The sequence below is a fragment of the Magnolia sinica genome, chromosome 9, assembly GCF_029962835.1.
Source record: "Magnolia sinica isolate HGM2019 chromosome 9, MsV1, whole genome shotgun sequence".
In the NCBI taxonomy this organism is placed as follows: domain Eukaryota; kingdom Viridiplantae; phylum Streptophyta; class Magnoliopsida; order Magnoliales; family Magnoliaceae; genus Magnolia; species Magnolia sinica.
The window spans coordinates 4882876-4996590 of NC_080581.1; the positions used below are offsets into that span (position 1 = coordinate 4882876).

The 113715-nt window shown below is 40.7% G+C and overlaps 4 protein-coding genes and 1 pseudogene across 9 annotated transcripts; 3 read left to right on the plus strand and 2 right to left on the minus strand.

The window, feature by feature from the left end:
• The first annotated feature begins 1266 nt into the window (after positions 1 to 1266).
• Positions 1267 to 12621, plus strand: LOC131256719 (uncharacterized). The gene is made up of 3 exons (XM_058257729.1): positions 1267 to 1576; positions 1655 to 1778; positions 12177 to 12621. The coding sequence occupies exons 1-3, from the start codon at positions 1495 to 1497 to the stop codon at positions 12298 to 12300; spliced, it is 330 nt and encodes a 109-aa protein (XP_058113712.1). The 5' UTR covers positions 1267 to 1494; the 3' UTR covers positions 12301 to 12621.
• A 400-nt stretch (positions 12622 to 13021) lies between these two features.
• On the plus strand, positions 13022 to 22294 carry LOC131256312 (uncharacterized; annotated as a pseudogene).
• Positions 22295 to 39402: 17108 nt separating this feature from the next.
• LOC131256720 (ethylene-responsive transcription factor ERF003-like) lies at positions 39403 to 41183 on the plus strand. The gene is made up of 2 exons (XM_058257730.1): positions 39403 to 39564; positions 40600 to 41183. The coding sequence occupies exons 1-2, from the start codon at positions 39485 to 39487 to the stop codon at positions 40973 to 40975; spliced, it is 456 nt and encodes a 151-aa protein (XP_058113713.1). The 5' UTR covers positions 39403 to 39484; the 3' UTR covers positions 40976 to 41183.
• Positions 41184 to 50064: 8881 nt separating this feature from the next.
• Positions 50065 to 80555, minus strand: LOC131256721 (uncharacterized). 3 transcript variants are annotated; one of them, XM_058257731.1, is made up of 10 exons: positions 80236 to 80555; positions 57882 to 57964; positions 57534 to 57652; positions 56445 to 56814; positions 56043 to 56225; positions 53824 to 53936; positions 53624 to 53725; positions 52234 to 52355; positions 51294 to 51390; positions 50065 to 50592 (listed from the first exon to the last, which is right to left on the minus strand). In XM_058257731.1, the coding sequence occupies exons 1-10, from the start codon at positions 80459 to 80461 to the stop codon at positions 50280 to 50282; spliced, it is 1728 nt and encodes a 575-aa protein (XP_058113714.1). In that variant the 5' UTR covers positions 80462 to 80555; the 3' UTR covers positions 50065 to 50279. The 3 variants fall into 3 exon arrangements, with proteins under 3 accessions (XP_058113714.1, XP_058113715.1, XP_058113716.1); XM_058257732.1 differs by having other exon boundaries at positions 57534 to 57649; positions 80236 to 80554; XM_058257733.1 differs by having other exon boundaries at positions 53624 to 53705; positions 53840 to 53936; positions 80236 to 80553.
• A 4891-nt stretch (positions 80556 to 85446) lies between these two features.
• LOC131256722 (uncharacterized protein At2g39910) lies at positions 85447 to 104686 on the minus strand. Of its 4 annotated transcripts, XM_058257735.1 has the most exons (9): positions 104557 to 104686; positions 103957 to 104464; positions 100580 to 100666; positions 96413 to 96603; positions 94977 to 95172; positions 88347 to 88411; positions 87308 to 87409; positions 87056 to 87155; positions 85447 to 85922 (listed from the first exon to the last, which is right to left on the minus strand). In XM_058257735.1, the coding sequence occupies exons 1-9, from the start codon at positions 104610 to 104612 to the stop codon at positions 85911 to 85913; spliced, it is 1317 nt and encodes a 438-aa protein (XP_058113718.1). In that variant the 5' UTR covers positions 104613 to 104686; the 3' UTR covers positions 85447 to 85910. The 4 variants fall into 4 exon arrangements, 2 of the variants coding, with proteins under 2 accessions (XP_058113718.1, XP_058113719.1); XR_009176919.1 differs by lacking the exon at positions 85447 to 85922 and having other exon boundaries at positions 87120 to 87155; positions 88347 to 88440; positions 94972 to 95172; XM_058257736.1 differs by lacking the exons at positions 85447 to 85922; positions 87056 to 87155 and having other exon boundaries at positions 94972 to 95172.
• Between the last annotated feature and the right edge of the window lie 9029 nt (positions 104687 to 113715).

Genomic DNA, 113715 nt, shown 5'->3' on the forward strand with positions numbered 1-113715 from the left:
GCGTTTGCCTGACACAATCCATCCAACCTCATTTTAGCCAAAAACTTCTTCTTGCCTTCTTCAATAGAAATAGAGAAATAGAGAGAGAATCACACGTATAGAGAGATAGAGAGGGATAGAGTTGACCGGATTGGGCGGGATTTTTTTGGCGCCGAAGGCGGTAAAAGTGTATATACACACACACACACACACACACACACACACACACACACACACACACTAATATATACGGTCTGGATCGGGTCGGTTCGAATCGGATCCAATCGGATCGGGTCGGTTCGGAACAAGGCCTATTCGGATTCGACCAGAAAAGAATTTGGATCTGGATTACGCTACCCGATCCTGACCGATCCTGACCATCGGTTCTGTTCGAATCAGGTCGGATCGGGTCTGATCGGGCCGGATCCACCGGTTCGGTATGAAATGCCCAGCTCTAACCAAAAGTAGTTCGTTTTGCCTCCGTCGCGACTCGGAATCTTTCATGCGCCGCCACTAATGGGGCCCACATTCTGAGAGGGTACGATGATTTGAGCCGTCCATATTCTTTTCTACTTCCATAAGAAACCTATTATCTCATCATCACGCTTCAATAATGATCACAGCCTCGATTTTTAGATTTGAATGCGATCCCTTGAAAATTTCCTTTTCAATGTTCTAAAGTCGTCTACAGATAGTGACGGTCACAATTGTTTCCCTAAAGTGGCCCTTAGAGACCACATTTCACGGTTCCGATCATAGGACTACTCAGCTTGAAATCGGATTGCGTACTGAGTTACTCAGTAGGCTCTTATCCTACTGAGTAAAATCTGTTGGGGCCCACAGTGAATTCGTGTGGTTTATCCACGCCGTCCATACGTTTTTACAGATCATTTTAGGGGTTGAACCCAAAACTGAAGTATATAAAAAGCTCAAGTAGACCATACCAAAGGAAACCGTGAAAGTATTGATTTCCACCGTTGAAACCTTTCTAAGGCCCCCACTGATGTTTATTTGTCATCCAAACTGTTCGTAATATCACACAGACATGGATGAAGGGAAAAAGCAAATATAATATTGATCTAAAACTTCTGTGGCCCTCAAGAAATTTTCAACGGTAGACTTCAATTAAACTGTTTCAGGTGGTGTGGTGCACTTGAGCTTTGGATATGATCAATTTTAAGTTAAGGACCTTAAATTATATGATAAAACGTATGGACGGAGTTGATATAATGAATGAATGACGGTGGGCTCCACAAAGTTTACTCAGTACGCAATCCGCTTCCACTCAGCTTGTGAGCCCCTGTGGATAGCGATAGACACTGTTTCTGCGTCGCGACAGAGGCAAACTGAACTCAAAGATCTGACGCCGGGAATTCCCATTCCCCGGACGTGGAAGGAAGAGCTGAACAACCCTGGTCGAGCGCATGACACCACCGGCGTAAGATAGCAAGCACTGGATCTTCTCTCCCGATCTGAAGCAGCAGAAGAAGAAGAGTGAGAGAGAGAAGGGGCAAAATGGGCATTGGAAGTTTCAGAGGGTGGCGTCCGTTCGTCTTTTCTCTCCCTCTCCTCATCTCCCTTCCCATTCTCTTCTCAGGTCTCTCTCTCTCTCTCTCTCTCTCTCTCTCTCTCTCTGAAATTCAATTCAAAAACTTCATTTCTGCCCTTTTCTCAGTCTCGGAGTTGCATCGAAAGTCCAATCCAGTGCAAGATCTGAGCAGAAAACACACCAAGAAATTCGATCATCTCGTGCTGGGCCCCGCCGCAGGCCAAGGCCTGTGCGATCGCCTTCAATGCCGTGGTATGCAATCTCTCACTCTCTCTGCGCATCTGATACTGCATGATCTGCTCTACTCTAGCTGGTTTTTAATGTTATGGATCTAGTCTGGTACTTCCATAATTAAGGCCGTGTTTGGTTGTGTAATCAGATTGGATTGTGATCATTTCAGCTAGGATTAACCTGCAAATAGCCTTTCTTTGGATTCACAAATGAATTGGATTGCAAAAAATTCAGCTTAAACATGTGGAAATGATTGAATTGTTAGTGATAGCTCATGAAAAGCCCTTAAATTGCATTTGCATTCTTTTCAAGCCCCAGCTGTGACTAATGTAACTGCAATTTGGAGCCCCATCCCTGCATCTAACTTTCCTTGATTAGTTACTTATTGCAACTTGATTTGATAGCACGTCCAAATGTTGCAGTTTTTTATTTGAATTGCAATTGCTAGTCTAGTAAAGTGGGAATGACATAATTTGAATTTAGCCTAGTTCGTGTTTGTATATGGGAATTGTGCTCCAAATTTCCAATTTGTGGGAAACATGATCAGATCTGAACGGGGATCCTAAGATAATAACTAATTGGATTTTTCAAAACCTTTATTTTCCGCTGCATTTCAAAATCCAACCATCAGATTGTTACACTGATTAGCTTTCAAGTGAGCAGCCATTTCCTTTTCCATTGCCTCTGCCACCACAACTAGCACCTCGGCCTCGACCAGTAAAGGATGCTAAAGCAGATTTTTCATTGGCTCTACTTGTAGAGCCAAGAGATACATGTTAAAGGCAAGCATACATTTCATTCAAAGATGGCACATCGTTGCTGCCCAAAATTTATGCACAAACTAGTTCGTATTCATGTTTTAAGCCGGATAAACACTTTCTGTTTTTTTCTTTTTCTTTTTTTTATTTTTATTTTTATTTTTTTTATACACACACACTCACACCCATACACACCATAACAGATACTTGACCCATGACCTCTGCGTTGAAACTCCTGTGAGTCTACCATTAAGCCATGGGTAAGGACTACACCGGATAAACACTTGGCCACACGGCACTCCTTTTATTGTTGACATTGCTTGTCCAAATCAGCAATAAGGGTTGATGCACATTCAACTCCTACTACATTCCATTAAGTTTTTGTTCACCACCCCAAGTATAGGGTCGCGATGTAGTAATAATCTCGGTAAGACTGAGGTCGAATCCACAGGGACTGAACCTTGTACGTAATCTGAAAGTAACCAGAACTAGAACTAGAAGAAGATGAAATCTAAATCAGGAAAATTTAAGAGAATAATGGTGAATAACTTTAACTCAAGCTTGTAAAATTCAAAGGTGGGAAACTAGGGTTTCTAAGGATACACTTGTAGCAATCAAGGAGATCTATACTTGATTCATAAACACAACTGGAATCAGAGTCCCATCTTCAACCAATTGGAAGTTCATTAAAATCCAAATATGAACTTCCTTTGATCTACTTTTCAATAAACTAGAGGTATGAGAATTAGAATTGATTCCATCACAAAATCATGCCCATGAGACAAAGCAAACAACAGAATTTAACCAATCCACAACCAATCCGAGGGAATTATGAATGTTAGGAAGGATTCCGTCATCCAACCATGTCCATGAGACGATGGTGAACAACAGGGTTCCCAGGTTCACAATCCTAATAATGAAAAGAACATGCTCAGAGCTATCGCAAATCCATTGTAATTTAAGTCACAATAAACCATTAAAAACTAAAAGCATTCCTTATAATCAAACTATAATCAAAGAGAGTTCAATAAACATGAATCAAAGCATAGAAAAACACCCCATCACGCTACAAGCTTCACCTCTTAGCCTTAGCTAAGAGGTTTAGCCGATCACGGTCATGAGTGACTAAAATCTCTTAGACAAAGAAAACATAAACAAAAATTCAGCAAAGGAGAGAAAAAAACTCTTATTAATGGCCAGCCGACTGATGCTCTCTCTCTCTCTCTCTCTCTCTCTCTCTCTCTCTCTCTCTCGCTTGCCCTTCTTCCCACGTTCCCCTTTCTTCTCTCTCTCTTTCTTTCTTTTATAGGCAACAAGGAGTAGCTAGGTCGATTAGAGTCGGATGAATTGACCCTGTTTCCGCCATTCAATTCGCAAAAGAACAGACCTCTGTTTCTACGCAAGAAACTGCAAAAACAACTGCGTTTGATTTGATTTTGGGAGGACAGATTGCTCCACTCAAACAATCCGACTACATGGATGTGGTTGAATTGTCTTCTCCACTGTTTGGACGGTCTGGATCAGTGATCCGACCTTGACCGTGATCGCCGGATCGTCCAGATCGTCCGGTTTTTATGGACGTGCGTAGTCTGCGCAATTTGTCTTGCACTGATGATTGGTGGGCCCATGATCGGGATTTCCAGAGAAATCCACCCCGTCCATTGAATTCCTTTTGTTGTTTCGGTCTAAGAGGGTATGGTTTGGATTAGATCTGAGGGGACCTGCACCGTCTTTCCTGCTGTCGTCCATTGTCTGTCAGACGGTTGGAGATCGTTCTCCCTGTTCTCTCTTGGAATTTTGACACGTAGGCCGTGATCAGAGGGCCTTTTAAAGTCTGACGGACGGTCCAGATTAATCATTCGGATGAAGGTGGTGGGCAACCACTCGTCACGGCGGACGATCGTCTGCTCCTGTGTGCGAAAGGAGAGAGAGACTCTCTCTAATTCAAATTCCACGGGTCAACCGGTCTTTGACCGGTCTAGCTAGTCCAGTGCACAGCGGGCGTACGCTTGCTGTGTACACCGGCCGCATGAAGTGGGTCTCACCTTGATTTTTTCAGAAATCCGCTCCGTCCATCCGACTTCCCATTTAATTTAAGGAGCTGAGACCAAAATTGAGGCATATCCAGAGATCATGTGGCCCAGATGGCTAAATCCATGCTTTTAGCATCCTTTGCAATCCAAGCTCTTGAATTCGCCCTGCAACACAAACATGTTTAAAATGGAACATTAAGCATTGTCATGTGCATTAAACCAAGCAATAAATGGGGTCCAATATGCAATATTTGACCCTCAACACAATCCCCAACCAACATTTTGCTAGTCCCGAGCAAAGTATGCGAAAAATATTTTGAGAATTATAGGACAATTCTTATAAACTCAAGTGGTTTTTGAAAAGCAATCTAGATAATAGAATTCCAAGATACATCAATGTTGGGCATTTCCTTCTCCTAAACTCAAGCGCACGGTAAACTTCATAGTCAAGTGCAAAGTATTAATCCATCGATTAGAACAATTCTAAACATTGAGTTTCATGGGTATATAGTGCAACCTTGACTTATCACAATTAAAGATCCAATTGTCAATTTTCATGATAACATTGATAATCAAAAGGAGCATTCCGGATAAATAAACCTAAACTGAAACTTACCTTACAGTTTAGCCTTTTTATTCTTCCAGCTTTTGATTTTTCCATCGATGGCTTCACGCTGTGTCAACCTTTTTAAAGATCTTTAACAGGTAGCCGTTTTCGATGACAACTGTTTTTTAGCTAGGTACTCTCTCTCTCTCTCTCTCTCTCTCTCTCTCTCTCTTTTCATTGAATGTGATGGACAAATTCCCCAGGTTGGTTCCTTCCATGCTTAATGATTACCAAGTTAATAATTCAATATCGAACTGAACCTTAATGTGCAAGCTAGATGTGACATGTGAAATCATGACTCAATCAATGTTTAAAACTTCAAATCATGGATTAATAATTCAAACTTAACTGTGAAATCTAACAAGTAACTGGATCCAAGAATCATAAGTCACCAACGTTACGTATCATATACTTCTTAAATCAAGAATATCCTTCAAAATCACTTGAATTCACAAAAAATTTCAGAAAAAATTTGAAATTTTTTTCACAATTTTTGCTCAAGATTGAGAAAACACTGATTAGGTAACCTAATCTCCCATCCCGAACCTAAAATCTACATTGTCCTCTATGTAAAAGATATAAGCATGCGATGCACATGAGACAACGAAATTGAAGGAGAAGTGATGGAAAGATAGTACCTGATGAAGGAGTTGTACGGCACAAGAGTTAAACCAACACAAAGTAAACTATCCTAGAACAAATGGAAAGCAAACTATCCTAACAGCATAAAGCCGACTATCCTAGAACAGCATAAAGCAAACTACCCTAGTCCTATGAAAGTAGGGGAAAAGCTACTCAGTCATGCCACAAGGTTCCTCCTCCGGCCAATATCTTGATAAATTTCTCAGTAGGTTTCTCAACAGGATCATCCAAAAGCCATTTTTGCAATAGGCTTGGATGCCTTGGAGCATGAATTTTCAGAGAAATTTATGGACCTCAGCATAAGGTTTCCTTTTAATTTCTTGAGGTGTCCAAAGTATATATGATTCACCTGTGACAGAGGAAGTTTCAAAGTTAGTACCCTATGATGAATTAGAGACTTCAAGTAGATAATATTCAGAAAAATTTTCAGGAAGTGATGTAGTCTCAACACATTCCGAAGTTTCGGACTTCGGTTCAATTTTCAGCTCCTCCTTTAATGGTAGACATTTAGGATCTGGGGGAGGGGTTTCAGAATGAGGGTTCTCTCGGTCAGTGACAACTATCGAGGTATTGTCTTGCGAGGCATCCACTATTTCTTTAATCATAGGATCGTTTGAATCTGAAAGGTGTGCCAAGCAATCGTCCAAAGAGTTGGGATATTTAGTTGGGAGTGACTCATTTTCCACATTAAAGTGTGTGATGATTTGCCTAATGATTTCATCGTCTCTGGAAGTGGATGGAGGCATGCTCTCTTGCTCTTGCCCTGCACAGACAAGTTGAGGATCAATCAGCGACGCATTGATGTGAAAACTCTGTTCATCGGTACCACCCAGTAAAGGCATTGTATTGTCAAGAGTTGACAACTCAGATGGTAGCCTTAACTGGATGGTTTCAATTCCCTGAGTCATATTGAGCAACTCGTCCTTCTCCCGAATCATATTATCATTCAATTCAGGGGAGTGGTCCAAACATGTCTCATAAGAGTTAGAAGGGTCGTTGAAAGGGGTTCATCCTCCACATTTAAATTACTCATGTCAGATGAGTGGAGTAGATCCTTATGACCGCTCACTTAGTGTACTTCTTGATCACTGACCTGGACCAAACTTGAGATTAATTCTAGGGGAATTTGGGCTGCACATTCATAATCGTCATCCCAATACTCATCATCTTCTAATTCCTTACAGTACACACTTGGGATGGGATCACATTCCTCACATTCTATTCCTCGATTGGGTTGAGGTTCGAATAAACTAACCTCCCCCTCATCATTGAAATTATGTGTGTCATGTGAGTGAAGTGTATCACTATCATTATATTTGAAAGACACGTCTCTTGATTATTTTTTTGAACCGTCATCGAGATCGACTCTTTGGGAAATTAAACCATATGCTCATTAACATAATCCAACTCTTTATTCCAAATTCCAGAGTTATTCAAAAGCGAGTTGGGATCACTTTTCTTGCATTGTATTTCTGGACTGGGTTGAGGCTGGAGTAAACGAACCCCCATTAGCTTATCGAGGCGTGATTCAAGCTCTTCTAATAATTTTCTCATGTCCGCAGAAGAGTTTGTGTCACTCTGAAGTAACTTCCCTTGGATCAATTCTGGTTGGATTTCAAAGGTAGGAGATCCAAGAGAATAATCATTATAAAAAGTTGTTGGTTCATCTTCCCAATTGTGATGTTTCCACTGATCATAGTCATACAGATCATAGGTGGGAGAATACGATGATTGTTAATACATATTATCACCCATAATATAATCTTTCATTGTTTTCTTCTTGTTTGATGGTTGATTATAATTCTCACTCCCATAAGTCTGACAGCGCCAACATTCACACACTGTTCCTTAATCTATGGGGTGTAATTATTCTCCCTCATATGATCACGTAAGAACTTCTTAACCGATGGAATATTATATTCCGGTCGGTTTTTGATGATGGTTTCAAAAAAGTTTTGAGACATAGGTTGATTTCTATCATAATCATCATACATCCCTTCATACTTTTTTGCATTCTTAAAAGCTATCTCAACATATTGACGTTCCCACTCGTGCATATACATGGTGAAACCCTAATCCTGAACCTAATCCAAAAAAATCCTACAACAAATATGGAAAGTAAGTAGAGGAAAAGTTAAAAGGAAGTTACCAAATTAGAAGTTCCTAAGTTAAAAACCAATTTAGAAAGTCTATCTCATAATCCTACAAAACAGGAAAGTTAGGTTAGTTTCTAAAAATCAAATAGAAAAACCCTATCCTAAAATTAGAACCCTAATCTTACCCTAATTCTAAAACTAGTTAATCTTAGAAAAACGCAACCGTCAGTCCCCGGCAACGGCGCCAAAAACTTGTTCACCACCCTAAGTATAGGGTCACGATGCAGTAATAATCTCGGTAAGACCGAGGTTAAATCCACAGGGACTGAACCTTGTACGTAATCTGAAAGTAACCAGAACTAGAACTAGAAGAAGATGTAATCAAAACCAGGAAAATTTAAGAGAATAATGGTGAATAACTTTAACTAAAACTTGTAAAATTCAAAGGTGGGAAACTAGGGTTTCCAAGGATCCACTTGTAGCAATCCGGGAGATCTATGCTTGATTCATAAACACAACTGGAATCGGAGTCCCATTTTCATCCAATTGGAAGATAATTCATTAAAATCCAAATATGAACTTCCTTTGATCTACTTTTCAATAAATGAGAGGTATAAGAATTAGAATTGTTTCCATTACAAAACCATGCCCATGAGACAAAGCAAACAGTAGAATTTAACCAATCTAAGAGAATTATAAACGTTAGGAAGGATTCCTTCATCCAACTATGTCCATGAGACGATGGTGAACAAAAGGGTTCCCAGGTTCACAATCCTAATAATGAAAAGAACATGCTCAGAGCTATCGCAGATCCATTGTAATTTAAGTCGCAATAAACCATTAAAAACTAAAAGCATTCCTTATGATCAGACTATAATCAAAGAGAGTTCAATAAACATGAATCAAAGCATAGAAAAACACCCCATCACGCTACAAGCTTCGCCTCTTAGCCCTAGCTAAGAGGTTTAGCCGATCACGGTCATGAGTAACTAAAATCTCTTAGACAAAGAAAATATAAACAAAAATTCAGCAAAGGGAAAGAAAAAACTCTTATTAATGGCCAGCCTACTAACGCGCTCTCTCTCTCTCTCTCTTCCTCTTCTTCCCACGTTCCCCTTTCTTCTCTCTTTCCTTCTTTCTTTTATAGGCAACAGGGAGTAGCTAGGTCGGTTAGAGTGGGACGAACCGACCCTGTTTCCACCATTCAATTCGTAGAAGAACAGGCCTCTGTTTCTGCGCAAGAAACTGCAAAAATAGTTGTGTTTGATTTGATTTTGGGAGGACAGATTGCTCCACTCAAACAATCCGATCACATGGATATGGTCGAAATTGTCTTTTCCATTGTTTGGATGGTCTGGATTAGTGATCCGAGCCTAACCGTGATTGCCGGATCGTCCAGGTCGTCCGGTTTTTACGGATGTGCGCAGTCTGCACAATTCGTCTTGCGCTGATGATTGGTGGGGCCCATGATCAGGATTTCTAGAGAAATCCACCCCGTCCATTGAATTCCTTTCGTTGTTTCGGTCCAAGAGGGTATGGTTTGGATTAGATCTGAGGGGGCCTGCACCGTCTTTCCTGCTCCCGTCCATTGTCTATCAAACGGTTGGAGATTGTTCTCGCTGTTCTCTCTTAGAATTTTGACACGTAGGCCGCGATCAGAGGGCCCTTTAAAGTCTGACGGACGGTCCGGATCAATCATTCGGACGAAGGTGGTGGGCCACCACTCGTCACAGCGGAAGATCGTCCGCTCGTGTGTGCGAAAGGAGAGAGAGACTCTCTCTTTGATTCAAATTCCACGGGTCAACCAGTCTTTGACCAGCCTGGCTGGTCCGGTGCACAGTGGGCGTACGCCTGCTGTGTACACGGGCCGCATGAATTGGGTCCCACCTTAATGTTTTTCAAAAATCCGCTCCGTCCATCTGACTTCCCATTTAATTTAAGGAGCTTAGACCAAAATTGAGGCATATCCAGAGATCAGGTGGCCCAGATGCCGATTCTTGAGTGTTAAATCCATGCTTTTAGCATCCTTTGCAATCCAAGCTCTTGAATTCACCCTGCAACACAAGCATGATTAAAATGGAACGTTAAGCATTGTCATGTGCATTAAACCAAGTAATAAATGGGGTCCAATATGCAATATTTGACTTCAATAGTTTTGAATAATATTCACCCAGTGATTTAGCTCCTTGTTGAAGCTCAAATATTTCCTTGAATAACTTATATGTTCAAGAGGCATTTTTGTCAAATGAACACATCTCTTGCAATGCATCCCACATTTATTTTCCAATATCCAAAAACATTACATTCGCACTAATGGAAGGTTCCGTACTATTCCATAACCACGTCATAATTTGAGCATTCTCTTGGATCCATTAATCATACATACTAGCTCTCTCATCAGTCTTTTTAATGGTCAAGTATTTTAATGTGCTCTTGGTATTTAAAAACACTTGGATGGATTTGAACCACTAAAGATTGTTCGTTCCATTTAATTTAATAGAGGTTATTTGGACCCCTAAAAAATCAGATGGATTTTTAAATCCAGTTCTCGAATCATTTTTCTCTTCCATCTAGGAGAAGGGATTAGAATATATATCGCAAGCTTATATGAACACGGGCTGATATTTTGCGACCATACACACTACACTTAAAGAGAATAACCAACCCACATGTCCACACTTTCCAACCAATCATGAAGGTCGATGATCACGAATACAACATCCAACGATGGCAATCAACCTGCACATACACACATCCCACATAAGAGGTGATGATCATGAACACTTCATCCCCTCCTTACCCACAGACCATCACAAACGCATGACATAGCAAAAAGTATTGGGGTCCCTCCTCATGTTGAGTGGGACCCACATGTGTGGGCTTAATTAGCATTTTAGTGCCACATATGTGTGAAGGTATTTTGGTCTTTTGGCCAAGCAACTAAAATAAGAGAAAAGAGTCTTTTGCCTATAGATAGTTAAAGCAACATTTGGGGTTTTCTTTCTTGGAAAAAAAGAAGAGGAATAAGAAGAGAAAAGGGGATTTTGCAAGAGAAGAAGAACAAGAGCCTTCTGCCCGAAATCTCCACATCCAGGTTTATGAAGCTCCATCCACAATGCCGGTTCCTTCAACTATCTTCTCCGAGGGTTGTGTTGGGGATTTTCTACAATCCCTAGTTGGTGAGAATTCTTTTCTTTCATGTTGCTTGTAATCCACATTTGGGTGATTTAGTTGGGATATCCAAGAGAGGTCTCTTGATGATTGTACTTCCATTATTTTGATTATAGTGGATTTGTGCCAGACTAGGTCCAGTGGTTTTTCCTTCCACATCGGAGGGTTTTCTACGTAAAAAATCTTGGTGTCTCTTGCATCTTGATGATTTGCTTGTTTGTGTTAGAAGTGATTCCTATCCACTAAATCTTTTATGTTGTTAATCCCATTGATTTGCACATAGAAGGGAAAGTTGTGTGGTTTCCCAACAAAAAGAAACCTTTGGTTTCTCAAAAGATTTTCAGTATAAGAGGGATGTGAGAGACCAAAAAAATAAAAAAATAAAAAGGATAAAGATTTATAGTATAAGAGGGAGAAATATTGATTAGATCAGCAACAAGGATGTTGTGATACCATGTAGAAATATATATTAAAGAGAAGAAGAGAAGGGAAGAAAAGAGAGAGAAGAAAGTGTTGGGAGAAGAGAAGAAAAAGAGTTAAGGCTGGACATCCCCACTCTTTCCCTTTATATTAATAACAAAAAATGAAAAGTATGAAAATACCCTCACTAATAATGTTCATATTCTAAACAAGTCCTAGTCCAATATAGACACCAAGGGACTTCACTTACTGCCAAAGGCTGAATGTTGAAAGTGGTGGTGCATTAAAAATACCTTTCACTTTTGACTAAAATTATTTCAAAATTACAATTCAGTACTTAAATTAATTTCCATTGCTTATTTTTCAGTTTATCAAACAACACCTAAATATAAAAGAGAAAAAAGCTAGGTGGACCGGATCCACATCTATTAGGTGGGCCGTAAAATTGTACGGTCCACATCCTCATGCTTAACAACTATTATTACTAACTCTATGGCTTAGTCTTCTATTTACATTTAATACTCGCATTCTTATATTTATTGTTTGTCATTGGTAATGAACTCTCCTTTTTGTATGGAAGCTCATATTCATGGTTATCCATGCCCCTACCGTTCTCCTGCTACTCCATTACTTCTCTGTCTATTGTGTCTCATGTGGATTTCTTTGTTTGGTTGATTTGTTTGTTGCTACTGGCCTTAAAGCTCTAAATAGGACACATTCTTCCCCCACATCTCGCATCCTTAATTCCAGCGATAGCATTTCTCGTCACTGTCTTTGCTATATACAACAGTTCTCTGACTGCACGCAGGGATGACAAAATATATGATATAGTAACGGTTGGGAACGCTTCATATGGTAAAGTAGAGAGATCGATGGCTATTCTTGATACTTTCATTAATTTTATACAGTTACATTTCAAAAAATATGAGGTTCCATGCATTAGATAAACACGGCATACTTTTGGGTCCTGTTGACTTGTAACATATTTCTTCCATAGTAGCTATTGTAATGCCTCTGCCAAATTGAGTAGCTTTCTCCGTAATTTTGTTTGTGATCCCAATAGTTAAGTACAAGGTTTAATATCATGTAATCTCAGCTCCATTTTCAGCACTTTGGTCATGTTATTCTTGCATGGGGTTTATGATGTAGGATATGAAATTTAAATACGATATGCAAGATTTCAGGCTTAGATCATACTAATTCAGAACAATCACATAATAATTCCACATCCCACACAAAAAGCTCAAACATTCAAGTAGAGGGGAATCTGTGCAGGTCCAGGCCTGCACAGGCTAGGACTGGATCAAATAAAATTATGGACCAAATGATGCTCAAAGGGAAATAGAAATCAACCACACATGCATAAGAATCAATCCCTAATCCAAGGGATTCCCCAATTTTAATTCAAGGAACCCTAAGGTGAGAAAAGGGTCAAATAAATTATGAAAAACGCAATCTAGGGTTAGGGTTTATGAAAAACAAGTATGAGAGGGCAAAAGAGGACGAAAACCTGATCCAAAAGACTGTTCCGGCGTATGGACAGCGGGCCTGGGGCGCTCGCACGTGCACAGGTACCTGGCCGCACGTGCGAGGGGGCGTCGATTGCGGAAAAGCTCTCCTTCGCCCTGGTCGGCCAAGGGTATGCTCCAAAACCCTGAAGTTTCGGGTCAATCCAAGCTACGGCTTATGCGTGGTACTCCGCCGAAATTTCAGCCCTCCTGCGGGGCCAAAATCTGAAATTCTGCTGTAAAGAAGAAAACTGTTGCAACAAAGGACAAATTTGAAGCACAAATGGTGGTAGAAGATGAAAAAAGAGAGATGATGGAGGATGGGGGTGAATCGGAATCGATGTGGCTTCGCACCACGGTAGTTAGCCATTCGAAAAGGGAGGGTTTCGCACTCACTTTTGAATTCTTCCACAACTCACTAAGAGAGCAGAAAAATAAAGCAAGAATTTTTATTAAGCTTGAATCAATGAAAAGAACTACAAGGGGTGCCTATTTATAGGGAAAACCCTATACCCCAAAAATCACACAATGTGCGCAACTTATTATTTGACGATGAAGTAAACTAATATAAAAACCAAACAAAGATAATAACAATAAGCAAAACCTGAAATATGAAATCAATCCGACTAGTGGGCCACGATCATGAGATCCCATGATGGGCTTTTCTTGACTATCGGGTCCGCTCTTTTGAATCAAAACTTTGTCTTCTAACTAGAAGGCCCTCCTTGGACGTCGTCATCGAGCCAGATTGACGGTGGAGCCCTCCTTCTTCGTACGTACGTGCGTAGGGGGGGTGGTGTGCGTGCACGTGTGCGCTGGATGTCCTCATCAGTTTACCAAATGGTATTATTTCTAATCAGTTCCTTCTCTGTTGATAAAGGTATCAGTTGCATTTTCAATCTTTTTTTGCATAAATATCATGAATGCCCTTTCTCTTACCGAATTGGTCAGGGACCTTCCCCCCTCATTGGTGGTAGGGACCGATTTAATTTTCTTAATGTTAAAAAGTCCATGGATGAGACGAAAATCTGTCTTTGCAACAAATAACATTATTATTTTGTTTGTATATTCTGCCGCGCTTTCGGTCTTTGTGATCATAATGATCCCATGTAGAGGTTCCCATCATCCAACAAATGCGAATAAGTTTGTTCTCTTTCCAGTTTGAAAATTGTCATCGCCAGAATGGAAATGTGAATCCGGTGCAGCCACTTTGGTGGGTCACCTTACATATCACATGGATCAAACATTCATAACCATCCAATTTGTGGTCTGCAAACCAATGGTCAAAACAACCAATAGGTTTTGTGACCCATCTGCAGTCAGCCCGCTTATTATATGGTTTCAATCACCATATACCGGCCAGTTGTATCGAGGAGATTGGGTTGAAGGGTGAGTTGCTATCCCGAGATGATATCCTTCTAATGAACTTGGTGTGGCCAAACTTTAAACAAAACAACATTAGAGCAATCTACGAAGAACTCCTGCTGTTGCTTGACATTTTTTCTTAAATGTGGAAATTTGCAGGTATCGATGCCCCAAAGCAATATAATCATTCCAAGTGATCCTGCTTCTGAGCTTCCAATACACAGAAACACTGTCATATTCCTGGTGACTATTCACGAGAGAAGCTGATGCTTCAAAGAATCAAATGTTACATTGTAAGGGCACTCTGCACTTAAAGTTGAATACATTTCTGTTGTAATTGATAATCTAGTTGTTCATACTCGATTAGAAGTGTGCATGCTGTTGCTTTGCTGGTCTGCTTGTCCTTGCATGGACAAACATTGTTAGTTGGCTCAGAATGCTTATTTTCAATTAAAAAATTGCTCTTCAATTATTTAATTTAAAGAATTAGTTGAATGTATCCTATATATTTTATTATTGGATGTTACTGACTATGGCCTTTATTCTTAATCAGAATATCTGTTTATTTATGTAGATCCTTAAAATTACATCTTTTGATTAATTATTTTCTGTTTTATGAAATGCAATTTATTGATTTGAGCATCTCAATGGCTTCAGCATTCTGCACAGCATACAAGGCTAACCCAAATCCTTTAGTGATGATCGTACTGTTTCAACAGATACCATTCCAAGGGATCAAGCACATAGTTCAGTGGAAGTCACATTTTCGCTTCAACTTTTGGTCTCTCAGATTGAATCCCAGCTTACCTATCATCATCATCATCATCATCTAAGCCTTATCCCAACTAATTGGGGTCAGCTACATGATTCCTGTACCTTTCAAAAAAAGAAAAAGAAAAAAGGCTACACGAATCCTGTTCCGTGATTCCACTCTATCAAGGGCCATAACTTCAGTTAGACCATAGGTCATCAAATCTTTTCTTACTACCTCCATCCACATACTTTTGGGCCTTCCCCATGCCCTTTAGCCTTCAACGTGCACCAGCCCACTCCTTCAAATTATAGTTGCATGAAGTGTGCAGTGAAGCATCAACAAATTCAGGTGCGGGAGCAAGGAAGTGTCTCGTGCAAATTGTAAACAAGTATAAATATGTAGGAAGAGAGAATGGGAGTGCTTGTGGGTGTGAGAGTCCAAAACAAGGATTCAAAGCAGGAGTGGCAGCTAGTTAGAAGCATTCTGCAACTGAGCTTCAAACTAATGCAGTTCTTTGTCTCCATTGCAGATGACCAAACCATCTAAATAAATAAAAAGGATTCTTACTGTTTCAAATCAAATTCCATTCCCGGAATGATTCGTGGGAAACTCCACCATATTCCATATCTTAATTGTTGAGGACTTAACCAGCAGAATGTGTTTCTGCCAAAATAACAGTTCATTTGGTAATTAGTACTTGAAATGAATGACATTTTTAGTCAGGGACAGAGAAGCGTTAACCTGGTATTCAATTTTCCATTTTCTGCCACTCCATGCTCAGTTGGTTGAGCTGCAAGTTATCATGCCAAAATATTCAGCTGAAAGTTGATTTGGGTGTATTTCCAAACATTAACTTGTATCAGTAACATCTTGATGGTATTTGGTCCAAAGCACCTTCTGTTTGATTCCGTTTTTACGGAATAATATATGTTGGAGTTAGGATGTCTACTGGAGTATCCTCCAAGAGAATAACATGTCAGCTTCGGGGGTGAATATTTTGGAACCAATTTCTTGAAGCCATGGGCATAATGCTAAGCACAGACAGTTATCTAGTTGAATATGCAGTTGACTTTGTTGTATATCTAAGCATGGACTTTCTAGTGTTTTTGTCCCCTACATATTTATTTGATTGTGTTGATGGACTTGAAGGTGATGGAGCGAACCCCAATTGATGGTTTTTTTCCCAACAAGTAGCCTGTCACCCTGTACCTTTATTTGATTGGCATTGTTGGATTTAAAAGTGGATGCATTGATGATGTCAGTAACTAATGCATGGGCATTTTCACACCGGGCTCGAGTGGGGTAGCCTGTGAGATGCGGGGACACACTCGGGGTGGGTGACCCATGTGATTTGGAGCCCACAGGAGAGGTCTCGTGTTTGATACTCCTCATCAGGGGTGATTAATGCGCATTTCACACTGGGCTCGAGTGGGGTAGCCTGTAGGATGTGGGGACACACTCAGGGTGGGTGGCCCGTGTGAGGCGGTACTCATGTGATTTGGGGCCCACGAGAGGGGTTCGGCTGAGGTCCTAACCCATGCGATGTGAGGCCTGGGCTATGAGATAAAACGATTAATTCGCCATGCTCTAACAATTCAAGTTTTTAGAGCAAGTGGTTAATTGTCCTGTATCAAATTGGTATCAGAGCGGGAGGTCTTGTGTTCGAGACTCCTTACTGGGGGTGATTAATGCAGGGGCATTTTCACACCGGGGTCGAGTGGGGTAGCCCGTGGGATGCGAGGACACACTCGGGATGAGTGACTCATGTGATTTTGGGCCCACGGGGGAGGTCTCGTGTTCGAGACTCCTCACCGGGGGTGATTAATGCGTATTTCACACCGGGCTCGAGTGGGGTAGCCTGTGGGATGCGGGGACACATTTGAGGTGGACGGCCTATGTGAGGCGCTACCCATGTGATTTGGGCCCCACGAGGAGGGTTCGGCCAAGGTCCAAACCCATGCAATGTGAGGCCTGGGCTATGAGATAAAAGGATTAATTCGCCATGCTCTAACAGTTCGAGCTTTTAGAGCAAGTGGTTAATTGTCCTGCATTAGTAACCCAATCGTTGATTTTGCCCACAAGCAGCCATCTCCTTCGGCTTCCCTTTTTCCAGTGCTGGTACTGCCCAATCATCTATATTCCTTTGTATTCAGATCAGTATATAGCAATGCGTCTTTCGTATACCAATTTCTGATTTATGTTAGTTACTGTGTATTACGTCACGTGTGCATCATTTACTGGGTATTCTGGATTCCAATAGCGTCAGAATAGTGCAGTTCTTCTTGGTGGTGTCCCCCTGCTTGACTTGTGTTTTGAGTGATATGTGTAGAGGGTTGTCCAGCTGTGAGGAGCTCAGCATGAGTTTACATGTTACTGTCCACGTTTATTTGATGGATGCGTGCATAATGTTTAGCCATTGTTATGATATTTCCTTGATGTAATATGTTTACATTGTTGATTTTCTATGTATGCAGGCTTTTTTAGAAACAAGGTATGAGGATCATTTTCAGAGGAAGAGTCATAGTATCAATCACTATATCTTCACTGATTCAGATGTGGCTGTGGTTGACGATCTTGGACACATATTCCATAAGTATCCAGATTTCCATCTGGCACTCACTTTCCAGAACAATAAAGATCAACCTCTGAGTTCAGGATTTATTGCAGTGAGGGGCACGCTTGACAGAATTTTGAAGTTTGTCATTTCATTTCTCTCTCTTAAATGTCAACTTTTCTTTAGGCTGCGTTCCAATGCTCAATTGAATCAAATTGCAGTAGTTCAATTCATTAAATTGGAAATGGCATAAGTGATTCTCACCCCCTCCATTCAGAAAGCAATGCGATTCGAACTTCAAATGCATGAAATTGCAATCAGGGGGTTGTTACTTGTATTTGGAAACTAAAGGGTCTCAACTCAATTCTAGCGATTTGCTCTATACTTAATTGAATTATTGCAATACACTCCAGCTGAGCAACCAGACGCACAATCAGAGATTTGGAATGTAGTAAACCAAATCCTGATGGCAGGGCAAAGATCTTTCTACAAGAAGTACTGGAGGTGTACAGTTCCAAATATATGAAAGCATCCCACATGCTTGGAGATCAGTTAGCTCTTGCCTGGGTTAAAAAATCTCATCCTTCATTTGATGCAAAAATATTTAAGAGGCCAGAAGCCTTCCTGGATCAAATCCATGGAGCGTCAGTGCTGTTCTTACCCTGTGCTGTTTACAATTGGATGCCACCTGAGGGTGCAGGGCAGTTTCACGGCATGCCTTTGGATGTTAAGGTGACAGTTTTTGGTAGACTTAACGCAGGATTTTTCATTACCCTGTCATTTGAAATGTGCATTTCTGTTACTACTATTTTATTATGTGTGTGCATTGCCGATTGCTCTTTAGGAGACGTCCCTCCAAATGTAGCCATAGATTTCTGACAGCTAATAAAGTGTCAGAGGCACTAGACATACTATTGAATTGACCGCCTCATTCCTCACTTCCTTCAAGTCAAATGCATCATATGTTTTCCACCCCAAATCATAAAGAGAAAGATGAGTCAATCCATCCAACATTAGATTGAGGGGGCTAGTCATGAGGATGGGCCATCATAGACATGCCGCCGTCCAAATATCAAGGTCCACTCATATGATGGGCCACACATGCGCATTGATATAGACGGTCATCTTTTCTTCTAACCATCCATGTTTCTCATGCACCTCTTCAAGCTCACCTCTTGTGCAGCATTCCTCACTCATAATGAGAAAAAAAAAAAAAAAAGGTCCAACTTTGATTTCATCTCATTGATCTGTCACCAACAAAAGATGCATCTGTGAAGTGCATGTCCAAAGTCCATTAAAAAGTTTGAGGGTATGATTCACTTGCATACATTTCATGTCTATTGGTGTATTTGATTTCATCGATTGTACTTCACCCAAGTATCAAAATATGAAGCCTTACATGATGATTTTATTAGATAAAAAACTTTGGCACTGTTTGTCATCTTCAGGTTGTCCATTTCAAAGGGTCAAGGAAACGGCTAACGCTGGAATCTTGTAACTTCTACAGCACCTCCCCAGCTTCTGATATTTCTGATATGCTATGCCTCATCTTAAAGAGTGGCAGAACAAAGTATGATTAGATCCTGGCTTGCTTGCATGTTCTAATGCTTCTTTGTCAAGGGCAATTTCAATATTCAAATCATCTTCCCCACCTTGTTTCCTGCCATCAACACATACCATGTCTTGGTAAGTTCACCATCTGGATCCTCTTCTGATAATTTTGCAGGGGATTTTTTTTTTTTTTTTTTTAATTTATTTTTCCGGGGGGGGGGGGGGGGGGGGGGGGTTTGTTTTTTGGGGGGGGGGGATTTTGCTAAGCCCACACGAGTGCAGAACTCTGCCCATGCACACAGAAGCACACATGCCATTTGACACACTTGTGCGAGATCTGATATTTCCATCAGGTGGGCTGTAGTGTTTAGATCTTTTGGCCTAATAATCAGGTTCACTTCAGCAGGTCACCACGTATACACAAACAGATGACTGAAACAATACTTTTCTGGCCATCCATTTGTTTTGTATACTGGAATGTGGTGTGAAATGGCCTGATTAAGGGTAGAAAATCTAAATAATGTGGCCCACCTTAGGATAAGCTTGGATCTCAAACGCCATATTGTCATATGTGCTTGTGCGTGGATGGGCAGGGCAAAAGACATGCATAAAGCTTAGCAAACCTCTTTAAATAAATAAATAAAACACACCTAACCAGAAGATCTGCATACAACAATGATTTTTTTTTTCTTTTAAATTTTTAACTAATTGGGCATTCTTGTGTGGAAAGTTGGATTGATTCAGTTGCAATTCAGTATTTCAGCTGTCAAATTCTGAATTTTCTTTTTGATGTCTTTTGAAAAATATTACCAGAACCTACTTTAACTCAGTGTTCAATACCCACTTGAGAGTCAAGTATTTACCAAAACTTGCATTTGACAAATATTTACCAAAACCTGCTCCAGACTAAAGAGTTTCCTTGGACCTCTAGTAGAAGTTTAGGGTTAAAATATCCATTTTGGCTCATTTAAACAATGGAATTAAAAGTTTAAAATTAGTTGTTGCAGTTAATATTAGGTGTTGTAACAGTTGAAAATTAGGTGTTCCAGTTCATTGCCCATTGGTGATAGAGTTCTGGAATTTTTTCCTTGCTTGGTTTGGAATCTCTAGATCTTTTAATGAGTCCATCGGTGCATTGCTGCTTGGATAGTGTGGGCCCTTCAAATGCCCAATGGATACCCGGTTCAGATGGGGATTGTGGAAAGAAGCAGAAGAGTTTTTGAGGAGAAAGTTGCACAATGATTCCTTAACGAGGAATTCTGGCTATTATGATTGTTAATCGGGTGTTGCCGAGAAACGAGTTTCATGGGTGTGCAATGGCAGTCCTTTTGGGACATTGGGGATGGTTGTTGTTGTCTGTTGCCATGTGTCTGGGGTCTCTGGGATTCCCCTTGATCTTTGTCTGTCACCTTCTATGATTGCCAGTTTCACCAGTCGCTGTCCATTTTCTATTCTTCTTCAGTTTCTCTTAATAAATCCCACTGCCTTACAAAAGTAGTAATAATAATAATAACTGTTGAATATTAGGGTCTGTTAGGATGTCATTATATCTGCATTAAGCTCAAATGCGATTGGTTCAATTTTTGTTGGAGTCTCCTCACACCTCCAAACAAAACACTCTGTCCTAATCAAAGCGGAACCATGTAAATAGTGCTTTAAAAGCATATGGTTTGACATCCCAACTGGGATTAATCACAACAACATCAAACGTTAGATGATACTAGGGGTGCTGGTGAAAGGGCAAAAATATTTAATATGCTTGTTTGTAGATGTTCGTTTTGGTAGAGCAACCCATGTGCTACGCGGCTCATGTACATGCCATATATGTGCCAGCAGTACGAGACCAATCCATTTATGAGAGAGGTGCAACTATGAAGATGCTCTCTCCCTAGAATAAGGTCAGTCCAGTTGTGAGGTGGCCCCATGGTTAGCAAAAATCCGTAATAATATAAAAAATTAAAAATTAAAAATTAAAAACTCATATAATTGCATGAATGTTTAAAGCTCCATATATTTCAGAAGATCAGAAAAAAATCATTTATGAGAGAGGTGCAACTATGAAGATGCTCTCTCCCAAGAATAAGGTCAGTCCAGTTGTGAGGTGGCCTCATGGTTAGCAAAAATCCATTATATAAAAATTAAAAAATTTAAAATTAAAATTTAAAATTTAAAATTTTAAAAATTTTAAAAATTTTTTTTTTTAAAAAAAAAAACTCATTTAATTGCTTGAATGTTTAAAGCTCCATATATTTCAGAATATAGGGAGAAAAAAATCAATTTTTTTTTCAAGCGACCCAAATTTTGCATTTCATTTCCAAAAATAAAATAAAATAAAATCATTCAAAAAAATATTGAAGGTGATTAAAAAGACATTGGGGTTTTTAACGATCTAAACTTTACTGTCTTTTTGGCATTTCTATTTCGCTGAATCTTTTACTGTCTTTTTAATGGTCTATAATGAATTAAACATGAACATTTTCCCATGCCATACTGATGAGTTAAATATGAACATTTTCCCATGCTATAATGAATTAAGCATGAACATTTACCCATGCTGTTTTTTGGCCTTATGGAGGATTGCTAACTATCTGTGGGCCACAGTTTACAACAACAGTGGATTGCTGGGAAAAAAAAAAAACTTGGACAGTTTTTGCCTGTCCCACCCAACTCTTTCTAACAATGTGGCCTACCTGATGAATGGACCAGGTTTATTTTTCAGTGAGCAAATCCACAGAGTCAGCCCCACGTGGACAGCTTGGATATTGCACCTCTCGGCCATGCTGGCACATGTGATAGCGTGTGGATGGTATATCTTCTACATGCGTGTGGGATCAGCAAAGCTCTATTGTGGTAAATATTAAAGACTCGTTTGGCAGCTTGTATTTGCAGTACATTATAATCCAAATCACAATTCAACTAGAATTGAAGTGATCTAGAATCTTTAATTGTATTTGGCATCTTGTAATTGGAATCCAATGGAATCCCAAATTTCTATTTGGCCGCCTAAATTTTGGGTAAGGAATTTTGTAATATATTCACAACAACATAAATATGATAAAGTAAACTATCTTTAATACCCTAAAATGGCATGCATGGCATGTCAGATTATCATTGTAATAAGTAGTGTAAGATATACTTTGGCAAAAAAATGAGGCAATTTTGAGCCTCAGGCGGAGCACAAAAATAGGTTCACTAGTTTTATAGTTGAAGCAAAATACCATATGCTTCTAAAAAGTCAAGTGGGCCACAAATTGTAGAATCGTGCCTAACTAAGATCACCATGTAGCCCACTTGAGTTTTGAAATAACATGATTTTGGATTCCATTCTTCTTGATGGGGCATATTATTTGAATAAATAAGATGGAACATGCAAACCATGGTGGCCCACCATCAATTGCTCATGCTTTTAAAAAAAGCCTTTAAAACCTAGGTGGGCCCATTGTTCAATCTTCCCTCCCTAAACAAGTAATGCAGGGGCATTTTCACACCGGGCTCGAATGGGGTGGCCTGTGGGATGTAGGGGCACACTAGGGGTGGGTGTCCCGCATAACTCATGGATTTGGGGGCCGTGTGAGGCAGAGCTTATGGATTTGGGGCCCATGAGGAGGGTCTGCCGAGGACCTAACTCATGAATTTGGGGCCTGGGCTATAAGATAAAGGGATTAATTCGTCATACTCTAACAATTCAAGCTTTTAGAGCAAGTGGTTAACTGTCTTACATCAAATTGGTATCAAAGCGGGAGGACTCATGTTCGGGACTCCTCATCGGGGGTGATTGATGCGGGGGCATTTTCACACCGAGCTAGAGTGGGGTGACCTGTGGGATGCAGGGGTACACTCGGGGGGATTTGGGGCTTGGGCTATGAGATAAATGGATTAATTTGTCATGCTCTAACAGTTTGAGCTTTTAAAGCAAGTAGTTAATTGTCCTGCATCAAAAAACCTTTGGCGGAGGAAGAACATCAACCTCCACCAATCACTTGAGCAATGGTTGAATGAATAGTTGAGTAGTTGAACCCACAACTAGAGTTGGGCATCGGACCGAGTCAGATAGGATTGGGTCCAACTCGATTCGGTCCGAAACCTACATAGGCTGACTCGAACTCGATCCAATCCGGGACCGAGTCCGGGACATCTGACTCGAACTGATCTGATGCACGGTTGGCCTGACCTGAACCTAATTCGACTCAGTCAGGGAAACTGAGTCGGATCAAGTTGGGGTGCGATTCAGATCGAATTTTTTAAGGGTGAAAATCATTATCATTGCTGCTATTTTCGGTGTGGTCCATTTGAGCTTTAGATATGATTCAATTTTTTTTTTTCAAATGCTCTAAAATGATCACGAAAAATGGATAAACGGTATGGATATAATAAATACATCATTGTAGGGCCCGTGTAATTTTGACCTCATTTGAGTCGTTCGTACAATTCGGAGCTCAAGGCGCGTCTCCGCTCGCCTTTGAATGACACGTATCTACACAGCTATGCCTGTGTAGTGTTAACGTGTTGTGCACGAAAGCACAGTGGCGTGTTGTGCATGAAAGTGCAGCTGTGCTGTGCACAGTACATTGCACTGTATTGACGTTAGCAAGTTTTGTGGGTTTGATCATGGGGTGTATTATATCCAAACCGTCCATGCATTTGGTGAGCTTGTCTTAAGGCTTAAGATGAAAAATAAGACAGATCTAACTATCAAGTAGACCACACGAATTGTTTAACGGTGAAAATCATTATCTCTGCTGCTATTTGTGGTGTGGTCCAGATGATCTCTAGATATTATTCATTTTTTGGATAATGCTCTATAATGATCTCTAAAAATATATGAATGGTGTAGATATAATAAATACATCACTGTGGGGCCCATATAAATTTGATCTCCTTTGAACCGTTTGTACAACTCGGTGCTCGAGGAACATCAGTACTTGTCTTCGGCAGGATGCGGATTTCCTGCGAAAGGCTTTCACAGGAAGTTCTTGCGCAAGTATTTCGGGTGGGGCCCACTGCGATGTTCGTGAGAAATCAAACCCGTACATCCGTTTTTTGATCTCATTTTAGGACACATGAGAAAAAATTAGGTGGATCCAAAACTCAAATGGGCCACAAGAGATGAAAAAGTAGGGATTTAGTTTTCACCGTTGAAATATTTATATGGCCATAAAAGTTTTGTACCGGTCTAAGTTTTCGGTGTTTTCACTTCATCCCAGTAAAAATGACCTTATAAGCAGTTTGGATGGCATATAAACATCAAGACGGAGCCTAGGAAGGTTTCAACGATAGGAATTCCTTTTCCCACTATTTCATCTTGTATGGCCCAGTTGAGTTTTGGATCCTCCTAATTTTTGGTCACATGTCCTAAAATGAGCTTGAAAAATGGATGGACGGGTTGGATTTCTCATAAACATCACGATGGACCCCCACCTTGCATCCCAGCGCAGGAAGGCTTTCGCAGGAAATCTGCGTCCTCTCTCCATCTTCGCATGATACATGCCTACAGCAGCTATATAGCTGCTGTGTGGTACACCAGCAAATCCGCTTCTGGGCTCTTTTATCGTACCGAGTAAACTCTGTTGGGGCCCACCGTGAATGCATGTGGTTTATCCACTCCGGATCAGGTCGGATTAGGTTTTGGATCGGATCGGTCTGGATTGACCATAATCCGAACTCAATCTGAAAAACATTCGGATCTGAATGGCCTAACTCGATCCGCATCGATCCAGGCTATCGGTTCGGTTCGGATCGGGTTGGATCGTGTCGGATCCACTGGATCGAGTCAGACATACCCAGCTCTACCCACAACTGCACCTCGCTCTATCTCGATGCCCGAGATCGGTGGTCATGGTTTGAATCGGGCCCAATCGGTTCTGGCATGCCCACGACCCTCATTCATGTTCCGTGCAGCCGAATTCAAGGCCCAACACTAGGCTTCGTATGTATTGTTAGTGTATCAGTGATATTTCGATAATATCATCAATGTATTGATATCACCAAAAATCAATTTATTAAAAGAATTTCCATTTCATTTTTTTATGGTTGCATAGTTGTATGCAGTGTTCAATTTGTCGATAGATGATGATGTCGATAAATCGCAATATTATCATTATCGCTTCATGGGTGATATCAAGACTAAAACACCTCAACAAAATGGGGTTGTTGAAAGAAAAAATAGAGTGTTATAAGAGATGGCCAATGTTATGCTAAATAGCATGAAGTTACCTAAAATTTTGTGGGCTGAAACTGTAAACGCACTCCATGACTAGTTGAGTATGTGCTTGACCCGTTGAGGCTCGACCGATCATGATACACTGAAACATTAAATTTTATTTAAAAATTTTCAAAAATATTTGTATAAAAAAATAAATTCTTTTGTTTTCTTTCCGGTTGTCAATGATTTATTGGCGAAATGTCATATATTGTCAAATATTCTAAAATATTGATAAATGTTTGGATGAATAAATGGGATGTATGGATGGATGGATGGAATGGTTGGACATGTTTTTCGGCTCTCATTAAATGAAAACTTATTATGTATGTATTTTTGTTTCAATTTTTTGATTCGTAAATATACATATTATATATGTGTGTGCGTGTGTGTGTTTTAGTATTTCCTGAAGTTTTCATTGCAAAATTTCATCGTTTTTCTTATGTTTCCATCATTTCCAATTATCATTAATATTATTTGCAATTTTGATCTTATTTTCGTATCCCGGGAAAGGAAAACATTGGGTGGGCCCATGATGAGTCAAATGAAATGGCCCAGATCCATGAATTAGTGGTTGGGATTATCGGACCAATCTAAAATTTAGATTGTAACTTTGGTGATAGTGGGTTCCACAATTCATTCAGGTTGAATATATGCCACATGTAGCATTTCTACATGCCTAGGTATCAGCGTTGTACTGCAGACAAAGTATCAACTCTCGATAATCAGAAGGATAGAAGGGTTGTGTCGGTCAGAGGTGGACGACAATGGCGGTGCATTGACTACATGTGATGATGCTGCTTTCTTGCTGAAATCAATGGGTGGTGTGTTGACTGTGGGTGATGCTGTTGCTTTTGACACTATCAGAATCAATGACCTGCTTGAACCCTGCAGTGAGGAGTTGCAATGGGCAGCGTCTTGGTAGTGGAACCGTGTTGGAAAAAATGGAATGGGGATGTGTGGATGGACAGGCTTTGAGGGAGGGAGAGAGAGAGAGAGAGAGAGGAGTGTTGAAGAAGACGAGGGATGGGACCGAATACAGAAATCAAGGAGAGTGTGGTTCAGATTCTTAGCCCAAGCCCGTGTTTTCAAAACCCCTACGAAAATGGGATTTAAGTTACACCATTCTCTCAATTACACACTTCCAAAAAAAAAAAAAACAATTTAAAATTAAAATCCTCTCCGGTACACTGGATTCCACATTGCCAAACAACCTCTCTACAAGGTTTTAAATATCGTTATCGCGTAATGTTTCGCACTCTGGGGATACATATAAATATCGGTTATCGCATGGGATATATTAGTTGTATCGTGTAATGTATCTTTGTTGTTGGGAAACCTGGGAACATTGGGAAATTGGTCGAATGTTTCAATGAAACTTTAAGTATTGTTGAAAAAGCATTAATACACACTTAAAAATCAAAACATTACAAATAAAAAAAATTTAAAAATGCACATAATGGGGGTTTCCTTTATATGGGGTCATAATATATGTGTTGTTCAGCTGAATTGATGGAATTAATTATATTCAAAGTCTATTCATATACTCTATAAATATAAGAAGACGTGTATGGAAATACAAGCAATACATTGAAAAGTAAAACAAGAATCATTAGATTAGGTTCTATACATGTTTAATTTTAAGTTTGGATACAAAGATTGTAACTGATTTGTGAGAAATTGAGAAATTTTATTTTTTTTCTCAACTTTTCGAATTTGACCCATTTCTCCTAAATTTCAAAATTAAAGTTTTGAATCCATAATTTTTCATGGAAAACATGAAGAATTATAAATTTGTAACCATTTGACACTAGTTTAACATGATTTACAACAAAAACATAGATCGAAAATTGAAAATGCTTACTGGATTGAAAATGTGGAACATATCGGTACTACCTGTGCGTTTCGTATTGCACGGGTGGAATACAAGATATATCGTGGAATAAATTAGTTGATATCGTCGATATATAAAACATTGCCCCTATATAAGTTTTGGTAGTTTTCCCTTCTGTCATTAACCAAAAGTACTACAAAATTTTTATGGGTGTTTGGATCCTAAGTTACTTAAGATAAGCTACTTATATCTTAAGTATCTTATCCTAATTTCTACTTATTAAATTGAAGTGATTAAGTAACTTTAAATAAAAAAGCTATTTATAATTGATCATAAATCAAACTTATCTCAAATAAGTTACTTATCTATTGCTTTCAGTAGAAATGTAACTTATTTGTTGGCATCTAAACAGTCGCATATTTTAGGAAAAAAGAAGCAAATTATTCCATTTTAAACTATCAGGTGGCCCAGTCCAAGGCAGCTTTTGATGACATGGAAGAACAAAAGCTCTTATCTTGAATAAGACTACTATCTAATTGTCGGAAAATATCTATCATCGAAATTGAATTGACTTTTAGGGCGTGGACGCTTATCGACTGCTAACGAACAGACATGGATTCTTACACATGGTTTGTTAGGACATGACAATCTCAAATGGGGATTTTGTCCCATAAGATAATAGAATGAGGAATTGATGTAGGGTTACACTGTCTGATCATCTTTGGACCTTTATGGGGTCCACCACCCCAATTGCTAGGATGGTGTCTGCTATCTTATGATAAGGACCCCATCCAATCATAAGAAATATTGCAAATGTTTGTAAGGTTTCTTGAATGAAATCTGAACTGACGGTGAGGATTGATTTTTTCCTTTGCATGATCTGGTGCATTGGATCAACTAGGACCAATGGATGGCTCTGATATCGTGTGAATTTTTTAAACTCGGGAGGATTAAGAGGGCCCAAGGTTGGTAATCCAGATCATCGTAATGGTGGGCCCCAACATGGGTAGACCATGCCCTTGAGATCTCTCCAATGCAACGCCGAGTCTATGATTGATTGCATTAATGCTGTTAGAGAAAATAGAGCCGTTGTCTCTGTTTTCATGGGAACATAGGCCATTGGTTGGATGGCTATGATCATGCACGTGGGAGATATTTGCGTTTGGTCCGTCCATGGCGGAGTCTATTGGATTAATGGTGATCACCAAACCATGGACCCTGCAGTCACAAACTCAAGGGTCGAGGATTCGGTGGATCCATGTCTGTGGGGCCTACCGTGATGTATGTATTTTATATCCATGCTGTCCATCAGTTATTTCAGCTCATTTTAGATCATGACCCCAAAAATAAAACAGATCCAATTCTTAGGGGGACCACACAATAGGAAATCGTGGTGATTTAATGCCCACCGTTAAAAACTTCTTGGGGCCACAGAAGTTTTGGATCAAGCTGATATTTACGTTTCGCCTTCATCCATGTCTGTTTGACCTTATCAACAGGTTGGATGGAAAAAAAACTTAATGGTAGAGGAAGCTTTAAATGGTAGGCATTCCATCACCACTGTTTCCTGTGGTGTGGTCCACCTGAGATTTCGATCTGATTCGTTTTTGGCCTCAACACCTAAAATGAGCTGGAAAAACAGATGGATGGTATGGATATAAAACACATCACAGTGGACCCCACAGGCACGGATCAACCGACGTGGGTGGTTCCCCGGATCCACCGAATCCGTGTTCTGTGCAACGTGCGCCTCATGGCATAAGTTGTATTATACGGTGCTTGATTGAGAGGAATGATGTTCCGTTGAATGGGCCTGGCCCAAATGGTTCAAAATCTGGGCCCAAGCCCAAAAGTGGACAGCCGTATTCAAGAAACAAATGGCATGTGTAGGACCCACCTTCCAGTAACCTAAACCGTTGATGTGGTGGGACCCATAATGTATTCTCCCACATGGGACCTATCATGCATCCTCCAACATAAGTCTTGTTCAAGCCGTTGTTCACTTTTTCTTTGAGCTGTACGTGAGTTGAATTGAGTTTGAGTTTGGTACAGTTTGACTTGGCTTGGCTCAGCCGATTGCTAACCCAGCTTCAGCTTAGTCCCACACACAGTGCAAAACAGTACCAACACTTCACAGATATTTCATTACGCGAGCAACATTAAAGTCAAGCTACAAAGAGAATGTATGCACCCAAAATATAGTAATTTATTTTGTATGCGTTCCTTCCCCGCCACCAACTAATTCCATGGGAAATGTATGCACCTAAAATAATATTTTGTTGAGTCATCTTATCAAACAGTTAGCGTGTAACATTAATATTAAAATAACTAAGTTACCAAGCCGATTTGATCTGTATCAGTACGAGCTGAGTCAAGTCGAGCAGCAAGCTCAAACTCAACTCGAGTCGATTCAAATCTAATTTAGAGCCGAGATGAGTCGAGCTAACTCAACTCGTGTAACGCTCTTCTTTACTATCAATCATGGGATCCATATGAATGATCTGGATTGCTAGACAGTGGGTCCCATCACTACAGTTTATTTATTGGGCCATTGAAAATCTCAACGGGCGAGATTGCATTTGTCAGCCCGAACCCGGACCCGTTTACGGGCCGTTCTTGGTGGACCACCGAATCTAGTGGATCGATCCAGCTTTAGTTTCTATCGTGATAACTGATTGGCGATCTTTTCCACGACCGTCCGTTACATCTGGCCAACCTGATGAGTGGGCCCACCGGTTATTCTAGCTAAAGACAAGCACCTTGTGATCTGCTCGATGAACGTCCCTGATCTGGAACGAGTTCCACGTCACCATGTGTGAGGCGCTTGGCGTCTTCACATGCAAACGTGCGGCTGCAGATAGCATTCCTCTCCGTTGCAGGTGTGAACTCCCACTTGCTGACGCAGATTCGACGGTATCAATCACGCGCTACCACGAATGCATTGGATAGCTGGATGACTACACAAATCATACACGGCACACATCCCGTGTACACGTGGCACATATGCACCTCAATCCAAACCGTCCAAATCAAGGTCCTCGATGAAGATCGCTTATTTGTCTGATATCAGATCGATTGAACTATCCAAATCTCTCATGAACTGTCCTTCATTTGTTGTATTTCATCGCTAAATACTTCGCACGTTAACACTTAATATACGATTCAATGGCCACTATAAAATCTAGGATCATCCATTCAGTGTTACCTTCGTACTGTGTCTCAACTACAAGCGATCCATCATTTGGACGATCCGGATCGATTTAGATGCACGCCATACATAGAGTGTCTCCACTCAATCGTATGATTCACCACGCTCATCTAGTGTACCAAACTTCTCCTCTGAATAAACATTAGACGCGAATTTCCTACAACAGCTGTTGTATAGAGCCCGTGCAACAAAAATCTGTGGAGCCAAACATGTTATGTGTGTGTGACATCCACTCCGTCCATCATTTGTGAAAGATCATGTTAGAACGTGAGACCAAAAATCAGGACGATCCAAAACTCAAGTTGGAAACACCACAAGTAAAAGTAGGAATGCAGATGCCTACCGTTGCAAGCTTCTTGAGGCCTACTGTGATATTGAAAAAAAAATCCAATCAGTTCATGAAGTGAGTCCACAAGGATGAATGGAAATTTTCGGTGGGCCCCAAGAAGGTTTTAATGGTAGGCTTCTCCGTCCCCACTTCTCCCTATGGTTTGGCCCACTCGAACATTGGGTCCACCTGATTTTGGGGTTTACGAACCAAAATGAGCTGGCCCAAACAATGGACGGACTGGATGTCACACGCACGTCACCATGGCCCCACAGATTTTTTGTTAGCACGAGCTCCCGTACAGCTGCTGTTATTGCCATTAGGGAGATCATCCAAGACTCATAACCACCGTGATTTGTCTTAAAGCTAATGAGAGGGGATGACTCCGCGCTTTTCCATCAGCCACGTTGTCTGCTGGCCGTGCAATTGCCTAGAACGTGAGGAGGGTGGGTCCCACCTTTTGTCCCTTCCTAGCCCCACGTTACAAAACACATGAAAGTGGGGCCCACCACCTCCCCATCACCTGCTTTGGATTCTTCTGTGTGTAGCGTGCGTGCATGCATGCACGGGAAGGGGATTTTTATTTCGAAGAGAGGAGCAATTCATGTGCTTTCGAAATGGGCGCATGTGATCTGCTCGTGTAATTTCCAAACGTTATAATCCTTTTGTTTCTAGCATAAAACTGTATATATATTGAGACTCGGTGTATAAACTTATCCACTACTAAGCTTTGTCGTTTAAGCTCAACCTGCAACGCAATCTGTGGGGCCCATTCTGTGATGAGAACATGTCATCCAATCCATCCATCACGTGCTCCTCATCATGGCCTGCTAGGTACCAAATAATCAGGCCGATCCATAACTCCGGTGGGTCATCCCATGTAAAATCATGACTAAAACCTCTAAAGTGACCTGGTGTGGCCCACCTGAGTTTTGGAAAGGCATGGTTTTTCTGGCGTCCATTCATCCTGTTTGGGGCGAATTCTGAATGGATTGGATGGAAATAGGAAAACAGTTTGGGCTCCATACACAATCTGGAATGTTTTTAATGGTGGGTGTCCTCATCACAACTGTTTCCTGTTGTGTGGCTCGCATGAGTTTTTGATCGGACTGTTTTTTTAGGATGCAATGAGATTGCGAGGATGTTCACATGATGGACGGATTGGATATCACGCAAACATCACGTTGGGCCCCACATATTGTGTTGTGGATAGTGGATCAGGCCTCTACTGTCCGATTGATACGCATGTCTATTGATCCGAACCGTCCAATCAGTCTAGCCTCAAAAATTGTAACTGTGAGGTGTGCCCAACAGTGTAACCGATTTGCTGTTTTTGAATGGTGTGCAGGAGTTCATGTAAACATTCTGCGATTGGGTGGACAGGATCATTCGATTGGTGGGCCATTGGATGATTGAGTTGACGGTCTAGATTGAGGGGTATGGTCAGTCATTGCAGACGTAGACATAATTTATACGAGGTTTGCTAATTACACACGCATGTGGGAGCTGTAGAAATCCACACGAATGCATATGTCATAATGTGACACGTGCTACACAATTTAGATTTCTGGTATAAAAATCAGGCCATTTCACACCTCAGGTGGGCCACAGAACATCAAAAAAAAAAAAATGAATGGCTAAGAAAAATTTTTAACCATCAATTTACTTTGTAACTTGTGGCCCACTCGAAGAGTGAAATTATATGATTTTTAAGATGGAAGATCTAAGAATTATTTTCAACATTATGGAAAGTTCAGATCAGACATACTTGATTCATATTTGCACGTGTGCCAGCTTGTGGATTTGTAAATCTACACGCGCGTGGAATTAGCCTGCACCAGTTTTTGCATGTAACTCAAAGCGTATATCTCCTTTCGATGTTACTATTGCTCAATCTTCACCGTTGGATGGACCATACCCCAAATAGATCCTTGATAGGATAATCCTAACCATCCAATTTATAGCCCACGAACAGAGAATTAAGAAATTCATCAAACTGCTGGTTTGTCTTTTACAAGTATGGCCCACATCTTGAATCATATCAGCATGATTTTTGACACTAGACGGTGGGATCAGCTGATGAGCGGGTCAGACATGACACGTGTGCGGACGGAAATCCTTCCCAACACTTGACTAATATATATAAATACTAATTATGGCCATGACGTTCTGATGATGGTAGTAAAAGGAGACTGTGTCGTGACTCTTCCCTCTCAGGATTTATGTAACTCAAATTAGATTATTGCTGAGGTTTTCCTCCTTGACAAAACAACGGCTGTGATGTCACTTGCCTATGGCCCACCACTCACAAGGCTAAACTCAGACGCGGATTGCCTGTGACCCCCAACTGAAGGAGGAAATAAGGTGGGCCTCACAGTGATGTTTCTACGAAATCCACATGAGGCTGGATCCAAAACTCAAGTGGGCCACACGGATATTGAACGCCCACCTGGTGAAACATTCGTGGGCCCACAGAAGTTCTGTACGTGCTAATATTATTGTGTTTTTAGTTCATCCTCAAAGTGAATGGCCTTATGAACGGCTTGGATGGCATAAAAACGTCAAGGTGGATCCCAGGAAGGTTTCAACCGTCGTCATTTCCCTCACCACTTTTTTCTGTCGTGTGGCCCAATTGAGTCTTGGATCCGCCTCGTTTTTCGTCTAATGTCCTAACATGAGCTGGAAAAACGGATGGACGGGATGGATTTCTTATTAAAATTATGGTGGGCGCCACTAGCTTCTGACGGTATCAGGCAATCCGAGTCCGTTGAATGTCAAGTGTACTCGCAGACATTAGATGGATGGCGAGCCTTCCCAGCACATGTACCGGCACTGCAAGAGTGTGCGAGATCTGGACCATTCGCAAGGTACGGTTCACTGTCATCATACTATATATGGAAATTCAGACTCGTAATCTCGTTGAGTGGACCATACTTGAATGAGAAAATTGAACGGTTAGAAAAAGATGTCAGGAAATCCACGTTCATCGTATACATGAGGCCCACCCAATGAGAGGAACAGCACGAGTTGCGCTCTGAGGCATGCTTATGGTGCGCCTTCCCTGATGAATGGCCAGGACCTCACACACATGTGCCATGATCTCACACGAGCGAGTACAGTTAGCACTCCTCGGATCAGATAACACTTGCATGAAACAAAGTCATGTGGACGAGTCAAAACCACAACAGCACTACCCAACATCGCACATGAATTACAAAAGGGCTGTGCGTGCAGGGAGATCTCACAACATGATAGGATCCCCCTTCCACCTTCCACGTCGCTGAGTAAATATTGTATCAGGACCGTACATCTAATGAGCCCTATAATGGATGGCCCATGATTAAGAATACCCTGAAAAAGGAATTTTCCAAACCATTCGATTGGTGGCCTTCAAATGTACGGTAAGATGAAGAGAGTTAGTGGTTGCAAGTCAGGAGGATAGGTGAGAGAAATGGATGACTAGGATTGTCCCATTGTTATGTTTTTTGAACCATGAGCCATCTATGGTCCCGACCCACCAACCATTCCACGTGGACGGTGGGAGAGGACCCCATCAGATTCTGATAGAGACGGGTCTATCATATCATTTCTGGAGCATATATTCCGAATGTCTAATGTTAGAAGGGAGCGGATTCGGTCAGTCAGCTCGTGACCGTGGGGCCCACCTTGATGTATGTACTGTATATCCACACCGTCCATCCGTTTTTCCATATCATTTTAGCATATGATCGAAAATAGGTGAAGCAGATCTAAATATCAGGTGAGCCACACCACAGGAAAGAGTGGTGCTTAATCGTCCACTATTGAAAACTTCTTAGGGTCCACCGCAATGTTTATTTGCCATTCAACCTGGATGAAGGGAAAATATAGATATCAGCTTTATCCAAAACTTTTGTAGCCCAGATGAAGTTTTTAATGTTGGCCATTCAATAACTACTCCTGTGGTGTGGTCAACCTGAGTGTTGGATCAGTTTCACTTTTGGGTCTGTAAACTAAAATGATATGGAAACACGGATGGACGGCGTGGATATACAATACATACATCAGAGTAGGCCCCGACCAAACTTGGTGTCATCTTTTCCTCACCCAATCGGCTCCGTTCCCATATTTGACATGACCGATCTGGTGTTGGTATATACCATGCCATTGTTTTTCTATCATCTGGTGGGGATGAGTGGGGCCCATCACTTGTTGGAAAGTTGTGGGGCCCACTTGTCCACACTTTGATAATTGATTACATGTGTTTACACCTACCTTATATAATTTATATTGTCTAACGAGAAGTCGTCCTGTCTCGGCGTTTATAAACTAATGACAAAGGAAATTGAACCCATATCAAAGAATAGCCACGGACACTAAGCGATGAAGGACACATCGTATTAGAGACATGATATTCTCAAATTCATTTATACACTAATGACAAAGGAAATTGTACCCATATCAAAGAATAGCCACAGGCACTTAGTGATGAATGACACATGGTATTAGAAACATGATATTCTCAAATTACAAATTTATTATGTAAAATAATAAAGGAACCGTAAATATCAAGGGCAGACTAAAGCATGTGTGATCACGTTATCCTTAAAGCGTTATTTACGTTATCCTTAAAGCGTTATTTGCTCATTTTCAAAAAATAATCAAGACTATATGGACAAATAGTTTCTAGGATACAATGAGCCTATATGTGGTTCTACGTTCAGCAAGCATGAAAAAGCTACTAACGAAACTTTGCGTACAACATTTGCTGGCTTATAAAAAATATAAAGAAAAATCTCATATCAAAGAGAATATTATAAAGGAAGTAACTGACTTAGACCAACTACTACACTAGTCTATTTCTTGAAGACTAGTTGGCTAAGGTTCATTTTGAACTTTGCTGACTTGATAAGAGATCACTTAAGCTTTTCTTGTTGCATCTTATCAGATAGTGGTTCAAATGGTTTGTGATTGTCTAATGAACCACGAACTATTTATATAAGCTATGATTACTGGACGTTTTGATCTAGGGTCATAACTCTATATGACTGTTTCTTACTGTTAGTGAGAAACTAGTCAGTATTTGACAATTTCTGACTGTTTTGCATGTAACAAAAACCAGTTGCATGCTAGCCATTTATACTCAGTGGCTAGCCGTTTATGACTGTTGGGCTAGCCACATGCAGTAGTTTGTACATGCTCCGGTTAAATACTACATGAGCAATTACACCACCTCTTAAATGGGTAGTTCCAATCCTATATAAGGCGGACATTCTCTTTCAAAGACCTCTTACCCACAATACTCTAACCACCTAACTCATAGCCACACTATCACACCACAACTTACACCGATTCACGTAATGTCGCGAGGGAGTGATCCATTTGCGACACGATGCACACGTGTAAAGTGCGCCACTAACACCTTTATAGCCACACTACCTTACATGCCCACGCCCTCGCACCGAGCTCAAACCCTTCACATTGGAACACGCAAGTCCCGATACTCTACGAATTCACCAACAAATAGTAAGGTACTTAACACCCTACTTATAAACACAATATATTCTTATCTCCTTTTTGATAGGGGACTATTCCCAAAAGCACCAAAATTCAAGTTTATTTAACAAACATTATATATATATATATATATATATATATATATATATATATATATATATATATATATATATATATATATATATATATATATTAATCAAATATTTTTCACAACACATGGTTCACCAAAAGTGTACATATGTCTGTGACGAAAAAGACAAATATCTTTCAAAGGCACGTGACTGACACACGCATGATGCATGTAGCTTTTCGTGCACAAGAAGCTTTCAAAGACATGCCAATAGCGGATTCCTCGCAATTCACTTCACACACAACATGACCATCCCTAATCAGAAATAGATTCGCAAGAAAAAAGAAAAAATTTCCTAAGACTCAAAGTTAATAAAAGATCAGAGTGATTAATATAAAAATTATTTAAAATTAGAAACAAATCAGATCACAATAACATCATAGAGTAACAAATTCAAATCTCATAAGGACACTGCCAATGCATACTAAAAAATTTACACAAAAATTATAATGCGGATACTGCCTCTCAAAGTTTATAAAAGCAACCTAGCACTTAACAAATAGCTTCAAGCCCTTATCACACACAATCAATCTCTCTGTATCGCAATATTGTTTATCCTTAGTTTAGCTTCTTAGCTTAGATATTTTGCTTCCGTATAGTTGTGTTACAATGAGTTCGGAATCTTTAATTTAGATTCGCTACTTTCTAGCACAATCGTTGCAGTACGCCATATGAGTAAGTTTTAAAAAAAATCCACAATTGCAGTTGTCAGATCTTGATCATTGAGTTCTTATTTAACGGATCCCCCATCGATCACATTATACTGAGTTCACATAACGACCGCATTTACCTAGTTATTTTTCTTTTCCGCAAGTTATACCATTCTTATATGTAAATTAATAAAATTGGTGACTAACTTTATTTTTAATATTGTTTATCTATTATTAATTCATTGAGAAATATGATAGGCTCTCACCATTGAAAGAAAAGTCCGTATCTCATGACAAAAGGATCTCATTATGAAAAACTAATCATCCCCATCAAAATCGTCTTATCATTATAACATTTGATGGTTGAACAATTATATTAATTATACACATTTGAATGAATTTAGGTCATTAATAACACTTGTGACCACACATTCGGATTGAATAGAAATAATATAATGCCGACCATACCTACACCCAGTCTTTGGTGTATGCGCTACTTGACGATTGAATGGTGCCAACATTCAATGACTGTATTTTCATGAACGTGGTACCTATGCAGAAGATTCAAACAGATCATCCAACCGGCCCCATTTTGGATGGGACATGGCCCAAAATTCTCACTGACCAGACAGTCCTAACCATCAATTGGAGTGAAAGGAAATAGATGGTTTATAAGAGTTGTTTTTTTTTTTAATTAAGTTCAATTAGCCATTTACATTTTGGACGTAGCATAGATGAAAATGATCAGATGAATGGTTAAAATTAAAATAGAGTGGTCCAAAATCAACAGGCAAAATCATGTAGTTGCTATCATCAGCTCAGTGTGAATTTTGGGTTACGCTCCATACACAATCACTCCAGCGACTTGGACAGTCTGGATTGCCTTACAACTAGGCCATGATACAGGGAAGCCGATTGCCTACTGAGAAAACTCTGTGGGGCCACCGTGATGTATGTGTCTTATCCACGCCGTCCATCCGTTTTATCAGCTCCATTTAGGGTATAAGCGCGATATGGAAGCATATTCAAAGCTCAAGTGCACCACACCACAAGGAAAAAGTGTGAATTGAATTACTACCGTTGAAAACTTCTTGTGGGCCACATAAATTTTGGATCAAGCAGATATTTGCGTTTTCCCTTCATCCATGTGGGTCCTAGGAAGGTTTCAACGATGGACGTCATTATCCCCACTGATTCCTGTGGTGTGGTCCATCTGAGCTTTGGACATGCTTTAATTTTGGGCTCTTGCACTAAAATTAGCCGGAAAATCGGATGGACGGCGTGGATAAGACAAATTCGTCCACGGTGGCCCCATAGAGGGCACTGACTTACTCAGCACGCAATTCGCTTCCTGCGTGCAGTGGATTCAAGAGAACTGACCACCTACCCACGATGCACAGCAACTTTGGTATCACACAGTACCATCTTTCGCTCCAAGATGTCACTTTTGTAGGATATCAGTACCATGAATACAGAAATGTATACCATTAGTATGGCCCTCTTCCAAAATCAGGATGATATGATCACTCGTGGACCACGCATTTATGTTGAGTCAAACTACCTGTTTTTAATTGGTTCCAAAAGTGTGGCTAACCTAATGAGTGGAATAGCCTGATTTTTATAAGAGATGATCTTAATATATGGTTCTACCATTTGCATGGTACTGATTTTTTAAAATGTGCAAGTTGGTGGGAAATATGGTACGGTACCACAAGTTGTCGTACACTTGCTTGCAGGGGATCAGTCTCATTTTTTTCAAAATGGTAGTTGCCAATTACCATCATAGGGAGCCTAATACGAGAGTTTAAACTTCAAAAGTTCAAACCATAACGGCGGTTCCTCAAAAACGTTTGTAGAATAAGCTTCTTCTACAGCCACGTGTGCGGGGCCCACCGTGACGTGGGTCCCACCCACATCCACTCCGTCTATAAGGTGTTTAAAAGTTCAATCCATATGCCAAATCTCAGGCCGTTCCAAACCGTAGTTGGGTCCCACCATAGGGAAAAGATAGGGTAGGGATTTTAGAGATTTTAGGCAGGATTTTACTGGAGTGTGGCGCACCAGAATTTTCAATCTGCCTGATTTTCAACAACCAAGCAAAAAATGTTGTGGCCGATATGATGGACGGAGTGGATTTCATGAAAAAAATTCACTGTTGGCCCCACCCACCTAGTTTGAAGAATAAGACTATTATACAAACATTACATAGGAAGCACATCAACATAAATCACAGAATTAAGTTGTAATTAAATGAAAAAATAGGGTCCATTTATCTGACAGTATTTAAAAAAATAAAAATAATAAATAAATAAAAGACGACCACTCCAGCTACAAAAGGGCCTATGTCCCCAAACTCCATTCAAAATCCACCCTGCAATCCCAACAAAAATAGAGAAGAAAAGATCAGATCTTTCTCAGCCCATGGCAAGATCACATAGATTCAGGGGAGTCAGACAGAGGCATTGGGGCTCTTGGGTCTCCGAAATCCACCACCCATTACTGTAATTCCCTTCCATCTTCATAGAAATCCAATGGTTTTCGCAGCGGTTTTCTGTCCAACTTACAAACTTAAAACTAATCCAAACCACCCATTTTTTTTCTTGGTGTAGGAAGAATTGAATTTGGTTAAGAATTTCAAAACCGACGTTTCTGCAGCGGTCTTTGATTATTATTATTATTATTATTACTTAAAACCAATCCAAACTCCATCTTTTCTTGTTGCAGAGAAAAAATCCATTTTCTGATTTATCAGTTTTGGTTCTGTTCTGTACTTCAAAGAATCTAATTTCCCTTGTTCTTAGTGTACAAAGATTAGAATTTGGTTATGAATTTCAAAAATTGACCTTTCTGTAGCAATCTTCGATTCGTTGTGTACTAAAAAAAATCCAAACTCCAGTTTTTTGGTGAAGAAAAAATCCATTCTGTTTTTTGTTCTGTTCTGTTCTTAAACGTTCAATTTCCATTGTTCTTAGTATTAGAAAGATTAGAGTTTGGTTGGAAAATACAAAAAATCAATGTTTTTGTAGTGGTCTTCAATTGGTTTGTACTTAAAATCAATCCAAAATTCCATTTTTTCGTTTTGCAGAAAAACCCCATTTTGTTTTTGTTCTGTTCTGTACTTAAATTAACCCAATTTCCATTGTTCTTAGTGTAGAAAGACTAGAATTTGATTTGGATTTACAGAAATTGACGTTTATACAGCGCAGTCTTCAATTCACTTAGTACTTAAAATCAATCTAAATTTCATTCTTTCATGTTGCAGAAAAAAATCCAATTTGTGATTTGTTTTTTAATCTGTTCTATTCTTGAACTAATTCAATTTCCATTGTTCTTAGTGTATAAAGACTAATTCATTCTGAAATGATGTATTTACTACTTTAACTAATCCGATTTCAGTCATTTCTTGGTGTAGAAAGACTATAACTTGGTCCCGACTGTCTGAAACCGTCCATCTTAATGTCTGATGCTTTCCATAGTGATCTTCCATTCATTTACTCAAACTAATCTATTCTTCTTTTCTTTTTTTCATGGTATAGAAAGACTAGAATTTGGTTGGGAACATTCGAGACAGCCGAGGATGCGGCTAAAGCCTACGACGAAGCGGCGCGGCTTATGTGCGGGCCGCACGCCCGGACTAACTTCCCATTCGACCCCAACACGTCGAATTCTTCGAAGATTTTGTCTGCAGCGCTCACGGCGAAGTTACAAAGGTGTTGTATGGGGCCCATTCATGAACCAAAGACTACGATAAAGAGCGACGGGCTGGGGACAGAAGAGGAGATGTTGCATGTGGAGGATGATGAGTACATTGAAGAGATGATTGAGGAGCTTATCTATAATGGGTCAATGGAAATTTCATTTTCTACTTCTTCATCTGCATCATCATCATCTTCTTCTTCTTCTTCAATGTGAGTTGGGATTTGGGATTCTTCTAGTAAGTATATAGGAGTTGGCATATAAGTCTGCAATGTACATAAAAAAAACTCAGGAAGGTGAGGTGTTTGGGAGAGTTTTTCTTGAATGTTTTGAAATGTAGGACCCAGTAAGGAATCAGGGGTAATATTGTAATTTTGGGCCTTTCTTAGATTCTACTATTTCTAATATAAGCATAATATTTATATTTTTGTTTTTAGAATTTTGGGCATGTTTGGACTAGTTCCAAGGTTTTCATTTGCTCTTTTTTTTTTTTTTTCTTACACACGCACACACACCACCACACACTCACACCGTAGTGGAATTTCACCACCTATGGGTACTCGAACCCTCGACCGGGTGTTGAAACTACTGAGAGTCTACCACCGGAGTAAGAGTGAGGACCCTTTTCATTTGCTTTTCTGCATAAAGAGAAGAACTTTAATACTCTGCAGGACTGTGGTTGATGATACACAGGCACTTAGAAATTACTTTTGAATTGCATTTGTGGCATATGAGTGTTTCTAACTAATCTGTCTAAACCATGCTTATTTGATTATCTGACTATTGAATTGGTGGACATTTCTTGGACAGTTAATTTTTATTTTTATTTTCAACAAAACAAAAAGCGTCCACTCTAATTAGTGGTTAGGATTCTCCAACCTATCTGATTTGGGACCATACTCAGCACAGTGAGTTCCACAATTTAATTAGCCGGTTTCATTTTAGTTAATACATGCCACGTGTACAATTTCTGAATGAATGAGTATCAAGCCTTGTACTCTCCCAGAGTATTAAATAACTCTCCATGTATGAATACCACAGAATTCATCACATACATTATTCGAATGTGATGCCAGTATCATGGACCATAAAGAGGGTGTCTCATGTGTATCTGATGTAATGGATGTCTTGCCTTCGTTTCAATTCTACCAAGTGATATCCGTGGATGAGATCTAAACCGTTCATTTGGTTACTTTAATAGTTAATGGGCTTTGATTTAAAAAAGAAAATTTTATGTTTGGATGATGATGTCCTTTAATTGGATACACACATCAACATTAAAATACAAGGGTTGCAGTATGTGTTGGAGCTCCATGTACACAGCAATTGTTAGAGATGTAGGCTATTCATCAAGTAGGGAACACTGTAGACGTGTGCCATGGTTGGTCCACTTACCAGGCAGCTCAAACTTGGGTCGTTGGTGGTAGACTTACAAGAGTTCCAATAAGAGGTTAAACCCACCCATTGTAGTAAAATTCTACTGGTGTGAGTGCATCTTTAGAGTAATAAATAAAAAGCTTGATGCAAGACAATTAACCACTTGCTCTAAATGTTCAAACGGCTTGAGCACGACAAATTAATCCCTTTGTCTCATAGTCCAAGCCTCACATCGCATAGGTTAGGACTTCGGTTGAAGCCTTCTCGTGCACTCCAAATCACATGGGTACTGCCTCACATGGGTGGGACCCGCCTCTCACGAGCCACCCGCCTCACACGGGCAACCCACTCTGAGTGTGTCCCTACATCCCACAGGCTACCCCATTCGAGTCCAGTATGAAAATTTCTCTGCATTAAGGCTTATACAAGTTTGTAATGGTTAACATTCAATAAGAAAAGGCCCATTTATTATGAAGTTAAGATAGTCATAGTCCAATCAAAGAAATGTTTGGTCATGAGCCAATCAAGGAAGTATCCTGCAGGATGAATGGTGTGGATCATCGAGCGAATGTGATGAATGATAGCTAATACCTACCTATCAATTTTTTGAGACACAACCTTCAACATGTGACATCACTTAATTTAAATTACCTAAATGCCCTTACTTTTAGTTTAAAACCCTTCCATGTCCAATTACATGCAAATTTTTATCCCTAGCTGCTTCTTTTTTCCACAAAATTCTTCCACGTTTTGCATTTTCTCAATCTCTGCCTTTTATGACCAGAAATTACATTACTATGGTCCTTTATTTTCTTTTCTTTACAACAGTGGAGAATTAGGAATTGTGGGGCCCATGTGATATACGTCTCATATCCAACTGGTTCGACAGATGCACACCAACATCATTATTAGAGCAACTAAAAATGTGGCGAACCCAACCATAAGGTGGGAGAATCCCTTAAAAAATAATATACATCATTCAAAATATCCCCACTCTATCATAAATTGGATGGGTTGGATGTTATACACATATCATATAGGCCCCACGGGTCTTGACTTGCCAGCCTGATGTTTTGTTTGTGCTATCACCACATAGGAGATATATGTTGGATGAATTGGATGTCATACACATACCATATGGGCCCCACAAGTCTCAACTCACCAAAATATTTAAAAGGAAAAAAAAAGAGTTAAATGATGACATATTTATAACTTCATCCCTCAAAAAAACACTTTCATATCGTTTTAATCATCAAGGCATTACTTCGTAAAATATAGATTTCCCATGAATTTTATAGTAAATTTTTTCTTTTTTCTTTTCTAGTAGGACTCATCCCAACCTGGCTTGAGTCGAGTCAGGGACTCACCTGAATCTGACCATGGTATTATTATGACTTATTCATGACTAAGACCGAGCCGACTCGCTGAATCAAGATCCATGTAACCAAAAGTAGAAAGGATGGGTGTGTTTATCAATCCATTGGGTACCAATAGCAATTTCATAGTCTTTGAGCTATGTGTCTCGTAATCTTACCATGCACATAGTTACATTTGGACTACTTTACATCCATAGCACCTGTTGGGGAAAAATAGTACAAGTCTGAAGACTCAGCTATGGAACCAACTCTACTGACAGTGCCCAGGATCCCATAGCAATAAGCCGAGGCAATAAGCCCAACCGAGGCAATAAGCGCGATCAAGGCACGTATACCCAAAGCCTAGAGAGACTTGGCTCGAATCACAAGGAATTAATCCAAACTGAGACTTACAAAATCCTGAGCCATAAGGTGGAATCTCTGAGATGCACAAAGTTGGCTCGACAAACGAGGCAACAACATCCAAATAAGCCGATTAAAGGCTCAATGCTCAGAAGCCACCCGACCGGCCATAAAACCGACTGATTATTAGGTCAGTTACAGAGTCAGCTATCAGAATAGGAAGGCGCACCGATTATGGATCGGTCTCGTCTCATCCAACAGAGGGCAAGTAGCTCAATCTCCTATAGCCAGTCGAGACTCACTTATCAATAGAGTCGGCCAAGCCCGATCCAATCAGCAAAATCCACCGAGAAAGGAAGAAACGGTGTAAAGTGAAACACCTTCCCGAAAATTCAAGAAGATCCCCGATCTCGAGGATTTCGGGATCGGCTAGAGTCCAAAATTAGATTACATAAAATCTCAAAGATGTCAGAAAGAGAATCCTGGCACGATGGGATCCTCCCCCTTCTATAAATATGAGGGACTTCAACGATGAAAGGTATGCAAAAACTCTCGCCTAAACCCATTAGCACGATCCATCCTGACTTTGGCATTGGAGGGTCCCTGGCTCAAGCCAAGGTCTCCATTGTCTTCTTCTTATGCAAGTAAAGGATCCAATGAGGACACACCAGTTTTTTGCATCAACAGCACCTATCTGGACCGTCCATTAGTTCTAATCCACTCTTCCAAGGCAGCCTTGAAAAAATAACACTGATTAGATTATCCAAACCACCCAACCACTTGCTTGCAAAGATCAACAAACAAGATTGTTCATTGAAGACAGGTCCTATAAACAATGCTTTAAACCATCTGATTGGTGTGGTTTTTGCACAATACTGAAAGAAGATTGGACCAGATGTAATGAACTGACCAATAATAAGTGATGTGAATTGAAACAAGTCCAAATGCAACTTTGTGCATGGCAAGGTTTCTATACACATGGACCACCAGATGGTTTCTCTTTAAACAGTCAAGTCCAGTTATGGGGTGAAGCCATCAAACATGGGGTATTGAATTTTCAAATACACAAGCACAAAAGAGAAACATGGTTTCACATGTCAATCCCTGTATATATTTTTATATATGAGAAACGGTAGTATGAGGTCCACCTAATGAGAATTTTGATCATGTTGAACTCTATGGAACCCACCATGATCTATTTCGGCCATCCATATCATGCATTTGGTGGGCACCGTCTAGATTATGGGATATCCCAAAATTTATCCATATTTGAAATTGGGACATACCATCTAAAACTATATAAAATTGGGCAAAAAACCACTTGGTGGAGCCTGCCTGAGTTTTTGATACAACTGAAACTTAGTATGACCCCTCATCCAAGTGGGACATGGACTATAGATGGCTGGATTTCTGAAACACATTTCAGTGAGCCTTGTAAATAATCACAAAGGTTTCAATGGGTGAATATCTACTCTCACCTATTATTTGTGGTGTGGCCCACCTAAGTCATTGATTGGCCTTATCACCCATCATGGAAGGATGCATCTGATTCATGGGTGGATGTCCCACATGGATCACAGTGGCTCTCTCTCTCTCTCTCTCTCTCTCTCTCTCTCTCTCTCTCTCTCTATGGAAATGGTTCTATGTGTCGAGCTGTGTGGGCCCCACCTTAATGCGTGTTGAACATCTACCTCATCAGCCAGATGCACCATTCTATGGTAGGCCTCGGGCTTAAAAATCAATTCAATCCATGACTTGGGTGGGCCACACCACATATAAAATTCGAGAGGGGTTACCCTCCCATTAAAACATTCATAATCATTTTTTAGGTCCACCAAGATGTGTTTCACAAATCCAGCCCATCCATTGTGTGTGCCCCACGTGGATGAGATTCGTACTAAGTTTCAACCGCATACAAATTTCATCTCGGCCACACCAAGTGCTTTTATAAGTTTTAGTCATGTCTTCGCATGATTTTAGATGGTATGTCCCACCTGAGTACTGTATACGGATTATTTTTGGAATATCCCATAATCTAAAGGGGACCCATAAAATTCATGGTGTTGATGTTCGATACACATCATGATGGGGCCCAAATAGCTATATATATATATATATATCAAAAAGATGACAGGAGCCATTTTGATAATTTTTTGGAGGGAATCATGGAAATGATAAGGCAACTCAAATATCTGTGATTGCACCCACTTTCTTTGATGGAACTCCTGATATTATTTAAATTACATTAGCAATCTTTTCTTTTCTGGTTTTTTAATTGGGAATTAGAAAAAAGGAAGTCAAAAGACTCAGGCCAATCATGAAAGGGATCAAAATTATTGGTTGAGATTATCAGGGCGCAATGATATTTTTGCATGCACGATGTACAGTTGATTGATGGGAATGGCTCCATACGCTTCCGACCCATGTGAGAAACCATACGTTCGAGCTGTGTGGGGCCCACCGTGATGTGTCTACGCCCATCCAAGCCATCCATCCATCAGATGGGCCACTACGTTTTAGGCGTAGAGCCCAAAAAGCTTGATCCAAAACTCGGGAGAGCCACACCAAAGGGAGCAATGGACAGCAACGTGGAGATTTTCAGATGGTGCATGGGATCCAACTTGCTGTTCGTACACCATATCGCTATACCGAAATGAAGGGACGTCCAGAAACCATGCAATACCAGAACTGAGGTGGGCCACACCACCTAAATTTAGAGGTTTTAGGAGCGATTGTAAACTGTTCCCTGTGGTGCGGCCAACCTGAGTTTTGGGTCGGCCTGATCTCTGGGATGAGTCATATATGGTGAACAGGAGGGGAAGCGGATTAATATCTCAACGGCCCCTGTTGTCGGAAGCTGTGTGGTGCCAATAGAGATGGCTATGACAAATCCACTCCGTCCATCCGTTTTGCAAGACTACAATGGGACAGGAGTCTAAAAATCAGGCAGATCAAAAACTCATGTGGGCCATACCACACGAAACAGCAAGGATTGAACGGCCACCATTGGAAATCTTGTGGGGGCCACGGAAATTGTGTCAGGATGATATTTGTGGCTACAGTTTATCTGAGTGGTAATAATGTTATGAACGGTTTGGTTGGCATATAAACATCATGGACAGCTCTAGGAAGATTTCAACGGTAGACATTTCCATTCCCACTCTCTCCCTTGGCGTGGCCCACATTAGTTTTGGATCTTCCTGATTTTTATATACCTGTCCTATTGTGGCCTTGCAAAACTGATGGACGGGGTGGATTTGTCACGGTAATCTCTGTGGGCCCCACACAGCTTCCGACAACAGGGAGCACAGGTAATCCGCTTCCAACAGGAGGTGGGCCACCAGATGACAGTTTAAATCCAACACATTACAGTGGACCCCACAGAAGATCCAACGTATGGGAAAGTTCAAAGGAATGTGGTCACTCCCCATGATTGATCAGAAATTCCGAACAAATACTAATTACTACTACCCATACGCGCCCTACATGTGTAATGAGGTATACATGTGCGAGAGATCTGCGCCGTTCATCCGATGAGCCCCACACTGACCATTCCTTGGCACAAAAACGGGGACCAGTGTACATTCCAAGTGGGACAACACGTTCAATGGCCTGGATCTTGCACATGTGGGCCCTAATACTGGGATTCTCGCAGACTGGCACTTACTAACACCACTCATTCCAAATCATGTTGTAACCACCTCCTTTTTGTCATTTAGACATTGAATTCAATCCTATTTTCATCATGCGAACTCTCCTTTTTATATATATTAGTGCAGAATGAGGTGCACGCTTTGTCGGTATAGTTAGTTTACCACCGTTTAATATATATAGGGGACTTTTCAACTGTACACATTTAATAGTTCCATGGTAATCCTGACCGTCCAAACAGCTAACCTGTGGATGGAACGTGACCCAAAACTACGCAGAGATAATATTACCATTTTGATTTATTTTTTCCTTGAATTTGAACCACGCATAATACTACATTCAACCATCCAATTGATAGCCAATAAAAATGAATGGTTAGGATTGCTTGATAAGTATGATTTTAAACATATTCTCCATTTATGATTGGACCCACAATTTCAATGGACTTCATAGCTGTATTATGTATATTAGAAGCATACGGAGGAAATGAGCTACCACCATTTAAAAGAGTCTAGCCCTGTTCACAGCATGCCTGCACGCGAGTACGAGACAACTCATGTACTCGCAAACAAAAGGGTTTACATCTTAAATATCATAAAAATAAAATCCCATATGCAATAGAATCTAGCACGTTAGCTTGTTTGATTATCCCATACTAAAACAAACCAACGGATGAGAGCGTATTTATCAGAATTCTCCGCAACATGCATGTCCATCCCCTCCATTTCTGGCCCACAACATGCTTGAAAGTGCGACCCACTGATGTACGCTTCAGATCATGCATAGATAGAGATCGAGGGCACACAGATCAAGAACCCTATGCGAGAGTGTACTCTCAGGACATGAATGCCATTTAAGAAAAAGTACAAACACGTATATTCATCAAACACTTTAAACTGCAACATTCATGATTTTGTTTGGCACCAAATCCACTAAAAATCCAAACATCATCAACATACAAACTATAGCTTCATTCACGCTCTGCAATTACTCTCTAAAATACGGCTTTACATGTATTTCTACATGTACGGATATACGTACGTGCATGCATACATACAAGTCAGGTGGTAGATATAAGGACTAGTAACTACTTACTAGCTTTTATCAAGGCCTGAATCATTGGTGAGACTCGGTGAGTCCCACATGAGTCAACTCGGGAGTCGGCTGCATCTGGGGTTACTGGTGGTGCGGAGCGAGATCGGATGCAACTGAGACCAAATCAGAGTCGGCATCTGGGGTTACTGGTGGTGCGGAGCGAGATCGGATGCAACTGAGACCGAGTCGGAGTCGGCAATCCATGGACCGAAGGCCTCAATGCAAGAGCCTGAGTCGGCTAAGGTTGTGTTTGGGTGTGTTTCTAGATTTGAATTGAGCTGACCTGTCTTTGGCTATAGGACTGTTTGGGAGCTTTTGAATTTTTGATTGAGCAAACTCCTCACTAGCTGAAAATAGCCATTGTGATCTGTTAAAACAAAGTGGGCCATTTGCCATTTCAGGACTATTTTAGAGAGTGTTTGATTTTTTGCTAAAAAGAGGTAAATAGGTGCAAAATCTTAATAACGACTATTAACAAGTGTTTGAAATAGAGGGAAATAAAGGAATAAGTTCACCTCGATTTCGTGATCGCATGCAATGAATTTGGCATTCTTATGTACTGTGTAAAAACTGGGGATTCCACCATGATGATGTCTTATTTGGCATTCTTATGTACTGTGTAAAAACTGAGGATTCCACCATGATGGTGTCTTTATTGAAGCCGGCCATACATTTTACCAGCTTATTTTAGGGCATCAACCAAGAAATGAGGCAGATCCAAAGGTCAGGTGGACCACACCACAGGAAACAATGGTCCTTCTGACATCTACTGTTGAAAGCTGAAACCTTTGTAGAACCCACTGTGATGTTTATTTCTCATCCAACCTGTTCATAAGGTCATACAGACATAGATAAAGGTAAAACACAAATATCAGCTTGATCCAAATTTCTTGTGAGCTCGGGAAGTATTCGCATCCAATCCCCAATGGTTCCTGTGGTGTAGTGCACTTGAGCTTTGTATCAGTCCATTTTTAGGCTCGTACCTTAAAATAAGCAGGCAAAACAGACATACATCAGGGTGGGCCCCACAGTTTTTGCATAGGGAAAGTTTTTTCTGCCTCAGTTTTAGAGTCGTAAAACGTCCATACAGGGTAGCTATCAACGTCAACCGAAGGATGGGTGCCATAATTTCAATGGTACGTAATTATTATTTGTATACAATGAATTACCATAGTAATTTAAAAACCAGAGGCCCTTAAAATGGATTTTTCACATTCCCCTGTATGCAGAAGACCTCTCCACGCTTCCCAACTGGCACTGCACAAACACCATTTGCGTCAATTACCTCAGAACCTAATACATACACAATTCTACTTCTGGATAAATCGACCTACTGCATCAGCTGAGTTTTCTTGGATACTGGATCACCGGTGCACGGCATGCAGAACATATTCTCAGAAGTCCAATATCAACCTGAACTGAATTTTACAGAAAAAGAAAACCAGTGAATGTTTTTGAGAACTCTTAAGCCACAAAAAATCCCCAATCTTGTGAAAGATCAATAGATCTTGAAATGGTACATCATTTGCCAATGTGGAACTCACTTAAATATTTTGCCTGATTAAGTCAGGAGAGGAGGGGGGAAAAAACAACTGTAACTTCAAAAAGACCTGACTGAGAATTTTGTTCCTCCTAAATAGTGTACAATAATCAGTACAACACAAGCTACAAAAGACCCATCACTTACCCCTTCCACGAACTCTCCTGTAATACCCTCCTGCCTTCTTTCCCCGCTTCACGGCACTCAGTGTCTGTCGAGGTTGGATCCCAAGCTGCTTATCAGGCTCTCCACTAGCGGCATCTTGCAATCCATCCACAACATGATTCATTTCATCCGTCTCCGGGATGTCCACAGATGCCTCGCTCAAAAGCTCACAAGTTTCCATTGGGTCACCAGTTGCCAACTTGCCATCACTTGGGCTGATTGAATTCGAGCCTGTCTTGTTAGACGGTCTCAGACCTGGATCTTCATTCTTCAATCCTGAAGACAAACTGAGCAAGACAAATGCTCGCAGGTAAGCACCACCATGTAGATGACCAGGCCCAAAAGAAAGTGTAAAATCACGACTTGCTCTAAAAGTTCGAGCCTTAAGAAGATGGTGTATCAATGTATATCAAGGCACTTCAACAGAACACTAATCACTTCTCAATGGGCAACATTCACAGGGAAATTTCTGGGTCTGTCTAGGGAGGGGATCCCATTTATCCTGATTTTGGTAGGCCCCACGCCCTCCCTGTCTCGCCGCATTAAAGTGGTGCTTTTCTCTGCATAAATGCAATTACCAAAGTTTTAGGGAAAAAAAAAACTTTAAAACACCACTTGCATTTATGAAGAGGAAAGTGCCATTTAGTATGGTAAATCTGACATGGAAGGCATAGGACTCGCCAAAATCAGGATTACTGAATTATGCTAGATCCCCTACTCAAACGGACCCTAAACCATCAATTTTTTCATGCGCACCCCACGTAATGACTAGACCAGCCTAATTATTGGTATAGATGAGCCGCATGTACAATGTATATGGACTGTTGCAGTCCTTTTAAAATCATCCATTGTTTCCACCCATGTGTACCCCACCTGATGAGACCAAGTTTAGAGACCACTTGATCACGGCTTCAGTTATTCAAAAATATCAAGTTGGCAGAAGTGACTTCATGCAGAGGCCTTCTAGAGAGGGTGCTCAAAAGGTTACCTGGACTCCGAAGAGAGAGAACCATTTGCATCAATCCCGCTTCCCAATCCATTTTCTTTTTTCTGCATCTGATTGTCTCCACCCTGGAATCTTGAATCTGCAAATTCATAGGGAGGCTTGATGAGCTCCAGATCCTCTGAAATTGACGGGATACAATAATGCCATCGCTGGCGAAGAATATGAACAGAAAAATAGAAAGAAAAAGAAGAAGAAAAAGAAAGATTCTGTTTGTTACAAGAACCCTGTTGGGATAAATACAGACTGTTTCAGAAAACAGAGATGCGAAGCAATGGCAGCAGTGTTATTTATTACCCAAATTGTGCACTGGAATGAATTCAATGGAAGCACAAAAGCCGTGTCATGGAAAGAGCAGACCAAGCAACCATGTACATATGAGAGAGGAAAGAGAACATGGAGCAAAGGCAAAATAGTAGATGGTATGGATTCACAGAAACATGTGTGGGAGTGAGAGTGAACCAACACATGCTCATCCACACAGAACTTGAAACTTCCCTTGGTGAAAAAATCTAACAAAGGGTTTAGTCTCTAGAGGCGCCCCATCATATGGAAAGAGCAGACCAAGCAACCATGTACATATGAGAGAGGAAAGAGAACGTGGAGCAAATGCAAAATTGTAGATGGTGTGGATTCACACAAAAATGTGGGAAGTGAGAATGACTAACACATGCTCATCTGCACAGATAACTCCCTTAGTGAAAATACACCTAACAAAGGGTTTAAAGGGTCCAGATCCTTGGGCCGTGATATAATCTCTAGAGGCACCCCATCAGAATAACTGGACCCAATTGTAAGGTCATCAGGATAATGGGTCCCACTATAGATGGACTATAATGGATAAATTTTCCCAACAAAACAAAAACCTGCCACATAACAATACAAAGAACCAGGCAGAAAGTAAAATTGAGGATCTGCAAAATACCGAGGGTAGGATGCGTTTCTTTGAGACCAGATAGCTGATGTGGCTGTGAAGAGTTAGGCTGGGAACTCATTTGTATGCTAGAATCATGAGCATCATTGGGGTTGACGACACCATCACCATCACTGAGACAATGGAGCCAAATGAAGAACTTTTTACTCGTAACAAATTTAGAATTGAACTTGCAACAAGCAGAATAAAAGAAAAACAAAATTAAAGAAAATAAACTGCCAACTCAAGCAAGAGCAAATTCCCATATGAGAAATCATATTATTGGAGCAGCAGTGAACAGAGAAACATAGTAGAATTTCATTACTTATCATAATCAGATACATGAAGGCGACCATTTACGATAAAATTGAATGAACCCTGAGATTAACTCAAGCCCAGAAACAATTGGCATGAGCTTCATTGTCAGTAAAGCTGCTTGTTAAGAAGTGATGAAGCGAATCTCACCGATGACTCTCATCATACTTGCATCGCCAACAGAAACATCCACAATTCTCATTTTCTCACACATTCTAAGTCCTTACAAAGAACTGGTAGATTTTCAAGGTTTTAGATGAGGAGTAATGTGATCATTGCATGGGGATTAGAATGTTCATTTGAAGAAAGCATGGCTACACGTAAGTTCTCCTAACAACCACCATGGTGGTGAACTATGTTGAAGTTCACCACAGTGTATGTGCTCGACCATCTAGACCATTAAATACATGGTACAACTCTTGGATGGTAATAGCCCAAAATTCTCACTGAATGGATGACCTAAGCACCTGATCAGTTCCCTACTGTTTTGTTTATCAAAATCCATCAAGATTTTCTACAGATTTAGCAATTATGATAATCGTATTCATCTTTTTTGGAGTGTGGCCCATCCATGAGGTGGGACATCTGTTGAATGGTCCAGATTGATGAGGACATGTATAGATCGTGCGATATTGATGGCACACAACATACACTTTGGCAGTGCAGCCATCATGTTTTGCGTGTGTGTGTAGTCCAATTGATAGGCCGCCTCTTAAACATATCATAGCCCAATGAAAAAATGCACTCTAAAAACCAACAGAATCATTGTTGGTTTCCAATCATTACAAATAACAGGAAAAATCATTTAATTTTTGTTCTTTCCTCTTGATTAAATTGAGCATTTACAGTTCGTTGCACTTGTGCATCCAGAAAGCAGTCATAGCATTTCCTATTTTAGCTTCTTCCTTGTATTTTATTCTTTTTATTTCACTTCAAATGAAGTTCTTGTTATTGATTAAGAAAAAAAGGATGATGGAGGAAAGAAAATTAGCAAAATTAACCTTGGGAATGCATAGAGAAAATGTAATCATAATCGCTTTATTAAAGCAAAATCATAGTAGTTTTCAATTTCCAAGAATAAACTAACCTTGGGAATGCTAACTTGACTTCTTTGAATGGCAAGACTTTCAGTTCAGAATTCAACAACTGTGTCGAGGGATCTCCTTCACCTAAAATTCGACGTTCGTAACTAACGGGGGGGAAAAAAATACACCTAATACCATAAATATAGGCCTTGAAAAAAAATTAAGACCCTAAGTTCACAAAAAAGAAATCTGATACACTTACAGAGTAATAATATTACCATTATGCTCCCCTGGCACCAAATCTGGAGTGAGAGATTCATGAGAAACAATACCACTTCCTACTTGTTCCTTCATCCATTGAGCCTCTTCCAAATCCTTCATATACATAAGATGGGGATGAGAAGTTTCCAATTTCAGCAAATCATAAAATCCTATATTCTGGAAGAGCTTCTCTCTAAATTAATACTAACTGTCAACAACAAAAATCAACTTATTTTAAAAAGAAAAAAGAACCACATGGAACAAATTGTGAAATTCCACATTCTATAAAGCAATTGAAAGTGAAGTAGCTGATGTTCAAGTAGCTGAAAGCCAAAACATTATTTCTTGGTCCAGAATGTACAGTTTTGGAAAGTGAAGTAGCTGATGTTGGGATTCCATGCTGCGGATCGTCTGCATTAATAGTTTCTTCAGACTCTGAAATAATTTTAGCAGGGATCAGCTCGTATGTGCCATTATCAGCAGTGCTAGTCACCGGAGGGTTTCCTTCAACAGCCTTTTCTGAGCAAGGAACCAGATCTTGACCAACACCGTCCACCACTAATTCTGCAGGTAAGTTCTTAGATGCTTCAACTGATATTACAGCCGGTAAAGAATTTGAATCATGTGTCACGCCAACCACTTCTCTTTTGTCGACTTCTGATGAGGTTTGCGTAGCTTCATGTTTTAATGTTCTTGCAAATGAATCAATTTGCTCGAACACAAGAGGATCTAGTCTATCATCTGTCGGCTTAAGCCGAACTTTTCGAGCTTCTTCAATGTTAGAGTTCCTTTTCAGCACCTGTAGATAAGTTTTAGAAGAACTATAAGGAACAGAGTGACATAAACATAATGGGGAAGCTTCTTTTTTTTTAATGAAAAGCAACATAACTGAAAAGCATAACTACAGATATCTTCATTAGAACACCTTACACAGAGCGTCAACCATTCTAGAAGACGCAAAGTATATTGTGCAACTTATTCTGTTTTGTTTTTTTTTTAAGTGTTATAGTGCAGCTTACTATTTATTACAAACCAACAAGAACATTAACATGGGATGCAAATGCAAAGGGATGGAACATAACCTAAGTCAAACTACAAGTATTGGAAAATTAGAGAGCATAACTTCAATATTGATATTTCACCCTAAGAAAAAAAGACAAGGCAGAACTGAACAAGAATCGCAAGAAAGAGAACCGCATCTCCATAAAAGAATTTTTTTCAAAAAAATAAAATAAAGAAACTAGATCAAATACAAGAGTAGGTACAGAGCAAACTCCAAATACTGCATAGAATGATGAACAAGTGAAAGGTTTACCTCTCAAAAGAAGAAGAAGAAGAGGAAGAAGAAGAAGAAGAAGAAAAGAAAAGAAAAGAAACAAAAAGAAAAGAAACAAAAGAAAGAAAAAAAGAAAAAAGAAAAAGAAGGGTGATATTTTAACATTGTTATGATTATGTTGACTGCAGACTAGCTTAAGAAAGTTTTTTCTTTTTCCCTTTTTCATGAATACCCAGCTCAAGAAAGACTAGGCTACAAGACATGCATTGATAAACGCTTTGTACAAATACAAAACTTTCAGAAACTACCCTAGGAATGGGCATGTAATTAAACAACACTTCTACTTTGATTTGCTCTCACACTGGAATTGCATTATTCCAAGAGGCTTACAGATCTAAATAGTTCACCTTGTATTTCCCTCATCTGCTGCTGCTCCTGCCACTAATGGTAAGCAAGAGTAGGACCACTTATCTACATGATGTTGTGTGTGTGTGTGTGTGTGTATCTATGCATGTTCGTCCCTAGCTATACTCTGGTACAACCGTAAAAGCTCTTCATACCTTACTCATCATTATCATCTTCACCTTCTCCCAGCAATTTGGGGTTGGCTTTTAAATGGTAGATTGTCAGAAGTTCTATGATCAGCAACCACCACACAACAAACTTATGTTGCCTGGGGGCTCTAGAACCACCCTTGGCAGAGGCTCACAAATTCTTCAGTACCTTAACACCTTATGAATTTATTATATGTGGCGTACATGTTTCTGTCAATTGTTTAAAAAGAAAAGATGAAACAGAATACATACCCTAGCTTGAGACAAATATCGCTTGTTGAGAAAGAAAAGACGCAATGAATTTTAAAAAAAAAAAAATTTTAAAAGTCAGAAGAAAAGAATAGGTCATTTCTTGTCAAAAAAGGACAAGATCGAGTTCTTGAGAGGTACCTTCGATGAGGGCAAAGAATAACCACCCATAGCATATGGTGTTTCATCCTTGTATAGATGCATTCCTATAGGTGGTGGCGTTTTGAATCCAATGTTGCTCAAAGATGGAGAAGCCCATGGCGGCCGTGCACGCATATATGATTTCGCCATATCCACTGGTGAAGCCACTCCATCTTCAGTAACCTGCAGTGAACATCTAACACTAACTAAAGCTTGAAGCAGAACATAGTGCCAGAAATGGATCGGGAAGGATACTATTTTTTATTTTTTTGAATGAAAGAACTTTATAATGCCGAATTATTGGATAAGTAAATAAAGATCACTTTCAGCAATGAATCCTTGAAGTCGCAGTTCAAGCACGAAACGGTTAAGAACATTAAGAAATCACACAAAAGCACTAACATGTGGCAGCACAGCAGTGTTCAGAGTGCAGGGTCCATGGTCTAGTGCTGAATTTGAACTTGATTCCAACTTCTTCTCCTCAATCCATTTCTTCGCCTCCATAATGGCAGCATTGTGAAGATCGAGCCCGTGTGATTGGAGGGCAAAGGCTCCAGGAGAAAGAGCACTCAAACTACCGGCCGAATAAGGAAATGCTACAGACGATTTTCTTATCTCTGATAATGAAAGCCAGGCTCGTGGAGATGCAATGCCACCACCAACAGATCTCTCATGCAGCTCTTTTCGTGTTTTTGCAACCTCACCCACTTTCATGGTAGGACAATCTACAACTCGCGATTGAATTATCTTCACTAGTCTAGTGCATTCTTCCCTGGTGAAGCCATATAACAAATCCAACTAAGAACTTGCAAGCTTTAATCATTATATGAGCAGGGAATGTAAAGTAGATATTCTTCTTCCTTCATTTTTATTTTTTTTGCAGAAAGCACTCCATTATCTTCTAGACAAACAGCAAAGAAATTTATGGAAAGTGATTTTAATAGATACCAATGTGAAATGGAAAACCATTGAAGGGCCCCCAAGGCCCCACTATACAAGAAACACTTTACCTAAAAGTCTAACAAGTTACTGCTGGATAGGACTGCTTCCTACCATACATTAAGGGACTTCTAAAGGTCCCACACACTTAATCAGGCTCTCAGGGGTACTTCCTTTTGAGGCTCACATACTGGGTAGAAGACATTAGGGAGCTGTGCGGCAACCATCTGTTTTTTTTTCTGTCACATATTCCTAGGGAGGGGATGTTCGGCAGCAGATAATTTAGCCGGGGAGGGGATACGAAGTTCTTGGCCTTTGAGAACAACCTCTAATTGTTGTATACTTAGTCAATAATTTACCAGCAGGATATCATGCACTTTGAAGGAGTATGCAGAATTTTACAAAAATAGACAATACCCATTCCAGCATCTGATATATTTAATTGCACATGAAACATGGGAACTATAATGGGGATTGGAATTAACACTGAAATAAGCATATATATAAGAAGAATAAAAAACAGAAACAGAGAATGCTCAGATTCTCAATTACCTCGAAAATGTCTCCTGCAGAAGTAATTTTTCAATCACAAGTTTGGCTTCACTCGTTTGAGAAATTTGTTGAGTAACAATTGCGTGGTCATTATTTGACACTGGTGTCATCCCATCCTGCTAATGGGCCAGAAAGTCAGTGAGCGGTATTGAAACTATCCTTGCAATTATGCTGCGAACTGTAATGTGCATTCAACAGAATACTGCAAAGTCAATAGTATCAGCAAGTTTGCATGTCACGCCTATATCAAAGAATCAAGCTAAAGACACGTCTGACAACTCTGACCACAACAATGCAGCTACAAGTTTACGGCAGCATTATTACTGAAAGCAGCAAGTGCATCCTTGCCTGATTTAATTCCTCGGCCTCATTAGAATGAATAGTATCGTCGTCATTGCTATCATCTTCATCCTCATCATCGTCGTCGTCATCTGCAGAAATAGTCCACATCTCTAGGGTTAACTGTGTCAAGGAGTTCTATAATGAAGGGTCTCTTAGGAGTGAAATCCAGTTTCAAACCGGTTTGCTGTGTTTCAAAACATGCGGGCCAGGTAGACGGCAACTCAGCAATTGAGTTGTTGTTTCATTATGCCCTCTCATAAAATGCGAAAGGAGCATGAATACAGCCAATTCCCCAATATTAAGAAATTCCTTCTTTTCTTTGTTTAGTTCCATTTTGCATGGGAGCTAGACTACAACGCAATTGCTAAACCGTTGTCTAGTGGGCCTAAATGTTTTCCAAAGCAATAAAACACAACTCCAAAATCTTCTCATCCAAACAGCCATAAAGTTAGCAATCAGATTCACATGTATAACCCATATGTTCAAAGAAAAAAGGAAAAAAATAAAAACAAAAAAATCAATCAACTATTTAAAACCGGAACTGGACCCTGAGCCATTTTTTAGTCAGTGTTCTGTTCAAAGCAGTCCAACTGCTGGTTCAACCTGCTATGTTCATGTGCATACGAATATGTACGTCATGAAGCACCCCCCGGTGGAGTGTAAGGGTGTTGTCTCCTAATAGGAGGTTACAGGTTCAACCCTACTTAATGAAGCCTGTATCGGCAACAAAAGGGGTGTGTGTGTGTGTGTGTGTGTGTGTGTGTGTGTTTTGGAGGGGGGGGGACACATTCCTGATTTGGGGAGGATATATGGTTCAGATAGCTATTCCCAGGAAGGAAGCCTATTTAGAAAGGAGATTCTTCATCATAATGGGGATGGGTCTGATTTTGGGAGAATGTTTGATGCAGAAATAGACCTCTTACCCTTGTCTTTCAAATGTTTGCTCAGGTGACATGGGAGAAAGAGGTTTTGGTATCTCAATGTTTTACCATTGCAGTGAATCAAGTGTGTAGTTACCCCTACTCTGCAAGAATTTGAGGCTAAGACGACATCAAAGATTTTGTTACCCTTATGGACCAGTAGCAGTGCTGGAGTCCTTTGCTTTGCCCAAAGAGAGGAGCTGAGAACCGGGGGATGAGCTGGCTACTTTTGTATGATCATATTAGGGGTCCTCCAAGGGTGATTGCAGTCAGTTGGCTGGTAGGGAAGGCTAAGGTGTGTACAATCGATCATTTGAGAAACTGCCAAATTATCATTCCAAATGTTTGCATTTACACCTTCAAGGTGCATAGTCGGCAGATCATCTATCCATTTATGCAAATTGTATGAAGGCCAAAGCCAAGAAAAGCAAGTACAAAATACGAGGGCAAGCATAACACAAAAGTGAGGAGAACATGATGACTAAGTGATGAGGACATCATACCCTTCAAAGTTTATCAAAGACGAAGGCGGCCAAAGAATACATCTTTATGACTCGATGATGGTTCGTGGCACAACCAATGAGGATTTTGAAGACCTTACACCTGTCCCTGGATTAATTGAAGGCCCCACATTAGGACACGTGTAAGATGAGTTTGTTTTTGTTTTTTTTGTTATAGGGGTAGTTTAGTCATTTTTTTATCCGAATCTTATAAATAGGGTGTTTTCTACCCTAAACCGGGATGATGATTTTTTATGAAAGCTTGGTGCCTCCTTCTCCTTTCTCTCTGTGATAATTTCTTCTCTTCCCATAATCTCTTCTCTTTTTCTAAATTCTGTTTTTAACCCTTCAACTCTCTTCTTCTCTTTCTATGCCTAGTATTATTTGATTGCTACTGTTTGTAATTAGATTCTTTGAAGTTCCTTTACCCTGAAAATCTGATAATTGATCACAACCCTCTCTCAGATTTTCCAGTCATCCCTATTCCAGAAATCATTTGATTTCTGGACTAGAGAAGCTGCATTAACTATTGGATTGAAACCATGCAAGATCGGGAGGTCCCATCCCTCGCCGGATCCAATCATTCCACGCATGATTTGAATACAATACTGCATGATTGTGATGGTGGTCTTCAACCATTACATGTTTCCTTTGTTATTATCTTTACTATGATGTGGAATGTTGAATATTTCAATTGATTTGCTTAGTTTATTTCGTTGGATAATTTCTATGCTCACACATGCATTCTAGTTTAGTCCTGCATCAAATTTGATATCAGAGATTTAGATTTTGCATGGTTTTTGTTAGATCGAGTTATCTGAACTTAGGATCATCTGTTTTCTCATCTAAGATTGTCTAAATAATTCCAGATCTACATCCCACAGAAATTGTGAACTTGATTTTTTAGATTCACAATCTTGTGAGAAATAAATCTGAATTTCCAAATTTATGTTTTTATTCTAGTTAAATTTGAAAATTTGCAGCATTCATACATCATATATAAATAGGATCATACATCCATATTGAGGTCTTTTCAAAACTTAGAGTCAAGTTTGGGAAAATCGAGTTCAAGTTTTTGGTGTATGCCCACTAGAAGAGGTAAGGGTTTTGGCCGACACCCCATCATGAGCAACGAGCAATTAACCGATCACCTCGCTCAATTATTCCAAAAGATAACTACCATAGAGACATCCAACAAAAATATCGAGCGAAAACTGACCGCCACCTAATGCAGGGGCATTTCCACACCGAGCTCGAGTGGGGTCTGTCAAAGGAAATATCAATCTACACAGCAGATTTACAGCTTTACAGATTTACAGATTTACAGATTTACAGCTTTGCAGATTTACAGATTTACAGCAGATTTACAGCTAATATCTACAGCAGATTTACAGCTAATAGCAGATTTACAGCTAATATCTACAGCTTTGACTGATATGACAGTTATACAGATTTATTCCTTCCTTAATTAGGATATATTAGCTGTACAGTATATTTAGATAGATGTATATATGGTAGGGGCTGAAGATCAGCTTGTATTTCTTCCCTAAATAGCTTGTAATCTACCTATATAATGGGCAATTGTCAATAAAGAAGGGCAGACTTTTTCAAAAGGACTCTAAACTGTCATGGTATCAGAGCTATAGCTCTAAATTTCCATTTGTCTCGTGCTCTCAAGTTTCTTAGTCTCGGTTATTCTTGTTCTAGTTCTGTTGACCTCATGTCTTCCGATAAGTCTGATGTTTCTTTGATTCGTTTCAATGGCAAGAACTACTCTGCTTGGGCGTTTCATTTCAGGATTTTCGTCAAAGGTAAGGAGCCGTGGGGACATGTTGATGGCAGTAACCTAGCTCCTGACAAAGACAAAGACAAAGACCGACACGCCAAGTGGGAAGTCAAGGACGCACAAGTTATGGCATGGATTTTGGGATCCGTTGAACCCAACATCATCTTGAACCTTCGATCTTCTCAGACTGCAGCTCAGATGTGGACATACCTGAAGAAGGTCTACAGTCAACAAAACACTGCTCGTCGTTTCCAGTTTGAACATGAATTGGCCACTCTCCAACAGGATAGTCTTTCTATCTCTGATTTTTACTCTAGATTCACTAATCTTTGGGCTGAATACACTGATATAGTTTATGCTGACTTACCATCCGAAGGTCTTAGTTCTGTTCAATCTGTCCATGAAACTACTCAGAGGGATCAATTTCTAATGAAACTAAGGTCTGAATTTGAAGGCACCAGATCCAATCTTATGAACCGAGAATCTGTCCCCTCCTTGGATACATGCCTAAATGATCTTCTTCGCGAGGAACAGCGCCTTCTCACTCAAACCACCATGGAACAACGACGATCTACATCTGTTCCTGTAGCCTATGCAGCACAAGGTAGGCCACGAAGCAGGGATATGAGCACTGTTCAGTGCTTTTGTTGCAAGGGATTTGGTCATTATGCTGCAAACTGTCCCCGGAAATTCTGCAACTATTGCAAAAAGGATGGCCATATCATCAAGGAATGCCCAACTCGACCCCCCAAGAAATGGGAGACAGCATATACTGTCTCAGTTGGCTCTTCTAGTGCGGGTAGTTTGGTGAATACAACACAAAGTGCTCCTGCTCCTGCTCCCGTTTCAGTCCAACCCGTGACCCCTGACATGATTCAACAAATGATCATTTCTGCATTTTCAGCTTTAGGACTCTCAGGTAAACCCTTCACTACATCATCTCCTTGGTACTTTGATTCCGGGGCTTCCCATCATATGACAAACAATGCTGCTTCTCTTACCAATGTAAACAAATATTTTGGAAATCTCAAAATTCATACTGCTGATGGCAATCATTTACCTATCACGGCCACTGGTGATGTTTCCTCCTCTCTCACTGATGTCTTCGTATCTCCCGGTCTTACCACCAATCTTGTGTCTGTCGGTCAGTTAGTTGATAATGATTGTAAAGTAGAGTTTTCTAAATCTGGTTGTGTTGTGCAGGATCAACAGTCAGGGCGGATGATCGCGAGGGGGCCTAAAGTGGGACGTCTTTTTCCTCTTCAATTTCCTTTGTCTTCTTTTTCTTTGCCTTTTGTCGCTTGTAATTCTACTCATGTTGATTACCGAGCGTGGCATAAACGTCTCGGACATCCAAACTCTAATGTACTTCATGCTTTATTGAAATCTGGTTTTCTTGGGAACAATGAAACACCATCTCTTAGTGTTGTTCAGTTTGATTGCAATTCTTGCAGACTTGGCAAAAGTAAAACTCTACCCTTTCCTTTTCACACACCGCATGTTGTCAAACCTTTCGATCTGATACATAGTGATGTGTGGGGTATGGTACCAGTCACTTCGCATGCTAATTACAAATACTTTGTCACTTTTATTGACGACTATAGTCGTTTCACATGGATTTATTTCCTTCATTCCAAAGACGAAGTATTTTCTGTTTTTAAGATTTTTCATGCATATATTCAGACACAATTTTCGGCCCATGTCAAAATCCTTCGTTCTGACAATGGGGGTGAGTATATGTCTCAATTGATTCAGGACTTCTTACAGAATCATGGCATCATCTCTCAACGGTCTTGCCCTTCGACACCTCAACAAAATGGAGTGGTTGAAAGGAAGAACCGTCACCTTCTTGATGTGGTTCGCACTCTTCTGTTAGAATCTTCCACGCCCTCTCGATTTTGGTGTGAAGCTCTTTCCACTGCTGTCCATCTCATTAACAGATTGCCTTCTCCCACATTGAACCATGACTCACCTTTCACCAGGTTATTTGGTCACCCTCCAACTTATTCTAACCTTCGTACCTTTGGTTGTGTCTGTTATGGTCATCTTCCTGCACATGAACGCACAAAACTTACGGCTCAGTCAATTAAATGTGCTTTTCTAGGATATTCAGTACAGCAGAAAGGTTTTCTTTGCTATGATCCAAATCAGTGTCGCATTCGAGTTTCTAGAAATGTGATTTTTTTCGAAAATCAATATTTCTTTTCTACCCATCAGGATCATGTTTCTCCTTCATTTTCTGTTTTGCCTATGTTTCCTAACTCTCTTGCAGATCCAGTCCCTTCTAAACCTCTCCTAGTGTATCGACGACGCTCCACCGCCACTTCCCACCAACCTTCAGCACCTCCTGAGCCCCCTCAAGCTTCTTCCCCGACTGCTGCTCCTGTTTCAACACCTGCACCTCCCTCTCTCCGACTCAGTACTCGGGTTCGTAGACCCCCAGATAGGTTTGGTTTCTCTTCTCCTTCATCCTTCACAGCCACTTTGTCGTCTATTTCTCTTCCTTCATCTTATAAACAGGCAATGGAGCATGAGTGTTGGCGAAAAGCAATTGAAACCGAACTTCTTGCACTTGAAGAAAACCAAACATGGGATGTTGTTCCATGTCCCTCCTCCGTGAAACCCCTTGGCAGTAAGTTCGTGTTTTCTATCAAGCTTAATTCCGATGGGTCCATAGATCGTTACAAAGCTCGGTTAGTGGCACTTGGCAACAAACAAGAATATGGTCTCGACTATGATGAGACCTTTGCACCGGTCGCCAAAATGACCACTGTCCGAACTATACTCGCTCTTGCTGCATCCCAATCCTGGCCCTTACATCAAATGGATGTTAAGAACGCATTTCTCCACGGTGATCTCAAGGAAGACGTTTACTTGAAACTTCCCTCTGGTATGCCCACTTCCTCACCTACTGATGTTCGCAAACTGAAACGTTCTTTGTATGGTTTGAAGCAGGCACCAAGAGTATGGTTTGAGAAGTTTCGATCCACTTTGCTTAGTTTTTCTTTCACTCAAAGTCAGTATAACTCCTCTCCTTTTCTACAAAGGACATCCACAGTATCGTCGTCCTCCTTGTTTATGTGGACGATATCGTCATCACTGGCTCTGACTTGGAGGCAATCTCTGCAGTTCAGACTTTGTTGAATTCTACATTTCACATGAAAGATCTTGGCCAACTCACCTATTTCTTGGGTTTAGAGGTGCATCATCAGCCGCACGGTCTCCTCTTGCATCAGCACAAGTATAGTCAAGATCTGGTTCAGCTAGCCGGTCTCACCAACGCTACTTCGGTTGACACCCCCATGGAACTTAATGTGAAATATCGACGTGACGAAGGGGAGCTTCTTGAGGATCCTACTACCTATCGGAAGTTGGTTGGTAGTCTTATCTATCTAACCATTACCCGACCAGACATCTCTTATGTTGTTCATACCGTCAGCAAATTCATGCAAGCACCGAGGCATCTCCATCTATTTGCAATCCGCCGCATAATTCGCTACATTCTTGGGACACCTACTCGTGGCTTATTCTTCCCTTCCGGTTCTTCACTTCAGCTACAAGCCTATAGTGACGCCGACTGGGCTGGCTGCCCAGACACCAGGAAATCTACTACCGGCTGGTGTATGTTTCTTGGTGATGCCCTTATCTCTTGGAAATGCAAGAAGCAGGACCACGTCTCCAAATCATCTACTGAGGCCGAGTACCGAGCCATGTCTGCAGCATGCTCCGAGATCATTTGGCTGCGTGGTCTCCTCACAGAGCTCAGTTTCATTCCCGTACATCCTACTCCACTCCATGCTAACAACACTAGTGCCATCCAAATTGCCGCAAACCCAGTCTATCACGAACGCACCAAGCACATCGAGGTTGACCGTCACTCAATCAAGGAAGCCTATGATCATCAAGTCATCACTCTTCCACATATCTCCACAACTTTGCAGATCGCCGATATCTTCACAAAATCCATGCCACGTCAGCGCCATCATTTTCTCGTTAGCAAATTGATGCTTGTCGATTTACCAGCATCAATTTGAGGGGGGATGTCAAAGGAAATATCAATCTACACAGCAGATTTACAGCTTTACAGATTTACAGATTTACAGCTTTACAGATTTACAGATTTACAGCAGATTTACAGCTAATATCTACAGCAGATTTACAGCTAATAGCAGATTTACAGCTAATATCTACAGCTTTGACTGATATGACAGTTATACAGATTTATTCCTTCCTTAATTAGGATATATTAGCTGTACAGTATATTTAGATAGATGTATATATGGTAGGGGCTGAAGATCAGCTTGTATTTCTTCCCTAAATAGCTTGTAATCTACCTATATAATGGGCAATTGTCAATAAAGAAAGGCAGACTTTTTCAAAAGGACTCTAAACTGTCAGGGTCGCCTGTAGGATGCAGAGGCACACTCGAGGTGGGTGACCCATGTGATTTGGGGCCCACGGGGGAGGTCTCGTGTTCGAGACTCCTCACTGGGGGTGATTAATGTGCATTTCACACCAAGCTCGAGTGGGGTAGCCTGTGGGATGCGGGGACACACTCGGGATAGGCGGCCTATGTGGTTCGAGGCCCACGAAGGGGGTTCGGCCAAGGTCCTAACCCATGAGATGTGGGGCCTGGGCTATGAGATAAAGGGATTAATTCGCCATACTCTAACAATTCAAGCTTTTAGAGCAAGTGGTTAATTGTCCTGCATCAAATTGGTATCAGAGCGGGAGGTCTCATGTTCGAGACCCCTCACCGGGGGTAATTAATCCGGGGGCATTTTTACACCGGGCTCGAGTAGGGTCGCCTGTTGGATGCAGGGGCACACTCGAGGTGGGTGACCCGTGTGATTTGGGGCTCATGGGAGAGATCTCGTGTTCGAGACTCCTCACCAGGGGTGATTAATGCGCATTTCACACCGGGCTTGAGTGGGGTAGCCCATGGGATGCGGGGACACGCTCGAGGTAGGCGGCCTATGTGATTTGGGGCCCACGAAGGGGGTTCGGCCGAGATCCTAACCCATGAGATGTGGGGCCTAGGCTATGAGATAAAGGGATTAATTCGCCATACTCTAACAGTTCGAGCTTTTAGAGCAAGTGGTTAATTGTCCTGCATCACCACTGAAGCTAGACTTGAGCGATTAGAGGCATCCTAAAAGGAGAACCCTATTATTGGGGGAGATATACAGTCACAGGTAGGTGGTGTTGGTGGGGAGTCAGCCCTCAGACAAACCCCCACCAATGGCGGGCATGTGGGTAAAGAACGAGCATATCAGGACCGCTTTGATCCTAACGAGAGGGAAATGAAGAATGTCAGGATTAATGCACCGAGCTTGATGGTCGCTTTGACCCCAAGGCATTCCTTGATTGGTTAGCTGACATGGACCACTATTTTGAGTGGCATGAAATATCAGAGAACCGACAAGTGCAGTTTACCAAAATGAAGCTTGTGAGGCAAGTGAAGATGTATTGGACCAATACAGAGCATAGGATTGAACGGGTGGGAGGAGCTCCCATTACCCAATGGAGTGATATGAAAGCTATGCTAAGAGAGAAGTACATCCCTCTCTCCTATCGCCGGAAGCTCCTGGAACAATGGCAATCTTTACGCCAAGGATCCATGCCTGTCACAGAATACATCGCAAAATTTGAGGAATTCATTTTTTTTTAAAGTCACATATTATAATAGAAAACGAAAGGGAGTACAAAAACAGTAGACTGCACCGCCGAGGGAGCTACACAGACTACTATGAGCCTAGAAACAGCAAATTACAATCCTTTAAAATTAGAACATTAACTGCCCATTCAGCAACTAGAAATCTAGTTTTGGAAGTGAGAAAATCTGCTGATTTGGAAATCCCGCTAAAAAAACACCTGCCATTTCTTTCTTCCCAAACAGTCCACCAAACAGCGAGAAGCGACATTCTCCAAAGAGACAACTTGTTTCTTCTCGAAATAGATGCCATGCCAAGCCTTTAAAAAACTACCCGCTGAAGAAGGGGCTGCCCAATTCATATCAAACTGAGAGAGGATGTCCTTCCAGATATGGCTAATAAAGGGGCAATGAATGAATAAATGATTCACCGTTTCCTCATTTGACATACAGCAAAGACAGCCATTAGGGAGAATCATCCCTCTTTTTCTCAAGTTGTCAATTGTGAGGACTCTATTCTTGCCCACTAACCAAGTGAACCCAACTATCTTAGGAGGAGCTTTGTACTTCCAGATCTTGTTGGTGAAGGGCTCTTTTTCCTTATCCACTCCTTTGTCAAGACACCTGTAAAACGATTTAACCAAGAACTTTCCTGATTTGTGTTTTTTCCAAATTAATTTGTCTTCGCATTCCGCATTTATCTTGACCTTCTGAATATAATTTAACAGCGTCACATACTCTTCAACCTCATTGTCGCGAAGATTCCTTTTGCATTCCACATTCCAAACTACCACGCCCCCAATAACAGAAAAACTATCAGCAACTGTAGTGTCCTGATTTGCCACTATACGGAATGCACAGGAACTTTACTTTTAACAGTCCATCCCCTACCCATGAATCTGACCAGAAGGTGGTCCTGTCTCCTCTCCCTATCGAGAAACCGATTTGCTTCAAAACTTCCTTCTTAGTTGATAGGACCCCTTACCACACGGCTGAAGATCTGAAGATAGATGAAGATTTAGTCCACCAGCCCCCCAACGAACAACCATACTTACTCTTTATTAATGAATTCCACAAGTAACCATCCTCAGAACCCAATCTCCAAATCCACTTTCCTAGGAGAGCCCTATTCATAGTTTTAATATCTTTTATTCCTGCCCCTCCATCTTCAATATGCCTACACACTTCTTTCCAATTCAAGAGATGAAACTTCTTTTTTTCTTCTTTGCCATGCCATAAGAAATTTCTTCTAAGCTTTTCCAATTTTTGAAAGATCACACCCAGGCACAAGAACAAGGACATAAAGTATAGGGGGAGGTTTGAGAGGGCTGCCTTAATAAGAGTGATTCTTCCGCCTAAAGAGAGGTATCTGCATTTCCATCTAGAAAGGTATGAGTCAAATCTGGATATTACCTTTTCCCACATGAGAAGCAGAGGTTTACCATAACAGAGTGGAAGGCCCACAAATGTGGTCGGGAGGGAACCCATAGCACAATCAAAAGAATCTGTAAATTTCAGGACCTCTTCTTCTTCCATATTTATGCCAAACATCTCTGATTTAGCCATATTTACTTTGAGACCCGAAACCACCTCAAAACAACAGATAATCGTACGAAGATTGAGAACTTTTTCTTCCTCTGCTTTGCTAAATAGGAGAATATCGTCAGTAAACTATACATGCGAAATGGGCTTGGTCATGCCTTCAATCTTGATGCCGCCAATAATATCTTGATCTTGACCATTCTCCAACATTTTTGAGAGCGCTTCCACCACTATCAAGAACAGGAAAGGGGACAACGGGTCCCCCTGTCTCAGGCCCCTTGAGCTTTTAAAGAATCCTTTAGGGGAGCCATTTATGAGAATAGAGAAAAAGGCCGAACCAACGCATTCCCTCATCCATCTCCTCCACCTATCACCAAATCCCATCCGCTGAAGCATGTACTGTAAGAAACCCCAATCAACATGGTCGTAAGCCTTTTCGATGTCCACTTTACATGGGATACCCTTACGCTTGGACCTATGACTTGAGTCCACACATTCTAAAGCAATTAGAGCACTATCAATAATCTGCCTTCCCAGGAAGAATGCACTTTGGTTATCCGAAATAATCTTCCCTAGCACCCCTTTCAATCTCGAAGCTAGAACTTTTGCCAAAATTTTGTATGGGCTGCCAATTAGGTTGATAGGCCTAAAGTCTTTCAACGATTCTGCTCCTGAAGACTTTGGGATAAGAGTAATAAAGGAAGCACCTGACTCTTTCGACATCCAACTTCTAACCGAAAATTCTAGCATATATTCCATGTAGTCTCCCTTTAGGATTTCCCAAAATAATTGGAAAAACGCTATCGGAAACCCATCTGGCCCGGGAGCCTTATCACCTCCAAGATCATCAATAGCCCCCTTCACTTCTTCTATTAAAAAAGGAGATTCCAGCCCTCTTGCATCTTCCTCGGAAATTATGTCAAACTGTAACAAATCTAAGCGCGGTCTCTTCTAGTTTTAACCCCTAAGAAGGTCGCTGAAATAACAGATTGCTTCTTCGGGTATGATTTGTTGATCGTCAATTCGCTGCCCATTCACCAACAAACAGCTGATTTTATTTCTTCTGGCCTTCGCACTTGCTATAGAGTAAAAGAAATGAGTACTTTTGTCACCTTCTTTGATCCACCTAACTCTTGATTTCTGTCTCCATGATGTTTCATCCTCCAAAACTCTAGCTGAATACTTTTGAATAAGCTGCATTTTTTTATTAGACATCTCTACTGTCATTTGGTTGATTTCCCCTTCCTTATCCAATGCTAGAATGTCAGATAACATCTCATCTGTCTCTGTTTCCCTTTTTTGAAGCACGGTGTTCTTCACTTTAGCAATTTCAACTTTCGAGAAAGTCTGTACCCTGCGAAGCCTTCCACTTTAATATCACTCCACCACTCTATTATAAGTTGTTAGAAACCCTCTATTTTTAGCCAAGCCATGTCAAATCTGAAGGGCTTTGGCCCCCAATTCGTGTCCTCAACAGAGAGAATGATCGGGCTATGATCTGAGGTGGGCCTGGGAAGAACTGATTGCGCTACCTACGGGAACGCATCTGTCCATTCATTCGATACGAGAAAACGATCAAGTCTAGACATGGTTGGGATCACTCACTCATTTGACCATGTGAACTTGGCACCAAGCAGGGGCAAATCTACTAGTTCCTAATCTTCAATCCAGCTAGAAAAAGCTGACATGCCTGAGGAGGTTTTTCTGCCGATGGATTTCTCTAAATAACGAACTATGTTAAAGTCTCCCCCTATGCACCAGGGACCTGTAAATTTTTTCCTGCTTTCAGACAATTCCTCCCAAAAATCCGATCTCTTGCCTTCTTCGTTTGGGCCGTAGACCGACGAGATTAAACATGAGAAATCAGAAGTAGGATCCTTCAAAATAACCGATATTGAATACACTCCTTTGCAAGAGTCCAATAGAGTCCATTCCGAAGACTTCCAGGCGACCAAAATTCCTCCTGCACTACAAACAACATCCAGCTTCTCCCATTTAACATCTGAAGCTTTCCATAAAGACCCTATCAATTTGTCGTTGATCTTCTACACCTTTGTTTCCTGGAGACAGATAATGTCCGCTTTACATCTACCGCAAACATCCTTAATTATTCTTCTCTTTTTCTTGGACCCCACTCCTCTCACATTCCAAGACAAGATCTTCATATGGAAACCACACTTCCCTGATCTCCCTTTAGCCCGATTAACTCAGAGGTCCCTCCTGACCTTTTCATGTGAGACCTGTGTTTGTGCATTTTCTTTCTCCTGTATTCTTTACTGTTCTTTGACGAAGGAGAAGAATTTGCCATAAAAGGTCTACCTCGGCTCTCGACACAATGGAATAACGCGTTGAAATCTTCAGGATGATCTCCAAATAACAACCCAATCGATCTTCCCACGTGACTCATGGCATCTCTGATCCATTTCTTCTTCTGGATAACTCCTATAATTTTTGCTCTCAGTTCCTCGGCCTCTACATTCTCCCCCTGTTGATTTCTCATCCTAACCTGTAGAGGTTCTGCTGTGATAATCGAATTGCCCATGTCTTCTCGGAACAAGCCTGATAAGTCTTTAACCGAGTCTAAGTCTCAGCAGAAGGATGAACGAGGAGACAGACTATCAGGAGATTCTGCACAATCTGAATACCACGGGAGGAGATCTGTATCTAGCGCAAAGAAGGCTTCTTCATCATCAGAGGGGACTGAGACCTCGACAAATGTTTTTGCGCCAACTGCAACCATCGGACTATGGAAGTTTTCTGCACGCTCAGTCGAGCTGCTATTTTCTGCATGTGTGAAGGGGATAGAAGCCATCGTGCGTCGCATGATCTTATTTCCTTGGATCATCTACTGCCTATAGAAGATCGGGTACAAATCTGGAGGGGTGATCGAGTTTGAGACACTTACAGAATCTATATCTTGCATCGGATCTGGATCTCGTTTCGGATCTGAGGTTCGGTCCAAGTCTAAGACGAGCATCGGGTCTGAAAAAAGCATCGGGTCTGCAAGAGCTACCTCCTCTGGGTCTGGAATGTGCTCCAGAAGCCTCGTTGGTTCTGGAGGACTCGACGGGTCTGACTGGATCCTCGGAATCGGATCTGTATGAGTGACCCGATAAGTGTTGCTATTAATAGGCGAGTGGCCACCTGTCTGCAGAGGTTGCGTATGGAATACGCCTTTTGCATTTTGATTTCGAGAACTTTCTCCCTTCCTCCACGTGGACGGCGTAGATATAGACTGCGGGGCTCGAGAGAGAAGTGTGATTTCGTTGAAGGATCTCAAGCCACGTGTAAATCCACTATTGCGGTAGCGTGCTGTATCATTCTGAGTAGACTCCTAGCATACGTCTCTATCTGCGTATGGTGCTCCTGCGCCATATGGAAATGGAACTCCTTCCCTCCCTGTTATAGTTGCATTAGCAACCTCAGGAACTCCGATTTCTCTAACCCTCCACAGATCTCCCCATCGGGGAGTGATAGAATCAGCACTCTTCTTTTACACGGGTAGATATAGAATTTTATCCTCTACGAGGACCTGAATGTGGGCCGGGATCTCATCTCCTTTTCTTCTTCTCACTCTCACCCTAACCACCCCCATTTCGTCACCAAGCTTTGTTTTGGGGTCCAATTCTATAAACGTCCCTAGACATGAAGTTGCCGATAGGAAGAACTCTTCATACCAGAGCTCCAGGGGGATTGACCAGATAAGCATCTAAGGTTCTTCCATTCCGAACATTGAGAACTCGGTCCAATTGATTATTCTCTTGATCGGACCTTCTCTGTGTAACGTTCCCGCTATGATCAGCATTTCAGGATTGATATCTGGACTGGTTTTGATCCAAAGCTCGTTATAGCCGATTGGCTTAATTGTATACTGATAACTCGTTATCCTGCAACAGTCATCTATCCATTCCTTCACTTGGTTAATCGAAGCACCATCTTTTGTAATCACTACCACCGATCCCTGTAGATCCCTCGCGTGCTTGTCAAAGGAATCCTTTTTAATGTGCACCAGAACTTCCTTCCATTCCTTTACCTCTTTTACTCCTTTCATTAAGTCTTCCTTGATCCCAATCCAAACTGGAGGTTGTGGAAGTTTGTCTCCCTTTTTTTGAAGGAGCGCTTCCTTATAGGAATGAGAGTCACCAGTTCGAGGTCGAGGTATATTGTACTAATGGACCGCCTCTCTTGGAATGGAGCTTTTACTTTTGGCTTGTACTCCTCTGGTGTTAAGCTTTGAATCCGGACCGAATCTCGCCCTCTGCACAAGAAGTTTTACTCCACCGAAGCTTTCCCCGTGTAGCATATGTACTGCTCTCGATAGTTCTTCTTGAGAACTCATCCTGACGAGTGCGAAACCCCTCTGCTTTCCAGTATTTTTCTCTTTTGGAATCACAACATCCATTACTGCCCCAGCTCTACCAAACACCCTTGAGAAATTAACCGGTGCCCATCCTTCTAGGAAACCCTTTACGAAAAGGGTCAGGAATAGAGATCTATTCCGAGTATTGCTATCATATTTTTCTGACACCTTCTTCCTCGATTTAGTTTGTTGCCATCCAGCTTCTCGATCTTGCTGGTCTTTCGTCATGCCATCCATCTCTTCGTCTTGCAGGTCTTTCGTCATGCCATCCATCTCTTCGTCTTGCAGGTCTTTCGTCATGCCATCCATCTCAAAACTCATCCTTGCTGGTCTTTCGTCATGCCATCCAGAAACTCCACTGATGCCAGTCACTTTAGCTTCAGCAGAAATTTGAGGAATTCATGATGCGAGTGGTGCAGGAATTAGAGCAGTATCTGAAGACTCATGTCATAAGACGGTTCAATTCCCGAGACTCTAATGTTATGACTAGTTCTTAGGGAACTACACCCAACATTGGTAATCAACCCAGGGTGTAGGCGAATGTTCCACCTAGGCCTAAGGATGACAAGGGAAAGGGCGTCCTTGGTGCTAGTCCAGGTGGAGGACAGAATGTGTGATGCTACGAATGTGAGTATTGGCCATTTTGCAAATCAGTGTCCCACAAAGAGCAAAAGAAAAGCCTTAGTCATAGGCGATTCCCAGGATAGCGAGTATGATCAGAGCAACTCTGAAGTTGAAGAATATCAGGTCGTAAGATCATTGGTGATGAGGATGAGGTGGGTGATGATGCCACACTAGCAGTTGTCAAGTGTGTGCTAGCCCAGACTAGAAGTAGTGTTGACTGGTGTTGCAACACTATCTTCAACACAATCGCCAAGTGTGGCGAGAAAATTTGTAAGGTGATAGTGGACAATGGGAGTTGCCAGAATGTAATTTCCACTAGCACCTTAAGCCCTCTAAAGTTAGAAGCCACCCATCATCCTGACTTGTATAAAGTCTCATGGGTAGATAAGACTTCCCTTCCTGTCACCCATCAATGTCTTGTACCCATCGAGTTCGGGTCTTATAAGGAGTCCCTATGGTGTGATGTGTTGCCCATGGATGTAGGTCACATCATCCTGGGCAGACGGTGGCTATTCAATAATGACATCACGATATACGACTGTTCTAATGCGTGTACCTTCATGCATAACGACAAGAATATCAAAATTAATCATATGCCACCACAAAACACTGCAAAGAAGAAATGTGAAAAAGCTAGTGAGCCTAAAGAAGTGAGGAAAGCCACACCCAAGTCTCTCCACATCATCACAGCTAAAGAGTTTGAAAGAGAGGCTGAGGAGTATTCAACGGTGTATGCCTTAGTGGCTAGAGAGGCTACACCAGAGGTACCAGTGGGGTTACCCTACGAGGTAGCCTCAATCTTAGAGGAGTACAGAGATGTATTCCCTAAGGATTTGCCAGATAAGTTATCACTCATGAGGGACATCCAGCATGCCATTGATCTTGTCCCTGGGTCGACTCTACCAAACCTTCCTCACTATAGGATGAACCCTACAAAGCATGCAGAGATAAAGAAGCAGGTAGATGAACTCCTGCAAAAGGGTTTCATCCAAGAGAGCATAAGCCCGTGTGTCGTACCCGCTTTACTGACACCTAAGAAAAACGACAGTTGGCACATGTGTGTGGACAGTAGAGTCATCAACAAAATCACGATCAAGTATAGGTTTCTCATACCTAAGCTTGATGACATGTTAGACATGATGGCTATGTCCACCATTTTCTCTAAAATAGATCTCAATAGTGGATATAACCAAATCCGTATACACCCCGGTGGTGAATGGAAGACAGCCTTCAAGACGAATGATGGGCTATATGAGTGGTCGGTCATGTCTTTTGGCTTGACTAAAGCACCCAGCACTTTCATGCGGGTGATGACCCAAGTCTTGAGACCGTTCATGGGGAAATTCTTAGTGGTGTACTTCGACGATATCCTGATCAATAGCACCACTAGAGAATCACAACTTAAACATTTAAAGTTGGTCTGTAGCATCATTAGGGCGAAGAAATTATACGTTAACCTTAAGAAGTGTTTATTCATGTCCAATCAGGTTGTGTTCTTAGGGTTTATAGTGTCAGCAGCAAGGTATCCCGTATCGGTATCGATTGGCATAACGGTGCCCTCCAAAACCGATACGGATAAGGGGCGTAACGGCCCGTAACGGCGTAAATTTTTTTTTTTGCCAAAAAAATATGAAAAAATATGGATTAAATTCGGAATATTCTAAGCATTCCAAATATGCATTCATTTATAAATTGGAACATGTTTATGGTGGTGTAACGGTCCACTCTTTGGTGAAAAGTTGTGTCAGATTGTCTGATTAATTTTTGAACCACGTAACCTGAATTTGACTACAAAATTCATGTATTTAATTTTCTAAATATCTAATTTATATACTTAACAATTTAATATCTTTCTCCCAATAGTTCTTTTTAAAAATGAAATTAAATTCAGGTAAATGGCGTTACCAATTTCAGGCTAACTTGGAGGACCAATCTATGCCCCAAATTAGCCTCAAATTCATGCAATTTATTGCCATTATCCCACTTATGTATTGGTGGACATTTATTGGATAGTGAATCATGAAAAAAATCAAAAGGCCCTATTTTAAAAAATAAAAGTCCACAAAATAACAATTAAAACTATTCAAATAATTTGATTTTAGCATTGTGAGTTAGCAATTGCAGTTCATAATTTAATTGGTAAATTTTAAGTTAATATGTCTTGTGTACAATTTTTTAAGGGCCCGAATTAGGCGGAACTCGGATTGTGAAGTGTAGCACACGTGTCAAAGTTTTTTGGGCCCCACCCGTGATGAATGTGTTATATCTAAACCGTCCATTCATTTGACAAGATCATCTTAAGGCTTGACACGAAAAATAATACAGATCTAATTATCAAGTGGACCACACTGCAAAAAGCAGTGGGGGATTGAACGTCTACCATTGAAACCTTTTTTGGGATTACAGAACTTTTGGATCAATATGAAATTTGTTTTTCCTCTTCATTCAGGTCTTTTTGACCTTATGAACGGATTGGATGGAAAATAAATGTTATGGTGGGCCTACGAATTGTTTAACAGTGAAAATCATCATCTCCGTTGCTATTTTTGGTGTGGTCCGGACGATCTTTGGATACGATTCATTTTTTGGGTTATGCTCTAAAATGATATTTAAAAATAAATGAACGGTGTAGATATAATAAATACATCACTGTGGAGCCCATATAACTTTGATCTCCTTTGAACCGTTCGTACAACTTGGAGCTCGAGGAGTGTCAGCGCTCGTCTTAGCGTGACACATACCTACAACAGCTAAGCTGGTGTGTGGTACACCTGCAAAAAAAAAAAAGGAGAGGGAGACCGAAAAGAAAAAAGAGGGAAAGAAGAAGAGAGAAAAGAAAAAAGAGGGAAAGAGGGAAAGAACAGAGAGAGAGAAGAAGAAGAAAACGAAGGCTGCAGCCGCAACTGTCTGAGAAGAGGAAGAAGAAGAAAGAGAAGAAGAAAGGTAAGTTTTTTCTTCTTTTTTTTTTTTCAAGGCCCGTAACTGCCGTTACAGGTCCGTAACGGCCGTTATGGCCCGTAACGGCCGTTACGGTTACAATATCGGCCCATCGCCTGTTACGCTCCCGTATTACGTAACAGGCCCCACTGTTACTGTTACGTATCGGCCGTTACGGCCGATACGTAACCAATTTGGGATACCTTGGTCAGCAGAAGGGATGCATGCAAACCCGGAGAAAGTCAAGGCCATAGTTGATTGGCCTAAACCGAAGAACATCCATGAGGTGCGAAGCTTCCATGTCTTAGCCACATTCTATCGTCGGTTCATTAGTAGTTTTAGCACGATTATGGCTCCCATTACAAATTGTATGAAGAAGGGAGAATTTGTGTAGTCGAAAGCCGCAGCTAAGGCTTTCAAAGAAATTAACGGCAAGATGGTCGAAGCTCCAGTCATGTGCCTTTCCGACTTTTCTAAAGTCTTTGAAGTTGAGTGTGATGCGTCTGGTGTTGGTATAGGTGGAGTCATGAGTTAAGAGGGCCTTCCTATTGCCTATTTCAGTGAGAAACTAAATGGGGCAAAACAATGATACTCTACTATGACAAGGAATTCTATGCGGTAGTGCAGTCTTTGACACATTGGCGTCACTACCTCCTACCGTAGGAATTTGTCTTATTCTCTGATCATGAGGCCTTACGTTATCTTCACTCCCAAAAGAAACTTAACCCAAGGCATGCTAAGTGGGTTACATTCCTTCAAGAGTATTCGTTTGTCTTGAAACACAAGGCCAGAGTAGAGAATAAACCAGTCGATTCCCTTAGCCGTAAAGTGGCGTTGCTCAATTCTGAGTGTAAGAGCTGTCGGCTTTGAGCAACTGAGAGACGAGTACCCCACATGCCCAGATTTTGGGGGTACCTATACATCTCTCAAGTGATCAGCAAAGTGTAGGGGATTTCGTATTGAGAGATGGATTCCTTTTTAAAGGAAATCGTTTATGTATTCCTCGTACGTCCCTCCGTGAATTCCTGGTCTGGGAGCTTCATTGGGGAGGGATAGCTGGCCACTTTGACCGTGATAAGACTATTGCCCTTGTAGAGGATCGTTTCTACTAGCCAAGTCTCAAGCGAGATGTCGCCAGAATTTTAGGGCAGTGTAGAACGTGTCAGATGGCAAAGCAACAAAAGAAAATTTCTAGATTATATACGCTATTACCTGTGCCACATGCTCCGTGGCAAGACATTAGCATGGATTTCGTACTTGGGCTTCCCAAGACGATTAAAAAGCATGATTCTATTTTTATTGTTGTGGATCACTTCTCTAAGATGGCGCATTTCATCCCATGTTCTAAAACTTCGGATGCGTCTAATATTGCTAAGGTCTTTTTTGATGGTGTGGTCCATCTCTATGGTTTACCTAAGACCATAGTGTCTGACCGTGATGTCAGATTTACCAGCTATTTTTGGAAGACACTATGGCACATGATAGGAACACAATTGCAGTTTTCTACTGCATACCACTCCCAAACTGAGGTAGCTAATCGCAGCCTTGGAAACCTCTTACGATGCTTAATGGGTGAACATCTGAAAACTTGCGATTTGATTCTACCTATAGCCGGGTTCCCCTACAACAGTTCAGTCAATAGATCTACAGGGTTAAGTCCATTTGAAATTGTTAGTGGGTACAAACCTAGGATATGCCCATAGACTTGTTACCCATGTCAGTTATCCAAAGATCTTCTGAGTCAGCCGATGCATTTGCACAACACATTCATGACTTGCATGCACATGTTCGACAGCGCATAAATGTGAGTAATGATGATTAGAAATGTTCAGCTCACCAACATCGTAGGTGGACAGAATTTAATGAAGGGGATTATGTAATGGTTAGGATCAGACCAGAGCGGTTTCTACAGGGTTCCGCTAAGAAATTACAAGCTCGCAGTAATGGACCATTCAAAGTATTGCGCAAAACAGACACAAAAACCAAAACCGCCTCTCTCTCTCTCTCTCTCTCTCTCTCTCTCTCTCTCTACAATTGGAGAATAGTAGCACCGGCCACCACAAGCAACCACAGGTCTTAGGGTTTTTTTCCAAAGCTCTGCATGGTTCACCCCCCTTTTTCGATTAGAAGAGAAAAAGAAGGAAAGGTACAGTGGCTCTACAATGGTAAAATAAATGATGCACACGCACTGATTGCAGGGTCCACTGTGCTTTGTTTAGGCCATCCAATCCATCTATATTCTTGGGAGCCAATTTTATGCCAATATCAAAATCTAGTGGGCCACACCAACAATCTGGATAGTTTTAATAGTGTGTGTACCTTTCGCAATTGGTCCATGTGATGTGGCCTAGCTAAGTATTGTAATGGCCTGAATTTTTCCATGTCAATCATCTTAATCACTTAAATCATCTAACATGATTAGTTGACATGTACAGTTCATGGTGGGCCCCACAAATAATCATAGTTTTTTAATGGTGAGCGTTCCTAGTCCAACTACTGCTTGTGGCATGACCCATCTGGTCCTTCAAATAGCTTTTTTTAAGAGTCCAATGAGTCCAATGTCTTGTCAGATCCATAATCTAATTGAATTAGAAAACATATATGGTCCACTATAGGCCCCACAAATAAGCATAATTTTTTTAATAGTCCCAGATCATCCACCCCAGCACCGTCTTGAAGTATATCGTTAATGGGTGAGGATAATTGGACAGACCTCAAGCACAATAGGCCAAAGTTTACCTCTCCTACCCTCCTTTTTACACCTAATTGCACCTGAATTTTTAGAATTAGCTCTCATTTCCTTCAAGTAGCTCCAACGCCAGGGAAGTCTATGCATGGTGGTGAAATGCGGGTATCAAAATGGCTCTACTAGTGACAATTCACTAGTCGGTACTCGGGATGTTGATGTTGTTAATTGTGGCATTGCCATCATCAAAGGTGGGTGGTGGTAATAACCAGTGTGGGAATAATCTCCTGGCCTATCCTAATTCTTGTTGCTGAAAAAGCCGGTCTTGTCTTGAATCTCGAGACCTGCAAAACCACCATAGAGATGAGAAAGAAAATCGTAGGGGGAGTAGGCCTATTTACCCTTCATTGTTTCTTTGTTTTTTTGTTTTTTTTACCTTAAGTTATTGCTTCACATTAGAGATATTTTGAATGTGGACCCACTTTTATGGTCCACTAAATGATTGGTTTAGCCTAAGAATCAGTTCAACTATTCATCTAGATGGGCTTAATAAAATGGCATATTTTTACCAACCTTTCTTATTTGTCAATTAGATTTTGGAACGATTCCCCACTCCAAGCTCTGCTTGATGTGAATATACAGCTTCTTACCTGTAAGTAACTGACTTACAGATTACCCAAACACAAAAACCAACTTACCTCTAAGTGACTTTCAGCTTAGGTCCAAACAGGATTACCTGTAAGTGACTTTCACCCGTAAGTGAGTTACCTCTAAGTCACTTACAACTTAAGTAACTTACAAGCATCCAAACAGGCCCTAATATGAATATCAGACTGATTTCATCACCTACAAGAGACCGACTCTCACCATTTCCATTGAAGCAATTTTAGTAACAAGACTCTTACGTGTGAGATTGTACACAGCAAATCAATAAAAAAGACAGAAATGGCCGCAACTTCAAACAAGCCTACTTCACCATCATCGTATAAATTTCTCAAACCTCAAGAAACTTGAAACACATACAATTCCAAACCCTAAAAATTTAAGGCAGCAGTTGCCTCATCCCCATTTAGCAAGTGCACAAGAAAGTTTCATGATTCTGCAATTTACACTTTTCTACTCTTATCAGGATTCGCAAGAACCATAAAATGTATTTCTTTAGTGTTGTGTCGAAAAGGAAGATCTCTTCCGTACCGAAACGAGTATCATTTCATGAATATCAGGAAATTTTACAATGAAATTGGAATCTCCAGAACCGAGAATTTCTAATCCCAAAGTAAGAGCCGAACGCAACCTAACAAAGGACAACGAGCGAAAAAAAAAACGATGGAAAGGAAGAGAAGAAGACTCACCAGAGGAGGAGCTGGAACTGCTGCGGCGGAAGACAGATGAGAGAAGCTTGCCGGCGCCTGAGGCGAAAAGGCCGAAGATCGAGCTGGAGGTAGGGGAAGGGGATCGAGGGCGGCGAGGGGGGCTCGGCCGGTGATAGGGAGAGGTTGCAGGCGCCCGCCTTCTACGAAGGATTTTTCCACCCCATCTGGGCTCGACCGTTCGGTTTGCCCTAGAAATGGAGGCCATGGCCAGAAGAGAGAGAGAGAGGGGATTTTGGAGAGAAGCAGAGAAAATGGCCTGGGTTTTCTTGCAGACTCTGGAAATTTTTTCAGGATCTTTCTTTAGTGAGTCATCGCGGTGGTGGGAAATATAATCTGCTTTCTGGTATAATAAATACTCGCGGGATCCAGGCCGTTCGTAAGTCGATGGACCCGACCTTTTTTGATGTACTGGTCCAAAAAAGGTTGTGGGACTCCGTGTTGCGTTCCTAACCCGTCCGTTTCTTCAACATATGAAGTTTAGTGGGCGATAGAGAAAAAAATTTATACTCTGGCAGAGTGTGATGGATGATACTCATGTACCTAGAGATTATTTCGAATTTGCACACCTGAAGCACAATAAATTCAAATTAAATTGAAACTATGGTCCCAGGTTGAGTTCATTCCACATTATAATTTTCGTTTATTTGATTATTTAACTTTAAGATTGATGAGCTCCTATAAAATAGTCCCCATCATGATGTTGTGTGTTATATCTTGTTACATCTATTTTGCTAGCTCATTTTAGGATAGGACACCGAACACAAGAGATGTATAAAACATATGTGTGCCATGTGAAAATCCTATCATTGAAACTATTTTAAGGGCCACCATATATTTAAATGCCATCCACACATTCATAAAGTTGATTTTTAATTGGACAAAGGATAAACTCAAATATCAATATGATTGGAAAATTTTGTTATACACAAAAAGTTTTTAAATAATGAGTACCAAGTCCCTATCATTTCTTATAATGTGATGGTTGTTATTCAATCAAACACAAGGTTACATTTATTAATTAACCATATGTATTCAGTCAAATGTGTACAATTAAAATAGTATATGTGATTGAACGCTTGTGACCTTAGACACCAAATCAATAGTAAGATTAAACATATGAAAATTGACCCACCACCAATGTTACAATGATTATGATATTTAGAAGGGAATGATTAGCAATAGATAAGAACTTTTTATATTGAGCAAAGAACTTTTTCTGTCAACGGTGATCGTGAGCCTTAAGTTTCTAAGTGATACAATAATATATATTAAAAACTAAATGAGTTAAAATGTCAATTTTATTGATTTATAATTAAAGCTCAATACAATTAGCGATAAAATAAAATAAGTAGATAAATAAAGATAAATACATGTGAATGCCTATACAGACAAACAATTGAAAGGGATGGTCAGCAAAATGTGACCAAGGTGTGGCGTTCAAAGTAAAAACTTGGTTAATTGGGAATCAAATGACTACATGTCATGAATATTTGTATTATTCCTAAGCATACTACATTGTGTTGGACAATAACAATCTACGGTACCAAAACTCCGAATGTTCTTAATAGGGGCTAGAAAGAAATGAAGATATCTAAAACTAAAACTATGATAAGAAGGATTGTATTGTGTAGAGAGATTATATGTCATTGTAACCGCGAGCTATTTATCACGTGCTGTTTATATAGCTTTTAAGGTGGCAGCCTTTATTAGGTTTTCTTGCTGATTTGGTATCCTCAAAAGTTATGAGATCAAAGCATTTTTAGATTTCCTTGCCAGCTTGACTATAAATGTGGATACAGATTTTTAGTCACGTCTTTGATTTCCTTTCATTTTAGGAGGATTCGTCCTCTCAAACATTTATAATCTCCATAAAATTATCGATCATCTTTAGATAAGTTTCCATTTTAATAGAATTGTATGATACACCTTGCCGAATATATCTAGATTGCAATAAGTTTTCTATCAATGTGTGTCTTTATACACGTGTCAAGTACATTGCTTCAACCACAAATTCCAGTAAGAGCCGTGTGCCCTTCATTGCAATGTCTCATTTGCAATCGTTTTGTTTTTGAGAAGTGATTTGTCGCCAAATGATACGAAGGGAAGTATATTCTCAAGGTGCAAATAAGATTTAGTTTGTTATTCTCTCATGTTTATATTTATGAGGCTGTTTGGATAGAAATAACCGGAGGTAAATGAATGAAATTGAGAGTAAACGGAGATATTTGGTATTTGTAGAGTAGGATGAGTTGGCATTGGATGGGTGGATATATAAGAACGTCCCGAGGCCACAAAAGTTGAGGAGGCCTGGATTCACTTGAAAAATAACTTCCATTCCAACTAGTCATGAATCTGCAAAATCCAAGCCATCCACTTGGTGGGTCCACCAACGAGATCACCTTATGCAAAAAAAACAGCGTCATCTACTGATCTAGTGGCCCACGATTGTATTCTGTTATTCATCACTGACCGTATATTGTTTTTATACTTTGTGGACCACCTGATGAGTTTATAGGGCTGATTTTACAGTAGGGGATCTCAGTGGTGGTTCCAAACTGTCAGAAGGATTCAATGTCGCACGGCATGCACATGAGCAGTGGCAAGTTGTCCGCTTAATGGATGGTAACCTACGGTCCAACCGGTTGGACTGGAGGAGTGAGACATCCAACCGTCCGATTTCAACAGTAAGTGCCCACGTATGCCACGTGGACAGTGTTCGATGAAAACGGACTGCATGTGGCCTGGGCATAGAGATATACCTGTGCCAGGGACGTGTGGGGCCCACAGAGATGTCCCTGAGAAATCCACTCCATCCATCTGTTTTTAAAGACCACAGTAGTTTTGGAAGCTAAAAAATAGGTATATTTAAAACTCATGTGGGTCATACCACATGAAACAGTGGGGATTGAACGCTTGGGGGTGACGAAAGTTTTGTATCAGGGTGATATTGGTTCCTACGGTTTATCTGAGTGGTAATAATCATATGAACGGTTTAGATGGCATATAAACATCATGTTCAGCTCCAGGAATGTTTCAACCGTTCCCCCTGTTTCGTTCGTGGTAGCCCACCTGAGTTTTGGATCTCCCTGATTTTTAGAATCCTATTCGTCTTTAAAAACAGATGGATGAAGTGAATTTGTCACGGGCATCTCTATGCCCCCACACAGCCCCGGCACAGGTATATCTGTATGCGGGGGCACATGCAATCCGCTCTCATGTCTGACCGCCTGGGTCGCACGTAGCAGGAGAATCAAATAATTGTCCCAAGATTCTAGCAGGATTGCTAGCCGCTAGGGTGTCAATGGGCCGGAAAATAGGTGTTCAATCATCACCATTTTCTTGCAATGTGGTCTTAGATTTGGATTTGTCTTGTGTTTTGATACCATGCCTAAATAATATGAAAAAATAAATAGTGAATATATCATATTATAGTAGGGCAAAAAAAATAAGTGGATGATGCTGATAAACACATATATCATTGTGGGGCGTACAAAGCACTGCCATACTGGCAACTTAGCAGGCAATCTGTGCCCCAGCACCAAACTCTATGAGCCCTGTCATGATGGATGCGTGTTATCCATGTCTAGAGTTGTAAACGCATTGAACCAAGTCGAGGTTTCACAGCTCGACTTGGCTCGGCCACTAGCTGACCCCAGCTCAAACTCGGCTCCGCTCGGTCCTCGAGCCTGACAGGCCAGCTCGGCTCGGCTTGATCAACAGCTCTCGGGCTAGTTCGAGCTGAGTTAGAACCGAGATCAAGCCTGTGCAGTGTTTTCTCGAATGCATGGAGTGCACCTTCAATTTCTCGCAGTATTTAAAGCAGCATCAACAGCTTATATGTATTTAATCAAACATTCAGTAGACAATATCAAAATCAAAATACAATGGTATTTGTTTCATATCTATACCTTCCTCGCCACCAGCTGACACTTAGTTGAGTCATTTCATCAAACACTTGGTGAGCAACATCAATATCAAAATAGCGAAGTCACCAAACTGGTTCGATTCGAGTTGGGGTTTGATCCAAGTCGATTCGAGCTCGGACAAGCTCAAACTCAGCTTGAAATCCTTTCGAGCTCCAAAAATCAGCTTGACTTGGCTCAAACTCACTTTCAAACCGAGCTGAATCGAGCTTTTTCGAGTCCAATTGAGCGAGCGTTAACTCGGTTCATGTACAGCTCTCGTTAAGGAAACTACTATTAACAACTTCCAAGGGTCAACTATAATATTTATATTCCATACAAGTGTACAACCGGATGTTTAAGCCACTAACACATGGATGAAGGGAAAACCAAAAATCAACTCATCCAAAACTTTTGTGGCCAGTAACAAAGTTAAAATAAATGAACAGTTGAGATAAAAAGCATACCGGCAAATATTGTTGGAGAAGGCAATTGTTTTTAATTTTTTATATTATAAAGGAGAGTTATTTGATACACTGGCTGCATACAAGGCTTGATACGCATGCACTCAGATATTGTGCACATGGCTCAATTAAACCAAGTAAGATTTTGTCTCTGAATCCATGTCCCAGAATAAGATTCGTTGAAAACTCTCCGCTTTTGATTCGCGGACACTTGTTTGCTGAAAAATAGGATCATTAGGTACTTTTGACTATTAGCCGTCCACCAAGGGAGAGGATTCGGTGGATCCCTGTGGAGCCCACCGTGATGTATGTGCCTTACATCCACTCCGTCCATCCATTTTGACAGCTCCCTTTAGAGCATGATACCAAAAATGAACCAGATCCAAATCTCATGTGGACCACACCACAGGAAAAGAGTGCCACAAGTTTTGGATCAAGCCGATATCTGTGTACCTCCAAATTCACATGGTGGCCGCAGGATGGTTGGATCAGCACCATTTTTTAGAATCACGCCAAAAAAAAAAAAAAAACCTAGCTATCTATTTTTCATTTTTTACCATCCATTTAAGGTTAGTGTTGGCATGGGTGAGATTGCTCCTTCAGTGTGATTTTCATTTCAGTCAAGAGCCATTCACAGATTGAAACCACTAGATGGACAGTCTAGCTCACCTTCCCAATTCATAGTATTTAGCAATGACGGGGCTTTCCCAATCAAGCTTGCATATGGCAATACCTCAGAAACCACCATGATCATGGTGAGAATCGTGTTTATGGCCAGGGCCAAGCAAAATCAAATTTTCAATTGGGCACAGCCAACAACAACGATAATAATAATAATAAATCACATACTTTTACGATCCTCAACACGAGGTTGTGCATTGTATACTCAATCTTTCAGTCTGTACAAGTGGGGCCCATGGTTTGATGGTATATAATTGATCTGATGGCCCAACCACGGATGGACTCCAAAATTGCCCCTGATGGGGCAGTCCTAAATCCAAACTGTCCAATTGGTGGTCTACATGGTTAATAAAAATAAATAAAAAATTACATAAATGATTTGGATCAAGAATGCATGGGCCCTATTATACAAAATGATCATGCAATTCTTCTTTCACAAGATCCATCCCAACTTCTGGAGAAACCATGATCCAGGTGATGCAGGCGCCAGCACGCACACAAGAACTGCCCATTTCGTTGACCCATATTCTAAGAGTTCTTAGCTCAAGTGTTACCTATTCATCCAGTTCCTACCTGAATACAGCTTTAAGAGTTCTTGCACTTTCCATTACTGCACAACCTGCATTCAAAAATTCACAAAATAAGATGCTGCATCGCCATTTTGGGGAGAGGGAACAAAAAAGAAAAGGAAAACTAGATTTGATAATATGGAAAGGTGCCGTGGGTACATGGCGGGCGTCATGAGGCACATTTGAGGCCAACGGGTTCAAGTAGGGAAATTTTATTAAATTTGAAGTTTGGAAGGTATCTTCACAATTTCTATATTGAGTAGCTGTTAGTAGCTAGTTAGGGAGTTATAAAGTTTGTTAGAATTAGTTTTGGGTTATTGGGGTTAATTTGATTAGCAGCTGATCCCCATGAGTAGGTAATGTTAATCATAATTAGTTTGTAGTTGGGAGTTTTTTAAAAGTTGGTTAGGGGTGGTTGTAGGAGATCTATCCTTCAATCTCCCCGCATGATGATAAACTGCTCGCTTCAAGCGGCCTGAATGGTTGCGTCCATCATCCGCAACTGTTGACATAGAGTTTGGCACTCTTATCAAACGCGCAGTGTGTGTGGACCCCAAATTGCATTCCATTTCCCTTAGATTCTCAAATCTTCTTTTCTTCTTTCTTTTTTTTTTTTCTAGTTAAAAAGCAAGACTCCTTTTAGAACCTGCTGAAGCAAGCGTTGCGGGTTACCAAAAAATAAAAAAGTAGCCACTGAATTCGTCAAAATCAAATCAAATTGGGCATCATCAAAGGGAGCCAAGCTATCAAGATTGTCACTCATTTTTTTGGCCGATTGGATACTTCAGGATCTAGGTTAATAATCTCAATTTGTCAACCGAGGAAAGAATTTAATGAGATGCCAACAACCTAAGCTAAGAATGGTTGGTTTGGTAGATACATTTTCCCTTCCATGATGTACTTGAATATATTTCAATTTAATAAAGATCGATTTGGAAATGACCACAGTCAGGATAGCCCCACTACCTTCATAATGAGAGGCTAGCCCCTAAATAGCAAACTATGTTCAAACGCATGGTATGGCATTCTTGGGTGGACCATCACTATGAATTTTAAATGGCCCCGCCTCCACTTTAGTCATTCCTCTATTTAACTGACTTTCCAATTTGGTATGAGAATCCAAACATGCTCTAAAAGGTACATTAATTGTTGATAAAATTAATCAAAATGAAGAGCTCCTTACAGAGATAGTGTTGATTTTCCCGAAGGTCAATGCAAGAGAAGTTAGGTTTGGGTCATCCTTGTGCTTGTCCCAAGCTGCTGCGAAACGTGGGCCCTTGCATCTTGGAGACAGCAAAAGACAATACCAATCAGATCAAAAGACAACGGCAGATTTGGGAAACCCATATAGGAATATAATAATTTGACGAGCAAAGTATGCAATGTAAAAACAAGGATGCGTATTTTTTCTTGGAAAACTAAATGTATTCCTTACTGCTGCAATGAGAGCAATATCTGAAGAACTCGCGAACGGATTGCTTCACGACCCTTTCTCATTGCTGATTCCTTGTATATAAGGATAAGCTCATCTACTAATCTGATGCAAATCAAGTAAGAAATAGATTCACTAATTAAAATAGAACACATGGCAAGCAGAAATGCCACAAAATAGTACTTTGGATACTTCAGGGAGTGTTTCCTTCACTGTCAAATTAAATAGCAACAATTACTGGAGTAAAGTGGAAATGACAACAGTATAATTACCTTCCTAAGCATTCCTATTTGAGGCTGGCTGGGCTCCAAATTACAAATACATTACATTACTTTCAAGTTAGATTAGATTGTAATGTCATCGCCGTCCGTCATCATAGTATTGTCCAAACTACCTAAGGTGGCTTGTGCCAATCAATCCTAAGGACCTATCCTTGGTGCAAGCCTCATATCCCTTCTCACCACCTCAATCTAGGTCCTTTAAGGGCTGTTTGGATGCACTACCGCAAAAGGGGTTTTTGATGAAAGTGGTTCTTGCAGCTGCTTTTGCAGTCAACTCGACGAAAACCTCGACAAAAGCCAATCTGATTGGTTTTCATTGAGTCAGTTTTCTAACACCTACTTTGCCAGGCGGGGTATGAGATGAGGTTTGCAAAAGTGGATCCAAATAGACGACACAAACTAGGGTTTGGCTCAAAATGCCTTCTTGGCATCACAAATACCTTTTGAGGGTGCATCCAAACAGGTCCTGAAGATCTTCATGTCATCCACTTCTTTTGGCCCTTCAAGGCTTCAACCTCCACAATTCAATCCAGTTGTGCATCTAAATGCAACCTTAACTACTTCTGTCTTGGTTAAGCAAACCCCCAATCAATTGGATCCAAGAAGACAAAGACCATGATGACAAAACCAACCACAACAATGGACCTATCTATTTCACTAAGCAAACAATTATTTGATGAGAATAGGAGTGAAGCAAGCTCTCGATAATGATTGCATAATATAAAGGACAAATGCTGATTATGCTGATTATTTGAGCTCACCTGTCAATATATGGTGTGTTCCTGATCCATGTTAACTTTACAATTGTGTGGACGAGATCGAGGACCTGCAAGATCAGGGGAAGCGTTCACCCTTCTTCATATGACAAATTCCAAGATTCAATCAAACACCATTAAATCAGTTTGTTTTTCATTTGTTCTTTATAGCATGGTCTGCAAACAGGCAAATGATGAATGATGTAGCAACCACGACTTACTAGAGTATCCACCAAATCATAAAAATGTAATTCAAAACAAGGAATCCAGCTATCACATTTGACGCTTGTAAACGGATCTAATGGTCAAGAGGGACCTTGAATTGGCAAGAACCTTGAGTTGCCCATCAACCAAACACAATAACTCATAGAACAAGCACCAATCTGACCCAATAGTAAAAGACTAATGACAGAAAGTTCTAAATAAGTTGCAAAAACCGTTGAACACGAACATGTAACCAACTCATAGTGGCAGTACAAATGCATTAGGTAATTCTTAGGCATGTGCACCATATAAATATTAGTATCTGAGCACATCAATTGACTCCAAAACCAATACATCATCATCTAAGCCTTGTCCCAACTAAATGAGGTCAGCTACACGAACGCTGTTCTGCCATTCCATTCTTTAGAAATGTCATATTATCAAGATACGTGATGAAAGTTATAGCAAAAGTTTCACGCTGACTGACAACCTGATGCAACCCTCCTTTATATGGGCTGGCGAGAGCACAAAGCTCCAACAGGTGTTATGTAATGGCGTGTTGATTAAATCAACGAGATCTCCAAAACCAACACATGATACATAATTATCAAATTATTCACTCCCTACTGTGTATGTCCTTTTTTTTTAAGATTGCTGAAATATTATTAAGAATGCCAAGAGGCCAAGGACAACAAAACAGAGAAAAACAGGAAAACAAGAAAATTAAAATATGGAAAGAAACAAAAACAACAACAAAACAAAAGCAAAAGGAACCAAAACAATTATACAACTTGAGTTGGGGGCAGGGGCCCAAACAGAAACCTAGAAAGAGGGAATAACACTGTGATCTGAGATCAGAAGAATAGATGACCAGTCCACAACATCTTTAGAGGTCAGACATGAGAGGAATGAGAGGAAAAAAATTAGAAACACCAGTAATTCCTCTCCAGATAGCCCAAAGAACTGCCAAGATAAAAAAGGCGCCAAATCACTTTAACATCTTTGCCTGCTCCTCCTCCATGCTAAGCAAACAGAAGGCCCCGAGTTGCACAGGGCATGACCAAGGAGTCAGGAAGTGTGGAAGCGATCGAGAATAGAGGACCAAATCCCCTAAGTGAAAGAGCAATGAATGAACAGATGATCAATGGATTCTGCCTCCTTCACACATAACTAACAAATGTTTGGAAGAACCCTTCTCTGAAGCAAATGTCCGATGAGTCATTGTAAATTTTGATCACTTACATTGCAGTATCAGCAGTGTATGGCAGTATGAGGAGACATGACATGCCTATGATGATTTTTAAACCATGTCATCGCCGTCGCCATCATCATCAACTAATCCCAATTAATTAAGGTTGGCGACATGAATCTTGTTCCACCATTCCACTCTATCAAGGGCCATACCTTTAATTAGACCATAGGTCATCAAGTCTTTTCTTACTACCTCTAGTCATCCTTTTAGGCCTTGCCCTTGCCCTTTTAGGGCTTCCAATTTGTACCAACTTGCTTCTAACTGGCACGGTTCTTGGTCTTCGTTGCACATGACCAAACCATCTAAGTCTACTTCCTCTCATCTTATTACCTAAGTGCCCCCAAATGCATTCATTTCTAATTCTATCATTCCTTGTCATGTCACTCATCCATCTAAACATCCTCATTTCAGCTACACATCCTATGAGCATGGTGTCCTTAACTGCTCAACATTTTTGTCCCATAAAGATGATTAGTCTTATAGCTATCTAATAAAGTTCCCTTCGGTTTGAATGGTACATGACGATAACATAAAACTCCATAGGCGCATTTCCATTAATTCCACCCAGCTTGGATTCTATGGGCAACATTTTTTAATACTACATTCCTCTCTGCTAAGTTCTACCTTTGAAGCCAAAAAAAACTCCTCAGATCTCCCAACACTTGCAAAACCCACATCACAATCTATCCATTGAAGCTTTGTTTCCCGGCAATATTACCCCTTCGATCGTCCCTATGGTTCCGTTGAAGAAGAACCGCGAGAGAAGCGTAGACCTCCTCGGAGATCCAATCGCGATCTCGAAACTCTTAAATACCCTAGAAATAGCAAAAACTGTAACTTACTAAAAATAGTAAATTTTTAACTTAAAACTCAAAATTAACCCCTAAAACAATCTTTTTTTTACAAACATTCAGGGCTAAACAGCCTTTGGCATTTGCCAACATGTAGAGCTCTTTGATAGATTTCCAACAATATATTACACGCACGAAATGGATAACCAGACTCAGAAGTTATAGTCCTTGGAAGCTATTGTGCCCGCTAGACCCTTGATCAAACTTTCCAGCCCGATTTCTTTAGATCCTGGCTATCCATGAGGTTTTCCTTGACTTATCCTACATCAAATTGCTTCCATGGGCACCCACATGTCCTTCTTGCATTCAAGTTGGGTAAAGGTCTTGAGTGGGGTGTACTAACAGTGAAGTGTGAACTGACAGTGGAGTGTACTAACAAACTAACAAAAAAAAAAAAAGTTGGGTAAAGGTCTTGAGTTGGCATCATGTCTTGGAGCCGTTTGTTGAGAGATGGGCTTCTTCTTCAGCAGGATGTATTAGGATTAGTGTTCGAGTTGTCAGTATCGCTACAAGTTTCGCTGGCTGGAGATAAAAGATATAATATCGTTATCGCCGATAACCGGAAATGTAGGGAAGAAGGAGGAAACATGGAGAAAATGGTGGAATTTTTTAGTGAAACTTCAGGACATGCCTAAATACACATATTTACATATTCAGGAATGCAAAAATTGTAAAAAAAATAAAAAATAAAAATAAAAATGCATTAAATAATAAGCTTCCATTTAATGGGGGCCAAAAGGCATGCGTTGTCGTAAGAAATCACTCAAATAGTAACCAAAATGAGTTTATATAATACAAATGCACCCTTACAAGAATTAAGACATGCAAAAGTAAATGAATTCAAAAAAATACACATTTCTAACCATATTTCATCCCCACGTAGAGTGATGAGGTGGCTCATAATCATTGTCCGGATCCACCGTGAATGCATGTGGTTTATCCACGCTATTCATCCATTTTTCCAGATCATTTTAGGGGTTGAGCCCAAACTTAAAGCATATACAAAGCTCAAGTGGACCAAACCACGGGAAACAGTGGAAATATTAATTTACACCGTTGAAACCTTTACAAGGCTTCCAGTGATGTGTATTTGTCATCCAACCTGCTCATAAGATCACACAGACATGGATGAAGTGAAAAAACAATTATTAACTTGATCTAAAACTTCTGTGGACCCCAGTAACTTTTCAATGGTAGACATTCAATTAACACTTTTTTCAATGGTGTGGTCCACTTGATATTTTTATATGCTTCATTTTTGGGCTAACGTACTAAATTCATCTGGTAAAATGTATGGATGGAGTGGATAAAATTCATGAATGAAGGTGGCCCCCACAGAGTTTACTTAGTTCACTAAGCGTACCGACTTACTCAGTACGCAATCCGCTTCCACCTGTTATGCAGCTAATCTGCTTAAGTGGTGCTATGTGGACCCCAACATGATGTATGTGTCTCATCCATACCGTCTAATCCATTTTTTCGGATAATTTTTGGTGTGAACTCAAAACTGAGTTAAATCAAAATCTCAAGTGGGCCACACAGTGTTGATTGAACTCTCACCGTTAAAAACTTCTTAGGGCTACAAAAGGTTTGGATCAAGCTGATATTTGGCTTGATATTTGTTTTTTGACTTCATCTAGGACTGTATGAATTAATCTACAGGTCAGATGTCAAATAAATATTACAGTGGGCCCTAGCCCCTAGGAGGTTTTTAATGGTAGAAATTCAATCACTACTGTTTTCCCATGGTGTGGTCCACCTGAGATTTTGATCTACCTATTTTATTACATTTAATATTAAAATGATGTGTAAAAATGGATGGATGGTGTGGATTAAAGACAGATCATAATGGGCCCACGGAGCAGCGATCAACATCACTACCTAAACTGCGTCCCTGCATACTCAGTATGCAATCCGATTTTTATAAAAAGCAAACGCGGATTGCGTCCTACCCCCACCCGGACGAATCCGTCCGGGCAGGGCTCTTTAAGGCCCACCGTGATGTAAGTATTTTATCTACACCGTTCATCGCTTTTCTACTATCATTTTAAGATATTATACAAAAAATGAAGCAGATACACAGCTCCAGTGGACCACATCAAAGGAAGCTGCAGTGATAATGACACCCACCGTTGAAACCTTTCTAAGGGCCACCGTGATGTTTTTTTACCACCCAACCTATCAATAAGGTCATGCAGACTTGGATGAAGTGAATGAGATAGATCTAAAGTTCAAGAGGACCCCACCATTGAAAATAGTGGGGACGGTGACATCCACCGTTCAAAACTTCTTGGGGGCCACAGTAGTTTCCAATCAAGCTGATATTTTTGTTTTCACTTCATCTATCTCTATGTTAACTTATGAATAGGTTGGATCTCAAAAATACATCACGGTGGGCCCTATAAATGTTTCAACGGTGGGTGTGACTCCTCCCATGGTTTTCTATGGTGGGTCCACTTGAAATTTAGATCATTCTCATTCTCTTTGTAATGCCATAAAACGATCTCTACAAATGGTTGGACGGTATGGATACAACACATGCATCATGGTGGGGTCCACAAAGCTTGGTGACGTCACTTCAGTAGCGATTTGGCTACTGACCTTGTCAGTATCCAATCCGCGCCCCTTAAAACAGAAGCGGATCGCATAGTGAGTAACTCAGTACGCTAAGCGTAGTGAGTAAACTCTGTGGGGTCCACCATGATTTATATATTATATCCACTCTTTCCATCCATTTTACCAGATAAATTTAGGACTTGGAACCCAAAAATGAAGAATATCCAAGTCTTAAATGGACCACACCACCTGAAACAGTGTGAATTGAACATCTACCGTTGAAATTTCTTGAGGGCCACTAAAGTGTTGGATCAAACTTATATTTGTGTTTTCCCTTCATCCATGTTTTTGTGATCTTATGAACAGGCTGGATGACAAATAAACATCACCGTGGGGCCTATCAAGTTTCAACGGTGGAAATCATTATTCCCACTGTTTCTTGTGGTATGGTCGACTTGAGCTTTGTATATACTTCAATTTTGGTCTCAACCCCTTAAATGAGATGGAAAAACGGATGGACAGTGTGGATTAACCACATACATTCACTGTGAGCCCAACAGAGTTTACTGAGTACGATAAGAGCGTGCGTATTGAGTAACTCAGTACGCAATCCGATTTCCCTTAAATCTGAAATCCAATCCCCAAAATGCTTAGAAACCTCGAAAATCCCTCTCCCTCATCCCAAATTTTATTTTATTTTTTAAAAAAAAACCTCTATTTTCCAACAAGATCTTGAGACGATGGAAAAACCGATTTTTTTGGGGTTGAATCTTACCAGAAAGGTTGCCGATCTGCACTCAACAGCCGTGAAGCTCTTAAAATTTGCGTCTTCAAACAGATCCAAGCGAAAAACAGGTATTTTCTTGCGTTTTTTGTTTTTGATTTTGATGATTTTATCGCCGACAACATCCCCCTTTTATCAATAAAGGTGGGTTGTTGGCTACAATTCTCACCCGTGGTTGGTGGGAATAGTGAAATTTCGGCAACATTTCGAAAATATCGACAATACCGAAATTATCGGCGAGATTATCGGCAATACCTGGCACCGAAACGAATAAATGGGGTTTCGGTATCGCTGGCAGCGATACCGATATTATTGGCAACAATTCGATATTGTCGCCGATAATTTAAACACTGATTAGGATTAACTTTGATGAATGTTCTTCTAGTAAATCAGAAGAAGCGGGAGTTGGTAATATCATGCGTGACATAATGGGATGGCATTAGCTATCTTCCCTGGCTCAGTTGGGATACGTGGCTCCACATCAGCAGAGGTAATGGCACTCTTATGGGCACTCTTATGGGCACTCAGGGTAGCGATTACGTTGAATTTCTTTCCAACTGCAATGAAGGGGATTCTCGAAACACTATATCTATATTCCTCTGGAGAGTAGCTTGTTTGGAAAAAGTATTAACTTAGTGAGATTCACTGAGGAGTGAGGAAGTGGACACTCTACCTAACAAGGGTGTTGCGAATCCTTATTTCCATATTGAAGACAGAAAGTGTTAACCAGCCTTGGTTTTGTTTTTCCGGGGCTTCTTATTGTCTGTGATCTGGGTATTTGTATTGCCCTCCATGAATTTTGTTGTTCCCCCCCCCAAGCTGCCTAAAAACATCGTATCTGTTTTAGAGTGTGAATGCAGCACTACAGGTTAGTGGAGCTTTAATTTAAACAAGATACATACATATCATTGACCATACTGAAAAATTCATATGCCCATTGACAGATTAAATCCATATTTATTATAGTGGGAGATGAAGTTGCACCTTACCAGTAGAACAGTTTCATCATCATCGACATGCATCCACTTAAAGAAAAGAGGAAAAATGCGTCTGAAATGGGCCAATAGAACAAGTCCCATGGCATTGAAAAGTGGCTCAATCAGTTGAAGCCATGACATACACCGTTGCTTATTCTTTGGTTGGCGCTCCAAGTGGCCTAGCATCTCACTTAGCATCCTCTCAAACCTATAAAAAGCAAAGATTACCAATCATTTATAAAATAAAAAATTAAAAATAAATAAATAAATAAATAAAACGGCTCATATGCATTTAAAAACCTAACTATAAAAATTCTGTAAATGTGTGTGTGTGTGCGCATTTGTGCAAGGCAACATACATCAAAGCCCACAAGCTGAGCAGAAAAATGTAGAAAATCAACATTGATGCATCCAGGTCACCCATACACCATGTGTATAAGAAAAGTCGAAAAGGGGAACCACATGTCGGGCGATCCCCAAATCAATCAAAGGGGACACCAATTGTTCCTGGAGATGGAATCATATACATGGCCCAATTCGTCTCGGATCCACAAGAACAATTGGATGACCTGCTACATGGTTTGATTGACATTGTGGGACCCATGACCAAATGGTTGCATTTTATCTCCAAGCATGGGGCCCACTTTTGTCTTTTCAACACGTGGTTTAGATTTTAATCCATAGTGTAGCACATTAACTCCGATTAGTGGATATTTCCTACCTTTTTTATGAAAGTGTATATCCTAGGCCATACATTATGGTATGAAGACATGATTATTTTGATTAAGTTGTAGTTTCTCTTCGAGATTTTCCTTTGGTTTACTTTTGGAGAGATTCCTCTCGTTTAGTTCCAGTAGAAAATATATGAATGTGTTTCAGTGGAAGCTAAGGATTTGCATCAAGGTTATTAAATGTGCCAAGAAATAAATGTAATAAAAGGTACATGAATTAATAATTATTGAGCAAAAATTTCAATGAACCAAGACAGATCGCAGCATGGGCAAGACCAACCTAATGAGTGCACCAGCCTGATCAGTGGAGAAAAAAGGAAAAGGAAAGAAAAGAGTGGTTCAGCCTGATATTTGGATCAGGGCATCTATGCGAAGGGGCAGGCCAGAAGAATTGCTTAGATCTTGCACACGTGGCACATGTGTGGCTCCCCCGGAAGGTGCACAGGAAAAGGTGCATGTGGAATGAGTAAAAAACTCTTAGTTAGTCTTAGCATTGGTGTTTGTATATTTCTATTAAATCAGTATGAAAAATGCGAAGAATGGCAGCTGAAAAAATCAACATATTTCATAGTCCATATGTGAAAACAATATTATGGAAAATACTAGTATGTGTACCTCAGTGCACGCATTGGCACCTAATTCTCCAGAGACAATTAGAAAAATCCACATCATACAGAAGTGCTTAAAGCAAGTTGATTGAACATGGGCGACACATACCAAGGACTACGAGGGTTCCGCCTTTGAATACAAGTCACCAAAAGCACAGACATCTCAACCACATAATGCCACAGCTCATCACTAGAAGCAATATTCCGACAGCATGCATCGAGAACTACATCTTCATACCAACCTAGCTCAGCTGCATTCACATTCTTTGCTAGATGTATCAAGCTCACCATACCCTGGCCCTGAATTCAGGAAAAATGAAACAAGGAAATGAAGTCATTGCACTTTAGTTATAAATTAGTTACAAGCCACCATCACCATCTTAGATTTCTAAACTCAAGCTCTAAAGGAGCTGGGCATGATTGTGTTGGTAAGTGACTGGTGTCCGGTAAACATGTATCGGTCTGCTCCTCGCTATTCCTTGCGGCCAACTACTTAAGCATCGCTTTTCCACCTTTGGTCCAATGGAGTACATTTGTGTGTCACATTGTCAACTTCCCTGGGTTACTGCCTAGTACAAGGGAACTGATCTGCAAATACTTATTTGCCTTTTGCTCTCTTTGCTAAGGGTGCGATGAGGTGGACCTTGGAGTAGCTGCCATGCATCCATGAGTTGCTTGGTTGACCATTGCTGTTGATCATAGGCCTACACGTGTTTAAGAAATCGAGGATGCTATAAGTTGGGCACCAGCCCATTGCTTTTTTTATATAATTAACACAATTCATTAAAAAGGCAAAAGAGGAAACTCCATTGAGACAGTGGACAAATATCAATGATACACAAAGAATCGGACTCAAAACTCCTTTGGCCAAAACATCTGCCTAGACGTTGGCATCACTCATAATTAAACCGAAGTAAACTAACCAATGTTGTCAAATGGCATAAGTGATCATGTGCGATTGCTTATGCCTGATCACTTATGCAATCACACAATCGCATAAGCGATTGCACAACTCTTTTTTTTCAAAAAAAAAAAGAAAAAATAGAAAGAAAAAAAAATAGAAAGTATATGATCACATATACCATTACGTGATCGCATAATCACATATGCGATCGTATACTATCCATATGGCATATGCGGCCATCGCACATGCCATTTGGATGGCATTATGCGATTATGTGATTTCATGATCGATTATGTGATCGCTTTTAACAACATTGAAACTAATGACATAAATATTGATCATTTTAACTTCATTTACAATAAATTTCAACTTCCAAAAGGACAGACTTGCCCCAAACACCCAAGAAATAGCATTCTTGAGGTCATCCTCAATAATGAGCCAGTTCAAAAATCCTATGAACCCTATAACAATCTCGATCCAAATTTTCTCAGTTCCAATTCTGCTCTACCCATCCCCACAGAGCACAAAAAGACTAGCTTGATCAAGATCCGATCATCCCTAACAAACCTCCAAACTCATGAATAACCTGGATTCCCTATTGAATTTCCATCAAGATTGAACTTCCACCAGCCCCTTATAGGAGACCAAGAAATCTTCAATTTTGGCTTGGTGAGATTATTAAATACATCACTTTTTCTTTTTGAGAAGCAAGAATGCCCTTGAAACCTTTCATTCCCCGGCCCCATTTCCATTCCAAGAGAAGACTTCTAGTTTATTGATTCAGGCCATGAATAGGCATCAGAGAATCTTTAAAAGTTCTATTGCTTCTCTCCTTCCAAACACTCCAAAAAATGGAATGAGGAAGCATCTGGCGCAACTCTAGCTCCCAGCCCAAAAGGATTGTTCCCACACCCTCTGGAAAGATGTACCACATCTTGGCATAGCCCAACTAATCTCAGAAAGATTAAGAACAAATGTGAAATGGTGCCAGCAACTTCACAATGAACAAGAGGTAATCTGCTGGTCTTCATCCTTTCTACAGAGATGTATTTGGCAACACTTCTATCCTAGGAGCATCCAATACCCACACCATGGAACAACTAGGGGTGTGCAAATTGCTTGGGCAAAAAGTCTTGAAAAAACCTTTGGAAGAAAAAGAAATGCACGATGAGGGGGCCCAGATTCATCTTTTGACATATTCACCAACAAGAATGCACCCTCAAACACAACCAACAGATCTTGAAACCTTGAGATTTCCATATCCTGCAAATTCTTTCTGAAGATCAGGCATCATACAACATTTCCTCCCAATATTTCGTAGCAATCCTCAATTCTCACCAACTGGGAGGCACAAAATATAAGCAAAGAGATTTTGGCACCAGCAATTCATCTCCCAACCATCCAACCTCAAAAAAGTGAATTCTTTCTCTATTGTCCACCAAATATCTTATGCGCTCCTTGAAAACCTTTCCAACTCCATTCAAATTGTCTCAAAATGAGACAGCCTTCCATATCTGCGAGCCTGTTTCATCTGGTCAGAAGATTTGCCCATTGTGAGAGGCTTTCACCTCTTCCCTTCTTTCAAATCTTCCCCCCTTGTTGGAGTGGCAATGGAGCCAGTGTCATAAAGTGATAATAATTGGTATACGGCCGGCAGTCATACTCTGTTTTAAAGATTAATCCATGCATGTGCAAGTACGAACTAATTCAATCTATGAAGCTGAAAATGGCTTATTAAATCAATTAGTTTGTTCAATGGTAATTGTTTGCCATTACATGCTAAAGACCCTAATTGTCTGCAAATTTCCCTTTTCCAGATGATGCACAATGGCTCGGCTAAAGTGCATGTTGGGCATGTGAGTGTTGTTTGGCAAACATGCATCAGTCCTAGCTATTCGTTGCAACTAACTACTTGGGCATGTCTGATCAACTTTTGGCTGATGGTGACACATGTGGTCCTTCATGCTAGTACTTCGCCTCAACACATTTGTGGTCCTTCATGCTAGTAGATTGCCTAAAACTGCCCCTCCATGGCCATCCCTTTTTTGCTTGCCCTTTGGAGCACACGTGTAATAGTGGGGCTAGGGGTCAATACTTGGGGGGGGGACCATGTTGGCATGAGATGAGACAGATGTCAATGTGAGCCCCTGACATGGCCAGTTCCAAGAGCCTGGGTAAAAGAGGAAGGTTGATGTCTGGTGGACAGCGAACCACAAAAAATTTACCAATCTAACATGTTAAAGCTAACTCCAAATTGATGACAGAAAGCTAAAGATGATGATGATGATGACAACGGTGACAGTAAAGTGACCATTTTGAGCCTTGGTAAGAACACGTAATTTCTCAATCCTCAAGAAAATGGAAATAGATACAAAACAAAACCCTAAACTTACAAGCCTCCATGCAAAAGAAATAGCCAAAGGCAGATATTAATCAAATGTTGAAAGCTCTAGCAATTCAAGTAAAAAACTTGAAAGAATTATATGGTGCCCTCACAAACAATATTGAATCATTTGCATATGTCCATATTACATATGCCATACAAATCAATCTTGATAATTCAATTCGAGGGTGCACAATGGATGAGGCATAATAAAAAGATATACACTGTTCGAACACGCCTAGCCTTCCAATATTGCCCTTTGAATTTCAACCACTGCCACAACTTCTCTTTGGAATATTCCATTTGATGGCCACGAGTTTGACGGTCCAGATCATCCAATCAGTGTGGCTATGGGTTTCTGTGTGACAATTGTATGCCACAAATCAAATGGTGGGTGAGTTCAACCTTGAGACACCATATTCAGCCAAAGTATCAAATGATTCCTGTAAAACTACAACTCCAAGAGTAGCCAACTTGTTTTGATGACATCAGCAATGATCTAACAAAGCACATACCTTCAAATGTTAATGCATTTCTTCAGTTCAACTTGAAAGAAACAACTCATTAAAAACAAAGACTATAAATAAGACAATATTATGGGAACTGATCCAATGCCTCTGGATCATGTACCATAGACGTGCCTCCGTGTGATGCTCCAAACGAGGAGTCCTGCGGGCTCCAACACTACTGACTGACCATTAACCAAAACTTGCTTCGATTGAACCATTCTAACCGTCCAATAAATGAACCTTTCCCCCCAAAATGTGAGCCGTTGCCATTTTGGGCTTCAAGTGTCTATTTGTATGCTACCAATTAAAGTGTTGGGATCATCCAAATAGTGTGATCTTTTGGACTGTGGGCCATTCACATTGGACCTACCGAATGAATGGTTTTAATAGCATCCATGCATGCCACATGTGCAGCAATGAGGAGGCATGATACCTTCCACGCATCTAGAGGCACTGGATCCACTCCAGTTAGTTATTTACCTTCACTTCCGGTGACCAGTGATCCAAAGCTGTCAATGCGCAAGGAAGCACTAAATTGCATACTTTCCCCAAATATGGGTAATTGACCTGAATCGCACATTCATAATCATCAACATCAAAAGATCCATATCACAAGGCAAGTAATTTACAATGCTCAGTCTGAATTAATGGTGTTTCCATTCAATAAATACCAGTGGGCCCATCTTTCATTGGTCCAGACTGTCCATGAGGGCAGCACCACCCCAAACTGACAAAGGACTGAAAATATCCTTTGTCAGACAATCCCAGCCATCCAATCTGTGGAGACCATTTTCTGCTGCCTGCTGACCATTATAAATTGATAGAAGAACGAAAGTGCAATGTCGAGGAAGAAGTACACGTTATGTGGAATGAGATGGTTGAGTGCATCAAGAAAGTGGCAAGAGATGTTTTAGGAGTATCTAGAGGGAAAAGCCAGTCATATAAGGAAACTAGATGGTGGAATGGTGATGTATAAAAAGCTCCTAATGAGAAATGTCCATGTTCAACGTCTGGCAAGGGACTAGAAACAAAGAAAATTTGAAGAATATAGAAATGCCAAAAAGATTGCAAAGAAAGTTGTGAGCAAGGCTAAACTTAAGGCTTATGATGAACTTTATAATAGACTAGGTACAAGAGAAGGTGAGAAAGATGCCCTTTTTTCTTTTCCTTTTTTTAAAAAAGGTAACGATACCAAGGATTGAACCCTGGATCACTCACAGACACTACAGTGTGTGAGAAAGATGTCTTCAACTTGCAAAAATGTGAGAGGGGAAGAGTAGGGCCTCGATCATGTTAGATACATTAAGAGCGATGACCGGAGGGTACCAGTCAAGGATAATGAAATCAATGAAATGTAGAGAAGAGATTTTCAAAACTTGTTAAATGACAATCACTCTGAGAGCATAGAGATAAAAGGAACCATAAACTCAAACAAAGTTGGAGTCTATAGATACTTCTATAAGATTAGGATACCTTAAGTGAAAAAAGCTCTGAGAAAGATGAAACAAGAAAGGTCCTTGGACCAATTGGTATATCAATAGAGGTTTGGAAGTATATGGGAGATACTAAGTTACCTCAGTTGACAAAGTAAAGTTGTTCAACAAGATTGTGAGATCAAATAAAATGCTAGACAAATGGAGGGAAAGTATCATGTTATCTATTTATAAGAATAAAGAAGACATACAAAGCTGCACAAACTATTGTGAGATTAAACTTATGAGCCAAACTACTAAATTGTGGTAAAGAGTAATTGAGCAAAGACTAGGGCATGATACGAATGTATTAGAAAATCATTTTGGTTCCATGCCAAGGAGGTTTGCCACTAAAGCTATTTTCCTACTCGGATGATTGATGGAGAAATACAGCGAGAGGAGGAAGGATCTCACATGGTTTATATTAACTTGGAAAAAGCTTAAGATAGGGTCCCTAGAGAGATAATCTGGTGGATATTGAGAGAGAAAGGAGTTTCAATAGGACGGACTAACATGATTGAGGATATGTATGAGGGAGCAATCACAAATGTGAGGACCACTAATGGAGAGACAAGTGAGTTTTCAATCATTGTAGGCTTGCATCACGGATCGGCATTGAGCTCATTCCTTATCGCATTGGTTATGGACGAGTTAATGAAACATTTGGAGGAAGAGATCCCACAGTGAATGTGGTTTGCGGATGACATATTTTGATTGACAAGACAAGGGAGTGCGTAAAGATAATGCTCATACCTTATCGCATTGGTTATGGACGAGTTAATGAAACATTTGGAGGAAGAGATCCCATGGTGAATGTGGTTTGCGGATGACATATTTTGATTGACAAGACAAGGGAGTGCGTAAAGACAATGCTCGATTTATAGAGAAGTTCTTTGAAATATAAAAGATTCAAAGTTTGTCAGACTAAAACAGAGTATATGGAGTGAAATTGTAGTAACAATAGGAGTGGGAATGAGGAATTAGTAAAGATTGTTAACTAAGAAGTTTCCCAAAATGACCACTTTCAATATCTTGGGTCAATAATTCTTTGGAGTGGAGAGATTGAGAAGGATGTTGCCCATATAATTCAAGGGGAGTGGAAGAAATTGAGATGTGCCTTTGGAGTTTTATGTGATCGTCATGTACAACTCGAACTGAAAAGGAAATTTTATAAGGACAGAATGTCAGGTAGTTAAGAAACAACATGTCCATAAGATGAGTTTAGCTTAAATGAGCGCGTTGAGATGGATGAGTGGCAGGACAAGGATAGAATTAGAAACGCATTCAAGGGGATTTAGGAGTAGACCAATGAGTAACAAGATGAAGGAAAGTAGACTTAGATGGTGTTGTGCAAATGCCTTGCATTCTATAGGGTTCACGGTTGACCGTGAGAATCCATGGTCAATCGTGACTCTCTGTGATGTTCACTGACTCGTTGTGATATTCACGATCGACCGTGGTGCAACCGTCAAGTTTCGCGATTTTGCGCGAAACAGGATATTTAAGTCCAATTTTTCATTAGGGCTTAAAGATTATGAACGTTTTCTCTTAAGAGGCTAGGATTTTGCTAGGGGAGAGGTTTTTTCAACATTTGTAAGGGCTTAGAAAGGGTTTTTCAAGGGTTGGGAGATCGGGCGATTCTTTCTGTAATCAAAGAAGGTGAGTCTGTATAACTCTAAGGTTTTGATTACAATGGATCTTTGTCCCTTTGTGTTGTAGTTGTTTCCCGCAAGGGTTTTCCATGTAAAATATCATGTGTTTGTTAATTGTTTGCTTTTGGTTTGGTTATCCTACATTATTATATTATTCTATCCTCATTTATCGTGCTTCCGCAAAGCGCACAGATTGGCGATGGTGTTAGATCCGAATTTCTAACACCTAGGGTTTGATCTAGGCTTGTTGTTGGCTCGGGTTTACATCGTTGTGGTGTAATATAGAGCGTGTTCACTCACAACAAATGATTTGGTCATGCGCAATGGAGACCAACAATTGTGCTAGTTAGGAGTGAGTGCATCCAAGTTGAGGGCTCTAAAGGGCAAGTGGATGGCCCAAAAAGACATGGGTGGAGGTAGTAAGAAAAGACTTGATGACCTAAGGTCTAATTGAAGTTATGGCACTTGATAGGATGGAATGGCAGAAAAGGATTCACGTAGCCGATCCCAATTAGTTGGGATAAGGCTTAAATGATGATGGTGGTGCAGGTCAATCGCGAGATGCCCATGATATCCAACAGAAGCAGTCCATTCCATCACAACATATCTGTGGTGGGGCGCACAATGCAAATGGTGAGGATTGCCAAAAGAAGGGACCCAACAGTATAGAATTCAATTCGAGCATCAACCTGAGCATCGTAGAATTCACTCTTTAGAAACTGCCACCACAAACCTGTGTGACGAACCATCGGAACTGGTGTGCGGCAACGATCGCTTCCGCGACCGGGGCCCGTGCAGAAGCAGCAGCAATCTCATCATCATCCTCGGAGCCGATTGAGCTCTCCTTAATCACCCCCGTAAGCAATGGTAACACGTCCGGCATCAGCTCCCCGACCAATCTGCTCTCCTTCGGAGCCAAAGAGAAATGCGCATCAGAATCTCCGGCTCCAATCAATCCATCCCCATCCGAACCTCTGTAAACAGCTTCCGAGAGCTCTGCCACAGCGGAATTCGCTGCGGCAGACAGAGGTCTGGGAATCCAAGAGATCGGACCGCTGTCCAAGCTAGCGGCAGAAGCCAAAGCCGCGCAGCAGAGGCAGAAGTCTCTGATTTCGACTCGAATGCTTTCTCTACGGTTTGGGGGAAGGAGAGATAGGAGATTGGATTTGATGGAGATGTTGGGGCCATCGGGTGGAGTGTACGGAGTGATTTCTAGGGTTTCTCGGATGGGTCCAGATAATCTGACGGCGACGATTGAAAGAGAGAGAGAGATTGAGATTTGAATAGAGAGAGAGGATTGAGATTTGAAGAGAGAGAGAGAGAGAGAGCTTACCTGATGAGAACTTGAGAGATGGATGAAGAACTCGCCATGGAATCCGCCATGGACATGAGCTCGGGCGCGACTCGTGCGATGGAGGGATTGAAGTGGACGCGGATTGCGTACTGAGTAACTCAGCACGCTAAGCGTACTGAGTAAACTCTGTGGGGTCCACCATGATTTACATATTTTATCCACTCCGTCCATCCATTTTAAAAGATAATTTTAGGGCTCTAGACCAAAAACGAAGTATATCCAAGTCTTAAGTGGACCTCACCAAGGGAAACATTGTAAATTGAAATTATACCGTTAAAAATTTCTTGGCCAAGTTTTGAATTATTTTGTTATCTGTGTTTCCTTTCATCCATGTCTCTATGAACTCATCACCAGGTTTGATGACAAATAAACATTACTATTAGGCTTACGGAGGTTTCAACGGTGGAAGTCATTATTCCCACTGTTTCCCATGGTGTAGTCCACTTGAGCTTTAGGCATGTTTCAATTTTCGGGTTATTAGAAAAATGGATGTACGGCGTGAATAATCCACACACATTCACGGTCGGCCCAACTGAGTTTACTCAATACGATAAAAGTGTACTGAGTAACAGGGTACGCAATCCGATTTCGATTGAAGCGTCGATGCGAGGCACACGTGCTTACAAGGTAAGCGTGTGATGGATCAAAGCCGCTTGCTTGGATGCCATACGGCACTTGCCCTGGCCCAACCATGGCATCCAATCCGTCCATCACATTCGCCCCCTTGAGATGCCCTGGCTTTCCAAAAATCAGCCCAATTCATAACTCAGGTGGGCCCTGCCATAGTAGGATTTCACCAAGTATGACTACTTGAACCCTTGACTCAGCGTTAAAACTCTTGTTAGTCTACCACCGGGCAAGAGTAAAGACGCACCCTCACGTGTCTGTTATATATTCACTCTTGCCCGGTTTTCATATCTCGTCTTAGTCCACGATACTGATTAATGAAGCATACCTAAATCTTAAATGGACCACCCCATAAGAAATGAAACGGTGCTTAAATCTCATTTTAGTCCATGATACCAATAAATGAAGCATACCTAAATCTTAAATGGACCACCTCATAAGAAATGAAATGGTGGTCAATGAATGCCCACCCTCACAAAATTCCTAGCACCCACCATAATATTTATTTGCCATCCAAACCATTGGTAACGCCCACTAGGGTATGGACGGAAGGAAAACACAGCTATCAGTCCAGCTTGAGATTTGACATTTATTGTCCATTGTTTCCTGTGGTGTGGTCTACTTGGGATTTGAACCTGCGTTTGTTTAGGACCATGCCTTATAGTGAGCTGGAAAAACTGATACACGGAGTGTATATACAACACATACATCAAGGCGGGCCCCTAGTCAGGGACTCACCAACAAGTAACAACCTGTTTATCCCGGACTCGCCTAATCTGGGCCCAACCTTAGCAGAAAGCTTTGATTCATGGATAGCCGATACTGGACCCACTTAGAGAATGGATCTGGCCATCCATTCATCAGATACAGTCCAGATGTGATGAACGGAGCTGACCTGACAATTTGGGCCAGATCGCATGGATAGCTGAGACTGGACCCACTTAGAGATGGCTCAGATCTCGAGCTGCATTCGCGTGTATGCAGCAATCATTAGGTGGGAACGTTGTTTTCTATACCGGCCTAAAATTTGGTCACAGGCATACATTGGAAGGGATCATTCATCTCTGACCGTTCATTTTCTCAGACGCGGGTGGGCCATCTGACGTGTGGATCGACCTGTTACACCATTTTCTGAGAAAGAGCCCACCTGATGAACGGCCTGGATATTGCACAAGGGCAATACCAATTGCTCACTTGACATTTCCTCTTGATCGAGTCTTCGGCGGAGATGAATATTGTGGCTGAGGGTTATCTATGCATATTCCAGATGGGTCACAGAGTGGACGAACAAATGTTATCGTACGTGTGTAGCTGATGGTCGGTACTCTGTGGGCCCTACCATGATGTATATGTTTCATCCATGCGGTTCATCCATTTTTACAGATCATTTTAGAGCTTGATACCAAAAATGAGAGGGATATGAATCTCAGGTGTACCACACCACAGGAAAACAATAGTGATTGGATATCCACCATTAAAATACTCCTAAGGCCCATTGTACTGTTTATTTGACATTCAATCTGTTTATTAGGTCATACAGACCCAGATGAAGGTAAAAAAACAAAGATCATTTTCGTCCAAAACTTTTATGGCCCCACAAAGTTTTTAATGGTCAACCTTCAATCAACACTGTTTCCTGTAATGTGGTCCACTTGAGATTGGTATATACCTCATTTTTGGTCTTGTATCATAAAGTGATCTAGAAAAATAGATGAACGACATGGATGAAACACATACATCATGGTGGGCCCACAGAGCAACGAACACCAGCCATTGGCTGGTGGCAGCGTTCCCCATATATGACGTGTGTAGCAGGGGGACCCACTAATGCTTTTACCAATGGTGGTCCGCCGAATACCTTTCTTGGAAAGCTCCGAGGCTAACCTAATAGAATGCTCCGGACTAAAGCTTTTACACTTGGTGGTGACCCGTCCGCCTAGAGGCAGATTAATTACTGGACGGTGATCCGTAAGTCCCATCACAATATATGTATTACTTCTCTACAGTTCATTAATTTTAATTTTAATTTTTATTTTCGAATTATTTTTGTACATTAGCCTAAAAATGAAGCATTCAAATCTCATATGAACCACACCACGCCACAAGAAATAATATTACTCCAAGGTCAGTTAAATTTCTTGGGGTGACGAAAGTTTTAGATGAAGCCAGTAATTATGTTTTCTCCTCTAAAGATTTGTGTGACCTAATGAACAGGCTAAGATGGCAAATAAATATAATAGTGAGCCATAAGAAGTTTTTAAATATGAGTGTTTAAGCACTGCTAATTTCTTGCAACGTGGTTTACTTGAGACTTGGATATGTCTTATTTTAAAGCTCATGCTTTAAATAATATAAAAAAAATAGTTAGAGTAAATGAATAAAACACATCCGTCATACTATGACCATGCCTTAAAATGATATGGAAAAATAAATAAATGATACAATCAAACACATATATGATAGTGGGGCCCACAAAAGCATTGGTAGAACCAACCGACGTCACTAGGGAATCCGTCTCCCATCAGCAAGCTCTATCAAACCGACCATGATGGATGTGTATTATCCATGTCATTCATCCATTTTGCAAGCTTATTTACCTAAAAATGAAGCAATCTAAATCTTACGTAAACCCACTTGAAAAAAACTGCTATTAAAAACTTCTCTAGGTCAAAGGTAATAATTATCTTCCATTTAACTGATTGTTTAAGCCACCCAATCTTTGGTGAAGCGAAGACGCAAGTATAAACTCATCCAAAACTTTCTTAGTCTCTAATAAAATTTTAATGGAGTAATTTAATCTCCACTTGCTACTCAACTTGGATTCACTTGAGATTTGGATCTACTTCATTTTTTTTTTCCCCTGGTACTCTTGCCTGGGTGGTGGGCTAGACTCACAAGAGTTTCAACACTAAAACAAGGACTCCCTTTTCTAGAGAGAATTCTCAAGCCCATTAAGATCTTCGGGTTTTCATTTCGTTCAAGTGGGACACATGGATCAGTGATAAACCGCTCATATAATGGGACCCACTAACAACGGCCGTGCCCAAAATTTGCATGAGATGAAAGCTGCCTTGGGCGAGGGAACGACTTTACATGCATGAAATCCAATCATCCATTTAATATAACACTACATCTTGGCCCACCTCACATGCAATTATACCTAATCTTATAAATTTACGTGTTATGGTTATGCCTGAGTTTCAGAACAACCTGCTTTTTAGGGAATGGATGGGACAATTAGATTAATGGACAGGATTAAATATCGAAATCATGGTGGCCCCTACACTAACGATGACGGGCGTCCCATCCCAGCTGCTTCCTGTGGCCTGGTTACATTATTTTTATTTTTATTTTATTTTCTCGCCGTAGTAATTCCGGGTTTTAGGGTGAAAGAGAGGCGGCATGCCTGATGAACGGTTTAGATCTAATGAAAGTTCCACCACATTAACTCTACCGGTGCTGATGTCGCTACTGATAGGTGACCTGTGGCCCACCGTCTCTTATGCGTTTTATCCACACGGTTCATCTCTTGCATGCAATAGCCAATGAGAGCATTCCTTAGCCAATGAGAGCATTCCTTCTTTTTTACCCTCTCCAATGTAGGAAGTTCCTGCTGTTGGAATCTAGGTGGTGTTCACTATCATGTTTGTGAGAAATCTATTTTGTGCCTTCATTTTTTTTTAAAGCTCCTGACCCTGAAAGATAGGGTAGATTTAACATTTAAGTGAACCACATGGCAAAAAATAGCAAGATAGAAACACTCATGGCCCACATATGTTTGGTTTAAGCTAATACTTTTTTGTGTTTTCTAATGGAATGAAACTTATAAACGGTTTGGGTGGCATATAAACAACGCAATGGATTAAAAAAGATTTCGGCAATAGATACTTCTCTCTCCACGTTTTTCTTATTGTGTGGCTTACCTAAATATCTGATCAGCCTATTTTTAGGAACATGTTTTAATATGGGTGAGTAAAATGAACCTACATTTCTGATCAGCCTATTTTTAGGACCACGTTTTAATATGAGCGAATAAAATAAATGGACCAGGTCAATTTCTAACAAATATCACAATCGCCTCACCCAATTCTCAACTGCAGAAACTTCTAATGCTGTTCCATGCAATCTCCTTCTAAAATGAACAGATGAGGTGAATCTATAGCAAATATTGCAATCGCTCCCACCCAACTCCAAACTGCAGAAACTTTCCACTGTTGTTGTAGGCAATCTCCTGCTATATTTTCCTTGGAGTCAAGTGATGATAGGAAACTCAATTTAGCCAGGCTAAGAAACCAATAATGGAGGATGGGGTCATGCAAATCATATTAAAGTGGTGGAATGGATTAATTGAGTTCTATAAATCTTCAAGGTGGCAAGATCTCAATAGATTATGTGTCATTCATAGAGACAAATATGTGTGAAGCATGTTTGAAAGTGCTTCGGTTGAATTCATGCGGGTTACACCAATGCGAGATTTAAATAGGCTTCACCAAACTCAGTATTTCTCTAAAAAAGTGATATGATTGAGTAGGCATATGCTCGGCACCCGGACACTAATCAAATGTTATCATGTTAAGTGCTAATAGGAAACTCAATTTAGCGAAGCTAATAAACTAATATTGAAATATGGGGTCATGCAAAGCATGCTAAAAGTGGTGGAATGGATTAATTGAGTTTTATAAAGTTTTAAAGTAACAATACTTGAATAGATTATGTGCCATTTATAGAAACAAAGCCATATAAAGCAAGTTTGAAAGTGGTTTGGTTGAATTCATGCAGCTTGCACCTATGCGAGCTTTGAATAGGCCTCACCAAACTCAACGTATCTCTTAAAAAGTGATGTGATTGAGTAGGCAGATGCTTGGCACCCGCGACATTAATCAAATGTCATCACGTCAAGTGTTGATAGGAAACTCAATCTAGCAAAGCTAAGAAATTGATATTAGAGGATGAGTCACGTCAAGCATGCTAAAGTGGTGGAATGGATTAATTGAGTTCTATAAAGCCTAAAGGTGGCAAGATTTTAATAGATCATGTGTCATTCATATAAATGAATCTGTATAAAGCATGTTTGAAAGTGGTTCGGTTGAATTAATATAATCTACACCACCAATGCAAGCTTTTAATAGGCTTCACCAAGCTTATTGTCTCTCAAAAAGTGATACGCCGCACATGCTTGGCAAGTGGGACACTAATCTAATATCGTCACGTAAAGTTCTCACCAAACTCAGTGTCGGGGCCCCCTGAAGACACTGATTGCACACTAAGTGCACTCGCTACATGAAGATGTTGAGCACGTGTGTGAGATCCAATCAGCTTGTGGAGATTTCCATCTTCATCTATAGATGTAAATCCATCGATTGAGATGAAAATTGTTAATGGTCAAATATTCACAAAGGGGAATTGGAGGTATTCACTGGACAGGATTAAATACCATGATTTCTAAAAAAAAGCCCATCGATCATTGGATAGACTGCTGTGATCTAACATCTTGCTTCCATTTGTACTTTGAAAAGATGGATCTATCATATTTCGGCTCGTCTAGGAAGTGGATTGACTGTGACCCTGGGTAAGAGATATTCTTGTGCCGGGGCCAATGTGAGGCCCTTAGAGATATTGTGACAAATCCACTCTGTCCATTGGTTTCAATTCACTGATATTTATGCTTACAGTTTATTTGAGTGGAATAACCCTACGAACAGTTTGGATTTCCTATAAACACCTTGATCGGCTTCAAGAAACTTTTAACGGTGGATGTTTTGTTCCTAACATTTCATTTTGTGTGGCTCATCTGCATTTTTTATCTGCCTGATTAAAGGCCTGACCAATTATTGTCTTTCAAAACATATGAACGGAGTGTCTTTGTCACGCACATCTCTATGGGCCCACACAGCCCCAGCGATTATATATATATATATATACACACACACACCACATAGGCGCGCACGCACACACTTCCACCACCACCTTATGTTTATATTCTACGTACGGCATACTTTGGACCTTTTAAATTGAGTACGAACATGCCATGTGTCGGATGGCTGCGTATCATACATCACACACAGGCCGAGCATAAATAACTTTTCCTTGCCAGAATTAGCTCATGGGACACTTCACACCGATGAATCAATCATAACCATTTAATCATTAGCCTTCGAATGGATGGTCAAAAGTATAGTAACGATTGGTCCAAAATGGACGGTTAAGATCAACTCGTTAGTTTCATCTCATCGGTTCATTTTTTGGTTATTTAGATCCATAAATGGGTTCCGAGATTTAGACGGTTCAGATCGCCGTATAACTACGCCATGGATTTTCAAAGTCACTGACCATCACACGATTCCGGCCCCCTACGATGATACATAGTGGGAAAACAGCTCGCCCCATCGTTTATCTCGGTGGGGCCCACGTAAGCCAACTGAAACGGTGACCCGGTGGACCACCGAAAGCGGATCCTTTGTTCGTCCGACACCAGCATGTGCGCCACTAGAATAGGACGCTTTACGTGAGGCCGCTGGAATGCGGCCGAACGCTGCAATAGGATGGGCAGTGACTTTAGCCATTAGACTGGGATCTTTTCAGAGATCCAAACCGTTCATGTGATGGGAATAATCGTGGATTGACAGTAAATATAAAATTTGTTAGAAGTAGATATTCTAATTCTCTAAATACTTAAATGCTGAGAATACCGTTCATATTCAACATGGAAGAATAAGGTAATCAAAGGGTTGAAATAATCAAATACAATAGCTTTTACTTTTTATTCTTCCTCACCCAAGGCGTGTCCCATTACGTAGACGGTTTGGATCATCTAAAGATACTAATATCTAACGGCCACAGTCCCACTTATGCTATCGCAGATGCGTTCGGACGCATTGTTCCAAACCTAGGTTGGGTGCCACCCACCATCTCGGTGGTGAAATGACGTTGCAGAATTTGATTGGTTTAGCTTATGCTGCTGGATGCGTTCCTAGTACCGTGGGCTCATTATGATGGATTTCTTTTATCCATGCCGTCCATCCATTTTTTCATCTTATTTTAACCCATTAGATAAAAAATAAGTCAAATCTAAACATAAGATGGACCACATGATAGGAAATAGTAGCGATTTAGCGTGGGACATTAAATTCTTTTTTGGGCCACAAAAGTTTTGGATTTAGCTGATAAAAATTACAATGAAAGTTAGGAAATTCTAACGGTGGAGGTTCAATCACCACTGTTTCCTGTGGCATGGTCCACATGAAATTTTGGAGCTGGAAAAACAGATGGACGGCATGGATCAAACATAAAAACATGAAGTTGAGCTTATATAGCTTTTCTGTACGTCGGTGGTGGAGGATCACTACCGAATTCGTATTCTACTGGAGGGTCGAATTTCGGCGGAATACATCCAACCAACCAAATCTTGACAGTTCATTTCGCCACCTACGGAGTCGCGTCCAACCGCTGCGTTTGCTACATCCCGTTGTACCGATGCTGGACATGTCCGTATTTTAGCCTTTGGATGCAGGGTCGTCTTTCAATAATCCAGACCGTTCCTTAGACGGGGTACAGAGATCTGAACATTTCCACCCTCTGCGCATATAATGATATTCCTATGAACATTTATAACCTTTGCTTATTCCAATACGAGTTTTCTTCCTCGTATTTTCTTCTATCCACTTTGGGCTCCACCATATTGGATCTTTCTGAAAGATGAAATTTAACGGAGAAAGCACGGACGTATCTTACTGCAATACATCGCGGCGTACTTTAACAAGGCACAAAACCGCGCTCCGAGCTCCGCTCGTAGATATTCCTGGCAACATGCAAGGGCCGTGTCCCTCGCACCTTCTGGCGCGCGCGCGCGCTCTCTCTCTCTGTTCACTAAGATAGATGTGCATAATACGACTGCTAGATCGCTGGGTCTCCCAACCGTTCACATTGTATGAACATCAAATCCAAACCGACCAAATGGTAGATCCCACGGAAGATTGATTAGTTATCCAAAATCACTTGATTGGAGGATCTTGATTGATTATATATCCAAAATCACTTAATTGGAGAATCTTGATCTCTGATCAACGGACATCCATTCGTTGACCACCATCCATCACACGCTGAAATGGCTTGTGATGGTCTTATTCTTAGTATGAATTTTGGGTTGCAATCTATCTACGATGGGTCCCACTATTTGAGATGTTTGGACCTGATGTACATTCCATGTGTACAGCATAGAAGCTCCCTCGCTCGGTGGCGAGGCCAGCACCACATCATTTCGCCGCTTTCCATTTCCATCTCGGCCACGCGCGATAGAATCCGGCTCACACGTGCGTAACTCCGACATAGAATACACAGCTAGTCATGTCGTTCGCTACGACAATAATCGTTATAGGAGTTGGGATTCATGATCCGGACCGTTGATCTAATTACACATACAGCTTATGGTGCCTGAGTTGAAAATCTTCAGAACTGGACGACTCTAAAATTTCCATCGATGGACCACAGAAGGAATGGTTAAGAAATCAAAAT

Coding starts and splice junctions, on each gene's coding strand:
- LOC131256721 (XM_058257731.1), bottom strand. CDS start 80,461: ATGGCCTCCATTTCTAGGGCAAACCGAACGGTCGAGCCCAGATGGGGT. Junction 57,965..80,235: donor CAGTTCCAGCTCCTCCTCTG/GTGAGTCTTCTT, acceptor CTATTTCTGCAG/ATGACGACGACGATGATGAG. Junction 57,653..57,881: donor AGGCCGAGGAATTAAATCAG/GCAAGGATGCAC, acceptor CTGGCCCATTAG/CAGGATGGGATGACACCAGT.
- LOC131256722 (XM_058257735.1), bottom strand. CDS start 104,612: ATGTCCATGGCGGATTCCATGGCGAGTTCTTCATCCATCTCTCAAGTT. Junction 100,667..103,956: donor TCCGATGGTTCGTCACACAG/GTTTGTGGTGGC, acceptor TGTGCGATTCAG/GTCAATTACCCATATTTGGG. Junction 87,410..88,346: donor AACACACCATATATTGACAG/GTGAGCTCAAAT, acceptor GATTTGCATCAG/ATTAGTAGATGAGCTTATCC.
- LOC131256720 (XM_058257730.1), top strand. CDS start 39,485: ATGGCAAGATCACATAGATTCAGGGGAGTCAGACAGAGGCATTGGGGC. Junction 39,565..40,599: donor GAAATCCACCACCCATTACT/GTAATTCCCTTC, acceptor TTCATGGTATAG/AAAGACTAGAATTTGGTTGG.
- LOC131256719 (XM_058257729.1), top strand. CDS start 1,495: ATGGGCATTGGAAGTTTCAGAGGGTGGCGTCCGTTCGTCTTTTCTCTC. Junction 1,577..1,654: donor CCTTCCCATTCTCTTCTCAG/GTCTCTCTCTCT, acceptor CCCTTTTCTCAG/TCTCGGAGTTGCATCGAAAG. Junction 1,779..12,176: donor TGCGATCGCCTTCAATGCCG/TGGTATGCAATC, acceptor GTTTGTTGCTAC/TGGCCTTAAAGCTCTAAATA.